At 40.7% G+C, this 144,179-nt stretch overlaps 3 protein-coding genes and 1 non-coding gene across 7 annotated transcripts; 2 read left to right on the top strand and 2 right to left on the bottom strand.

The window, feature by feature from the left end:
• Positions 1 to 25,603: 25,603 nt before the first annotated feature.
• Positions 25,604 to 45,463, bottom strand: NDUFB5 (NADH:ubiquinone oxidoreductase subunit B5). Of its 2 annotated transcripts, XM_054479440.2 has the most exons (6): positions 45,193 to 45,463; positions 35,073 to 35,161; positions 34,073 to 34,139; positions 33,070 to 33,131; positions 31,595 to 31,701; positions 25,604 to 26,190 (listed from the first exon to the last, which is right to left on the bottom strand). In XM_054479440.2, the coding sequence occupies exons 1-6, from the start codon at positions 45,314 to 45,316 to the stop codon at positions 26,070 to 26,072; spliced, it is 570 nt and encodes a 189-aa protein (XP_054335415.1). In that variant the 5' UTR covers positions 45,317 to 45,463; the 3' UTR covers positions 25,604 to 26,069. The 2 variants fall into 2 exon arrangements, with proteins under 2 accessions (XP_054335415.1, XP_054335416.1); XM_054479441.2 differs by lacking the exon at positions 31,595 to 31,701 and having other exon boundaries at positions 26,125 to 26,190; positions 45,193 to 45,324.
• On the top strand, positions 35,255 to 35,358 carry LOC129034439 (small nucleolar RNA U13). The gene has a single exon (XR_008501914.1). It is a non-coding gene; the product is annotated as a small nucleolar RNA U13 (small nucleolar RNA).
• Positions 45,397 to 62,861, top strand: MRPL47 (mitochondrial ribosomal protein L47). 2 transcript variants are annotated; one of them, XM_054479437.2, is made up of 7 exons: positions 45,397 to 45,607; positions 47,312 to 47,457; positions 48,304 to 48,364; positions 51,324 to 51,420; positions 57,036 to 57,166; positions 58,208 to 58,303; positions 61,948 to 62,861. In XM_054479437.2, the coding sequence occupies exons 1-7, from the start codon at positions 45,510 to 45,512 to the stop codon at positions 62,069 to 62,071; spliced, it is 753 nt and encodes a 250-aa protein (XP_054335412.1). In that variant the 5' UTR covers positions 45,397 to 45,509; the 3' UTR covers positions 62,072 to 62,861. The 2 variants fall into 2 exon arrangements, with proteins under 2 accessions (XP_054335412.1, XP_054335414.1); XM_054479439.2 differs by lacking the exon at positions 47,312 to 47,457 and having other exon boundaries at positions 45,483 to 45,607; positions 61,948 to 62,157.
• ACTL6A (actin like 6A) lies at positions 62,546 to 89,180 on the bottom strand. 2 transcript variants are annotated; one of them, XM_054479435.2, is made up of 14 exons: positions 88,957 to 89,180; positions 81,154 to 81,230; positions 80,812 to 80,986; positions 77,598 to 77,698; positions 76,600 to 76,697; positions 74,756 to 74,850; positions 74,341 to 74,447; positions 74,154 to 74,243; positions 70,361 to 70,422; positions 70,049 to 70,163; positions 69,837 to 69,917; positions 67,699 to 67,794; positions 64,521 to 64,607; positions 62,546 to 63,023 (listed from the first exon to the last, which is right to left on the bottom strand). In XM_054479435.2, the coding sequence occupies exons 1-14, from the start codon at positions 88,979 to 88,981 to the stop codon at positions 62,943 to 62,945; spliced, it is 1,290 nt and encodes a 429-aa protein (XP_054335410.1). In that variant the 5' UTR covers positions 88,982 to 89,180; the 3' UTR covers positions 62,546 to 62,942. The 2 variants fall into 2 exon arrangements, with proteins under 2 accessions (XP_054335410.1, XP_054335411.1); XM_054479436.2 differs by lacking the exon at positions 88,957 to 89,180 and adding an exon at positions 88,433 to 88,692.
• Between the last annotated feature and the right edge of the window lie 54,999 nt (positions 89,181 to 144,179).

Here is a 144,179-nt window from a genome sequence, read left to right as displayed (position 1 = left end):
CTGACCAACATGGAGAAACCCCATCTCTACTAAAAATACAAAATCAGCCAGGTGTGGTGGCGCATGCCTGTAGTCCCAGCTACTCAGGAGGTTGAGGCAGAAGAATCGCTTGAACCCGGGAGGCAGAGGTTGCAGTGAGCCGAGATCACGCCATTGCACTCCAGCCTGGGGCAAGAAAAGCAAAACCCCGTCTCAGAAAAAAAAAAAAAGAAAAAGAAAAAAAAAAGAATCCACTATGATGGGAAACAATTCATTCTAATAACAACAACAACAAAATTCTCTTCTTCCTGTTATTGGTAGTTCTGAACGTTATCTATCTTTTTTTCCCATGGGGTCAAAAGGTACCTAAGTATATATGATTGTGAGTGGAAAAACAGGGAACAGAAATCAGGTATTGGCAGTTTTTACATTTTCATTTGTGTGTGAATTTTTAATATAAATGTGGGGACGTAAAGCATTAATGCAAGTCAAAATGTTTCAGTGAACAAGTTTCAGCAGTTCAACTTTATAATAATTATAATAAACCTGTTAAATTTTTATGGACAATGCCAGCATTTGGATTTTTTTAAAACAAGTTAATTTCTTACTGACAGCAACTAAATGTTTTTTGTAGCATTTTTATCATACAGTATATTCCATCCATTCACTATACTTTCTGAGTTGTCCTACATGCAAGTACTTGTTTTTTTGGTTTTTTGTTTGTTTGTTTTGTTTTGTTTTTGTTTTTGAGACAGAGTCTCACTCTGTCACCCAGGCTGGAGGGCAGTGGTGTGATCTCGGCTCACTGCAACCTCCGCCTCCCGAGTTCAAGCAATTCTCTGCCTCAGCCTCCTGAGTAGCTGGGATTACAGGCGCCCACCACCATGTCCGGCTAATTTTTGTATTTTTAGTAGAGACAGGGTTTCACCATCTTGGCCAGGCTTGTCTTGAACTCCTGACCTTGTGATCCACCCACCTCGACCTCCCAAAGTGCTAGGATTACAGTCGTGAGCCACCGCAACTAGCCCATGTTTTTAAATGTTGTCTGTCTTCTGTGCTGTTCCTGTAACTTTGCTATTAAAATACATTAAACTATAAAAAAGTAATTACAACTCAATTGTAAAAACATTACAAGTTGAATGACTAGTAATAGTAATAGAAATTGAAGTTGCATCACTATAAAAATGCATTCCAACTTTTTTCATATAATGGCACACATTGAAAATGATATTTGTACAACCCACCGAAATAATCAGTCAAGAATGCGTCTTGCAGCCAGAGCCTACTAATCTGAGGATCACCACAGGTCCCATCCATGGCCTCTCAGAGGACTGAGGAGATACCACACCTGAATCCATCTCTGTGCACCAGAATGCCAATGGCACACCAGATAGAAAGTTCTAATCAAACCAGGGAAAAATAGAAAACATCTAAACATAGAGAAATTATTAAATTAGATACATGTACTCAAAGATGCTTATACAAACTTAAAATGATAATTATGAAAATGATTGACTTAATATGTTTATAGAATGCTGCTTAACATGCTTGCTATGCTTATATAACATTATTGCAACTGGGTAAAAATAAATATCCATTTTGACAAGACTGGAAAATTTAAATAGTTATGTTTGGGATTAGGTTATAAGATTTTGTTTCTATTTTCAAAATGTTTCCAATGATATCACATTTGTTTTGTAATATAAAAAGTTATCAGCTGGGGGCGGTGGCTCAGCACTTTGGGAGGCTGAGGTGGGTGGATCACCTGAGGTCAGAAGTTTGAGACCAGCCTGACCAACAAGGTGAAAACCCATCTCTACTAAAAATATAAAAATTAGCCAGGCGTGGTGGCAGGCGCTTGTAGTGTAGTCCCAGCTACCTGGGAGGCTGAGACAGGAGAATTGCTTGAACACGGGAGGCAGAGGTTGCAGTGAGCCATGATCGTGCCACTGCACTCAAGCCTGGGCGATGGAGCAAGACTCCATCTCAAAAAAAAAAAGTTATCAAGACAAAAATGTTAGTAAAAGAAGCTTCACTGAAGTATGACCACTATGTTAATCATGACATTTTAGGAAAACATCTGGTTCAATTACTGGAATATTTAAACTTAATTTTGCAGATTCTACATATGAATTTTTTCTTTTTTTTTTAGAGACAGGATCTCACTCTGTTGCCCAGGCTACATATCACAGTGGCACAATCAAACCTCACTGCAGCCTCAAACTCCTGGGCTTCTGGGTTCCAGTGATCCTTCCTACCTCAGCCTCCTCAGCAACTGGGACTATAGGCACACACCACTGTACCAGGCTAATTTCTTTTTTTTTTTTTAGAACCAGAGTCTTGCTGTGTTGCCCAGGCTGGTTCTGAACTCCTGGGCTCATGTGATCCTCTCACCTTGGCCTCACAAACTGCTGGAATGACAGGTATGAGCCACTGTGCCCAGCCTACATATGAATTCATAACTGTTTTACTACTAGGCTAGTTTCTGTATGTGAATCCCAGTCATGAGCAAGAGGAAAGAAATGATGGATAAACAATTTTCCAACATAAATTCAAAGTCTTACTACAGAGGTTTTAAGAGACATGAAGATTATGAACTGACTTTTGCCACATCAGTGTGTCAGGCCACCATGTCACTCTACTGCTCCAAACCCTCCTCTCACGATTCAGGGTGGAGCCCAGGCTACGATAGACTGAAAGATAGACTGAGGCATTCAAGGGCCTCTTCCACCCAGCAATGATCTATCTTTCAGACTTTACCTCCCACTCTTACACATCTTGTGAGCTCAGCTTACTCTTCCCTAGCCTTTATGAAAGCTCTCCCCTTTTATTTCTATCTTCTCAATCCTTTTAAAATTTAGTGTTTTCTGGTTGGGCACGGTGGCTCATGCCTGTAATCCCAGCACTTTGGGATGCCAAGGTGGGCAGATCATGAGGTCAGGAGTTTGAGACCAGCCTGGCCAGCATGGTGAAACCCCGTCTCTACTAAAAATACAAAAAATTAGCCAGAAATGGTGGCGCACGCCTATAATTCCAGCTACTCGGGAGGTTGAGGAAGGAGAATTGCTTGAACCCGGGAGGCAGAGGTTGCAGTGAGCTGAGATCGCACCACTGCCCTCTAGTCTGGGCGACAGAGCGAGACTCCAACTCAAAAAAAAAAAAAAAAAAAAAAAAGATGTAGTGTTTTCTCCATGAAACAGCCTTTTCTGACTGTTCCCATCCTTAAGGATCAATCTTTAAAACAATTACAGCCCCTATTGCCTGTCGTATTCATCATTGGAAACTGCCTTATGACCTCTTTTGTACTGTTATTTAATTAGTCTTGTTTCTGTGTCTTATATGTCTATGTAGAAAGCAAATCCTTTAAAATAAGTTATATTTCTTAGTATCCTTGTACATTATGGAAGCTCAGTGTAGAATATTGCCAGCCTAGATGGTTTTATTTCAGGCACTCAATAAGTGTCTCCCAAATGAATGACTCACATCAGTGACATTGTAATAAAATTGTTTTGCAGTCTGCATTGTGTCTTTTAGGAAAATTAATTGCTGCACAAATGTTATTCCAAGAACCGACAGAGGTTACATTAAAATGTGATTGATATAAATATTAGTTACTATCAGTAATGTCAGAAAGGGGAATTGGGAAAATCTACAGAGAAGAAAATCTAAATTATTTTAATACATAGAATAACTCTTGATCTCAGATGTCTTCCAATAACATGCAGGGATCCTACAAAGCCATATATGGTAAGACTCACTGTGGAGGCATACTCATAAAATTTTCTATAATCGCAGGTAGCCTCTGCAAGAAGCACTGGTTACTAAGTGTAGAACACTAAGGCACTGGTTAAGAAATGTATGCCGTTTTCTGTTTGAGAGAATTCTATGTAGCCATGAAAATCATGTGGCATAAGAATATTTATTGACGGCTACACGGTGGCTCACACTTGTAATTCAGCACTTTGGGAGGTTGAGGCGGGTGGATCACCTGAGGTCAAGAGTTCGAGACCAGCCTGGCCAACACAGTGAAACCCCGTTTCTACTAGAAATATTTTTAAAAATTGGCCGGGCGTGGTGGCACATGCCTGTATTCCCAGCTACTCAAGAGGCTGAGGCAAGAGAATCGCTTGAACTCAGAAGGTAGAGATCACACCACTGCACTCCAGCCTGGATGACAGAGCAAGATTCTGTCAAAAAAAAAAAAAAAAAGTATTGATATGGAAAGATGACAACCATAATAAAAACTTTGAAAACAGACTATAAATAAACATATACACTATTATCCCGCTTAAATACATAAACGTATGTCATATTTATAGCATAGATAAAAGACTAGATTGGAATAGGGTGTATGCTAGCAGTGGTTATCTCTGGGTGATAAAATTATTTTTGTTGTTGGTTTTTTCTTTGTGCTTTTATTTGTTAACTTAGTCTTTTGCATTAAGTATCCACTTTTATTGTTGTTTGTGAGACAGAGTCTTGCTCTGTTGCCCAGGCTGGAGTGTAGTGGCATGATCTCAGCTCCCTGCAGCCTCCACCTCCCAGGCTCAAGCAATTCTCCTGCCTCAGCCTCCCAAGTAGCTGGGATTACAGGCACGCCCCACCACGCAAGGCTAATTTTTTTATAGTTTTGGTAGAGATAGGGTTTCACCATGTTGGCCAGGCTGGTTTCAAACTCCTCACCTCAAGTGATCTGCCGACCTCGGCCTCCCAAAGTGCTGGGATTACAGGCGTGAGCCACTGCTCTCAGTCTTTTTTGTTTGTTTGTTTTCTTTTTTCTTTTTTCTTTTTCTGAGACAGGGTCTCACTCTGTCACCCTGGCTGGAGCACAGTGGCACAATCTTGACTTACTACAGCTTTGACTTCCTGGGCTCAAGCAATCCTCCCACCTCAGTCCCCCAAGTAGCTGGGACTTCAGGCACTCACCACCATGCCTGGCTAATTTTTGTATTTTCAGTAGAGACTGGGTTTCACCGTGTTGTCCAGGCTGGTCTTGAACTCCTGACCTCAAGTGATCTGCCCTCCTTGGCCTCCCAAAGTGCTGGGATTACAGGTGTGAGCCAATCACACCCAGCTGAGTATCCACTTCTTTTTGTGAATAAGAGGGAAATGTTAACTTTATATACTGCCACGGATCATATCAGTTTTCACTTTCATCTGCCATCTTTCTTATCTGCTTCCCTCTTTCACTGTTTATTTAAAAGTAAGCAGGTTTCTGCTATTAGGTTTATAAATGAGCCACCTAGCTACAGGGTAGGTTCACAGGAATGAACAAACTCCTTGAGCAGCTCTTAACATCAGGATGAGGTAAGCTTTTATTCAGCTTAAGAGGAAATGTGAGATGCCTGTTCACATTTTCTGGTTTCATGCTGTGAAAGACTCCCCACAGTCCTTCCAGGAGCCTGACTCATAAGATACAGAGGTCGTCAGATTGTCTTTCAGGCCCTTCTGACAGCACCATCCCTCCTCATGCGCACCACCAGTTCCATGCACACACAGGGAGTCTTGTCCTCCATTCAGGTACAGAAGCTCAGTGTGGACACAGTAATAAAACATTAACCGTGGGACCAAAGGTTGCTTTTAAGATTTCCCAGTAAATGGGTCAAAGCAAGCTATTTAAATATGATACATATTGCCTCCAAAATCCAAAGAAGCTCACCAAAGAGTTCCTCATTCTTTTTTGTTTTGTTTTTGTTTGTGAGATGGAGCCTTGCTCTGTCACCCAGGCTGGAGTGCAATGGCGCGATCTCAGCTCACTGCAAACTCCACCTCCCGGGTTCAAGTGATTCTCCTGCCTCAGCCTCCCAAGGAGCTGGGATTACAGGCACCCGCCACCATGCCCAACTAATTTTCCTATTTTTAGTAGAGATGGAGTTTCAACATGTTGGCCATGCTGGTCTTGAACCCCTGACCTCAAGTGATCCTCCCGCCTCGGCCTCCCAAAGTGCTGGGATTACAGGCATGAGCCACCGTGCCCGGCTGAGTTCCTCATTCTTAGTGGGAAAGAGCTGAAGATGATGAACTTGACCTTGAGTAAGACAGTAAAGTTGTGCTGCATACCCTCAGGTAATAGCAAACTTGCTTATCTTAATGGGGAAAATGCTTTCACCAGATGAGCAGTGGCAAACCGAAGGCCTGCGGGGAGATATATTAATTTGCTTCAGTGAGGAGACCATCCCTGGGATATTAACCAAATTGAAATCACCACCTTGTTAACTTTACCATAACCCATCATCATTCTCTATTATATTTAAAGCCAAGATATAGGGTGGGAATATAATAGAATCACGAAGTCTGTTTCTTCCGGATCTTTGGTAATGGCATAAATTCCTGCAGTTCCACTAGGATTGCAGTCTTGTTTCATATTTCTATTTTGTTAGGGACGGGGAACACCAGTTCATCCTCTTGCTCCTTCGTACTATAGTAATTACTTCACAGGTCAGGGAGCCAGTGTGAAGATTCTAGAGTTTGTTGCAGCTATGAATTCCAATAATACTTTCAGGAACTGTGGTACAGTCACAGGATGAGCTTAGGGTCCCAGTGGGCCTACCATGAAATGAACTAGGGTCAGAACCCCATATATACTCAGCCCCCAATAAGCCTCCATGCTGGCAGATGGGAATGGCATTCCAACTGGCTCCAGTTTTGCTCTGAGCCAGTTTTGCTGTAAAAGATTTGGAGAGCACAGTCACTAGGGGAGTGGCTGCAGAGAAGGGCAGGAGGAAGTTTCAAACTGCTCATATATATTTTTGTAGATGGGAGTATCGCTATGTTGTCCAGGCTGAAGTGCAGTGGCTATTCACAGCCTCCAACTCCTGGACCCAAGTGACCCTCCCACCTCAGCCTCCCACGTAGCTGGGACTATCAGCACACACCACCACACCCAGCTATGCACTGTCCATATTTGATAGTTCTGCAGCATATTTCCTCAAGGAACACTCCCTCTCCTTCAGTCAAGGAACTCTGGGTGTGCCAATTAACTCCTGGCTGTGATCACGACTATCTAGCATGGTGGCTCGATTCAGACCTCTGCTTGCTGAGCTTGGGGATGGTGGGATATGGGATCTTAGTGGTATGCCCACTGCTTACACTCCTGGGACCCCCATGATGAACCACAGCCAGAGTTATCTGTGAATTAGCCATTCCCTGAGATTTGCTAATCACATTTAGACCGCTAGCTAATATCAAAACCACCCTGGCTTTCCTCCTGGTAGTAAATCACTACCACCTACAATGTCCACCCAGGACTCCCCTCATCCCCACAGGGATCAGAAATCCCACATAGGTAAATCCTGTCACCAGCATTCTGGACTAGTTGGAATCATTAGTAACTTGCCTTTGAAAGATTCCAGGCTGGGCACAGTGGCTTATGCCTGTAATCCCAGCACTTTGGGAGGCTGAGGCAGGCAGATCACTTGAGGTCAGAAGTTCAAGACCCACCTGGCCAAAATGGTGAAACCCTGTCTCAACTAAAAATACACACACACAGGCCGGGCGTGGTGGCTCACACCTGTAATCCCAACATTTTGGGAGGCCGAGGCGGGCGGATCACCGAAGGTCAGGAGTTCAAGACCAGCCTGGCTAACATGGTGAAACCTCGTCTCTACTAAAAATACTAAAAGTTAGCCAGGCATGGTGGCACGCACCTGTAGTCCCAGCTACTCAGGAGGCTGAGGCAGGAGAATCGCTTGAACCCGTGAGGCGGAGGTTGCAGTGAGCCAAGATCACGCCACTACACTCCAGCCTGGGCGACAGAGCAAGACTCCATCTCAAAAATAATAATAATAACAATAATAACACACAAAAATTAGCCAGGCATGGTGGCGGGCACCTGTACTCCCAGCTACTTGGGAGGCTGAGGCACGAGAATCACTTTAACCTGGGAGGCAGAGGTTGCAGTGAGCCAAGGTTGTGCCACTGAACTCCAGCCTGGGCTACAGAGCAAGGCTCCATCAATGACGAAGAAAAAAAAAAAGATTCTAGGCCCAATGAAAATATCTCTTATAGAGCAAATTCAGCATTTCTGTCTCTTGAGTCCCTTCCCCTATGTTATGCTAAGGAATTTCTAGCATTTTGTCATCATTTAGCAGATAGGAAATGAAAGAGCTGAAATCTAAAGCTCTAATGCCTGCCCTCAAGAAGTGTATAGTTTTATAGAAGGGCAAAGTTTAATACATGACTGTATTAATCCATTCTCACATTGCTATAAAGAAATATCTGAGACTGCACGACTTATAAGAAGAGGGATTTAATTGACTCACAGTTCTACAGGCTGTACAGAAAGCATGGCTGCATCTGCTTCTGGAAACGCCTCAGGGAGCTTTTACTCATGGCAGAAGGCAAAGTGGGAGAAGGCATCTTACATGCAAAAGTGGGAGCAAGAAACAAGGTTGGGCTGGGCGCAGTGGCTCACGCCTGCAATCCCAGCACTTTGGGAGGCCTAGGTGGGTGGATCACCTGAGATCAGGAGTTCGAGACCAGCCTGGCCAACATAGGGAAACCCCATCTCTACTAAAAATACAAAATTAGACAGGCGTGGTGGTGCATACCTGTAATCCCAGGTACTTGGGAGACTGAGCCAGGAGAATCGCTTGAACCCAGGAGGTGGAGGTTGCAGTGAGCCAAGATCATGCCACTGCATTCCAGCCTGGGCAACAAGAGTGAAAACTCCATCTCAAAAGAAAAAAATAAAGAAAGGGAAAGGAAGGGAAGGGAAGGGAAGGGAGGGGAGGGGAGGGGAGGGGAGGGGAGGGAAGGGAAAGGAGAAGGTGCTACACGGTTTTGAACGTCCAGATCTCACAAGAACGAATTCACTATCATGAGATCATGAGGACAGTACCAAGGAGGATGGTGCTAAGCTATTCATGAGAAATCTGCCCCTGCCGATCCAATCACCTCCCACCAGGCCCCACCTCCAATGCTGAGGATTACATATTAATATGAGATTTGGGTGGTGAAACACATCCAAACTGTATTAGTGACATAAATGAATAAATAAGATAAGACAGTATGGAATCAAGGCCCATGTGGTATATTACAGTGTTTATTCAAACTTATTTATTTCTGCCTGTCCCTTCTCAGGCTTACCTATGGGCCAAGTATTTTATCCACATCAGTATCATCAAAGGTTACTCTTCCAATCTGGATTCTTGGAAACAGAAGACACATGATACCAGCAGAGCCCAGGAGATCGAAAGCTAACTCTCAGCCCTTAAGACCAAGAAACAATTGTTCATTATTGAAGCCACTGAGATGTTGGGAGTGTTTGTTACCACAGCAGAAGCTGACTAATCCAGACTAAAATGGCATTCAGGTTTTCTGCTAAACTTTATTCCTTTTTCTGTTATTTCCCTGACAAAAAGCAGTATCTTTTAAACTATTTTTAGACTGTCCCTGTTCTTTTTCTATTTTTGAAGAATATGAACAAAAAAGTTTTTGTAAACTGAACATTAGTTCACTCAAATATAACTAAATGACTCTCAAAATGTTCCACCACAGTAGTTTTAAAAACAGAAACAATAAGGCTGGGTGCGGTGGCGACGCCTGTAATCCCAGCACTTCGGGAGGTCGAGGCAGATGGATCGCAAGGTCAGTAGTTCAAGACCAGCCTGGCCAATATGGTGAAACCCCATCTCTACTAAAACTACAAAAATTAGCCAGCACAGTGGCAGATGCCTGTAATCCCAGCTACTCAGGAGGCTGAGGCAGGAGAATCGCTTGAACCCAGGTAGCAGATATTGCAGTGAGTCGAGATTGCACCACTGTACTCCAGCCTGGGTGACAGAGTGAGACTCCGTCTCAAAAAAAAAAAAAAAAAAACAGAAACAATATGAAAAAATCAAGTCATAACAAAAGTTACAAGGAATAAATCATACCAATCATCCAAGATTTTTGTATTCAGAATTACCACTGTTAATACTCCATGAACAGCCAAGTGTGATTGTGTGCCTCTGTAGTCTCAGCTGCTTGGGAGGTTGAGGTGGAAGGATCTCTTGAGTCCAGTAGTTCTTGGCTGTAGTGTGCTATGGTCACGCCACCGGACCATAGCATACTACACTCCAGCCTGAGCAACATATCGAGACCCCATCTCTAAAAATAAAAAATAAAAGTGAATACTACATAAACTTGATTCCGGATACAGTGTCTCTCTATGTGTATCTATGGATAGAAAGGTGGATGGATGGTTGGATGGCTAAAAAGCAATGGGAGCATGCAATACCTGAAGCCAGATTGATTTTTCTACCTTATAAATGATGTGATTTTTCTGCTTAGAAATTTTCCCCTTCACCCCATTTTTAAGATCTAAAATGCAGTCATTTAACCAAGATATGTCTTAGTGTCTATTGTTTCAATATTTCTGGCTGGGTGCAGTGGCTCATGCCAGTAATCCGAGCACTTTGGGAGGCCGAGGCGGGCAGATCACGAGGTCAGCAGATCGAGACCATTATGGCTAACACGGTGAAACCCCGTCTCTACTAAAATACAAAAAATTAGCCGGGCATGTTGGCACGTGCCTGTAGTCCCAGCTACTCGGGAGGCTGAGGCAGGAGAATCGCTTGAACCCGTGAGGTGGAGGTTGCAGTGAGCCGAGATCGCACCACCGCACTCCAGCCTGGGTGACAGAGCGACACCCTGTCTCAAAAAAGAAAAAAGAAAGCCTGAGGCGCATGGGCCTGTTTAAAATTGGAGACAATGTGGAATACAGCAAACCCATACTGCTGAACATGTTGACTGCTGTCTCTATCGTCTTCAGTTCCATCACCTAAAAGGTGTTTGACAAAGGCAGTGTCTCCAACTGCAGAGTGCTTTAAAAAAAGGTTTTTTGGGGCCGGGCACGGTGACTCATGCTTGTAATCCCAGCACTTTGGGAGACCAAGGTGGTCAGATCACTTGAGGTCAGGAGTTCAAGACCAGCCTGGCCAACATGGTGAAACCCCATCTCTACTAAAATACAAAAATTAGCTGGGCATGGTGGTGCATGCCTATAATCCCAGCTACTCAGGAGGCTGAGGCAGGAGAATCGCTTGAACCTGGGAGGTGGAGGTTGCAGTGAACCAAGATCGTGCCACTGCACTGCAGCCTGGGCAATAGAGCGAGACTGCGTCTCAAAAAAAAAGGTTTTCTTGAGTCAGGATCTTGCTCTGTCACCAGGCTGGAGGTCAATGGTGCAATCACAGCCCACTGCAGCCTCAGTCTTGCGATCTCAAGCATTCCTCCCTCCTCAGCCTCCCAAGTAGCAGCCACCATGGCTGGCTAATTTTTTTTTTTTTTTTTTTTTTTTGAGGTGAGGTCTGGAAATGTTGCCCAGGCTGGTCTCAAACTCCTGGGCTCAAGTGATCCTCCCGTCTCAACATTCTTGCTTGCTGTAGGAAATCCATGATGCTATGATTATCGTGTTTAAAGAAATCAAAGACAACTTCAAAATACCGAAAAGGGGCTGGGCTCAGTGGCTCATGCCTGTAATCCCAGCACTTTGGGAGGCCGAAGCGGGCAGATCACTTGTGGCCAGGAGTTCGAGACCAGCCTGGCCAACATGGTGAAACCCCATCTCTACTAAAATACAAAAATTAGTTGGGCGTAGTGGTGCACACCTATAGCCCAGCTACTCAGGAGGGTGAGGTAGGGGAATCACTTGAACCTGGGAGGCAGAGGTTGCAGTGAACCAACATCACTCCATTGCACTCCAGTCTGGGCGACAGAGTGAGACTTCATCTCAAAAAAATAAAAGGAACTGAAGGCTACTTTCTGAATAATTTCGTATTGTTGGCATTAACTACCTTTTATTACAATATAATGAGTACATCAAGCAATTTCATAAACAGAGTCAAATTGCCAAGATCTGGAATACTGAGCAAAGGTATAAGATCTGTGCTGAATGGGAAATGCTTTTTGAGAATGGCATTGCTCAAAAGACTTTGAGGGTGTTGATAGAAACTGTCATAAAAATCCTACCATCAGTCTGACAAGACACGAAGTCTTTAAGACTTTAGGACTGGCCGGGCACAGTGGCTCACGCCTGTAATCCCAGCACTTTGGAAGGCCAAGGCAGGTGGATCACCTGAGGTCAGGAGTTTGAGACCAGCCTGGCCAACATGATGAAACCCCATCTCTACTAAAAATACAAAAAATTAGCCGGGCGTGGTGGCACATGCCTGTAATCCCAGCTACTCGGGAGGCTGAGGCAGGAGAATTGCTTGAACCTGGGAGGCGGAGGTTGCAGTGAGCTGAGATGGCGCCATTGCACTCCAGCCTGGGCAACAAGAGTGAAACTCTGTCTCAAGAAAAACAAAAAACAAAAAACAAAAAAACCGACTTTAGGGCCTGAGAAAATCTGAGAAAATTGATGCCCTCTCATGCTGTTCAATGGGAGTGTGAATTGTTACCATGTTCCAGGAGGGCAACCTTGAAACATGTATCACAGCCTAAAAACACTCTGACTAAATGTTTTTCTTCTAGCAATTTATACTAAGGAACCAATAGGGATGCATACAAATATGTAGCTATGAGATTAGAAATAAAATAAATATCAGAAAAGGGGTGGAGGGGTGATTGTTAAAGAAATTATGTACTTCCAAGGGAAAGGAGGAGAGCACTGGGCACTTAGGGGACAAAGGTGCCAAGCGAGAGTCACTTTACAACATGCCAAGACCTAATTCTGTCACTTCTTTCCTAAGACTAATCAGCTTTTTATTTATTTTCTATTCATTTTAAAAATATGGGCTGGGCGCAGTGGTTCATGCCTGTAATCCCAACACTTTGGGAGGCCGAGGCAGGTGGATCACTTGAGCCCAGGAGTTCGAGACCAGCCTGGCCAACATGGTGAAACCCTGTCTCCACTAAAAATACAAAAAATTAGACGGGCATGGTGGCACTCGAGTAGCTCACCAGCTACTCGAGAGGCTAAGGCAGGAGAATCGCTTGAACCCAGGAGGTGGAGGTTGCAGTGAGCCGAGATCGTACCACTGCACTCCAGCCTGGGCAACAGAGCAAAAACTCTGTCTCAATAAATAAATAATAAATAAATAAATCATAAAAATATGGTATAACTTTTATTAGATGTAACTTTAGGGTACTTACTTTATTTAAACTTTCTGAGCATCAGTTTTCTTATTTAAGTGAGGATAGTGATATCTACACTGAAGCCTATTCTAAAGAAATAAATGGCCCGGCGTGGTGGCTCATGCCTGTAATCCCAGTACTTTGGGAGGCTGAGGCCGGCAGATCACGAGGTCAGGAGATTGAGACCATCCTGGCCAACATGTGAAACCCCATCCCTACTAAAAATACAAAAATTAGCTGGGCGTGGCGGTGCACGCCTGTAATCCCAGTTACTCAGGAGGCTGAGGCAGGAGAATCACTTGAACCAGGGAGTTGGAGGTTGCAGTGAGCTGAAATCGTGCCACTGCAATCCAGCCTGGCAACAGAGCAAGATTCTGTCTCAAAAAAAAAAAGAAATAAATAAGATAAAATATACGAAGTGTTTAGTTCATGTTTGCTGCATATTGGACTCGATAAATAATAGCTAGTTTTTATTTTTATTTTTTGAGACAAGATTATGGCTCACTGCAACCTTAACCTCCTGGGCCCAAAGGGTCCTCCCACCTCAGCCTCTCAGGTAGCTGGAACTACAGGTGTGAGCCACCTCCCCGGGCTAAGTTTTTGGTTTGTATTTTTTGTAGAGACAGGGTTTTGCCATGTTGCCCAGGCTGGTCTCAAAGACCTGGACTCAATCAATTCACCCGCCTCAGCCTCCCAAAGTGCTGGGATTACAGGCATGAGCCACCGCACCCAGCCTGATAGCTAGTTTTAATTTATTTAAAAAGCAATGTAGGCTGGGCACACTGGTTCACTCCTGTAATCCCAGCACTTTGGGAGGCCAAGGCGGGTGGATCATGAGGTCAAGAGATAGAGACCATCCTGGCCAACATGGTGAAACCCCGTCTCTACTAAAAATACAAAAGTTAGCTGGGCGTTGTGGCGCGTGCCCGTAGTCCCAGCTACTCGGTAGGCTGAGGCAGGAGAATCGCTTGAACCCAGGAGGCGGAGCTTGCAGTAAGCGGAGATCCCGCCACTGCACTCCAGCCTGGCAACAGAGTGAGACTCCGTCTCAAAAAAAAGCAATATAAAAAGCAATAAAATAACATCACAGGATGTTGGATGTTTGAGGAAAAAAGAATTCCCCCTCCCTCAGGCAACTATTTTATCTTTTTGTTTCACTTTTAGGTTTTTCTCACGTTTGCAATTAGGATATATATATATTTATTTTTAATTATTAATATATTTTTAATATTAAATATGAATGTAATTTCAAACTTACAAAAAGTTGCAAAATAAAAATAGTACAAGGAACACCTCCATGTCCTTTATGCAGATTATCTATAAACCTTTTACTTCATCTGCTTTTACTTGCATTCTGGGTGTGTGTGTGTGTGTGTGTGTGTGTGAGACTATATATTGTATATACACTGTGTATGTATAGTATTGGCCCGCCAGGGCTGCCCTAACGAAGTACCACAGACTGAATGGCTTAAACAGCACAATTTATTTTCTTACAATTCTGGAGGCCAGAATTCTAAGACTAACGTGTCAAAAGGGTTGTTTTTTTCTGGGGCCTCTTTCCTTGGCTTGTAAATGGCTTTTTTCTGGGGCCTCTTTCCTTGGCTTGTAAATGGCTTTTTTCTGGGGCCTCTTTCCTTGGCTTGTAAATGGCTTTTTTCTGGGGCCTCTTTCCTTGGCTTGTAAATGGCTTTTTTCTGGGGCCTCTTTCCTTGGCTTGTAAATGGCTTTTTTCTGGGGCCTCTTTCCTTGGCTTGTAAATGGCTGTCTTCTTCTGTCTTCACAGGGTCTGTCCTCTTTGTGTGTCTGTTACCTCTTCAAAAAGGGGACCAGTCATAGTGGGTTGGATTAGGACCACCCTAATGATGTCATTTTAACCTAATTAACTCTTTAAAGATTCTATCTCCAAATACAGTCACATTCTAAGGTACTAGGGGTTAGAACTTCAACATATGATTTTTGAGGGGGACACGATTCAGCACATAACACATTTATACATACGTATGCATGTGTGTATATTTATATATATATATGCATTAACGCACCCATATATATGTATATAATATTTTTCTCAACCATTTTGAGGGTGTCACATACATGATATCATGACCCTTTAGCCCGAAATATATTTCAGTGTCTATTTTCTGAGAATAAGGATATAAGGATCTGCTTTTTTTTTTTTTTTTTTTAGATGGAGTTTCACTCTTGTTTCCCAGGCTGGAGTGCAATGGCTTGATCTCGGCTCACTGCAACCTCTGACTTCCAGGTTCAAGTGATTCTCCTGCCTCAGCCTCCCGAGTAGCTAGGATTACAGGCATATGCCACCATGCCTGGCTAATTTTTATATTTTTAGTAGAGACGGGGTTTCACCATGTTGGCCAGGCTGGTCTCGAACTCCTGATCTCAGGTGATTCCCCCCGTCTCGGCCTCCCAAAGTGCTGGGATTACAGGTGTGAGCCACCGCACCAGGCCAGGATATTCTCTTATATAACCACAGTACACTATCAACTCCTACATTCACTATGATATAATACTTTTATCTAACCCACCTTCCATACTCCACTTTTTGTCAGTTGATCTAATAATATCCTGTATAACATGTCTCTCACTCTACTACAAGATTCAGTGTAGTGTCAGGTGTTGCATTTACTTGCATGTCTTTTTATCCTCTTTTTATATGGAAGATTTCCGCAGCCTTTCTTTGTCTTTCCTGGTATTCACTTTTTTGTTTGTTTGTTTGTTTCTGTTTGTTTGTTTTTGAGATGGAGTCTCACTCTGTCACCCAGGCTGGAGTGCAGTGGCGCGATCTCGGCTCACTGCAACCTCCGACTCCCGGGTTTAAGCCGATTCTCCTACCTCAGCCTCTCGAATAGCTGGGACTACAGGTGCTCACCACTATGCCAGACTAATTTTTGTATTTTTAGTAGAGACTGAGTTTCACTATATTGGCCAGGCTGGTCTTGAACTCCTGACCTTGTGATCCCCCCACCTCGGCCTCCCAAAGTGCTGACATTACAGGTGTGAGCCACCGTGTCCAGCCTTCACTTTTTTTTTAAGAGACAGGGTCTCGCTCTGTTACCCAGGCTGGAGTGCAGTGGCATGATCATAGCTCACTGCAGCCTCAAACTCCTGAACTCAAGTGATCCTCCCCCTCAGCCTCCGGAGTAGCTAGTGATACAGAAGCTAAAAAGAAATTATTTAGGCAGATAGTGAAGGTAAGCGAGTTCTCAGCACGGCTTTCCTTTTAACAAAAAGCAGCCCCCAAATCATTTCTTTTCTAACAAAGAACAGCCTGTAAAATTGAGCTGCACACATGGATAAGCAAGCTCGAAGCAAGCTGGAAGTTTGCACGGGTGAATGCCGGTAGCTGTGCCAATAGAAAAGGGCTACCTGGAAGTCAGGATGTTCCACATGGAGGCTCCATCTTCCCTTTTCTTTGTCACCACATGTAAAGGAACAGTCAGCATGGTGCCGGCCAAGTAGAGAATCCCTATGCATAATAAAAGATTATGGTGGGGTGGCCAGCTTCTTCGCGCTATGTAAATGGCACACCTGATCTGAGCAATCTTTTGGGCCCTATGTAAATCAGACACCACTTCCTTAAGCTAGTCTACAAAACCCTGTGCATTTCACCACAGACCCAGAAGATGTGCTCTCGGGAGCCCCTCTCTCTGCAGGAGAGAGCTTTTCTCTTTCTTTCACCTATTAAACCTCCACTCTTAACCTCATTCCTTGTGTGTCTGCATCCTTGATTTCCTTGGTGTGAGGCAACCTCAGACATTATCCCAGATGAACAACGCTTCACTAGGACCACAGGTGATAATTTTTAAAATTCTTTTTGTAGGGATGGGGTCTTGCTCACTGTGTTACCTAAGCTTGTCTTGAACTCCTGGCCTCAAGCAATCCTTCCACCTTTGCCTCCAAACTGCTGTCCTGGGATTACAGGCATGAGCCACCACACCTGGGTTATATTCTTTTTTTTTTTTTTTTTTGACCCGGAGTTTTGCTTTTCTTGCCCAGGCTGGAGTGCAATGGCACAGTCTCGGCTCACTGCAACCTCCGCCTCCTGGGTTCAAGCAATTCTCCTGCCTCAGCCTCCCGAGTAGCTGGAATTACAGTCATGTGCCACCACGCCTGGCTAATTTTGTATTTTTAGTAGAGACAGGGTTTCTCCATGTTGGTCAGGCTGGTCTTGAACTCCCTACCTCAGGTGATCTGCCCGCCTTGGTCTCCAAAGTGCTGGGATTACAGGCGTGAGCCCGCGCCCAGCCTATATTCACATTTTTAATGAACACAGTCCACTCACTGTTTTCAAAATAAAGTGTTTTTTTTGTTTGTTTGTTCAATGTTTCTTTGTGATTGGATTTAGTTTGAAGTCTGTTCAACTTACACTATGTCTTTTTATAATGTCGGGCTCCTGTAGAATTGCAGAAAAGAAAAAAGATTATTTAAAGATAACCCAAAACCTGGCTGGGCGCAGTGGCTCACGCCTGTAATCCCAGCACTTTGGGAGGCAGGCGGATCACCTGAGGTCAGGAGTTGGAGACCGGTCTGGACAACATGGTGAAACCCCATCTCTACTAAAAATACAAAAATTAAATGGGCCTGGTGGTGCACGCCTGTAATCCCAGCTACTCCAGAGGCTGAGGCACGAAGATCACTTGAACCTGGGATGTGGAGGTTGCAGTAAGTCAAGATCGTGCCACTGCACTCTGGTCTGGGTGACAGAGAGAGACTGTCTAAAAAATAAAGATAAAAAAGAATAAAGATAACCCCAAACCGTGTTAATCCCATATATCATCCACTCAACTGATCTTTACTCAGTGTCTACTGTGTTCCAGAGGGTAGGAAATGAGCTGGGGATAATAAGATGAATAAGCATGGCACATTTTCTAAAGGAGCTCTCAAGTCAGTAAGACCTGATGATTTGTATACAGCCCTAATACAATAGAAAATGTCATAACAATTTTTTAAATGCCGTCCTATGGAAGAATTCAGGATGGCATGCGTTCACCTTTGCCTTCATAAAGGAGGTAGCTTCTGAGCTAAGACTCGAAGAATGAGAATATGATCAGTCATTCAAATGGCAGATGAGATGGAAGAGGTGACAATGTGGCTTATTCTGGGAAGAGCAAGTTGCTTAGTAAGTTTATGGGCCAGAGTGATGTGAGAACTTGTAGGGGGTAAGATTAGACAGTGTTCAGCTGGGCGCGGTGGCTCACACCTGTAATCCCGTGCTTTGGGAGGCTGAGGCAGGTGGATCACCAGAGTTCAGGAGTTCAAGACCAGCCTGGCCAACATGACAAAAGCCCATTTCTACTAAAAATACAAAAATTAGCCAGGCACAGTAGCGGGCACCTGTAGTCCCAGCTACTCAGGAGGCTGAGGCAGGAGAATCGCTTGAACCCAGAAGGCAGAGGTTACAGTGAGCCGAGATCATGCCACGGCACTCCAGCCTGGGTGACAGAATGAGACTCCCATCTCAAAAAAAAAGAAGAAAAAAAAAGATTAGACAGTGTTTCAGGCCACTACCTGAAGGCTATTAAAGATCAGAGGGTGTAATTAGATTTAAAAATTAGAAAGATCACTTTGGGTAAGTATGGGGAAAGTTTTGCAGTAAGGGGAAACTGGAAGGAAGGATACCAATATAATTTAGTTGAGTAACAGTGATCTCTACCAGATGAGCAAGGATATAAAGAGCTAATTAGAAGCAGAATGGAATGAGAGTCCACTCTTTGAAGACAACTTCAAATCCTTCCAGCTTCCATGCTCAGTTTTGCATAATACACCAGTTCTTCAATCTAAACGTCACACTTTCCCACTTCACTTCCTCCCCTAAGCAGATTATTTCCTGGTTCATTGTGTCAGACACTCTCCTTAATGCCATAGGTTTCCTTTCCCCATGTTCCTTCCATTGCTCCTGTCCAAGCAACCTTCATCCTCCAACATCTACCTTCCCTGCACATGCAATCAGGCTAAGTGCTGCCAAAAGAGGCCACCAACTTCACAGGTAGTGCCACAATGAATAAATGGTCGCCAATCTCAAATGGGCTCTCGATGATGCTTAGTCAAAAGACCACTTTCCCCACGTTATCTTACTCTCCTATTCTCTGCAACTACTTTCTTTTCTCAGTTTTCTCAAAGTCCCATTTCCCCTTACACTCTCAGCAGATGACCTTTCCTCTTGCACCAGCAAAAAAGAGAAATTATCAGGTAAGAACTATGCCAGCCTCCTACCACCAAACCTACTGCCTAATCTTTCCTTTCACCTCCCTAGGATCTCCTTTCCTCCTGCCTTCCCAGATATCTCAGCCCATCAAGTACTCCTTTTTTTATCTCTATCTTCAACCTCTCCCTCTCTACTGCCCCTTCTGCTCAGCATTTAATATATGGAAGCCTCTCCCCACAAATTGTCCATTGACTAGCTCCTCCATGTGCTGTTAAATTTACCTACCTCTTTTCTCCTCTGCACTGCCAAATGTCTTGAAGTTGCCTCCCTTCCATCACTCCCCATCTTCCTCAGCCTAAACTGGCTTCTGTTCCACTCGACCATAGCATCTGTTTCCATTGAGGTCATGAATGGCCCCCAGGTTGCTAAATCAACTCTTTTCATCTTTTAGTCCTTACTTTTCCCTCTCGAAACACTTTCTTCGCTTAGCTTCTGTGACACCACCTTCTCATTTTCTTTTGCCATGAATATTACTGTCTCCCAGGACTGTGTCCTAGGTCCTTTTATCTCCCTACTCTATATGGGAGAGAAGGTCTGCAGGGATCTGGAGGCACCTCAAAATCAAGTCCAAAACTGAACTCGTCTTCTGTATCAAAACTGTTTCTCCTATCACTCCTCCCCATTTCAGCAAATAGCAGCAATACCCCATTGGTTAATCCAGAAATAGGATTTATGCTTCACTCCTTATTTCCATTTCCCAAAACACTCGGTTGATTCACCAAGTCTTGTTAATTCTATCACCTCAATATCATTCAATTTCTTAAATTTGTTTTCATCCATCCCCATTGCTACTGGCCTCGCCATGTGATCACCATCTCTCACTTGGATGATCGGAACAACTTCCCAACTGGTTTTCCCTGCATTTATGTCAGTTTTTCTCAACCATTTTTTCCACTATCGCCCCCTATGGAGCATGTTAGATTTTTTTTCCCCAAATTGTTCCTTCCCCCACCATAAAATTTTAATACCACAAATGTACTATATATCTGCTCATGTATGTATAGCTATGCTTTGTACATAAAAAAGTAAGATCTTTTTATCCCCCAAGAACCAATTTTTGTCCCCTTTAAGGATAACATTGATTCCATTCAGAATGAATAATTTACACTCACTATCTTTAATTTGTTCTCCACCATGTAGCCAGAGTGATCTTTAAAAAACAAATCCAATCATGACATTTCCCCATTTAAAACACTTCAATGACATCCCATGGTCCTTAGGATGAGATCCAAATCTTCACCGAGAGCTGCAATAGTGCAAATAATCTCATCCGCACTCTCACCTCACTCACTCATGCCCTATATTTCAGGCTTCTCTAACTGGCTTTCATTTCAATTTTCTCTTGCCTCTTATTTTCTCTACTTGGAATATAGTATTCTTCCCCTCCCTCCATACATCCTCGGGTTACAGCTCACAGTCATTCCAGTAACCCTTGGGCTACCTTGGGATCCCACAGCTTACTACAAGGGCCTTTTTCTTTCTCTTGACCAATATTGAACACGTTTAAATATTTGAACTTTTAAAAAGTTAGCATAAGAATCAATATAAACACATATATTAGCTTTAATTGGCACTTTTTTTTCCCAAGCAACACTTTACAACTTAAAAAAGAAAAAAAAGGTCAATCCCATTTTATTTTACTTTTTTTTTTTTTTTTTGAGACAGTCTCGCTCTGTCACTCAGACTGCAGTTCAGTGGCATGATCTCGGCTTACTGCAATTGCTGCCTCCCAAGTTGAAGCAATTCTTTTGCCTCAGCCTCCTGAGTAGCTGGAATTACAGGTGTATGCTACTAGGCTCGGCTAATTTTTTGTATTTTTAGTAGAGACAGGGTTTCACCATGTTGGCCAGGCTGGCACTGAACTCCTGACCTCAAGCAATCCTCCTGCCTCATCCTCCCAAAGTACTGCGATTACAGGTGTGAGCCACGCACTCTGCCACAAAAGCCTATCCCATTTTTTATACATGATCCCAGCTGTGTTAAATAAAGCCTAGAGGAAACTTCTGAAATGTCTTTATGAACATTAGGATTATCAGTATTTATTGTATACTTTCCATATTTTTTATTCTAAGCTTTTCTTACATTTACAATAGTAGAAAGGAGAAAATAAAGTAAAAACTACAACTGTCAAAAAACATCCTGTAGGCTATTTTTTTAAGGTGAATATATCAACGTATATAAATCTAGGATCATTTACTGTCACCATGTACGAGACCTATCTGCTTCAATTCTCTTTATCCCTCTTCTACAAACTGGTTTGCATAAGCAGGGGCTTTAGAGAAAATATGCCCTTCTCCCAAATCCTGTGGCAGAATTATGAGGTGGTAATTAGATTGCATAGGGAAATCTAAAAACAAAACAAACTAACAACATAAACCTAGGAATGAATTTATCCAAAGAAGTGAAAGATCTCTACAAGGAACACTATACAACACTAATTAAAGAAATTGAAGAGGGCACCAAAAAATGGAAAGGTAGACATCCCATACTCGTGGATTGGAATAATCAACATTGTTAAAATGTCTATACTACCCAAAGGAATCTACAGAGTCAATACAATCCTTATCACAATACCAATGACATTCTTCACAGAAATAGAAAAAAAAAATTCTAAGATGTATATGGAACTACAAAAGATCCCACATAGCTGCCAGTGTCTTCAAAAAATTGTGCTGGGAAAACTGGATATCCATATGCAGAAGAATGAAACTAGATCCTCATCTTTCACTATATATAAAAATCAACTCGAAATGGATTAAAGATTAAATGTAAGACCTGAAACTATAAAACTATTAAAACATTGGGGAAATGATAGAGGACATTGGCCTGGGCAAAGATTTTTTGGGTAAGATCTCAAAAGCACAGGCAACAAAAACATAGAAAGACAAATGGGATTATGCTGAGCTACAAAAGCTTCTGTAGAGCAAAGGAAGCAATTAAAAAAGTGAAGAGACAACCTACAGATTAGAAGAAAATATCTGCAAACTATCCATATGACAGAGTTTGGATATTCGTCCCCCCAACTCTCATGCTGAAATGTGATTCCCAGTGTTGGAGGTGGGGCCTGGTGGGAGATGACTGGATCATGACGGCAAATTTCTCACGAATCGTTTAGCACCATCCCGTTGATGCTGTCCTCACAGTGTTGCAGGATTTTTAAGGAATCAGAGAGACCGATGGGGTTCAGGAGGATATTTATTATTTAGGTGCACTGGCCCAGTCAGATTAACATCCAAAGGACTGAGCCCTGAACAAAGAGTTAAGTTAGCTTTTAAGCATATCATGGGGCAGGGGGAGATCTGTGCAGGGGGAATTACAGAAGCAAGAAACAAAGCCAGTTATTCAGTCAAGACATGCATTACATCATTTCTTACTTTTCAAGGAAAAACATGTTTTGCGACTTGAGTTTATCTGTCTAGTGACCTTGCAGCTGCACAGCTAGGGAAACAGGGTCTTCACAATGCCTGGGAAGGGAGGAGAGATAACACTCACTAGCCACCAGAAAAACAGGCAGTTAATTTTTAAAGGACTCCAGCTCTTTCTCTTTCTCAGGGGGAATTGGGTTTTCTTACGTACAACTGAGTTTCTGCTTACACACTCTTTAATTTCTTTTAATTCCTTTTCTAACAACGAGTTCTTGAGAGATCTGGTTGTTTAAAAGTGTGTGGCACCTCCTCCACCTCTCTCTCTTGCTCTCTTGCCATGTGATGTGCCTGCTCCTGCTTTGCTTTCTGCTATGAGTGAAAGTTCCTTGAGGCCTTCCCAGAAGCCAAGCAATGCTGGTGCCATGCTTCCTGTACAGTCTGCAGAATATGAGCCAATTACACCTTTTTTCTTTATAAATTACCCAGACTCAGGATTTTCTTTATAGCAACACAAGAATGGCCTAACACACCATCTAACAAGGGATTCATAACCAGAATATATAAGGAACTCAAACAATTCAATAGCAAAAAACCCATAACCTGATTAAAAAATGGACAGGCTGGGTGCAGTGGCTCACACCTGTAATCCCAGCACTTTGGGAGGCCAAGGTGGGTGGATCACAAGGTCAGGAGTTCAAGACCACCCTGGCCAACATGGTGAAACTCCCTCTCTACTAAAAATACAAAAAAATTAGCTGGGTGTGGTGGTGCACACCTGTAATCCCAGCTACTCAGGAGGCTGAGGCAGGAGAATTGCTTGAACCTGGGAGGCGGAGGTTGCACTGAGTCGAGATCGCACCACAGCACTCCAGCCTGGGTGACACAGCAAGACTCCGTCTGAAAAAAATAAAATGGACAAAAAGGCCAGGCACGCCTAAAGTCCCTGCACTTTGAAAGGCCAAGGTGAGCGGATCACTTGAGCACAGAAGTTCAAGACCAGCCTGGGCAACATGGTGAAACCTAGTCGCTACAAAAAATACAAAATTAGCCGAGCATGGTGGCACTTGCCTTTGGTCCTAGCTACTTGGGTCATCCTGAGGTGGAATGATCACTTGAGCCGAGGATGCGGAAGCTGCAATGAGCCCAGATCACCTCCAGCCTGGGTGACCCCAAATCAAAAAAAAAAAAATTTAAAAAAAAGGGCAAGAGGTCTGTATAGACATTTCTCAAAGGAAGACATATGAATGGCCATTAGATATGAGAAAAAATGCTCAACCATAATTAGGGAAATGTAAACCAAAACTACATTAAGATATCATCTCACCCCTGTTAAAATGTTCATTTGAAAAAAAAGAAAAAATAACAAATGCTGGTGAGGATGTGGAGAAAGGGGAACGCTCATCCACCACTGGTAGGAATGTACAGTAGTACAACCACTATGAAGAACACCAGGAAGGTTCCTCAAAAAACTACACATAGAACTATCATACAATCCAGCAATCCCTTTGCAACCTGTGTCCATCAACAGATAAATGGATATAGAAAATGTGGTATGCATGGACAATATTATGAAAAAGAATGGGATTCTGTCCTTTGTAGCAACATGGATGGAACTGGAGGTCATTAATGTAAGTGAAATAAGCCAAGCCTAGAAAGACAAATATTGAATGTTCTCACTCATATGTGGGAGACTAAAAAATGGATCTCATGGAGGCAGAGTAGAAAGGTGGTTACAAGGCTGGGAAGGGAAGGGGAGAGTAGGAAATTCTGAAAAGTTAGTTAATGGTTGCAAGAATACATTTAGATACAAGGAATAAGTTCTAGTATTTGATAGTACAGTAGGTAAATTATAGTTAACAATAACTTATATAATAATATACTTATATATACTTCTAACTTGCTATATCTTATTTTGAAATATAACTATATTTTGAAATATGTATATTCAAATACCCTGATTTGACCATTATACATTGCATACATGTATCAAAATAGCACATTACATGTACAAGCACATTATCAATAGAAATAATAAAGTTATTTGTCGAATGAATGGCCTGTGGCTTTTCAATTCACTTGTGTGTTTAGGCAGCAAAAAATTATTTCTCCATTTGGCCTTAAGTGGAGACCCACTGGCCTGAATCTTAGGAAGCCTGGATTCATTTTTATTTTTATGAAGAATGTAAAACATACTTCTAAGATGAGATGCATTGATAAGCTGTTACAGGTTTGAATATCCTGAATGCTTATGGTAAAAAGCCATTTTGAAGGTTGAAGTGTAAATGTTTTAAATGTTTATTTTTGTAAATACTGAGCTTGTGTTTAACATCTGAGCCTCAGGTTTCTAATGTGTAAAACTCAAGAGAGTAATACTACCTCTTAAGTCATTTTGAAAATAATGTTGGGTGCAGTGGCTCAGGCCTGTAATCAGCACTTTGGGAGGTGGAGACAGGCCAATCACCTGAGGTCAGAAGTTCAAGACCAGCCTGGCCAACACAGCGAAACAGTCTTTACTGAAAAATACAAAAATTAGCCGGGTGTGGTGGTGGGTGCCTGTAATCCCAGCTACCTGGAAGGCTGAGACAAGAACTGCTTGAACTCGGGAGGCGGAGATTGCAGCCAAGATCGCGGCACTGCACTCTAGCCTGGGAGACAGTGCAAGACTTCGTCAAAAAAAAAAAAAAGAAAGTAATGTTAAAAAATGCGGTTATTTAATATAGTGTCTAGCAGACAATAAATGCTTAATAAATGACAGTCATTTTTAGCTTTTACTCACACTTTATAATCTCTGCAGGAATCACATTACCTAGTGCAACTACTTCCCCAAAAAGGGACTCTAAGGGATCCCAGAGATTGCATCTAGGGAAAGAGCGTGTGTGTGTGTGTGTGTGTGTGTGTGTGTGTGTACATGTCTGTGTGTATGTGTGTAGTTTAAAAAAGAACAATACATGGCAAAAAAAAAACCATGAAAGCATTATAAACTTTAAAATTTGTTTACTGAAAATCTGTTTATTAAGGAGTTAACGTTTTAGAGTTGGTTCAATACTTTATGGAACTTAAAATCCTGAGTTGCCCCTCAATGATACAGACATCTACAGTACAGGCTGTACAAAATACTATAATTACTGGTGCTTAACATTATTAGACTTCTTTTCTATAACTTCCATTTGTCAGGTAAATAAAACACTAACCTTTCAAAGTTGCTACAATTTCAGGAGTTCACAAATTCCTATTTCTCCAGTTTTTATTAGTACATTTTAAACCTTCTTTGGGGACTGGAAGCCAAACCCCCCAAACAAAAGCCTCAATCTGAACCAACACTGAGAGACAGTAATGTCAGAACCTCTTTTGTTTTTCACGGAGAGCAAAAATACAGAATATATTTACTAATTTATTTTCCAATAAAGAGAATATGCTTTGTATTTGGAGAAAAAAAATGCTTAATTGTCAGGAGTTGCTTTCGGAGAATGATCAATAAGTTCCTTGTCAATCGTCTCATAGTAATACCAGGGTCCATCTCCTCTCACACGCATCAATTTTCGTACTTCCAGCTCCTTTAACCTGTAACAAATGGAACAGCAATATTGAGATTCCAGCACTTCCAATTATAAATTTAATGAGCCATTTCCATAAAGGACAATCACTGGAGTCTGCTTTTATGTAAAGTATAATGTTCCTCCACAGACCCTTATGTAGGCATACATCTGGTATATATCTAAAAGCAAAATTTGGGACTTATTTTTGACTTTTATTATGTTGCTTATATAGGGAGCTATCAAACAGTTTTTTTGTTGTTTTTGTTTTTTTTTTGAGACGGAGTCTTGCACGGTTGCCCAGGTTGGAGTGCTATGGCGCAGTCTCAGCTCACTGCAACTTCTACCTCCCAGACTCAAGTGATCCTCCTGCCTCAGCCTCCCAAGTAGCTGGGACTACAGGGGCCCACCACCATGCCCAGTTAATTTTTGTATTTTTAGTAGAGACAGGGTTTCATCATGTTGGCCAGGCTGGTCTCTAACTCCTGACCTCGTGATCTGCCTGCCTTGGCCTCCCAAAGTGCTGGGATTACAGGCGTGAGCCACCGCATCCGGCCTACCAAACAGTTTTTAACACCAAAACATTACTCAAATTGATAGCGAATTCTCTCCTTCAGTGTGCCTGCACAGATCACTTTCATCCGAATTGTTACAGTGCTTTTCCTATCTTCTCACCTTTTAGATGCTAGGACAGTCATTTACAGAATGTCTACTACTATGGCCATATGCTGTGCCAGGTGTTAGGAATTAACAAATGAATAAGCCTTTTTGGAGTTTCACATCTTGTGTCCGCCTATCACCATTAGCACAGAAAACTTTTCAAGAGTAGAACTGGTTTTTTATTCACCAGCATTATACCAGGCCCGGTCAACATCAGACACTCAGTCAATATTTATAAAAACATAAATAGAAAGCAAGAAAAATCAAGATTAAGAAAAATATTCTCCAACTCTAACATCTACTTACTTGTCCTTGTCCTTCTTCACAAATTGAATAATCTCTTATTTTATACAGGTGCTTTCCCTCTTCCATATCTAAGTCTTTGCACAAACAATCACACATTCCTGAAGTAGTCCCTTCTCCATCAAACCTTTTACTTTCTGTTTTTATAGAATACATACTTTTTCATAGGACTAAAAATTTATCACAGTTAAATAAGTCACTTTATGAACCTCAACCAGCTCACTTACCCTATGGGAGATTATACACCTTTGTGAGGGTATGTTTATTGATCTTTTTTGAAGGATTAAATAACGTTCTCTTTCTTGTCTACTCTTTAGAGTATAACTATCCAAACCGTGAGTAATTAAAATATTTATCAACATGAGACTAACTGGTTAAATTATGATTAATCCACATAATGGACTACTATGTACCTGCTAAAAAGAATGAGAATCTGTATGTAGTAACATGGGAGGAGATGCTACATATGCTGTTACGTTTTAAAAAAGCAAGGTATAAAATAAGCATGTGTAGCACCTTCCTATTAAAAAATAGTAAGCTGGGAGCAGTGGCACTTCTGTAGTCCTGGCTACTCAGGAGGCTGAGGTGGGAAGGTTGCTTGAGCTCAGGAGTTCAAGTCCAGCCTGGGCAACATAGCAAGTCCCCATGTCAAATTAAAAAAAACAAAAACAAAACAAAGGACAAAAACAGGCTGGGCAAGCTGACTCATGCCTGTCATCCCAGCACTATGGGAGGCCAAGGCAGGAAGATTGCTTGAGCCCAGGAGTTCGAGATCAGCCTGGCCAACAGAGCAAGATCCCATCTCTACCAAAACAAACAAACAAAAAAAACCCCCAAACAATTAGCTGGGCATGGTGGCCAGCACCTGTGGTCCCAGCTACTCAGGAGGCTGAGGCTGGAGGATTGCTTAAGCCCAGGAGTCCGGGGCTGCAGTGAGCCATGACTGCAACATTGCACTCCAGCTCAGGCAACAGAACGAGATCCTGTCTCAAAAAAAGAAAAGGAAGACATGGGTGAATATTAAAAAAAAAATTTTGGAATTATATATTTACTGATTAAATCATCATCAGAGATCTCTGTATGACACAAAATCCCAAAAAGCTAAAGACTGTCAAACCTGACAATAATTATAAATGAGTAAATACATAGAAAGTAACTAAAACACTGATACAAAATGTACTCAAAAATTTATTAGCGGCCAGGTATGGTGGCTCATGTATGTAATCCCAGCACTTTGGGAGGCTGAGGCAGGCAGATCACTTGAGGCCAGGAGTTAAAGACCAGCCTGGCCAACATGGCAAAACCCGGTCTCTACTAAAAATACAAAAATTTGTGGGGCCTGGTGGTGGGCGCCTGTAATCCCAGCTACTCGGGAGGCTGAGGCAGAATCGCTTGAACCCGGAAGGCAGAGGTTGCAGTGAGCCGAGACCACGCCACTGTACTCCAGCCTGGGAGATAGAGCAAAACTGTCTCAAAAAAAAAAAAAAAAAAAAGAAAATGTTATTAGTTACTATTACAGTTTTGTTACCTGAAAATGTAAAAACACTTCTGTGTTGCAAAAATTTCTACACTGCCAAAAGACAATATATAGAGAAAGAAATACACACAGCCAGGTACAGTGGCTCACGCCTGTAATCTCAGCATTTTGGGAGGCCTGGAGGGTGGATCGCTTGAGCCCAGGTGTTTGAGACCAGCCTGGGCAACATGGTGAAACCATGTCTCTACAAAAAATACAAAAATTAACTGGGCATGGTGTCACGCACCTGTAATCTTGGCTACTAGGGAGGCTTGGGTGGGAGGACAGCTTGAACCCAGGAGACCAAGGCTGCAGTGAGTCAAGATCATGCCACTGTACTCCAGCCTGGGCAACAGAGCAAGACTTTGTCTCGGGGGGGAAAAAAAAAAAAAAAAAAGAAAGAAAAGAAATACACACAACTAATAGATATTTAAAAACTACTCAACTTTACAAAGAAATATAAAATTGAAATGATGAGGTAACATTTTTCAATTACCGTATCAGCAAAAATGTTTCACTTTGATAAATTCCATTACAGAGAAACATGGAAAACTGAAACATGGAAACTGATGAAGAAACAACTGGTGCAACTTTTTGGAGAACAGTTGGCAATATCTACCCAAAGTTTAAAAGCATGTGCTATTTGGCTTATTAATGCCACTTCCAGAAATTTATTTTCCAGATATGTTACATAAATATGCAAACAATATGGGGGAAAATTAAACACAGCAGTATGTATAATAGCAAAAAACTTGGAAAGAACCCAAGTACCAGCAATAGGGGACTGATTAAAAAAACACAGGCACTCCAAGTCAATCCTAAGCCAAAAGAACAAAGCTGGAGGCATCATGCTACCTGACTTCAAACTATACTACAAGGCTACAGTAACCAAAACAGCATGGTACTGGCACCAAAACAGAGACACAGACCAATGGAACAGAACAGAGCCCTCAGAAATAATGCCGCATATCTACAACTATCTGATCTTTGACAAACCTGACAAAAACAAGAAATGGGGAAAGGATTCCCTATTTAATAAATGGTGCTGGGAAAACTGGCTAGCCATATGTAGAAAGCTGAAACTGGATCCCTTCCTTACACCTTATACAAAAATTAATTTCAAGATGGATTAAAGACTTACATGTTAGACATAAAATCATAAAAACCCCAGAAGAAAATCTAGGCAATACCACTCAGGACATAGGCATGGGCAAGGACTTCATGTCTAAAACACCAAAAGCAATGGCAACAAAAACCAAAATTGACAAATGGGATCTAATTAAACTAAAGAGCTTCTGCACAGCAAAAGAAACTACCATCAGAGTGAACAGGCAACCTACAGAATGGGAGAAAATTTTTGCAATATACTCATCTGACAAAGGGCTAATATCCAGAATCTACAATGAACTCCAACAAATTTACAAGAAAAAAACAAACAACCCCATCAAAAAGTGGGTGAAGGATATGCACAGACACTTCTCAAAAGAAGACATTTATGCAGCCAAAAGACACATGAAAAAATGCTCATATCACTGGCCATCAGAGAAATGCAAATCAAAACCACAATGAGATACCATCTCACACCAGTTAGAATGGCGATCATTAAGAAGTCAGGAAACAACAGGTGCTGGAGAGGATGTGGAGAAACAGGAACACTTTTACACTGTTGGTGGGACTGTAAACTAGTTCAACCATTGTGGAAGTCAGTGTGGCGATTCCTCAGGGATCTAGAACTAGAAATAACCATTTGACCCAGCAATCTCATTACTGGGTATATATCCAAAGGATTATAAATCATGCTGCTATAAAGACACATGCACACGTATGTTTATTGTGGCACTATTCAGAATAGCAAAGACTTGGAACCAACCCAAATGTCCAACAATGATAGACTGGATTAAGAAAATGTGGCACATATACACCATGGAATACTATGCAGCCATAAAAAATGATGAGTTCATGTCCTTTATAGGGACATGGATGAAGCTGGAAACCATCATTCTTAGCAAACTATCGCAAGGACAAAAAACCAAACACTGCATGTTCTCAGTCATAGGTGGGAATTGAACAATGAGAACACATGGACACAGGAAGGGGAACATCACACACTGGGGCCTGTTGTGGGGTGGGTGGAGGGAGGAGGGATAGCATTAGGAGATATACCTAATGTTAAATAACGAGTTAATGGGTGCAGCACACCAACATGGCACACGTATACATATGTAACTAACCTGCACGTTGTGCACATGTACCCTAAAACTTAAAGTATAATAAAAAAAAAAAAAAAAAACAGGCACTCAGCACCATAAGAGAGGGGAAAAAAATATATGTCTAGCTTTTTAATATGTATATAAAATATAATATATAAGAAAGAAAATCCACATAGCTTTCCATAACAGCATATATCCCTTTCTTTTTAATGGCCACATTATATATTTCACTGGATGGATATATCCATCCATCTGCTTCCCAGCTGGGGCAACAGAGCAAGACTTCCACTCTAAAAAAAAAATTCAAAAATTTAAAAAAGAACTCCTTTTATATCTCCTAATAGTCTCCTTGTCACCAGTTTATAATTTTCACTTCAAACAAGCTAATTCTATCTTTATCCGTTGTTTTTTTTTGAGACGGAGTCTCGCACTGTCACCCAGGCTGCAGTGCAGTGGCATGGTCTCGGCTCACTGCAACCTCTGCTTCCCAGGTTGAAGTGATTCTTCTGCCTCAGCCTCTTGAGTAGCTGGGATTACAGGCACGTACCACCACGCCCGGCTAATTTCTGTAGCCTCCCAAAGTGCTGGGATTACAGGTGTGAGCCACTGCATCCGGACGTATCTTTATCCTTTTACATAAAGCATCCTATAGTGCTGAAATATTAATAGTTTTATTAATTTTTTCTGGTGGTTTGCAACCTTAGGAAGATTTTCTTTCCCACCTACCCCCTCTTTTTTCCTACCGTAATTCAGCCGTTTCAGCTTCAATCTGAAGGACGGCCATTGTTCTTTCATATATCTTTTCAGGACTATCATAGAAATTACGGGCAATCCATCTCGATATGGGATGCTACAACAGAAAATTCGTTTAATATTAGTCCATTTCTGAATAATACTTTGCTTTTCTAGTTGACTATTCTTTAAAATGATCATTTCAGTTAGATAAACCAGTAACATCTACTATGTAACTAATATACATATATATAAAATAATTTTAACAGATCAGGTGGATACTATTTTTGTCCGCATTTTAAACATAAGTGAATTGCACAAAGTTACGTAGCTAATAAATGGCAGCACCTGAACTCAAACCAGGTCTGTCTGACTCCAAAGCTGTGTACTCTTTTCCATTACACTATGCTGAGTATCTTAGGTGGCAGATTCAGAAGACAAACCCAAGTTTTGGTAATTCAAAATTGGAGCTCTTTGCACCAGTTAGCATAAACGAACTAAGTGTAAGGTCTGCCTTAAGATTTAATGGTTTAAGATTTATATTTAAAATATAATTCATTCAGATAATAAAACATGATGGGACATACTCTATTCAAGGCTCACAATAACACTTGTAAAAACAAGTAACAAAATTAATTTTGGATTTTGGTAGCAGTGGCAGTATGGTATAATGACCAACAGTTCAGGCTCTGGAGTCAAAGTTGCCTGGGTTGAAATAGTGACCCTATCTAGACAGGTCACTTAACTCTTTTAGCCTCAGTTTCTTCATCTCCAAAGAGGGAATAATAATAGTACATTTTACATGGGATGAAATAATAAATATTTGTAAAACACTCAGCACAGTACCTGTTCAGAGTAGGTGCTCAATAAATGACAGCTAGCAATAACATTGGTGAAATCTTTCCTAAGGCATTTAACTTAAGATAAATTATGTTACTCTGTTAGGCTGAGAACACACTGCAATCACTCTTTAAAAAATTGTAAAGCTTAAAATGATTTTTCAAAAAATGAAGTACCAAAACTCGTTGTTTATAAAAAGTATGCAAAAAATGTATCTGCTTGATATAAAAAATGAAATATAAAACTCTATCATGGCTGGACACAGTGGCTCACACCTTTAATCCCAGGACTTTGGGAGGCCGAGGTAGATGGATCACTTGAGGCCAGGAGTTCGAGAAAAGCCTGGCCAACATGGTGAAATCCTGTCTCTACTAAAAATACAAAAATTAGCCAGGAGTGGCAGCACACACCTGTGATCCCAGCAAAATGGGAGGCTGAGGCATGAGGATTGCTTGAATGCGGGAGGCAGAAGTTGCAGTGAGCCGAAATCGTGCCACTGCACTCCAGCCTGGGCGACAGAGCGAGATGCTGTCTCAAAAAAAACAAAACAAAAAACCTGACTATATCATAATTGCTGAATTAAGACATTAACTAGTGCGCTGACAAGGCATGTAACAGTATGTAATTGTCAATGTCCTATACAAACCTTATAATATTCCCAGTGTTCTGGGATATAGCCTTCTGGAATTTCTGCTAGTTCAGCTTGACCTAATAAGAAAAAATGGTTATGTTCAACTTTAGCATGAGGAGTTTATAAAATTAATTATTCACCATTAAAGTAAGAAACCAACTCCTTGTGGTTTTAAAGGATTCTTTAAAAAACGTGTACCAATGAAGATATCTAGTATTTTTAATTCACTTTAATCTGGTTGAAAATCAATTCATTTGTCAGACATTTTTAGACAGCTCTCTGTGTAAGGCATTATTTATAGGTATTCCATGAGTTTCTCATTTTGTTTTTATATACTGTAACAAGATATAATAAAAGACATATTATTCCTTCTGGTCTTCCCTATACCTATGATACAAAACATTTTAGGATTCAAGCTGTTAGAAGTACTTTGAACAAAATTTCCCATGAAAATCTAATGTTTACTGTCATTGACATTTTCATTCTTTGTAAGAGATTATAGTTTGTTTTTTTTTTTTGTGGGGGACAGAGTCTCACTCTGTTGCCCGGGCTGGAGTGTAATGGCACCATCTCAGCTCACTGCAACCTCCACCTCCTGGGTTCAAGCCATTCTCCTGCCTCAGCCTCCCTAGTAGCTAGGATTACAGGTGCCTGCCACCACGACCGGCTAATTTTTTGTATTTTTAGTAGAGATGGGGTTTCACTATGTCAGCCAGGCTGGTCTCGAACCCCTGACCTCATGATCTGCCCGCCTCGGCCTCCCAAAGTGCTGGGATTACAGGCGTGAGCCACTGTGCCCGGCCGAGGATTATAGTTTTATATGTTCTAGGATGGATTAAAAAATTCTTAGTTCAGATTGAGATTTGGTTATTTTAAGATAAACTGCCATGCTTATGCTTATTTAATTATTTAAAGAGCTTTTCATTACAATATCCATAATTTCTTTTTTATATTAATGTACATATGTTTAAAAATTTTTCCAATCTGGTGCTGCTGGCAGGGGATGGAAGTGACTTACCAATGAACACATTCACCAGAGTTATGAAAATTGCTACTGGAATCCCAGTCAATGCAATGTAGAATCTCTAAGATAAAAAATAAAAAAGTGTTTCTCATGACCATTTCGTAACTCTCCCCACACACAAATCATCCTCATGATATGATTTCCTCATATTTCTTATAAAATAAACTTGCCAAATTGGGCATACAGTTACCAAATTATTGATTTCTGTGATTTTACTTTTTGGTAAAGCAATGCCATGAAAGAAAATAATACACTTTTGTTAAGAACAAAAGTGTAAAAACATCAGGGTGATTTCTACCACTAAACAGGATTTGAGCTGGTCATAACAAGAAAAGTAAGGGCTCAACCAAGGAGATGAAAAAGGTCATTAAACACAATGGAAGGGCAAGAGAAAGTTTTAAGGTCAGTACTCAAATGATGATTCAGAGCTTTATCTACCATGGCAGATGGTCCAGACAATCTCCCATTTTCTAAGCCTCTACTTTGTTCCTATAGAGCCTTCAGACAGAAATACAGTCAGCATTCTAAATAAGCAATGTAATTATATTATTGCTAAATTAAGATTGCACTATAGATCCCGGTTACTCTCTGAAATCAATGTTCTTGAACAACATATAAATATAAAATCATATCCCAAAATAATGTAGCTCCTTTATTTAAGCAAGTCTTTCAACAAGTTCTTTGGTAATTTAAAGAATATTTTAGTTACAGGAACATAGATTCTATTTCGAAACGCCATAATCTTCAGAAGAAAGGAATGGTTCAAGTTTTACCTCCATTTAGTGTAAATCCTTTTGTGAAGAAGGAAAGCTTCATTAATTTAAAGAGAAATTCAATAACAAATCAGACTTTACAGTCTCAGTATCTTCTACAGAAAGAAATATAAATTTACAAAATAAAATATTTCCTAAAATGAAAGATGTTTTCTAAAGAGGCAAAAATTTTTTCCCTGTTACATGCAAAGACTTTAATTCAACAAAAAATTTAAACTTACCAATAACTTCAAAAAACGCCTGTCATAGAATCTAGAAGGTCTGATGAAAAACAGTCTTTTCCCATGGGCTCCACTGTGCCGAACAGGAGCTGGAAATATTGAATTCCCCTGTTTTATACAAGGTTCATATGGGTATACTGTTACATTCTGAGTTAAAATCAGATTATAAAAAAAATACAAGAATCCTTTTGTAGCTCATAAGCAGGATGACTGGGTTTTCACACTCATGTGTGAGATGTGCCTCCCTCAAACCTTGTTATGAGGTAGGCACATTACCCATCTGACATGAAACAAAAAGAAAATATACATTCTTAGATGTTTAATATGAGTTAAGATTTTAAAATGTCTTATTTGAGTAATAAGGCCAGGTCAGATAGGATATCTTTAAACAAAGATGGATCTACTGTTCTAAAGCATAACTTTCCTCATTTTAATTCAAAGTTAAAGTATCTAAATAATCATTTTAATTTGTTTCAATAGCAGGCAGGGAGGTTAGGTACTTAATGAGCTACTCATCTGTGTCTCCTCTGCAACAAATATTTGCTAATGCTGCAAAAGAAATAGATTTAATTTAAATTATTCCATTATGCCATTTCACATGACACATTATCTGTATTATATGTATTATTATGCTGCAAAATAGATGGAAAGGACCAGCCGTACTTATTCAACGAATCACCAGCAGGAATTAGAACTTGTTATCAAACTACACACTCTAAAATATCTTGATAAAATCACGTGGTAAACCATTCCTGATTAAGAATATCCTCTTCAAGTCTCCCCCCTGCCAGAATTTAATCAAGCCTTGCTGGAAGTAAACTGAGGCAAAATTTCACTTCTGGATCCTTTTTTTACATTCTTCCTCTTGAAGGTCTGCAAGGATTACTAGAGGCATTCCAAGCCCTTTCCATTGGGAACAGGAAAGGATCTAGCTGTTACTTAGAAACTGAAGGTTCCTATGTTTTCACTGTGTAACTACTCTCAAGGATATTTTGCATGTGAGTCACTGTAGAATAAAAAACTTTAATTTCCCATTAAAGGAATTTCAGTCATAATAGATGTCAGAAAGATCTGAATCTTTTGTTCATGTTTAATGTCTGGAATGCTGACCCCTCTCCTGAAATCTATGTTAGGCCCAGATAACATCTTATCTTCCAAGATGCAAACATTTTTCCCAACCACACCAGATCTTTCCTACTTTTGAATTACTGTACGTTATTGTGACGTGTATATTTGTGTTCACTGCTGCCACTTTTAAGTATAAATATCTTGAAAGCAGGAACTATCTTCTTAATTTTGGTAACACCTGCAGCAGCCTGCAGTGAGTTTGGGAGGCTGATTCACAAGAGAATTAGAAACTGGCATGAATTTACTACATATAATTCTTATTACTAAGGCTTTTTAAATAACAAGATTAGAGAATTTGACAAAGTAAGTATGGACTTCAGCAAATCATCTGAAACATACATAATTTTTTTTGTGGACTAGATGAAGAAAACTGGTTGGATGACAGTACAAAGTACTCATTAGTTCAATACATATTTAATTGCATACGATGTACAGATCCTATATACGGTCTAAGAGGGATATAGATCTTGCTGGGAGAAATACACACTACACAAATAATTACAAATCTGTAAGGGTAACAAGGGAAAGAAATAGGATACAGTGGCCCAGAAGAAAAGTTCCTATTTAGACAAGATGGGGGGGTTGGGAAGAGGGGACATTATAAGCTGAGAGAAAGAGAAAGTTAGAGAAATTTGTAATGGGTACTTGATTGACTGTAACCAAAAGGTACTGATTAACTACTGCAGTAACCTGGCAAAGGGATCTCTCAAAAGCCCTGCAGCATCAAGGTTTTTATGAATGGCTTAGATGAGGTGGATACAGCATTCCTGACTTGTCGAGTCTTAGAAACACAAAGCCACTGCTACAAGAGTGGCTAAGACACTGATGAAACGGGGTCCCAAAAGAGTCTTTACACACATTACAAAAGGCTGAATCCAAAAGGATTCAACATAATAAGGTAAGTGGAAGTTCTGCCTGGAACTCTCAGAAATTTAGTTGCTCACAAAAAAGCCAAAGGCCAATTCAGTCTTAATCTGATACACTAGAAGTACAGCGTCAAAACAGAATGATCTTCCCTGTCCCTTAAACCCTGACTACACCTGCAGAAATGTGTCCATTCAAGAGCATACTCTTTTAGAGGGACAATCTATTTTCAGCTTAGTATTGGTTTGGTGCAAAAGTAATTGCAGTTTTTGCAACTGAAAGTAATTGCGGTTTTTGGCCGGGCGCGGTGGCTCACGCCTGTAATCCCAGCACTATGAGAGGCCGAGGTGGGCGGATCACGAGGTCAGGAGATTGAGCCCAACCTGGCTAACACGGTGAAACGCTGTCTCTACCAAAAATACAAAAAAATAGCTGGGTGTGGTGGCAGGCACCTGTAGTCCCAGCTACTTGGGAGGACACAGGAGAATGGCCTAAGTAAACCCAGGAGGCGGAGCTTGCAGTGAGCCTAGATCGTGCCACTGCACTCTAGCCTGGGCGACAGAGTGACACTTCGTCTCAAAAAGCAAAAAAAAAATGTTTAATGCACTTAGTAATGTGAACTGCTTGCTTTGTTTACACATATTACCCAATTATTAAACAATTAGTCATGTCATTAAAAGTCCTAGATAACTTATTGTTTCAAAGTACATTTCACAGCATGTAACTTTTTTTTTTTTTCCCAGAGACAAGGTTTTTTGCTATGTTACTCAAGCTGGTCTCAAACTCCTGGGATCGAGAGATCCTCCCACCTTCAGCTTGTGGAGTAGCTAGGATTACATCACGCACCACCACAACCGACTTGCCCTTAACTCTTTTTAAATGTTTTGAGCCTTCATGATTTTTGATGTAGTAGGGCTATCTGCTTAAATCTAAAAATATTAGTGTGTAACCAGGAATGGTGGTGCGTGCTTGTACTCCCAGCTACTCAGGTGGCTGAGGTGTGAGGATCACTTGAGCCCAGGAGTTTGAGGTCAGCCTGAGCAACATAGCTAGACCCTTCCCTCTCAAAAAAAAAATTAAATTATTAGGGTGAATATTGCTTACAATGAGGTGACTACCAGGATTTCTGGAACCCTGATTCTCCTGACACCAAAAATAGGCATCTTTCACTGCTCTCTAAAGCCTAAAATTTCTCCATTAAGTATTCATTAGTTTCATAGGCCCAAGGCTTCAATGACTAATTTTTAAAAATGCAAATAGCCTCAGAAAAGTTATTAAGCCTTTGATGACTGAGATTTTTATAAGAATTGAATAAGATCATGTGCGAACTTTTTGTGTGTTAAAGACAACAACTGGGCCGGGCACAGTGGCTCACACCTGTAATCCCAGCACTTTGGGAAGCTGAGGGGGGCGGATCACCTGAGGTCAGGAGCTCGAGACCAGCCTGGCCAACATGGTGAAACCCCGTCTCTACTAATAATACAAAAAATTAGCCAGGCCTGTGATCCCAGCTACTTGGGAGGCTGAGGCAAGAGAATCGCTTGAACCCAAGAGGCGGAGATTGTGGTGAACCAGGATCGTGCCACTACACTCCAGCCTGGGTGACAGCGAGACTCCGTCTCAAGAAAAAAAAAAAAAAAAGACAACAACTGAAAATTGGTCATTTTCTTTCCCTCATTCCCAGTAAAGGGCACCACCATCTCAATTACCTTGGATAAAAAATCTCAATCGTCTTCCTTGTATCTATGCTTCATTCATCATTTGCCAAGGCCTCTTGATTCTAAGGGTTAAATTCTCCATTTCATTCCATGCCTTCTTTACTTTACTGACCTAGGTAATCAACATCCCCTATAAGCCATCCTATATTCAGAAGCATCTTCCTATAACACACTCCTGATATTGCTCTTCTGCTACAACACTCTGTTGCCTACAAAATCAAATGAAGATACTTTGGCTTTGTAGTCAGTTCCTCCCCTCCCCCAATTTGGTCCCAACTTTCCTTTATTTGCCTTTTCTCCCAACACCTACCTACCCACCCCAAGAGTCACATATCCAATAAAAAAAACTCAACCTTTACTTTTCTGCCAGTTCCACCTATTAAAACTATCCCTATAATTCAGTTAAAATGCCCCATCTATTCCATGTCTGGATTAACTCCACAGCACTGTTTATACATCCATATTAATACTCTTCACATTTTTAAAAACCATAATTTATGCATATCAGTCTTCAATTATAAATTAAATTTACCTGCAGCTGAGGGGAGAATTTAGCTCATTTCTGGAATTACGCCATCTTTGATATTTAATAAATAATTTAATTAAACAGAATAGCTTTATCTGCTAATTTTCTGAGAAAGGTTTACAGAGGGTGATGAAGAACATGACAGCACTAGATTTTTAGGAAGGATGAGGCTATAGGAATTTGTAGAAGGCTAATCCCAGGACTTCAAAGGCACAGGCAAAAAAAGAAAAACTAGACAAACTGGACTTCATGAAAATTTTAAAATTTTGTGTCTGAAAGGATGCTATCAGCAGAGTAAAAAGGCAACCCACAGAATGGGAGAAAATATATGTAAATCATATATCTGATAAGGGATTGATTTCAGAACACACAGAAAACTCAACAACAACAACAAAAAACCAAACAATCCAATTTAAAAACAGGCTGGGCATGGTGGCTCATTCCTGTAATCCCAGCACTTTGGGAGGCTGAGGTGGGGAATTTCTTGAGCCCAGGAGTTTGAAACTAGCCTGGTCAACATAGCAAGATCTCATCTCTACAAAAAACTTAAAAAATTAGCCGGGTGTGGTGGTGTGCACCTGTCATCCCAGCTACTCAGGAGGCTGAGGCGAGAGGATCACCTGTGTCTAGGAGGTTGAGGCTACAGTGAGCTATGATTGCGCCACTGCGCTTCAGCCTGGGTGACAGAGCAAGATCCTGTCAAAAATAAACAAACAAATAAATAAAATAGGCAAATAGCCTGGCAGAGTGGCATGTACCTGTAGTCTCAGCTACTTGAGAGGCTGAAGCAGGATTGCTTGAGTCCAGGAGTTCAAGTTCGGCATGGGCAACATTAGGGAGACCTCACACTCAAGTTAAAAAATAATCATATAATAAATTATAAGCAAAGGATTTCAACAGACATTTCTCTAAAGAAGATATATATACAAATGGCCAAGAAGCACATGAAAAGATGCTCAACAAAACTAATTAGAGAAATGCAAATCAAAACTACCATGATATCATCACATACCCATCAGAATAGCTACTATCAAAAAACCAGAAAATAACAAGTGTCAGTGAGAATATGGAGGAATTGGAATCTTTGTACGCTGTTGGTAAACAAAGGAATGTAAAATGGTATTGTTGCTATGGAAAATAGCATGAGGGTTCCTCAAAAAATTAGAAACAGAATTACCATATTGTGGAATCCTAGTAAGATACATAAGCAACAAGGAAGGGGCCCCAGGTGGAGGAAAGCAATTCTGCTGAGACACGGCTAATCACAGGCAACCCACAGGCACAACATCCTGTTCCCAAATACCTCGTTCACCACACAGTCCCAGTAGAATGACCTTATCCGCGCATCTTCTCTGCTCACAGCCCCTTCGGTAGGACCCTATAAAACTTCCTTCCAGTGCCTGACTCTGCAGATAGCCCCTTCTCTGCTGTGCTGCCCATTGTTCTCTTGCAACTCTTTGTATTTTCTCTAATAAATCTGTCCTCTTTACCTATGACTGTCTTGGTAAATTCTTTTACCATCCACAATGCCAGTCCCAGCCAATAACACCCATGACACACACGACCCAGCAATTACACTTCTGCAGATATACCCACAAGAATTGAAAGCAGGGTCTCAGAAGAGATATTTGTACATCCATGTTCACGGAAACATTATTCACAACACAAGTCATACTCAATGTCACTGATAAGTTCTTGGAAACTGCGACTTTAAGTGAAACCACATACAGCAGGTCCTTAGACAACATCACTTCCTTCTTTATTATAGGTTTTGACGGTCGCAGTTTCAAGAGCCAATGATGTTAAGTGAAGCTTTACAGTAATTAAAATCTGCAAGTGCTTCGGTGTAGTGGCTCACAGCTGTAATCCCAACACTTTAAGAGGCCAAGACAGGTGGATCACTTGAGGACAGGCGTTCGAAAGAATTCTTAACAGAACCCATTTAGGATTAAACAAGTTTTATTGTGGGTCTGAAGAAACTCCCCAGGCCTCCACAAACAAGTTTACTGGAGGTCTGAAGGAACTTCCCAAACCTCCGTGATTTAGCAGGAGACAAGATAAGGGTAATCACCCCAGCACCTGGACCAATTTAAATTAAGTAAATTTACTAAGGCTCCAGAGGAAGGTCCTGAGGACTCAGACCTTAATTACAGATTTAAAATAGTCACTTTTGTCTTTAGATGAGTGCACACTTACATGTAGACATATAGCTTAAAAGGTCTACAAGCTCTGGAAAACTGTAATTTTAAGTTGGTCTGGCGATAATTTCCAGGACTTCTCCCTGTAACCGGTTACAGGAATAAAAACTCTCTTCCGGCACGGCGTGGTGGCTCATGTCTGTAATCCCAGCACTTTGGGAGGCCAAGGCGGGCGGATCACCAGAGGTCAGGAGTTCAAGACCAGCCTGGCCAACATGGTGAAACCCCATCTCTACTAAAAATACAAAAAATTAGCCAGGCATGGAGGTGTGCACCTGTAATCCCAGGATTACAGGAGGCTGAGGCAGGAGAATTGCCTGAACCCAGGAGGCAGAGGTTGCTGTGTGAGCCAAGATCACACCACTGCACTCCAGCCTGGGCAAAGAGTGAGACTCTGTTTCAAACAAAAAACAAAAAAAAACAAAAACTCTCTTCCTCCTCAGCTCCCCAGTTCATCTGCATCTCATTATTGGACGGCAAGAAATAGCAGCCTGACCCTCAGTTTGATACGAGAACACCGGAAGCCAGGGGTTGCAGTGAGCCAAGATGGTGCCACTGCACTCTAGCCTGGAAGACAGAGCAAGATTCTGTCTCAAAAAAACAAAACAAAAAACAAAAAACAAAAAACCTAGAAGCAACCCAATTGACAGATGATGGATAAGCAAAATGGGGTAAACACATACAATGGACAACGGACAATTCAGCTTTAAAAAGGAAGGAAATTCTGACATATGCTACAACATAAATATGCCTTGGGGATATTATGCTAAGTGACAGACAAATATTATATGATTCTACTTACATGAGAAATAGAGTAGTCAAAATCATAAAGACAGACAGCAGAATGGTGGTTACCAGGGGCTACATGGAAGGGCAATGGAGAGTTATTGTTTAACGGATACAGAGTTTTAGTTTTACCATATGAAAAAAGTTCTGGAGTTGGATGATGGTGATGGTTGCATAGCATTAGGAATGTATTCAATACCACTGAACGGTGCACTTAAAAATGGTTAAAATAGTAAATGTTATGTGTACTTTACCACAATTTTTTTAAAGGCTATTGCTGCCAGGCACTGTTTATTTTTTCCACTCACTCTTCACAACTACCTTTTGAGGCAGGTTAAAACTCTCATCTTTTTTAAAGAGGAGGAAATGCAGGTTATGGGCAATTAGGTGTCTTCCACTTTAGCTTCCAAGATGTGATGATCACAGACATGGCTTCTGAATTCTAGAGCCAGAATTTGAGGATAGGCAGTCTACTTCCAGAAAAAAACAAAACAAGACAGGTTCTCTACTACATTAGAGCTTACATTCTTGTAGGGACAGATATAAATAACCATGTAAGAGATTAAAAGCTTTCGTATCACAGTGACAGATGCAAAATACCTTTGAAAGCAGGTACACAGCTGAAAACACAGTAACCTTTAGTAAAGATAGCTATTAGATCCTTCCCTGCTCTGATTGGAAAGGGTGCAGAACACGGTAACGATCCTTTGAGAACCCCAAGAAAGGGCAATAATGTAGAAAGAGAAACTGGGGGTGAAATTTTGCTGCAGTTTATATCCAGCTAGATTTGATTAAATACTACCAGAGCGAGTATTTGAAGGATTTGTATTTGGCTATATGAGAATATCTGTAATCAGAAATGGCTTATAAAGGGATTTTCATAAAGGAATGTGAGCATATGTAGTTTTGTAACAAGTTCAAATTCCTGCTGGAAATTTGTTAAATACCACTGGTTCTTTGCATCATGTTTCCAGCAAATCCCTATGTACATTGCCTCATCCTGTGGAGTGGCATAATTCAAATTAAACTGGGAGAACAGGGGTAAAAACAGAACAAGATATTTTGAGGCTGGAGACAACTTTCTGACTTTAAGTGTTTCACTTCCTCTTTACCTGCTTCTATTGCACAGGGCAAATAGCTTACAGTATATATTTAATGAAGAGGATTAAATACATACTTTAAACCCTTAAAATGATGCTTGAGGTCAGGTGGGGTGGCTCACACCTGTGATCTCAGCACTTTGGGAGGCCCAGGCGGGTGGATCATGAGGTCAGGAATTCAAGACCAGCCTGGCCAACACGATGAAACCCCATCTCTACTAAAAACACAAAAAATTAGCCAGGCATGGAGGCGTGCAACTGTAATCCCAGCTATTCAAGAGGCTGAGGCAGGAGAATCTCCTGAACCCAGGAGGTGGAGGTTGCAGTGACCCAAGATCACGCCACTGCACTCCAGCCTGGGCAACAGAGCAAGATTCCGTCTTGAAAAAAAAATAAATAAAAAAGGATGCTTGACACGTAACAGGTGCTCAGTAAATGTTGGCTGTCATTATTATTTAGTGACACATTATTTAATAATTGAGTCGGTTTCCTCATCTGTAAAATGAAAATAACATTGTAATTTCTTTGCAGTCTTTGAGATAATAAAGTACACTGAATATCAAGCATTTGATCTCTGCTATGATTATTCACACCGCCATGATGCAACTCACTGTCTCCAAGGGGGTCCAAATAGCCCTATTAAGACTGTATTGGTCAGGTGCAGTGGCTTATGCCTATAATCCCAGCACTTTGGGAGGCTGAGGCAGAGAGATCATTTGAGGTCAGGAGTTCGAGACCAACCTGGCCAACATGGTGAAACCCCCATCTCTACTAAATATACAAAAATTAGCCAGGAGTGGTGGTGTTCATCTGTAGTCTCAGCTACTGGGGAGGCTGAGGCAGGAGAATCGCTTGAACCCGGGGGGTGGAGATTGCAGTGAGCCAAGATGGTGCCACTGCACTCCAGCCTGAGTGACAGAGTGAGACTCTGTCTCAAAAGAAAAAAAAATAAAAAGATTGTATTATGACTTTCCTGAGACCTAGACACTTTTGCCTTCAAGGGCCCCTTCCTCTAAGTTATTAAAAATAATATTTTATGACTGCATTGGTATAAAACGAACATAATACAGGCTGGATTCGTTATCATAAACACTATGGTCTTTTTAAAAAAGAAATTTAAATTAAAAGACTTTCGTGGACCCCTAAAACTATCATGGGTTCAGGCAGAAGAATCGCTTGTACCCAGGAGACAGAGGTTGCAGTGAGCCAAGATCGCGCCACTGCCCTCCAGCCTGGGCAACAGAGTGAGACTCTGTCTCAAAAAACAAACAAACAAAACAAACAAAAAAAACCTCTCTTCCTCCCCAGTTCATCTGCATCTCATTATTGGGCGGCACGGTACTTACTGTGCCTAAAGAATAAGTTGGCCCTGAGCCTCTTTACCTGTCTACATATTACCTGTCTTCAAAATCCTTAGCATAGGGGGGCTTCTCAGCAAGATGACTTTGCATCTGTGGGACTAGAACCTAGCCTTTGGGCAGGTGGAACGCAACAATAAGCTTGTGCCCTAGAGATACAGGTCTCAGCTCTCTACCTTTCTAAACTCAGCTTCATCCGCAAATTAGCATTAATTGGGATGGTGAATAACAACGTTTTAGAAATTCTAATAATGTAAACACGATCTATCCACCTACTTCAGGAAAACCCCTCATATAGCTTGTGCTCCGTCTCTCCTCTCAAGCCCCAAGCCCACAATTTGTCCCGGCTCCCTCCGGATCCCACCAAGGTCACCCTGGAAGCGTCCTCCCTTTTCTCGCCCCGCACCCGCTTCACGCCCGTTCTCCCTAGGCCAGCACCCACCAGCAGCCTTCGGAAAGCCACGAGTGAGGAAGCCCCCAAATCCGAGGCGAGTGCCAAGGGGGCGGCCAGACAGAGCTGCCACCGCGGTAACTGAAACCCGTCGCAACAAACTCATGGCCGCCATGGCTACTACGGCCAAGAGGAAGAAGGAGGGTGGGTCACGGAAGCTGAGAGAGCCAATTTACCAATGAGGACAAAGGCAGGATGTGGCCATCTTAAGTGAGGGCAAATTTTCCATTCTCCTCACCGCCGGCTTGAGACGCCGGAAGTGACGCTATCGTTGGCGGAAACGCATTTTGCCAGTTTTATGCGAAAACATGGCTGCGGCTGGTTTGTCCCTTCTTTGTAGGAGAGTTTCATCCGCCCTGAAAGCTTCCCGATCGTTAGTAACTCCTCAGGTCCCTGCCTGCACAGGGTAAGTGATGTATAAAGTAGGTTTGCCCACCTCTCCAACTTTGGATCTTGTATGGTTGCCGAGATGCCGAGAACAACTCAAGAATGGAACGGCCGCCTGGGTGGCAGAGCCGGAGCCTGCTTTGGTGAGGAGTGAGTGACCTTGGAGAAGTGGCCCACCTCCGACATTTCTACTCCTTCTTCATTTTGTTGCTGCCTGCTGTGGACAAGACAGTATATGGGGTTTGTAGATGTCCAGTTGTTGTTGAAGTAAATAAATCTATAAGTACAGAAGCATCCTCTTGGGCTGGGTGAGGTGCGAAAAACTTTACCGAAGATGTTTTTGTTATGATACTCAAGTCTGTGTCAAGTTTGGATGGATTAAAAAAGAAGAGATATTTGTATTTACAGGATGTGTTACAATGAAAGTAACTGGTAACTTAGTAACTTCTTTTGTTTATTTTTTTTTTTTGGTCCTGGATCCAGTAAAGGATCATTTATTACATTGGTTGCCATGACTCTTTAGTCTCTAATCCGGAACAGTTTCTTTCTTTCTCTCTTAATGTCGTTGACATTTTGATGAGATTAGCTTTTTAAGAATCTTCATTTGAATTTGTCTGATTGTTTCCTCATGATTCGATTTAGGCTAAATATTTTTGGTAGGGATACAACACTTGTGATAAACTTCATTATTTAGTTTCAAATCATCTCAGGTCATTAACTATTTTTTAAAAACAGGATTTTTGAATTACTGCATAATAATTTATCATCCAGATGCACAGTAATTTTTAAACCATTCTCAGCTGCGTATTTACATAATTAAAAACTTGATATCCTATATAGTGCTTTAATAAACATCTTAATTTAAAATTCCCATCTATGATAATTTCTTCAGTTGAAACTTCTAGATGTAGAATTACTGAATTAAAGGAGGAAGTATTTGAGGCTCCTGATACATGTTGCAAAATTGTGAGTTTTTTTGTTTTTTGAGACAGGGACTGACTTTGTTGCCCAGGTTGGAGTGCAATGGTGTGATCTCAGCTCACTGAAACCTCTGCCTCCCAGGCTCAAACCATCCTCCCACCTCAGCCTCCCGAGTAGTTGGGACTGTAAGGCACTTGCCACCACGCCTGGCTAATTTTTGTATTTTTGTTAAAGATGAGGTTTTGCCATCTTGCCCAGGCTGGTCTTGAGCTCCTGGGCTCAAAGTGATCCTCCCACCTCGGCCTCCCAAATTTCTGGGATGACAGGTGTGAGCCACCGTGCCCAGCCCACATGTTGCAAAATTGACTGCTCTTTTTACCTGCGCTTGCACCCATTAGCGATGTAAGAAGGACCCAAAAATGTTACCTTAAAATATAATTGTGTAAATATGTTACCTCTGAAATTATAAGGTAGCAGCTTCTATAATGCAGTATTAAAAATACTTTCTAAAGCATTTTCAAAATTTATTGTGGCCAAGCATGGTGGCTCATCTCTGTAATCCCAGCACTTTGGGAGGCCAAGGTGGGAGGATCACTTGAGCCCAGGAGTTCGAGACCAGCCTGGACAACATAGTGAGACCCAGTCTCTAAATAAGAAAAAAAAAAATTAATTCTTGTGCAGAAACCCTGAGTAGCTTTTTAAAACGTTATTGATGACAAAATGATTATGTTTATTATGATAATGTTTATTGCTTATAAAATCCAGATATTATAAAACTTTATTTATGTGTGTTCAATTGCAGGTTTTTTCTTAGTTTTTTGCCTAAGAGTACACCAAATGTGACATCCTTTCACCAATATAGATTACTTCATACCACATTGTCAAGGAAAGGACTAGAAGAATTTTTTGATGACCCAAAAAACTGGGGGCAAGAAAAAGTAAAATCTGGTGAGATACTTGGATTTGTCAACATTAAATATATTTATGGAACCCCCCCCATCATTCTAGGATTATATATCCAGTTTAGGAATTATTTAGATGTTTCCTTTTTCAGTTTTCTTTGGGACTGTCTACTAGAGAAAATTAAAGGGACAATATAATAGTAGAGTTAATTGTTCCTTGGCAGATTGGCAAGATGGTTAGAAAAGGAATAGGCTGAAATTATTAACTAAAGTAAGGTTTAGAGCTTATTTTATATTTTATTTTTTAATGATAATTTAAAGTTTGTTTATTTATTTAGAGATGGAGTTTTGCTCTTGTTGCCCAGGCTGGGGTGCAGTGGCACAATCTCGGCTCACTGCAGCCTCTGCCTCTCGGATTCCAGTGATTCTCCTGCCTCAGCCTCCCGAGTAGCTGGTATTACAGGCACGTGCCACCACGCCCGGCTAATTTTGTATTTTAAGTAGAGACAGGGTTTTGCCATCTTGGTTAGGCTGGTCTTGAACTCTCGAATTCAGGTGATCCCCGCCGTCTTGGCCTCCCAAAGCGTTGGGAATACAGGTGTGAACCACTGTCCCAGTTAATTTATAATGACATAAAGTATTTTGTCATTAGGGTGTGAAAATACGTTCTGTACTAATGCTAACATTTTTTGAATGCTATTGCCAGTCACGTTAGTAGTATTTTCATATGTTACCTAATTTATCTCTAATTACACATTGTTATATACTATAAAAAGCTGTTATATATTTTACAGATAAGAAAACAGGTTTAGACAGGTTTAGAGAGCTTAAATAATTTTCCAAAGGGCACATGGCTAGAAATATTATTTCATGTTATGTATTATTTTAATAGGAGCAGCATGGACCTGTCAGCAACTAAGGAGCAAAAGTAACGAAGATTTACACAAACTTTGGTAAGTATACTAAGTACATTAACATCTAGACGTTTGAAGCAGTTATAGTATAACAATGAGGTAAAAACTAAATCTATCTGATATAAGAAATTGAGTAAAGTGATTTGTTGTACTATGGATGATAAATCTGATGTTTAAGATCATGAAAGATTTTATATGACAGAGGTTAGATTATGACAAATGTCACAATTCTCAAGTAGTTGGGAATTCAGAAATTTTACTGTAATTTACATTGGTCCTACTAACACCTTTATACTAGCAATTTCAGTCAATTAATAAAATGAAACAGAGAATAGTTGGTTGCTTTTGTTTTTTTCTTTGAGACAAGGTCTCGCTCTGTTGCCCAGGCTAGAGTGCAATGGTGCAGTCACGGCTTACTGCAGCCTTGACCTCCTGGGCTCAAGTGATCCCCCACCTCAGCCTCCTGAGTACCTGGGACCACAGGTATGCACCACCACACCCAGCTAAGTTTTTTGCGTTTTATGGAGAGGGAGTTTCCCTATGTTATCCAGGCTGGTCTCACTGGGGCTCAAATGATCCTCCCACCTCAGCCTCCCTACATCCTGGGATTACAGGCATGAGCCACTGCGCCCAGCCATTGGTTATATTTAGAATTCTCTCCTTTTTATTACATTTTCATGATCTGTAATCTTTAGCGTATTTGCTTTGGAAAGGTTTGTTGGAGGGTGCATTTAATTGAGAATTTAGGTTAGATTTTTCTGGCAGGCTCTGATGAATTAGAGAGGGTTGAAAGGATTTAAGATAGGGTTGCATTTTTAATGTACTATATGTAGCCCAAAGATATGTTTTGTTTGGACTGTAATTGTTTTTTAAATTGAGAAGTTTCACACAGAAAATATTATTTCTGTCGGCTCTTGAATAATGAGACCTGTGATTTGGCAACACTGGCCCTGCATTCCTACATGGCAACAACTTGGCTGGTCTGTGGAGCAACTGCCCCTTCTAGATGGAGCAGGGACACACCACTTCTCAGCCACCCTGTGGTTCTTTCACTATGTCTACTGCCTTCATAATTGTTATCTGCCTAGGGACTCTGGTAGACATTTACTTTTTTTAATTTTCTCTCTTTGAGACACAGTCTCACTCTGTCACCCAGGCTGCAACGCAGTGGCGTGATCTTGGCTCACTGCAACCTCCACCTCCCAGGTTCAAGCAATTCTCATGCCTCAGCCTCTCAAGTAGCTGGGATTATAGGCTCACGCTGCCATGCCCAGCTAAATTTTGATATTTTTAGTAGAGACGGGGTTTCACCATGTTGGCCAGGCTGGTCTTGAATTCCTGGCCTCAAGTGATCCGCCTGCCTTGGCCTCCCAAAGTGCTGGGATTATAGGCATGAGCCACTGTGCCCGGCCAACATTTATGTTTGTTGATGTAAAGCATTGTTTGTCTTTCATGACAAATTAAAGAATTGTAAAGTGTTTATAAAAACCACTGATACTATGTTTATTCACTATAGAAAAATAAGTTGTATTAAAGCACTGTTAGTTACTGTGGGTTATCAGTGAAAGGATAGTTAAGGCTACTTCAACATTCATCATGGCTGCAACCAACCAAAGTTTTGCCATTTCTCTTTTTTGTTTTTTGTTTTTTTTTTTGAGACAAAGTCTCGCTTTGTCGCCCAGGCTGGAGTGCAATGGCACGATCTCAGCCCACTGCAACCTCCGCCTTCCATTCCAGGTTCTACTGCCTCAGCCTCCTGAGTAGCTGGGATTACAGGCACGCACCACCATGCCCAGCTAATTTTTGTATTTTAGTAGAGACGGGGTTTCACCATGTTGGCCAGGCTGGTCTCGAACTCCTGACCTCAAGTGATCCACCCGCCTCGGCCTCTGAAAGTGCTGGGATTACAGGTGTGAGCCACTGCACTTGGCACCAACTCTTATTCCCAAATAGATGTATTCAGAAAATCTGCCTTCACTTTAGCTCTGCTGCTTCAGTACCTTTGATTATGTTTGCTCTGCTCTCCCTTCTATCATAAATTCCATCTCTATGACTCTTTCCCTGGTCATCTTAGCTAGAAGAGATGTTTCTCATCTCCCCCACTTAATTCTTCTGGTGCTTATTGCCTGTCCCACATATTATCCCACATCACATTACAGTTTCAGAAGCAGCATGGTGGAGTTAAAATAGAATGGATTTTATACACAGAGATCAGGGATTTGAATCTTGAATTACCTGTATGACCCAGAATACCTTACTTCTCTCAGCCGTAGCTTCTTAGTTTAGTAAGTGGAAATAATACCAACCTCAGAAGGTGGTTGTGAAAACTAGATGAAATAAGCGTATATAAAATGTTTAACACATTGTCTGGCATATAATAGGTACTCAGTAAATGTTATTTATCTTCCATCTGCCTTCTCTACTCTCCACTCAGAATGTAAGGACTATGTTTTATGCCTCTTTGTAACTCTCTTAGCACTTAATACATGTGGCAAATTGAAAGTTTATTGAACAAATGGATAAGCAAAGATAGTTATGTATAATGGATTATTCTTTGTAATCATATTCTATATATTGAGATTTCTAATATGACTTTTTTTTTTTTTTGAAGCAAGATCTCACTTTATCCCCAGGCTGGAGTATAGTAGTGTGATCTTAGCCCACTATAGCCTCAAATTCCCAGGCTCAAGCAATCCTCCTGCCTCAGTCTCCCAAACAGCCGGGGCTACAGGTGTGTGCTGCCATGCCCGGCTAATTATATTTTTTATTTTTTGTAGTGATGGGGTCTCGCTGTGTTGCCCAGGCTGGTCTTGAACTCCCGAGGTCAAGCAATCCTCCCACCTCAGCCTCCCAAAGTGCTGGGATTACAGGTGTGAGCCACAGCACCTCACCTCTTAAGTGACTTTCAAGTACAGATAATTAATTTTGATGTCAGAAATCACAACTTTATTAACATAACCACAGAATAGCCTCACAAGGTTTGTGTTATTTTGTATAGGTATGTCTTACTGAAAGAAAGAAACATGCTTCTGACCCTAGAGCAGGAGGCCAAGCGGCAGAGATTGCCAATGCCAAGTCCAGAGCGGTTAGATAAGGTAAGGATTGGGAGAGGCTGGAGACTGGTATACATGATTACAGCTAAAAGGAGTGAGTATGTGGTTCCTGTATTTCTTGTCAAGTAGATTTTTTCTAATTTGTTTGATTTTTAGTAAATTTGAGTAGTGCAACCATCATAGCTCATTTGGAAACATTTCCATCACCCCAAAAGAAATCTCATACTCATCTGCAGTCATTCCTCATTTCTACCTGCAGAGTGTGTGTGTGTGTGTGTGTGTGTGTGTGTGTGTGTGTGTTTTCTCACTCTGTCGCCCCCAGGCTGGAGTGCAGTGGTGTGATATCTTGGCTCACTGCATGAGGTGAGCCAAGGATCCACCTCCCAGGATCAAGCGATTCTTCTGTCTCACCCTCCCAAGTTGTTGGGATTACAGGCACGTACCATCATGCCAAGCTAATTTTTGTATTTTTGGTATAAATGTGGTTTCACCATGTTGGCCATGCTGGTCTCAAACTCTTGACCTCAAGTGACCTACTCACCTTGGCTTCCCAAACCTACCTGCAACTTCTAACATACATGTGGACAAATGTTTTTGAGTAGATACCTAGGAGTGAAATTGCTGGCTCATATGCTAAATCTATATTTAGCATTTTAAGAAACCGCCAAACTGTTTTCTAAAGTAGCTGTACCACTTTACATTTGTAGTTCTGGTTTAACCATTTCCTTAGTAACTAGATCAGTTTTTTACTGCTTTTTAAAATAACTGTGGTAAAAATCACGTAACATTAAATTTACTGTCTTGACCATTTTTAAGTGTAGTAGTCAGTATAGTGTTTAGTATATTTACAATATTGTGAAAGGTTGGTTATTTTTTTTTTCTTTTTTTTTTTTGAGACGGAGTTTCGCTCTTGTTGTTCAGGCTGGAGTGCAATAGCACAATCTCGGCTTGCTGCAACCTCCGCCTCCCGGGTTCAAGCAATTCTCCTGCCTTAGCCTCCCAAGTAGCTGAGACCACAGGCACACACCACCACTACTGGCTAATTTTTTGTATTTTTAGTAGAGACGGGGTTTTACCATGTTCGCCAGGCTGGTCTTGAACTCCTGACCTCGTGATCTGCCCGCCTCAGCCTCCCAAAGTGCTGGGATTACAGGTGTGAGCCATCGCGCCCGGCCGAAGACTTAAGTTTTTATTTAGATGTATGTTTTTACTCGATTGCTTTCAAGATCAACCCTTTATTGATTTTTTCTGTGGCATAGTAATGAGAACAGAACTCAGTTTTTATAATAGCATTAGTCCTGCTGCCTAACCTTAGCTACTTTAGTTTCCTTTCCTCACACCAGTCGCAGCCATTTTTACCACACTGCCTTTAAGATGGAAGGACATAACGATTCCTGGAGAAAATCAAAGAAGGTATAAAATGAAACCTCATTGATTTACCCTAATTATGGAGAAGGTTATTCTGATGTAGTGAAAGTTGAGTTATATAACATTTTTTTCTTTTATCTTTATTTTGACGTAATATTAGACTCACGGAAAAATTACAAGAATAGTAGAAGGAATTCTCATATACTCTCCAGATTCCTGTGTTTTACTGCATTTACCTTATCCTTCTATGCATCTGTCAGTCCTCCATACACAGTATTTTTTCTCAAATGTTTGAGAGTAAGTTGTACACATGACATCCCTTTATCTATAAAAACTTCAGGAAAACCAGGATATTCCCTTATATAACCACTATGTAAATTTCAAAATCAGGAAGTTAATATTGATACAGTTCTATTAGCTATAATCTACAGATCTTATTCAGAGTTTATCAGTTATCCCAAGTGTCCTTTATGGCAAAAGAAAATTCTGCATCATGAATTTTCATGTGTCTCTTTAGTCTCTTTTAATCTGGAGACTCAGTCTTTGTGTTTTCTGACATTGAACTTTTTTAAAAGTATAGGGCCTGGGAGGTTGAGGCTGCAGTGAGCCACGATTGCATCACCAAACTCTAGCCTGGGTGACCAAGCGAGACTCTGTCTCAATAAATAAAAAATAAAAAGTGCATTGACAAGTAAGGATGCTTTATAAAGAACACATTATTTGATGAAAAAGCTTTTGCTATAATGGTGCTGTTACAGAACTTTTCAACTTCAACCATGGATTATCTGCTTTAAATATATATTTCAGAGGTGAACTTCAGCCCAGTAGGTCATATGTACTGCACTTTCTCAATCAGTAGAACCCAAAATAATAAAAGTTTACTCCAGAGAAGCTGAAAGTGACCATAATTTTTTCAAACTTCAAATATATCTGGTGTTTCCGGTGTTTTGTGACATACTACTAAGGAAACTTTATTAAGCAAAAATGTAAAAAAAATTCTCAATATAAGATAGAAACCGAAGATTTGGAACTGTTTAAGGAAGAGTAAAAGAGAAAAGAATAATTATAATTGGGATATAATTCTTATCACTGGGCTGATCTGAATTGATATCCAGTTGAAGCATATTACAGACAAATTTTACTTACAGAATAATGTAAAAATTAAGGGAGAAATTATATAATTCTGGCACAATAGTTAGCTATGATTGTAACTAAAGTATTAACTATCCATTTGAGATAAATGACCCTCACTATATGTGCTTCTCTTCAGAGTATTAGTACCTATTTATCACACAAATAAATGACATGTTAGTCCCCTTGTGTTCGAAATACAGAAACAAGGCAAATGATAAAAGATTGATTATAATTTTGCAAGTGTATCTTTTTGTCTCTTTTAAAAAAATGTGTTTCAAGGGCTACTCTGTAATGTTAATTCTTGGCGTGTATACTCTTACCCTGGAACACAGTCCTATTAATTTTATATTCTCTCAACTGACGCTCTTAGCACTGAGAAACTTATAGAAAAGAAGGCTCTTTGAGGTTGACTTGTTTTCAATAAGGTATATCTAAATAATACTTTTGATTTTCCTTCATATTTCTTGGCATGAACTTCTGAATGTTAATTCTGTGGCCTTGGTAGCCATTTACTTTCTATCTTTGTGAGCTAACACTGGATTTCAGCTGGAAGCTCAAGTCTTACCCTTGCTTAGGCAAACTCTTTAATGCAGTCAGTGAACAACCAGCTTTACTAAAAATTTCTAAAGATCAGAGAGTTTTATATAAAGCCCTTATCAATGTGGTCCCTTTACTCTCCTAAGTTTGCTTGTCTTCAAAATATAATTTGTCTTAGTCATCATTTCTTTTTCAGGGATTTTGTAGAAAATAAAATAGTTAAGAGGAAGGCATGTGAATTCAGCTACTGTAAGGCATTTAGTGAAGCTGAGGATAGCAGAAGTGCTGAGTGTGAACTGAGCAGGTTATGGGCCGGTTGCAATGGCTCACGTCTGTAATCCCACCACTTTGGGAGGCCAAGGCAAATAGATCACTTGAGTCCAAGGAGTTTGAGACCAGCCTGGGCTACATGGCAAAACCCTGTCTCTACCAAAAAAATACAAAAATTAGTCGGGTGTGGTGGTGCATGCCTGTAGTCCCAGCTACTTGGGAGGCTGAGGTGGGAGGATTGCTTGAGCCTGGGAGGCAGAGGTTGCAGTGAGCCAAGATCGTGCCACTGCACTCCAGCCCAGGTGACAGAGCTAGACCCTGTCTTAAAAAACAAAAACGAAATAGATTATGAAGTAATTTATCTAAATTTGTGGCTTTCATATCTTTTTCAGATCTCATAGCTACCTGGGAGATTATATTCTGTGCTTTTTTTTGAGGATTCTTATGAGAAACAAATGTGCTTATGCAGTATTTGATATCTATTGTGATGCTTAAGGGACATACACATAAAATGGCTCTCAGTATGTATTTAGGACTATGAAAAAGTTTGGCCCATCTCACATTACAATCCCCAACATATGAATATTTATATGTAAACAAATATAAGGCCAGGTACGGTGGCTCATGCCTGTAATCCCAGCACGTTGAGAGGCCAAGGTGGGCAGATCACCTGGGGCCAGGAGTTTGAGACCAGCCTGGCCAACATGGTGAAACCTCCTCTCTAATAAAAATACAAAAGATTAGCCAGGTGTGGTGGCAGGTGCCTGTAATCCCAGCTGCTCAGGAGGCTGAGGCAGGAGAATCGCTTGAACCTGGAAGGTGGAGGGTGCAATGAGCCAAGATCACACCACTGCGCTCTAGCCTGAGTGACAGAGCAAAAAAAAAAAAACATATATATGTGTGTGTGTATATATATGCATATATACATGTATATGCATATATACACATATGTATACATGTATATGCATATATACACATATGTATACATGTATATGTATATACACATATGTATACATGTATATGTATATACACATGTATACATGTATATGTATATACACATATGTATACATGTATATGTATATACACATGTATGTATACATGTATATACACATGTATGTATACATATATGTATATACACATGTATGTATACACGTATACATGTGCATATACACACAAGTATACACGTGCATATACACACGTATACACGTGCATGTATACACGTGCATATACACACGTATACGTGTGCATATACACACGTGCACGCGTGCATATACGCACACGTGCATACACGCATGCACACGTGCATACACACACGTATACACGTGCATACACATGTATACATGTGCATATACACACATATGTATACACGTGCATATACACACATGTATAGTATATATGTACATGTGTATATGTATATATACATATATACATCATATGTGTATATATGTACATGTGTATATAGATGTGTGTATATACATATATACATCATATATGTATATATGTACATGTATAGATAGATATGTATATATACATGTATATACACATATATACTTATATACGTATATATGCATATACGTATACATACACATATGTATACATACACATATATGTATACGTATATAGGTATATATACACATATATACACATATACGTATATAGGTATATATACACATATATACACGTATATATACGTATATATACACGTATATACACATGTATACGTATATGTGTATATACGTATATATATACGTGTATATATATAACTGCCAATATATACATTATAAAACAATAGAAATCTTAAAGAGGTAAAAATAAATAGAAGTTTAATAGTATCATCTTGCATCTTGATAAATCTTTGGAGATTCATATCTGGATGGACTGCTATTCCTTTCCCTGTAGTAGCAACAGCTACCAAGCAGGCCACAATATCTGTGTCTGCATGTCAGGGACACAGTGATTAGTTGAGACCAGAACATGTCTTTTTTAATATAATGAAAATAGCAAATTGTTATCACTTCTTATTAGCTCATTGAGTTTTGAAATAACATGAATCAAATTGGGTCTCTGAAAGGAATCTATATAAGTGTATTTCACTCCAAACAAAACTAATAGATGGAAATATATTTGTAGTTAAAACTGTAAGCTTTTTTAAAAATACAGAAAGTGGTAATCTAGACACCCATGTAGAGATATTTGTGCCAAAAAGATTTTTAGGAAATACTTAACAGAGTGGTTCTTTGGCATAAATATTCATAAGTTTTCTGTAGCAGAAGTGTTTATACATTCTCTTTTTTAGGAATTTTGTAGTAGGTGATTGTTGAAATTGTATCTTTCTATTCTCTTTTCAGGTAGTAGATTCCATGGATGCATTAGATAAAGTTGTCCAGGAAAGAGAAGACGCCCTAAGGCTTCTTCAGACTGGTCAAGAAAGAGCTAGACCTGGTGCTTGGAGAAGAGACATTTTTGGAAGAATCATCTGGTATGTAGTTAAGACTGTGGCTCTTCTAAGATGAGGGTGGAAATCCATGCCTCATTCCCCTGCTCAATATCTTTAAAAAAAAAAACTTGTACCATATGAGATAATATTAGAGATATGTCTAATAAAAGAAGAGGCCCCACACCCCTTTGGACTTTAATGAAGGAGGGTATGAATGAAGGTAGCTTTATCTGGTAAAACCAGCCCAGACATACCATTCCTATGATTCAGTTACCTATAAGTCTTTGTTGTAGTGGTTCTTAGTCTTATATGAATCACAAAGCCTTTTGAGAATTTGATGAAAGTTTCCTCAGAAACTTTCTGATGATCGTTTCCTCAGAAAAACGTACATGTACACATATCACTTCAGAAGGTATAAAATCCATGAAGCTAACTTCAGGACACACACCTGCCCTCTTTGCCCATTGAAAACCTGGAACTATTTTTTTTAAGGTCTCAGGGAATGTCACATGAACCAGTTTCAGTTTGCTCCCATTGCCATCAGGATAAGCCCTAGGGCAAATTATGAAATAGTTTATTTTTTATACCTCCTTGTTTCTCCTACATTCAAATCCCAGAGTCTTGTCAGCCTTTGGGAAAGGATCTGGTAATCAGCCTTCATGCTAAGGTGTAAATAACTGAGAAGACCTTGTGTAAATAAACCTCCTTTGGTGGGGAGGCTGTTCAACCCAAAGGTAAATAAACCTCCCCTGAGGGGGGGTTTATTTACCTTTGGGCTGAACAACCAAGATGAAATATCATTAGACTTTTAAACGTAGGCAGAATGGGGAAGGCATTTTGGTTAGAGACCTTCCCTGTACTCTTGACATTATACCACTCAACTCATAACTCATTTGGTAGGTTCTTTTAATGGGGTTTAAGTCTAACACAAAAAAGAGAAATTGCCAAAGCATCTCACTAAAAACGTTTATGTTTTATTTTCTACTAATTTTTATTTGGATTAACCCTTTTGAAGTAAATTAGGAAAGTGAAAATGTATTAAATGTTTTCTTTAAGGCAAATAACTTTTTGCTTTATTGGCAGGCACAAGTTCAAGCAGTGGGTTATACCTTGGCACCTAAATAAAAGATACAATAGGAAACGATTCTTTGCCTTGCCTTATGTGGACCATTTTCTCAGGTGAGCACAAGTACCTTTAATAAAACATACTGTCTTTATACCAGATGACATATAGTCATATATCATACCAGATGACATAAAGCTTAAGCTGTCTTTAAATTTTAATTTCTGTTATTACATAAGTATTTTTAAAAATAGGAAAGTCAGGCTGGGTGCAGTGGCTCACACCTGTAATCCCAGCACTTTGGTAGGCCGAGGTGGGTGGATCACGAGGTCATGCAATTGAGACCATCCCGGCTAACATGGTGAAATCCCGTCTCTAGTAAATATACAAAAAATTAGACGGGCATGGTGGCGGGCACCTGTAGTCCCAGCTACTCGGGAGGCTGAGGCAGGAGAATGGCATGAACCCGGGAGGCAGAGCTTGCAGTGAGCAGAGATCGCGCCACTGCACTCTAGCCTGGGTGACAGAGTGAGACTCCGTCTCAAAAACAAACAAACAAAAAAAATAGGAAAGTCAGGTAAAAAAGAAAATTGAAGTCATATATAAGCTCACCATCAGAAATAGCCACAGTCAGCCAAGCATGGTGGCTCATGCCTGTAATCCCAGCACTTTGGGAGGCCAAGGCAGGCGGATCACTTGAGGTCAGGAGTTTGAGAACAGCCGGGCCAAAGTGACGAAACCCCATCTCTACTAAAAATACAAAAATTAGCCGGCCATGGTAGCCTGTGCCTGTAATCTCAGCTACTTAGGAGGCTGAGGTACGAGAACTGATCGAACCTGGGAGGTGGAAGTTGCAGTGAGCTGAGATTGCACAACTGCACTCCAGCCTGGGCGACAGAGTGAGACTTCATCTCAAAAAACAGAAAAAAAAGAAATAGCCACTGTTAAAATTATAGTATGTATCCTTTCAAAAGTTTTATTGCCTTTCTATTCTTGTATCTATATGTAAATGGAAAAATTTCTACTGTTGTGTTAAAATGAAGGTCCAAATAATTCAGTTGCATACAATGTGAGTTCATGTTATTGCAAGGCTGTTGAAAAGAAATGGGGCTAGGAAGAGAAGTCTGTTGTATTATATCTAAACTCATGTTGTCCTGCAGAATGTTGATCTCCAGATATTTCCTTTAGCACATTTTCCTGCATTAGGTTTATCATTGAACAGGAAGAACATAGGGCTTCTGTTATGATAGAGGAGTGCAGTGTTCCCATGAACCACTCGCTGGTAACTCTACAAACTTAAGATTTTTTTTAAAGAGCTATTTTAAAACACTTGGGCCATATCCAAAAGGAGACAAAGCCAGAGGATATAGTTTAATCCCCAAAACTGCAATTAGAAGGGAAAAGTGTTGCTAGTTTATGGTTTCCTGGGCCAAGGGTGCTACTCAACACCCATTGCTGTGGCTCCAGAGAGAGACAGGGCAGAGGAACCGAAGGGCTCCTGGCTAAAATTGCTAGAAATCAGAATTCAAGGCTGGGAAGGCATCTGGAAAATTAAAGGGGAAATCGTAGCAGCACGATAGCAGCACAAGAACCACAGCTTTTAACAACTCTTGAATAATACATTCTACTTTTAGCAAGTTCCTCAAAAACCGATTTTCCCTCCCCGATTTTCATACCAAAACAAACTTTTAAAAACAATTTAAATAGGAATGGAATGTATCTTTAAGCTTGGCTTTAAAGTGTTTAGTGTACTTTAGAATCACGTTTAAAATTACTCATATTCCCTACTGAACCAGCTACCTCTCCTCATTTTATCTGTAGTACATCCAGTCTACATTAGCCCTAAACCGTCAGTCGTCTTTTTCATCACCATTGCTATATATTTAATCAGTCCTTGATTTAATTCTTGCTGCAGAATGTCTCCAGGATCTGTCTTTTCTTCTCCCATTGTCTTTGCCCTAGTGCAGTCTGTGTCTTCATCAAATTGAATTACCGAACATCTTCTTGACTCCAGTCCAATCAAGTATTGCTTCCTGGCTAATTTTCCTCAAGACTTTTTTTTTTTTTTTTTTTTTTTTAAATCACATCAGGGCTGTTCAGAAACATACAACAGCTTCTTGTCTACAGGATAAAATCTTAAACTCTTCTCCTCCCAGCATTCCTACAAGTCTTAGCTACCTTACCCTTCATCGAAGTCAGAACTCTTGCCTTGTTTCCTAAGTGTTCCTTGCTTATTTTCCACTGTTGCTTCTTCTGTTGCTACAGCTTTTAAATCTTTGCTATTCACGTTTAAGACCTAGTTGAGATGCTAAGCAACTGAAGAAATCTGACTGCACTTTTTCTCTGAGATTGCTCCAAGCCCAGGGTTGTGCTATTTGATCCTTTTGTCCCTTAGTCATACAGGGTGAAGTTATAAATCACTTTTTTTTTTTTTTTTTTTTTGAGATGGAGTCTTGCTCTGTTGCCAGGCTGGAGTGCAGTGGTGCGATCTCGGCTCACTGCAACCTCCACCTCCCAGGTTCTAGCGATTTTCCTGCCGCAGCCTCCTGAGTAGCTGGGACTACAGGCATATGCCACCACACCTGGCTAATTTTTGTATTCTTAGTAGAGACAGGGTTTCACCATGTTGGCCAGGATGGTCTTAATCTCTTGACATGATCCTCTCACCTCGGCCTCCCAAAGTTGGGATTACAGGCGTGAGCCACTGCACCTGGCCATAACTTTTAAAATAATGTATGAGAATGTATCAATCCAGTATCACTTTTACAGGTTTTATACATATTCGAATGATTTTGTTTTTGAAACTACCTTTTTTAGCCTCACCTTCAGAATGTAGCATCATCATCTTAAGAACAGCAAACCTTTATTCTTTCAGATGGGTCTTTGTTTTTGTAAATGGTCAAAATTTAGTTGGAGCAAAGACTGATGAATAGAATGGGTAATCTCATTTTGACTTTGTTTAGCCTTTATACTTTTTTCCTATATATGTGCATATTTTTTACTTCACCCAGCTGTAATACGTGTTATCTCAGTTTTCTATGACCTCTCCCATAGCACTGGCATATTGTATTTTTTCCCCCCAAAACCTCATTTGTAGTAACTTCAGCAGTACATCTCTTTATTGCTGTATTTTATATAAGCTTATTTCTATTGACCAATATCCTGTAAGATATCAATTCAAATAGAGCTTTGTATGCAAGGATTTTTTTCACTTTCAATTTTTACAACTCCCAAGTTGACCCTACGTGTCAAGTAATTTATGCTGTAATTTATGCAGCAAATGTGTCATGCCCTGGGATACTGATGTGTGGGAACAAACTCATTTAAAGAATAGTAAGTCTAGCCAGAGCCTAAGAATTTATTTTTGGCATCATGAGATATATCCTGAGACTTATGGGAATTCCCTACTTTCTAATAGTACTCACTCTAGCTTATCATTTCCCCTATACACAGAATAACACTCTGCTAAGAGATGATGCTTAGTCATATGAGGATTGAACTTAAGGCCCAATTTGTTACAGGTTCATAAGATCTGGACATTCTTTCTAGTCAGGAAATAGGGATAGTTGGTATAGTGTTTCAAATGCTCTTGACTTGTGTAGGTTTACAGTGATTACTATTCAAGTTTAATAATATATATAACACACCAGAGACTAGCATGTTTGAAGCTTTGATGTAATTGATTTATGCATATTTTGATGGTATTGAATAACAAGGAATTATTTTTGTATAAATTGCTGTTATGCTTTTTTTATTCTAGACTGGAACGTGAGAAACGAGCCCGCATCAAAGCACGGAAGGAAAATTTAGAGAGAAAGAAAGCAAAAATTCTTTTAAAAAAGTTTCCACATCTTGCTGAAGCCCAAAAGTCAAGTCTTGTCTAAGAAGTCTGAACTCTTAAATTTACCATTTTGTTTTTCTTGAATAGTCTGTGTACAAGAGTAAATATGTTAAGTGGTTTATAAAGAAATTCTGTTTTTAGTCAAGTGATTTTACTAATCAATCAGTTGTTCTAAGTGTGAATATGGCATGCTAATTAGCTAATTTGGTAGAAGCTAATTTGCTTCTAAAAATCAGGTATAAAGTTCAGATTAAATTCCCACTTTATAAATTCTGACATTTAAGCAGGCTTTAAATGTCACCTGCTACCTTAGAGTGTGAAGGTGATGGTAACTGCCACAGCAAAGGCAATACTGTAGTTTTTGAATTTAAATAATAGTTTTACCTCTGTTGTTAATAGGGTATGAAGAGGATGTGGGGACTGCTGTTAATAAACAGGGAATATTTTGATTCAAAATAATGAGAAATACATTTAGTCCTTAAAGTAGTAATCACAGTGCACAACAGTCCAAAATATATTTCTGGAATGGCTAATTTTTATTTATTCTATAAGCCTAAGGTAAAAAGCATAGGCAGTAACTTTTACTAGTCAATAAAAAGCAATTCTACCAATCCACTGGTAATTAATACACTAAACAGAGTTGGAAAGCATTTTACTGAAAGCAAAATATTTAGAGAAAATAGACATTTATACAAAATTATAAAATGCTTGTAATAAGAATAAGTGCATTTCAAGGAAAGCACAAACTTATCTTAATTTATAGAGCCAGTTAAAGCTTTAAAAAATTTAAGTGGAAATTGAAATATGCAAAAATGTATAAACATTCTACAAAAGATGGTCATTCTTTTCCTGAGTATACTAAAGCTATGAAACGTAAGGTGACAAAAGGAAGGTAGAAGCTTGGGAACTCTTTCTCAAGGGCATTTTCTTTCTACACACTGCTTCCCTCCTTCTTCATATTCTTGCTTGGAAATCCACATCTGCTGAAAGGTACCCTGTAAAATGGAAAGAAATGTATATAATTATGCCTTACTTCTTACTAGAAATGGCTTTTTTTAAATTTATTTTTTTGAGAGAGGGTCTTGCTCTGTCAGCCAGGCTGGAGTGCAATGGCGTGATCGTAGCTCACAACAACCTCGAACTCCTTGGTTCAAGGGATCCTCCCACCTCAGCCTGGGACTCCAGGGGCATGCCACCTTGCCTAATTTTAATTGTTGTAGAGATGGGGTCTCACACTATGTTGCCCAGGCTGGTCTTATACTCCAGGGCACCTGTGATCCTCCTGCCTCAGCCTCCCAAAGTGCTGGAATTATAGGTGTGAGTCACTGCACCAGCGTTTTTTTTCTTTTAGTATCTTATTTTCGTAACTCCTAAACTTTCAATAATTCATTTAAGAGTCCTGTCCCCCAAAATAGTACTCAATTATTTCTGCCCTCCTCCAGAACCATCCAAACACACTATTTAGCCTTGCCTTTATGGTTAAAAAGAATACTAAGTCCTTCTGTATCTGTTACATTGTACAGGATTTAGAAAATATCTGGCAAGGAAGACTGAGGGTTTAGGTGTGATGGCTTGATGCCAACCTAAGGCAATAACAGAAACTGTCAGAAGGCTTGACTGAATACTTAATGACATTTACTTTTGTTGCTCTGAGGTAAAGGGCATCCTCCCCCTTTATATACAGTATATATGTATATAAACTGTATATATACAGTATATATGTATATAAACTGTATATATACAGTATATATGTATATAAACTATATATACAGTATATATGTATATAAACTATATATACAGTATATATGTATATAAACTATATATACAGTATATATGTATATAAACTATATATACAATATATATGTATATAAACATACATACAGTATATATGTATATAAACATATACAGTATATATGTATATAAACTATACAGTATATATGTATATATAACTATATATACAGTATATATGTATATAAACTGTATATAAAGGGAGAAATGCTCTTAAGTCCAGGATGCAGAAAAGTACAAGGACTTTTTGTCCTTATTCAAGGCAGATGGTAGTCCAAGCAACATCTTACACCCAGCACCATGACTTCACCATTTGATCCAAGACCAATTCCTGACTTCTAGACCTCACTGTAGACCGGGGAATGACCAGAACTTGAGAAGGAATGTTTTAATTTTAAATGCACTCCAGACAAGCCCTGACCAGTGCCAATGGGGGTATTATTAGAAAAGGCATGCATACATTAACATATTTCCACCTCTGTTTGAGAGGGGACATTGAAATTAGGCTGACAAATGTCCACTAATTAGGCAGAGGCATTTTGTTATATCAGAACACATAAAACTGGTTATTCCATTAGGTCCTCCACTCATTTGACAGTTATAAAATGCAAAGATAAATGAAGCACTGGAATAATTTTTTGTATTTTTACTAAATTTAGTATAATTCAGTAAGAAGATTTTTGCAAAGTAGCTCATCTACTAACCAAAGAGGCTAGAATGGAGCCGCCAATCCATGAGCTAAACCTCCGTTCCACTGTTGTATTATTTGCAATCAATTTCAACCGCATACTCTGAAATAGAAGAATATGCATTAGTACAATCAAATCTTGTGACTCAACTTAGGAAATTCTTTTTACTTTTTTTTTTTTTTTTTTTAAATAGAGACAGGGTCTTCCTAGCCATATTGTCTAGGCTGGTCTTCACATTTGCACTCAAGCAATCCGTCCATCTCAGCCTCCCAAAGTGCTGGGATTACATGCATGAGCCACTGCACCCAGCCAGGAAATTCAATTTTGACAGACTTCTTAATGGCTCCCTGTGGTTCAAACACTGATTAAAATACGGTAATTTTGAAATAGCCAGGATAACAAGCATAGGCTAGACTAATGTATAGACTTTTAAAGTACTTTGATTATGGCTTTTAATATGCAATTATATGATGAGAAAATATACAAACTTTAAAAAACTGCATACTAAAGTATAGCATTCACAATTTCTATCCTAAAATAGCAAATCCACACCTAACACTATAAATCTGGTGCTGTGCTAAGTCTTTATTATTTCATTTCATCCAACACCAACCTAATTATCATCCCAATCTGTCTTCCTTTCTGTAGTCCTTCCCAACCTTCTAACTGCTTCCTTTCTAGGCTTTCATGCTATCCTAATCCCTCCTTAGTTCACCCCAACCCTTCCAAATAAAAACGCAACCATCAGATTTCAGGTTAGTTTTTTATTCATACTATTTCCTTCTAAATTAGTGCTTCTGTTCTCTCATTTTCTCTTGATAACATAATTTTATTGCACAGTACTATCCCCTATCTCACTTCCTATATCAAGAGGTTTTTTTCTTTCTCTTACCAAGGAATCTGCCTCTGGGGATAGTTCCCAAGTTGTTGACATCTTCCTATTATTCTATAAATGAACATATTTTTTGAGCTTTTCAAAGTGAAATAAGTATGTGTACAACAAGGGTGGGTAGAGTATGGGATATGGGTGGGTAGAAGGTACTGGGGACAGGGTAAACATGGGTTTTTGTAGGTAAGAAAGATTGATAACTATTAAATAGAATTTTTTTCCTGTTCTTTCATAGATTGTTATCACCTCCTAAAGGACAAGGATAGTTTCTAACTGGCCTTGACCACACCTTGGGCCATCCTTATCTGTATTCATTATTCAGGGATTTTCTATGAAATCTAATCATTAGTATTATAGACCGGTGCAGTGGCTCACGCCGGTAATCCCAGCACTTTGGGAGGCCAAGGCGGGTGGATCACCTGAGGTCAGGAGTTTGAGACCAGCCTGACCAGCATGGAGAAACCCCATCTCTACTAAAAATAAAAAATTAGCCAGGTGTGGTGGAACATGCCTGTAATCCCAGCTACTTGGGAAGCTGAGGTAGGAGAATCGCTTGAACCCAGGAGGCGAGGTTGCAGTGAGCCGATATAGCGCCACTGCACTCCAGCCTAGGGGACAAGAGCAAGACTCCGTCTCAAGTAAATAAATAAATCTCAAATCAATCAATCAATCAATCTAATGATTAGTATTATAATTCAGGTATGCTCTAGATCTCCAAGAATTTAGAAAATACAAGGCAGATGTCAACAGTGTGCCTATATATTTAGATACCACTTTTAATTACAGAAATGTGGTATACGTAAAACATTCTTTTATATGGGAAGCTAAAAGACTATTAAATATACAGATTTATAGATATTGTTAGGGCATATGTAACCACTAATAAGTTTTTTTTAAATGTAATCTTTAGTGCAGAACACCTTACAAAAAAAGCACTTGAAGTTTTGTTTTTTTCCTGAGCCAGAGTCTTGCTTTGTCACCCAGACTGGAGTGCAGTGGCATGAGCTCGGCTCACTGCCACCTCCGCCTCCTGGGTTCAAGCGATTCTCCTGTCTCAGCCTCCCAAGTAGCTGGGATTACAGGCATGTGCCACCGTGTTCGGCTAATTTTTGTAATTTTTTTTTTTGAGATGGAGTCTCGCTCTGTCGCCCAGGCTGGAGTGCAGTGGTGCGATCTCAGCTCACTGCAACCTCTGCCTCCCGGGTTCAAGCAATTCTCCTGCCTCAGCCTCCCGAGTAGCTGGAATTAAGAGGCGCCCGCCACCAGGCCCAGTTAATTTTTGTATTCTTAGTAGAGACGGGGTTTTACCATGTTGGCCAGGCTGGTCTCCTGACCTCGTAATCCATCTGACTCGGCCTCCCAAAGTGCTGGGATTTTAGGCGTGAGCCACCGTGCCCAGCTGATAGAAATTTTAAAGTTAAAAGCTTATAACTGTCATTCTGTTATCGAAGTACTATATAAATTACCTTCTCAAACCGAGTTTTTCTATTCTTTTAAAAGTTATTATAATATACCCACTGATCTTTTTAAAACAAACATATGAGCTCATCAGTCCACTGCTAGATTTTATCCTGTGAAGAAGGAAGTATTTTCCCCTAGAGATTCAGCATAGCTCCACTGACACCTTGAGGCTTCTAGCCTCAAGAACTATAAGACAATCAATTTCTGTTGTTTGAAGCCACCAACATGTACTTTGTTATGGCAGCTCTAGGAAACTAATCCATCTTTCTAGCCATATTGCTTTCCCCACTTATGTAAAGCCTAGAAGCCAACTACTTTGAATTACTGGAACATACCTATCTTCTCTTAGTATTTTTGTAAATGGTTTTATTCCCTCCATCTAGATATCCTTTCATAAATTAGCAATGAGTTGAACTATTCATTCAAACTATAGCTTCTTCATGAGGCTATCCTCTGATACTCCTAGAGTTAAGTAGTGGCTTCTTGGTGTTCCCGACAGCACCTCGTTCATGACATACTGAATTGTTGAGCATGTTACAGTCATCATTTTCTGCATGTCTAACCATCCTAGTAGACTGAGCCCTTGGTGTGCAGGGACTAGTGTCTAGCGGACTATACGTACTTAAATATTAAGTTAATAAATGAGATTCAAATAATTTAAGAGAAACTAATAGATGTCAACTAGGAAAACTTGATTAAAGGATATTAACTTTAGTGATACTATACCAGGCACACACAAAATATCATGTATCTATTGAAAAATGAACGCTTATCTACAAAATTACACCATCAGTGAGGAAATATATGGCTGAAGAATACCATCAAAGAACAAACAGAACTTACCGGAGGAGTTTTCTGAGACAGCTCTCTATTCAACCTGTCAGTAAAACTCTGTATTAGTGTGTTTCCTCCTGCCACTATTACACTGCCATAGAGGCCCTAGGATAAAAATACAAGAAAAATCAATTAGTTCCATATGTTTCCAAAAGTTTTAAATACAACTACAAATATAACCATGTGCTCTACTACAATTTTCCCTTTCATTTTTTGGAAATGTTTTACTATTATATAGACCTAATAGCTTAATCCATCAATTCTCCATCCTGGCTGTACATTCAGCTCATCTAAGGAGCTTTTAAAACACAAATTCCTAGGAGCAATTAAATAAAAATGTCTGGGGATGGGATCCAGGCAAGGTTACTTTTAGAGACGGGGTCTCGTTATATTGCCTACATTGGAATGCAGTGGCTATTCACAGGCACAGTCATAGCGTACCACAGCCTCAAACTCCTGGGTTCAAACAATCCTGCCTCAGGCTCCCAAGTGGCTGGGACTACATGCCACTGTGCCTGGCAGGCATGGTTTTTAACTCCCAAGATTATTTCAATGTGCACAAAGTTTTAAGAACCACTAATTTAAAGGAATCATTCTAAAAATCATAATTTTTTTTGGCAGATAGCTGCCAATATTTAATTAGAAGTACATTTTATAATGACTTTATCTTAGAATGCTCATCTGGAAATATTAATAGCAACCACCAGCCAAAAATTAAAATTACAAATATTCTGAAAAAGAATGCTTATCTGTAAGTTAGGATATTCAAAATTAGACAATATTTTATGATTATGACAGACAATGATAAACTCTGAACATATTCCTTGCCAAAATTATTGCTACCTTTCTCTTTTGCAGAGGTAAGCATCAGAAGCACATGGAAGCTTTTCCAAAAGACATATGCTAAGGCCTTCCCAAATAAAAATAAATTACTACTTATAAGGAGTGTATTTACTTTGAATTTGCATGTATGCATCAGAAAGTTAAATGTCAACCTTGTTTAGTGCATAAGTTCCTATTTTTAAAACATACTTCAAATGTCTAAATCATCTGAATTTTGAAGTAGAAAATGGAATGCAAAAGTATCTCATTAGTTAAAAGGAGAAACTTCACTAAAAACAAAGTTATTACTGTTGCAATAAATATACTTCAATTCAATTACCTTCCCGCAAAGGTGGAATTGTATTTGCACTAAAAAAAATCCCAAACTTATACTACTATTGTCCTAGAAACATCACATGCCTACTAGGTTACCATGTGAAATAAAGGTAAAATAAAGTATGATTTTCATAGCCACTCAAAGCCTTTTTTGAATAACATAGTAGCTATTAGCACTATGCTTTAAGCAAATTAATTTATTCAAAATCTAGGCAGTATGTGGGTGATGAGCTGAATTGGGTTTAAATAAGATAAAGTAAGTCCTCATTTAATGTCATCAATATGACCTTGGAAACTGACTTTCAGCAAAATGACATGTAACAAAACCAATTTTTTTCCTGAAACAATGTCCTTCAAGGACCTACTGTACACCGTTTTAGTTAAAGTTGCAGTCTCCAAGAACCTATCACTGATAATGAGTGAAGTATATAATACGGAGTTAGTATTTAAAACCTGACAAAGCACAAAAAATATGAAGATCATTTAAAATAAACTTCATGTAAAAGTTACTCATATAATTTAAACCATGCCTTCCTGAAAAATAAAAGTAGAAGTTGTGCTATCTGTAAGAAAATCACCAACAATACATATTTTGGTTTGCCACACTTCAGGAAATCTCTAGCACAGCACTGTCTACAATAACTTTCTGTGATGATGCAAATATTCTATATCTGCACTGTCTGATGCAGCAGCCACTAGCCACATTTATAATGAGGCTACTACAACTGAAGAATTGAGTTTTATGTTTTTATTTATTTTAATTTAAATTGCCACATGTGGCAGGTAGCTACAAAACTGGACACCATAGCTCTAGAGTTTCACATTTTTCCTTTTCTAGTACTGCATCTTTTTACATATACTGTTATAAAATGAACTTCAAAGTCAATGACACTGACAACCATTAGGTCACTGTCAACCTAACAATGATTTGGGGGAATTTCAGTCCCCTAAAAGATACCTTTAAACCGTAACAGGAGACTGGCACTTACTGGTCTGATATCAATATCACACATCCCAACACTTGTGGTGACAACATGACTGACTCCTAACATTGTGTTTCCTGATAACCCCTACAACAAAAGAAAACAAGTAGTCACATGGAAGCTCTTCATACAGTAAGGCATATCCAAAACATTTTAGCCACAAAAACTCTTTACCTATATAGGAAAAGCCAGGCTAATTATGAAATAAGCTTTTATACCTTTACATTGGAAGGGTCAAATAATCCTTCTGGAATCTTTAGCCGCTCTGCACCGAAATCACAATTGTAGCCATTGGGGAATTCATAATGAACAGTTGGCATCTGTGCAGCCACTCTGAAAACATATTAAACCGTATTACACAAAAGACAAAAATAATTCTCTTCAAAATTATAAACTACTAGGGAATTATCAACTTGTAAAAAAATGGGAGTGAGAATATTTTCAACATTATTCAATTAAGTACTTTCTATATTTTTTAAACAAATCCTTTTCTCATTTATAAAGTATACTATTTAAATAAGAAAACATACTGTTCATCATAAGTTGAATCTGACACTTGAAGTACCGAAGCTTGAAAATCCTGGATAACACACTATGAGTAAAAGAAAAAAGTAACAAACAAGGTTGAGATTTATCTTTGTAATCTATACTTTTATAACATATTTTAAATACTTTTCAGAATGAAATTGGACCATGTTTCTAGAAGGGTAAATCATTTCAAGAGTATAAATGTACCTAACAAGTATTCTGAGTATCAAGAAACCTAATTCTAAACATTTCCATTAGAAGCTAAATTACACACATTTAAGTTACAACAGTTATGAAACGAGAGATAAACAACTGCAGGTGCAGGAACCCCTGCACCACAGTTCTGCATAACAAAACCAATTTCAGAACACCACTTTCTCCTTAAAAATAAGCTAGATTAGAAGCAAGATTTCATTACCTACATATACACATGTGCATATACATCACATTTTATGCAACTTTTAATGACTGTACATAGTATAAAACAGTTTAATAAAATGCTGTGAACTAACACGACCTCTGGAAAAATCTTGTCTAATATCTAGGAAAAATGACTAATTATCCTAATTTTTCCTCATATATTACATGTACACACAGAAAAAATCTTTAGGTGCAAAAACTGTCAGAGCTGGATGCAATGGCTCATGCCTGTAATCTTAGCACTTTAAGAGGCCGAGACAGGAGGATCACTTGAGGCCAGGAGTTCAAGACCAGCCTGGGCAACATAGCGAGACACTGTCTCTATAAAAATAAAAAATAAAAAATTAGCTAGGCACGGTGGTGTGCACCTGTAGTCCTCCCTACTTAGGAGGCTGAGGCGGGGGAGCCCAGTGTTTGAGGCTGCAGTGAACTACAATTGCACCACTGCACTCCAGCCTGGGTGACAGAGAGAGACCTTGTCTTTATTTATTTATTTATTTATTGAGACAGAGTCTTGCTCTGTCATCCAGGCTGGAATGCAGCGGCACAATCTTGGCTCAATGAAACCTCCACCTCCCGTGTTCAAGCAGTTCTCCTGCCTCAGCCTCCCAAGTAGCTGGGATTACAGGCGCTCAGCACCAGACCCAGCTAATTTTTGTATTTTTAGTAGAGATGGGGTTTCACCATGTTGGCCAGGATAGTCTTGAACTCCTTGCCTCAAGTGATCCGCTGCCTCGGCCTCCCAAAGTGCTGGGATTACAAGCGTAAGCCACCGTGCCCAGCCAACCCTGTCTTTAAAATATATATATATGTGTGTGTGTGTATATATATATATGATATAAATAAAATAATTTTTTTAAAACCTGTCAGATATGATCCCTCTCATAGTAAATTATGACTCATAATTTTACTCTTAGTTTCTTTTGCTGGATACACATTAATTTCTATCAACGGAGTAAGCAAACAACCTACAGAATAGGAGAAAATATTTGCAAACTATGTATCTAACAAAGGTCTAATACCCAGCTTCTATAAGGAACAACAACAAAAAAAAGCCTTATTAAAAAGTGGGCAAAGGACACTAACAGACACTTCAAAAGAAAACATACATGCAGCCAACAGCATATGAAAAAAAGCTCAATATCACTGACCATCAGATAAATGAAAATCAAAACCACAACGATACACCATCTCGCACCAGTCAGAATGGCTATTATTTATTATTAAAAAGTGAAAAAATAGGGCCGGGCACAGTGGCTCACGCCTGTAATCCCAGCACTTTGGGAGGCTGAGGCGGGTGGATCACGAGGTCAAGGGTTCGATACCAGCCTGGCCAACTAACAATACAAAAATTAGCCAGGTGTGGTGGCATGCGCCTGTAGTCCCAGCTACTTGGGAGGCTGAGGTAGCAGAATCGCTTGAACCCGGGAGACGATGGTTGCAGTGAGCCGAGACTGCACCACTGCGCTCCAGCCTGGGCGACAAAGCAAGACTCTGTCTTGAAAAAAATAAATAACAGATGCTGCTGACACGGCTGCAGAGAAAAGTGAACGTTTATTCACTTTTGGTGAGAATGTAAATTAGTTCAACCATTGTTGAAAGCCGTGTGGCAATTCCTCAAAGAGCTAAAAACAGAACTACCATTTGTTTTTTTTTTTCTTTTTTGAGATGGGTTCTCACTCGTTACCCAGGCTAGAGGGCACTGGTGCAATCACAGCTCACTGCAGCCTCGACCTCCCAGGGCTCAGGTGATTCTCCCACCTCAGTCTCCCAAGTAGCTGGGACTAAAGGTGCATACCCCCACACTTAGCTAATTTTTCTTTTTCTTTTTTTTTTTGAGATGGAGTCTCACTCTGTCACCCAGGCAGGAGTGCAGTGGCACCGTGTTGGCTCACTGCAACATCCATCTCATGGGTTCAAGCAATTCTCCTGCCTCAGCCTCCCAAGTAGCTGGGATTACAGGCACCCACCACCACACCCAGCTAACTTTTTTATATTTTTAGAGACAGGGCTTCACCATGTTGGCCAGGCTGGTCTCGAACTCCTGACCTCAGGTGATCCACCCGCCTCGGCCTCCCCAAGTGCTGGGATTACAGGCGTGAGCCACAGCACCCGGCCCCACTTAGCTAATTTTTCTGTTTCTGTAGAGACAGGTTTTTGCCATGTTTCCCAGGCTGGTCTCTAACTCCAGAGCTCAAGGGATCCACCCACCTCAGCCTCTCAAATAACAGGCGTGAGCCACCATGCCTGGCCCAGAACTACCACTTGACCCGGCAATCTCATTACTGGGTATATACCCAAAGGAATATAAATCAGTCTATCATAAAGACACATGTATGCGTATGTTCACTGCACCACTATTCACAATAGCAAAGACATGGAATTAACTTAAATGCCCATCAGTGGAAGACTGGATTAAGAAAATGTGGTACATACAGACCACGGAATATTATGCAGTGAAAAAAGAAAAAAGGAGATCATGTCCTTTGAAGGAACAGGGATGGAGCAGGAGGCCATTATCCTCAGCAAACTAATGCAGGAACAGAAAACCAAATACAGCGCACGTTCTCTCTTACAAGTGGGAGCTAGATGATGAGAACACATGGACACAAAGAAGGGAACAACAGACAGTGGGACCTCCCTGAAGGACGAGGGAATGGAGCAGAAAAAATAACTATTAGGTACTAGGCTTAGTACCTGGGGGACAATAATCTGTACAACAAACTTCCGTGATACGAGTTTACCTATATAACAACCTGCACATGTACCCCTGAACCTAAAATAACAGTTTTTCTTAAAAAAAAAAAAAAAAAAATTAAGGCTTATCTGTGGTGTCAGGTTGTTTTACTAACCTCTTCCCCATCAGTAAGCCATATGTTCAGAGACGGGTGTTTAGTAAAGAGAATCTCTCATGGGTTCCTTGTTCTGAACAAAAACACATTTTTGATATTGCTGACTGACGCTGGGAAACAGAACATAACTGAGACATACTAGTAGGCCTCTACAAAACCTAAAACCATTTTCTCAGCCAAAAATGTTCAGAATAGCATAAAACCAAAATTCCTTCCAGGTCTCACCATAGTAATCCAAGTGAATATGTAGTAATTTGTAGAGATATTTGTATGGCAAATATGAAAAGCATGCCTCTCACAGCAAAGCTCTTTTGTTAGCAAAATATCATTAAAAATATAGAGTGTGACCCTGAGATCATGTTCTATTTAATCTTCAAAATATATTTAGTAATAAAAAGAGAAAGAGCTTGAAAATATAAAGTGCCCATATTTTACTCATGGATTTACAGCCTATATATAACTTTTTTAAATACTCATGCAAAAAGCCTGTAACATTTTTGTAAAAAGAATGAGGGTTACTTACATTACACATATAATTGTGCCAAGACCTCGTAACCTGAGGCAACTTCTCTTTTCTTTTCCAGTTTGCTGGAGATCCTTCACGAACAGCTTCCTGAGAGTACCAGGAGATGCTAGGTTAACGGAGTTCATTTCATAGGGGTGGGGGAGCTAGAAGCTAGCTCTACAAAGAAAATTCAATAATTACTTACTTTTGATGCAATCATATATGGAGGAACCAATTCAATATTCATTTCTTGGAAGAGTTCTCTGCATTGCATAGTAATAAAGTCTCCAGCAAGAGGGGATTTCACAATGCCTATGAAACAGATGAAACAAGGCTAAGCGGGCAGTAAGTCCAAACTTCCTAGAACGAATTTCCTCTGTGGGTGTGTTTATGTGAATAACTTTTTCAGGTAGAATGAACTGAACTATCCTTCAACACATAAATAAAGCCATGCATCAGTTTTAAATATACATTATATACTAAAGATTTTTAACATACTTAAAAAAAATCTTATTCAGAAACGGATATGCTTTAATAGTGCTATGCATCATTTTATTTCATTATGTGCACCCTCACGGCATCTAAAATTATCTCAGTGTATCCTGGTTAAATACATTTACCTTGTTGAAGGACATAGCCATCGTGGACTGGAATTGCAGTGGTATGAGTGGCTCCACTGTCCAAAATCAGCCCAGTAGAACGACCATTAGCAAATCTAGTTTAAAACATTAAGGAAAAGAAAGTATCAAGGCCGCTAAAATAATGTTTATTGTAAAGGGCAGGCTCTTATAATGTTTCAGAAACTATTTCTTAAACATGTACCTTATAGTTAAAAATGTATTACAGTGAATCTAGGGATAAAAATTGGTATAAAATAATACTTCTGGCTTAAAAACAAATAGCAAGAGGCAGGAATTCCAGAATGGAGGTATCAGGAACTCAGGGAAACCTTTATCCTAGAAACAGCTACTATTAAGCTGGTCAAAATTAACATAATCACTAAAAGTCTCTGGAGACTGATCAAAGAGCTTACAACAAACTGAGATGCATTTATTTAACAAAATATACAGAAACTTGGTAAGAACAGTGGGACGTTGTGACAATTGAGCTAGGGACTATAACCATTCTCACATAGCGTTGAAGAAGAGCTGTTTCAGCAGTTTGGCAGCCATATGGCAGTTCCTATCTCCTCCAACTCAATGAGCGGGAAAACTATTCCAGGTGAATTCCACAGTGGGTGAATATTGGCAGATCCCATTTTCCACAGTTTTGTGCTGCAGACGGCCTATACTACCTGAATATACTAAACTGATGTTTAGGAGTAGGAACGTTCACTCACTCATCAAATATTTACTGAGCATCTATTAGGTGTCTACTAAGTCTGGTGCTTAATAAGGAGGGAGGGAGGAAAGGAGGGAGGCTGCTCACCTGGCACTAACAATTCCTTTAACACAGTAGACACATAATGGTGCACCAAAACTGCCTTTTCCCTGAAGGTTATCCTGTTTAGTGAAGTAGATGATCAATAAAGCTGTAAAAAGAAAAGCTCAGGATGTCCCAGGGAAGGTAGTGGTGTAAAAGAGAAACCTATTCCTGAGATATTCAATAGTAAAATCTGGGGAAGGGAATATGGGCAAGAGTAGGAGCATGTGGGAAGACCAAGAGGCAAGAGAACACAGCGAGGTCAGAGAACTGCAAGTACCTCAGTACAGTCTGGAAGTAAAATAAAGGAAGAAATGTAGAAGACGATTCTGGCTTAAAGCAGACTAGCACTTTAGAAAGATTATTTAGAGGCTGGGCACGGTGGCTCATGCCTGTAATCCCAGCACTTTGGGAGACTGAGACAAGCAGATCGCTTGAGTCCAGTAGTTCGAGAGCAGCCTGGGCAACATGGCGAAACTCCATCTCTACCAAATAAATAAATAAATAAAAATAGAAAGATTATTAGAGCAACAGTGTAAAGAATGGGCAGACAAGAGGATGTGCTTCAGTAATCCTGGAAATAGCCTCTACCTAATGTTGTGGCAGTGGGACACAGAAAAGCAAATAGCAGGGAAGAATAGGTAGGATTTGATGACTGACTAAATTTGGAGAATGAATTTACAGCCAATTTCCAGTTTTCTATGATATTGGAAGGGAGGGAGATTTTAAAATGGCAATCTTTCAATTCATCTAAGCCAACTAGTTAAAACATTGCCTTCTATCCACATGCCCCTTCTTAAAAACAAAAACGAAAACATCTTAACACTCAGAATTTGAGTGTTACTTTATTTCCCTCATACCTTCTGGTGTATCATCAGTTCTAACAAGAAACACTAAAAGATGAATAGCTAAAAAGCAAGAGAAAAGGGAAAAAAACAACTTCTGAACATGCAATAATTGGCTTATGCCTTCTCCCAGAGTTTTCACATTCAGTAGTATTGTATACACTTCAAGAGGAAAAGTATTACTCTTTCAAGGATACGCTGTCAAAACTGCAGTTTTGCAAAGGAAGAATGCAGGGATGTTGTAGTGTTCAAACATTAACTCTGTCAGTTTCTCTCTCTTTGCTCTAGTATTCCACTTGAGAAGAGGGGAAAAAGAAATGCAAGTTATTAAGAATTAAAAAGTTGATTTATCTCCAGATAAAATCTAGCACTATATTAACAAAGATATAAAACATTAAGAACAGAATAAAATACCACGGGAAATCATCTTTCGTAATATCTCGCAAAAATAAAAAACAAAACCTCTATAATATTTATCTTTAGATGTAAATTAAATTTAATAAATCAATCAGATAAGAATTAAAATTCTTTAATAATAAAATTGCTCCTGACTTTTCCACATATGAGGAAATCAGGATTCTTATAAACATATTATGAAATCTAAAGGGTAAATATGGTAATTCAAATCCTAAGTATGAATTTTAGACCACCAAATTCTCCCACTTATAGTTGGTATTCATAAAAGAATACTGTAAGTTAGTAACAATAAGATACTGATAATTTATGACCATTATGCATGCTTTCTGGGACCCTTTTGTCTATGTACCAAATGTATTTCACAAGAGATTTTGGTCCAGAAATTTCCAGCCCTTGTTCAACATCTCAATTCTTTCTTGGAAACTTGAATAAAAGTAGATATACACTGCCCTTGGGGCACAAGAAATGATTCATAATTCAAAATGGGAAGCAGTCCTAGGAAATAAAATGTTAAACAAATCCCTAGAAATACATAAATAACCACAAGAATTCATTAGGGTGTTTTGTTGTTCTCCGGGTATTTTATTTATTGGAATAGTAAAATAAAAGTTACAATAGTGTTAAAAAATTAATCCTTTTCCCTAATTTTCAAATTCAAAATATGAATTTCTATGCCTCTTTAAAGAAAAATATTCATCAAATGAGTAGAAAACTAAAGGAAAAAAAGAAAAAAAAAAAAACAACTAGAGAAACGTGAAAAAGAAAATCTTTATCTCACCGGTGCCTCTGACATGAGAACAGGATGGAGACTGGCTTCTGATTTCACATGCATTTTGTAGGTATGATCCAAAATAGCCTGGAAACTATCCCAGTCTTCAACTAGAACATAAGATTAGTAACTTGGAAACAATGCATAGTTGAAGATGAATACAGCATCTTTTGAGAAATTGTTTCTATGACCTAACAATTAATACTTTAGTATACAGAACCTACTGATTTTACAGATCAACTGCATACCATATTACTTTATATAGAGATTACCTTTGCCTTCTAGATATATAGAACTTCTTTTTGGTCCCTCCAGCCCCCAGACCTGTCCCAAACGTAATTAATCTAGCAGACCTAAAATAAGAAGTAAATGTTATTCAATTCAATAAATACTTATTAGAGGCCCAGAATGTGATCAGAATGACAACAGGAAGTACAGAAGAATTGTATGGCCTTCTGATGATACTATTGCTGGATTTAAAAAAAAAAAAGAAAGAATTGTATGGTCTAGACCCGACACTCAAAAAAACTTACAATCTATTTGGAAAAAGACTAAAAGACGTGTTAAAAATTCAAAGAAGAGCATCTGTCTTCAATTTGGCTTCCGCCTAAACATTCCATTAAAACTACTGACGTAAGTCACTAATGACCTTCTTCTTTCTTTTTTTTGAGATGGAGTCTTGCTCTGTCCCCCAGACTGGAATGCAATGGTGCAATCTCAGCTCATTGCAACCTCCGCCTCCTGCGGTCAAGCAATTCTCCTCCCTCAGGCTCCCGAGTAGCTGGGATTACAGGTGCCCGCCACCATACCCAACTAATTTTTGCATTTTTAGTAGAGACAGGGTTTCACCATGTTGGCCAGGCTGGTCTCGAACTCCTGACCTCAGGTGATCCACCCACCTCGGCCTCCAAAGTGCTGGGATTACAGGCGTGAGCCACCGCGCCCAGCCACTAATGACATTCTACTAGGCAAATTCATGGATACTTAACATTTTTAATCTCATCTGACTTCTCTAAATTACGACAGTATTGCCTACACAAGAGTTTACAAACTTTTCTGTCACAGCCCAAAGAAAAAATATCATTAATTATATATTTCCACAGGCCCACCTGGATTTTAACTTCTTTCTTAGTGTAAAGCTTTCAATGTCACAGCAGAAAACACTGAGAATAACTGGAATTTTATGCTTCCAGAAACTTTTTCTTTTCTTGTTCTCCCCAGATTTTTTTCCTACATCCCTAATTGTTCCCTTTCATTCTCCTTCAAGGGTATCTTTTATTCTCTATTGGTGAAAGTATACAACAAGTTTTTGCTAGGAACTCCATCTTCAATCCTCTTCTCACATTCCAAATTTTTTCAGAGTAATAAAATGCAACTCCATGTCTTAAAATCTTTCTTATAACCTTTTATTCCCCTGTTTACTGAATTATCACCTGGATGTTCTAAGTACTTTGAACTCAGTGAACCCATTTACTTACTACACGTGCAAGAGTTAACACTGCAAGCCTGAGAAAGGCCTGCTTGTAAGGCTGACTCTTAGCTGGTGTCTGGAAACATGACTGGCAAACAGTTACCTATGTTCATATAAAACTTGTCCCTAAATGGTAAGAGTAGCTCACTATACCTACACTGTTTATACAATATGGTTTGTTCTGAGCACTTGCTTTCCTTCTGAGAATCTAAAATTTTGTTACATGCCAGGTAGATAGTACCTACATAACCAGCCCTCTGTAAAATCCTTGGGTACTGAGTCTCAGAGTTCTCCTGGAAGGCAACACAGGTTATAACTTGTTGCTGGAGGGATTAAGCACATCCTGGGTGACTCCACTGTGAGAAGACTCTCCAAAGCTTGCATCTGGACTTCATCATCCCCTGTCCCTTTTCCCTTTGTTGATTTTGTTTTGTATCTGAATCTTCAGTACAATAAATCCTAGCTGTGAATACAACCATATGCTGAGTCCTGTGAGTCTTGCTGGTGAATAATTGAACCTGAGAGTGACTTTGGCTATCCCTGATAAGCTTGCTTTTTTTTTTTTTTTTTTTGAGACAGAGTCTCACTCTGTCACCCAGGTTGGTGTGCAGTCATGGGATCTCAGCTGCAACCTCTGCATCCTGGGTTCAAGTGATTCTCGTGCCTCAGCCTCCCGAGCAGTTGGGATTACAGGTGGTACACATCACCATACCTGGCAAATTTTTGTATTTTTAGTAGAGATGGGGTTTTGCCATGTTGCCCAGGCTGGTCTCAAACTCCTGGACTCAAGCAATCCACCCACAGTCTCAGCCTCCCAAAGTGCTGGGATTATATAGGCGCAAGCCACCACGCATGGCCAACCATGCCTTTTAAAACCATAACACTTGCTCCTTCCCTTTATATTCCTATCTCAATGCATGGTACTCTCTGTTCAGAGTTACCCCAACCAAAAATCTAGGAAACTTTCTCAACTTCTCTCTTGCTTTCACTCCCTCCATCATTTAGTACCATTTGTCTCCTGGTTACCCTGAAAGTCCCTTCAGAATCTCTACCAGCATTATATAATAGTTTAAACCTTTTTCATTTCTCATCTGGACTCTTACCATCACATCTGTTTAAATTCCTTTGGGGTTATCCTTCAGTCACTAGCTTAATACAACCCTGGGATGGTTTACAAGCCTTTTATGACTCCTCCCTGCCTACCTTTCCTGCTACTGCTCTCTGCCTACCTTTCCTGCTACTGACCCTAATGAGCCCAATGCTGCAACCATACTTAATTGTATTACATTTTTAAGCACCTAAATTTCTTTCACAATTCCATCCCTTCACACATGCTGGTCCCTTTGCTTTACCCAGCTTTGTCAGCCAAGCTAATTCTTATTCATTGATCAAGATTCATCACAAGTTACCTCCTTTGTGAAAACCTTCACTGACTCCCAACACTAGAGTCAAATACCTCTCCTCTCTAATCCCACTGCTCATTGCACATACCTATATTGTAGCACTTATCCCACAGTGTACCATTATTTGTATATATACATCTATTTCCCCTAACTAACTGTAAGCTTTTAATGAAAAGGAACATTTCTTATGCATCTTTGTATTCTCAGTGTCTGGAAATCAGTTTGTGGAATAAAAAACAAAACAAAACAAAAAACCACGGTTGATGTTCAACTTATAGGAAGCTACTGCTTTATATCTAAAATATAACATGTACACTCCATAATCAATTCCATGGGGAAAACATCATACCCATCCCATTTTTTAGAGGTGAAATGGCCTCCATATTCTCCCTCGGAACACGCAGAGCATTAGTATCTATGTAGTAGGTGGGACCGCCTTGTTTGCCTTTATCGCCATCTATTTCCATTAATGTGCTTCCGTCGTCTCTTTCTACCACCATACCAATAGCTGTAGGAAAATCCACCTGTAAGGGTCAGAAACATGATATACAAGTTTCACCTTTCATCAAGGAGGCATTTTTTTCCCCAACTAATGTATTTTATTATATTTTGTTTTGAATCAGAATTTCTGCATGAATTTAATTTACATGAATGGCTCTACATATCCAATTAACTCTAACATTACACTTACCTTGGGGCAGTCCTCACCAGCATAACCAGCTCTCACAGTATAGGATCCAATGTCAAAAACAAGGGCTCCAACTTCATCTGAAAAGATTAAAGATAATTAGCATTAACAGCTTGCAAAATATCATATGAAAATCACAGCTCACTGCAGCCTCAACCTCCTAGGCTCAAGCAATCCTCCCGCCTCAGTCTTCCAAGTAGCTGGGACTACAATGCACGTCACTATGCCCAGCTAATTTTTTAAATTTTTTTGTAGACATAAGGTCTCACTATGTTGCCCAGGCTGGACTCAAACTCCAGAGCTCAAGCAATCCTCTGCCTCAGCATCCCAAAGTGCTGCAGGCATGAGCCACTGCACGGAGCCCAATTATATTCATATTATTACTTACTTGAACCTAGTTTCAAATACACCTTAAAGAATCATTTAATTAAAATATAACAAGTCATACACTGTATTTAAGTAGAGGTTCAATCAGTTAAGAAATGGTACACTAAAACTGGGTAATTTCAGTTTACTTATTAAAGGGAATTATTTGCAAAGATATAGGTGAAATACAGGACAACCAGAAGGGACAGTACAGTACCCCAGTACTATAATGATAACCAATAATAATGGATCCAATGCCATTCTTCAAACTGAAGAAACAAGAAGAAATAACTGTTATCAGAATCTGGAGAGAAAGTTGTATGGGGAGGGCTACCTGATAGGAGCTGTGACTTTTAGTAGAGGGGATGCAGTTAGCCATGGATTACCCTGAGGTGAACGAACCAGGCTAATAAATATACCAGTAACCTCCCTCCACCATCAACTAGGGTGATTATATAATTTATCATCCAAAGTGGGACAACCACTATGGGCAATTTAGTCATATCTACTAAAGTTGAAATTGTGCATACATAGAATTACACTTGGAGACAGTCTCTCATACAGGTTGCAAGGAGACATGTACAAAACAGCTACAAGAACTGAGCAATTTATTAACCTCGCTGCTTCAGTTTCCTAATATGTAAAATGTACATAATAGCTCTTATCTCACAGGATGCTCTAATGATTAAACGTGTTAAATGCTTTCATGTATACGAAGTCTTAGAAAATACACATGCTAAGTGTAAGCTGCTATTATAATTGACACACCGCTTGCCATAGGAAAAGGCAGAAATAATCTAATGGTCTCTCAGCAGGGAAATAGATAAGCAACAGTATATTCACACAATGGAATCCTGTACAGCAGTTCGAATGAACACTTCAGATCTACATATGTCAGCATCAATAAATCTAAAAGAATGCTTAGTTTTAAAAGCTAGTTATCAAAAAACTATATGTATACACATACATATATACACACACTCACATCAAAAAAAAAAAAAGAAAATATGCATGGGGTCTGGGAATGTTACATACCAACTTCAGTTCAGTGGTTACGTGAACTGAAGAGGGGAGAGAGAGGAAATCTGTATCAATAACATTTGTATTCTTAAAATATCTGAGGTATTAATATGGCAAAATATGACATCTATTTAATCTCACTGGTGAATGTAGTATTGTATTACATACAAACTTACAGGTGATTACAGTAATATCACATACAAACTTACATATTTTTAATATGTTTAAAATATTTCAAAAACTTAAAATTTTAAAAATCAAACCCATTACTTTGCAAGTATCAGTTAAGAGACAGTAGCTTTGCAGAATGATCTTTTTTTTTTTTTTTTACACGGCGTCTTGCTGTATTGCCCAGGCTGGAGTGCAGTGGCGTGATCTCAGCTCACTGCAACCTCTACCTCCCAGGTTCAACCGATTTTCCTGCCTCAGCCTCCCGAGCAGCTGGGACTACAGACGTGCACCACCATGTCCAGCTAATTTTTGTATTTTTAGTAAAGATGGGGTTTCACCATATTGGCCAGGGTGGTCTCAAACTCCTGACCTCGTGATCCACCTGCCTTGGCCTCTCAAAGTGCTGGGATTATAGGTGTGAGCCACCGCACCCGGCCTCTCATTTTTATTCAAATAAAACAGAGACATATTTTAATTTCTAATATAAAAGAAAGTTTATGTATTTGTTACATTTCTCAAGATAATTAACCCTTCCCTGTGAAATTCTCTGGTCCAAGTTATTTTGTCAGAAACTAGGGGGTCCTTAAAAGGAGAACACTATTTGTTTTCACCACAGCACCTAAACTTGAGTACAAATCGTAAGTATAGCAATGAATATGAGTTGGTAAAATTTAATACTTTTATTAACCAGAATGCTGGGTAAAGAGATATCCTAATTAAATGAATTAATTGTATAGTTAACCAAAAATTTCAACTTCTGTTCCTCAAGGATTTATCTTTTGCCCTGCACCAGGAGCCCTTAACCTGTTCTGTGTTATAGACCTTTATGACAGTGTTGTGGACTGAACTGTGTCCCCCTAAAATTCATATGTCAAAATCCTAACCCCTAGTACCTCAGAATGTGACTCTACTTGAAACCAGAGGCTTTATTCTTTATTTATTTGTTTATTTTTTTATGTTTTGAGACAGAGTTTCACTCCTGTCACCCAGGCTGGGGTGCAATGGCACAATCTCAGGTCACTGCAACCTCCGCCTCCTGGGTTCAAGTGATTCTCCTGCCTCAGCCTCCTGAGTAGCTGGGATTACACCTGCTGGCCACCAAGCCCGGCTAGGTTTTGTATTTTTAGTAGACATGGGGTTTCACCATGTTGGCCAGGCTGGTCTCAAACTCCACACCTCAGGTGATCCACTTGCCTTGGATCTCCAAAAGTGCTAGGTCTCCCAAAGTGCTTGGTCTCCCAAAGTGCTAGGATCATAGACGTGAGCTACCATGCTCAGTGAAACCACAATCTTTGAAGAAGTAATTAAGTTAAAATGAAATCATTAGATTGGGTCCTAATCCAGTATGACTGATGTTTTTAAGAGAAAATTCAGGCCGGGCGTGGTGGCTCACACCTGTAAGCCCAACATTTTGGAAGGCAGAGGTGGGTGGATCACGAGGTCAGGAGATCAAGACCATCCTGGCCAACATGATGAAACCCCAACTCTACCCAAAATACAAAAGATTAGCCGGGCGTGGCGGTGCGCACCTGTAGTCCCAGCTACTCTGGAAGCCGAGACAGGAGAATTGCTTGAACCCGGGAGGCAGAGGCTGCAATGAGCTGAGATTGTGCTACTGCACTCCAGCCTGGGTGACGGAGCAAGTCTCCGTCTCAAAACAAAAAAACAAACAACAACAACAACAACAAAACAGAAAATTCAGACTTGGACTTGTACAGAGGGAAGGCCCTGTGAAGACAGAGGAGGAGATGGCCGTCTACACACAGAGACAGACCTCGGAAGAAACCAACTCTGCTGACACTTAGACCTACCCCTAGCCTCTAGAATTGTCAGAAAACTAATTTCCGCTGTTTAAGCCACACAGACTGTGGTACTTTATTATGGCAGCCCTACAAACTAATACACACAGTTTAGGAAATTATGAATCCCTTCTTAGAATGTTTTTAAATGTTTATAAAAGAAACCAATTATAATAAAATATAGTTCTACCATGGAAACTTTGGGAAGGCCACAAACCCCATGTTAGGAGCCCCTTCCCTAATTTACCCTTTCCTGGGCAATATATTCTACTCCTATAGCTTCAACTTCTACCTAAATACTGATAATTCCAATCTCAAATCTCTCTCTCTCAAACTCTAACCAGTGTCTACATCCATATCCTGAACTTTCCACTGTACATCAACATAATTGCATCTGATGTCTCATGGGTATCTGAAATTCAACACATCTGAAGCACTGCTAATCCCAGCATTGCCTAACACATTGCTGACCACCAGTCTGCACTGGCAAAAACCTGAGAGTTGTTGTGAACACCTCTATCTTTCAAGTTCTGCCAAATATTTCTGCTAAGTATTTCTCAAATCCCCTCCTTTTTAATACCATTGCCACTGCCTTCAATCAAGCTCTTATCTCAACAGGGAAACTACAATTCCCTACAGATATTGTGCCTCCACCTTTTTGCCTCTTAAATCCACCCTTCCAACTGCTGCACTGTGATCTTTCAATACTGTAACTGTCACTATTTTGGTACATAAATCCGTCAACAAAAATTAGGGGGTGAATCATTCCGTGGTTTCTCATCACTGCATTTGATACAATTTAAATCACTCTAGCCAGTTGAAATTCAAGGTGTAGCAAAATCTGGTAGCAGTCTCACTTCCTGCCTCATACACTAACTTACTGGGTAATATGTCATCTCCTGCGCACACCACATACTCTCACTCAGCTAACCTTTGCGTATGCTGTCCCTTTCCACTCCTCCTCCATCATCCCCATTACCTCTACTGCAAAGTCCCTTGACTCCACCACACGGAATCAGTAACTTTATTCTCTGAGCTACCTTTGCACTATATATATATATATATAACACATAATATATATATTATATATAACATATAACATAATATATATATTATATATAACATATAACACATAATATATATATTATATAACATATAACACATAATATATATATTATATAACATATAACACATTATATATATTATATATAACATATAACACATAATATATATATTATATATAACATATAACACATATATATTATATATAACATATAACACATAATATATATATTATATATAACATATAACACATAATATATATATTATATATAACATAACACATAATATATATTATATATAACATATAACACATAATATATATATTATATATAACATATAACATATAGTATACATTATATATAACATATAACATATAGTATACATTATATATAACATATAACATATAGTATATATTATATATAACATATAACATATAGTATATATTATATAACATATAATATATAATATATAACATATAATATATAATATATAACATAATATATAATATATAACATATAACATTAACATATAACATATAACATATATAACATATATTATATATAACATATAATCTATTATATGTTATAATAGATTATATAATATATAACATAACATATATAACATATAATATATACTATATAGTATGTAACATATAATACATATATTATATATAACATATTATATGTAACATATATAACATATTATATGTAACATATATAACATATTATATGTAACATATATAACATTATATATAACATATATAACATATTATATAACATATATAACATATTATATATAACATATATAATATATAACATAATATATAATATATAACATATATATTAAATATAATATATAACATATTATATATAATATAAAATATATATTATATAATATATAACATATATAATATAAAATATATATTATATATAATATATAACATATAATATACGTAACATATAATATATAACATAATATATGTAACATATAATATATATTGTATATTATATATTACATAATATATATTATATATAACATAACATATGTAATATATATGATATATATAACATATATAACATATATATGTTTGTTTTTGTTTTTTTTAGGATAGAGTCTCACTCTGTCACCCAGGCTGGAGTGCAGTTCCAGGTTCAAGTGATTCTTGTGCCTCAGCCTCCGCAGTAGCTGGGACTCCAGGCATGCGCCACCATGCCCGGCTAATTTTTGTATTTTTAGTAGAGACAGGGTTTTGTCATGTTGGCCAAGGTGGTCTTCAACTCCTGGCCTCAAGTGATCCGCCCGCCTCGGCCTCCCAAGGTGTTGGGATTACACCGCACCTGGCCCTTTCTACATATTGTTATCAATGAACATCTCTCATTGAATTACAGCTACCATTTCTGATCAATATAAGATGCTATCAACTACATGATGCACCACTATTTCCTGCATCACTAACAAAATAATATGGCAATTAAACTCTGCCACGCTAGCACTGTTAAGACATATTCGGACTCGGGGCAGTGGCTCAAACCTGTAATCCTAGCACTTTGGGAGGCTGAGGCGGGAGGACCGCCTGAGCTCAGGAGTTCAAGACCCGTCTCTATTAAAAAAAAAAAAAAAAAAAAAAGATATATTCCAACTTCAGCTGTTGAAATGTGGGAAAAAAATGTACAACGAAGAATCAGTGAAATACGGTGTCTATTTACCTAGCAGACTCATCTACAAGACTGAGCTTCTTGATGACAAGAGCCTATACCTGCCACATAGCAAGTACTCAAAAAACATTTTTGTGAAATAGAAAAAGTCAAACATATCAGCTCATTTTCCTGTCCTAATTAGTTTAGTAAACTGGATATGGTGGAATTTTAATTTAAGACTCTAAATTCTTAGAATTTTACATCTGTTCCTTCTCCAGGATGGGAGATACATCTAATTCCTGTACCCTGCTTCATTAAAAATCAAGCCCCATGAACCCAAAGTAGGAGAGTGGCAATGGGAGGCAGGAGGCTTAATAGAACCAGAGTTCTGGATGTTTAAAACCTAGGATGCAATTTCTAGTGTATAAAAATCCTCAAGAATTGAACCTCTACTCTACTAAAAAGGCTTTTCTTTTTTATTTTAATGTTTTTCTCCTTCCAAGTTTAGCGGTGATGTGATTTTCTTGGGGAACATGAAGGAAAAATCTTATTTTTGTTGTTTCCTACCTGTAAAATGACATCCTTTATAGAAACAGCATCACTACTAGACACAGTAACAATAGCAGTAGTCTGGATTTGTTTTCTGGGTCTCTAACTCATCAAACACAACCCAACACATGAATTATATGTATCAGTGTTTCGATTAACCTGCAGATCCTGCAAAAATGGAGGCTCTAAATCAGTAGATTTTGAATGACGCATGAGATCCTGCATTTCTAACAGGCTTGCAGGTGATGCTGACACTGCTGGTCCATGGACCAGACTTTAAGTGGCAAATGCAGCATTATTTCATTTAACCTTCATGCCCACCCCCATCGGCTAGGAATTATTCCAGAAATGAGGCCTGAAGTTGGAAAGTTACATAAATTGCCCAAGACCAAAGCGCTTAATAAAGAGTGAGGTGGATATTTCAACCCAGGTCTGTAACTCCCGGCACCTGGTAATCTTTCTACCACACCACAGTCTAATCAAGGAAAGTGAAAAAATAACACGCCTAGGACCCCCAGCAAACTTTCTGGGCATCCTTAAATTACACGTGCTCCTGAACTGATCTCAAACAGACCCGCCCACGAGTCACTCTGGAGACTCCGCAGCCAACAAACCCGCAGGAGTTACTGAAAGGTGAGGCAGCTCGCGCATGGGGCGCAGACGGGGAGGAGGCAGTACCCTAAGTGGTCGCCGCTTCCCTAGTCAGTTCTACGGCTTGAGGCTCGCTTTGCCACCTGTGGGACACTCTGGGAACCCTCCGTCCACGCTTGCAAACCGCCGAGACCTTCCAAGTTTAGGCGCGCGCACACGCGCCCCGACACAGCTGAGTCCGGGAAGCACTCGGGGAGATGCGACCCTGGGGCGGTCACCCAAGCTGGGGCCCGGCGGCCGGCTAGACTGAGCCTGCCGCCCAGCCCCGAGGCTCCCTAGAGAACCGAGCGCGCACCCCAAAACCCTGCTCCTCCGGGGACAGAGGCAGGAAGGGGCTACAGAGAGCCGCCACTCCAGAGCGCCCGAGGAGCACGGCGAGCCGGGTGGGCTCCGGGGGCGGGCAGAGCGTAGGGCGGGGACGGGGCGGGGAGGCCGGGGTCCCGAGACGGGGAGACCGGAAGGGAACGCCGGGAAGGGGAGGGCTGGGAGCGGCGGTTACAAACCCCACACGCCGAAAAGGCGCGCTCTCTCGTCCGGCCGCACTCACTCACCTCCCCCGTACACGCCGCCGCTCATGGCTGCTGCCGGCGCCACTCCTACCCTAAGGGCTAATTGGCGAAGTGACTGCAGTGGCCGCGACTGGGAGTCCCGAGAAGCGATAGCCCCTGACTCCCTTAACTTCCACCGCCACCCCCCTCAGGCAACAAAGCGGCGTCCACACACCCCGGAGCTCAGCCACACTTGCTGGCTCCTCCTATCAGCCAATCACGAGGGTCCAGGCCTAAGTCTAGCCAATCAGAATGCGGCTGCGCCGCATCCCGGCCGCGGCCCAGCTGGTTTAGCCAGTCGAAGGCAGCCATGGGGGCGGGGAAAGAGGAAAGCGACAGCAGGACAGAAGGAGTTGGGTTGCGGAGCTGGAGGGGGCGGAGCTTCCCGGGTGGGCGAGGGAATGGGCGGAGGCAGTGGGAGAAGAAGGAGGAAGGCTGGAAGAAGCACGGGGGCGGGTCTAGGAGGTGAGTCTGGCTGCTGAGGAGCGGCGGGAACCCGGGTAGGGGAAGGTAGACTTCTGGAAATTGAACGGGTGTCTCCACGCCGATTCCTGTCCAGTGACTGTGGGGAATGCGGATTTCTTTCTTTTTTTCTTCAGAAAAAGTATTTTAAACTAACTTTTATATTGAAAAAATAAAAATTTTGCGCTCCACTTTGGGATAGGGGAATCAGTAAATCAGACAAATTGATAGGCTCTTGCAGTTTTTAAAATGGTTATTAATAAGTAAAAGAAGAATGAAATTATGCATTATCCCAGCTAAACCTAGGTAGCGCTTTAAAAATTATTTAAAAACTTACTCATTTCTTTAAAAAAAAAAAAAATTTCAGGCCGGGCGTGGTGGCTCACGCGTGTAATCCCAGCGCTTTGGTAGGCCGAGGCGGGCAGATCACGAGGTCAGGAGTTCGAGACCAGCCTGGCCAACATAGTGAAACCCTGTCTCTACTAAAAATGAGAAAAGTAGCCGGGAGTGGTGGCGCGCGCCTGTAGTCCCAGCTACTCAGGAGGCTGAGGCAGGAGAATCGCTTGAACCTGGGAGGCAGAGGTTGCAGTGAGCCGAGATTGCACCACTGCACTCTAGCCTGGGCGACAGAGCAAGACTCTGTCTCAAAAAAAAAAAAAAAAAAAAAACTATTTATTTTATCCTGTGAGAGGTATTTAAAACAGCTAATCAATCTTCATTCAAGCAAGCACCCAATCCTAACTATGCATCCCAAAAACAGCCTGTCTTAGTCCCCTATTTCTACCAGCCTAGTCCAGATCACCTTCCTTTATCCCCAGATTACTGCAACAACTTGTTGCTCTGTCCCTTTGCCACTTGTGATCAAGGGAGCTTCATCTGTGAAAAACGCCCAAACCCGATCAGGACACTCCAGTGCTCAAACCCTTAAGATTGCTGCCTATTCTTGTAATTGATCCTTGTCTAGAGTCTAGACATACAGTGTCTACTTTTAACCTTAGAAAGAATTGACTAAAACCCCATCTCAGTGGCAGAGGGTGGCAGAAAGTGATGAGGCAGTAGGGTGGGAAAAAAGGCTAGCAGGAAAACTCTTTCCCATTCACTTGACAATATAATCACAGTATATCTGATCATTTAGAAAAGCCCTATTAACCCAGTGAGATTATGCAGATGTCAGCACACTATGGCACTAGGGCCAGATCCAGTCTTTTGTGTGGGGGGCGGGGAGGGGAAGTGAGGAAAAGGGGAAGCAGGTGGGAAGACTGCCCTTTTTTTTTTTTGGCCTTGAGCTAAGAATGATTGTTTCTGTTTTTAAATTATTTTTTAAAAATATTTTAAAGAATAATATGTGACAGGTTGGGCATGGTGGCTCACACCTGTAATCCCAGCACTTTGGGAGGTCCAAGCGGGAGAATCGCTTGAGGCCAGGAGTTCAAGACCAGCCTGGGCAACACAGGGAGACCCCCATCTTTACAAAAAATTTTAAAATTATGTGGATATGGTGGTGCACGCCCCCTAGCTACTCTGGAGGCTAGGGCGAGAGGATTGCTTGAGCCCAGGAGTTCAAAGCTTCAGTGAGCCGTGATCTCCCCACTGCACTCCAGCCTGGGTGACAAAGCAAGTCCCTGGAAAAAAAAAAAAAAAAGAAAAAGAAAGAAAGAAAGATGGAGAGAGATGTGAAAACTATACGAAATTCACACTTCAGTGACCTTAAACTAAGTTTTAGTAGGACATAGCCCACGCTTATTCATTTATGACTATTTTGCTCTGTAAGGGTAGAGTTGAGTAGTTGGGAGACAGAGACTATGTGTCCCATTCAGCTGGAGAATACATTTATTACTGGACCCGTTACAAGAAGAGTTTGCAGACCTGAGCTAATACATGTAATATAACCAGCATAGCATGCATAAGTACCCTATGTTAATTGTTGTCCCCATTATTATAGCTGTCACTGTAGATGCATATCAAATCCCCCAAATATTTCTTCTTCCAATCTATGTTTTTATGATGTGTTTGACTAGTAGTTGAAGAGTTATAAAATATTGAAGATATTGAAGATCCACCTGCCTCGGCCTCCCAATCTTCAATTCTTAGGAAAACTAGTTGAAAGTACATTAAAACAAAAGTACTAACCCAGCAAAATCTGCTTTATGAAATATAAATAATTAAATATTGAAGAGATGCTATTTGTGAGTTTATAATACACAGTTATCCATTTAAATCAATGTAGCATTTAAATGCCAAGTAATTTATATACAGCAAATTAACTAGATTTTGATATTGCTGAACATTGATATCTCTCTTCAATACTATCTCCAACATCTCTCATGTTTGAAGATAATATATCCTAGAAGTAAAATACCTATCTAGGCTAAAAGAGAGTAAAATATTTGTTCCACTTGTTCAGCATTTATCTTAAAACAAAACAGTTCAAGAGGGTTTATGAGGACCACACCCCCTAACCTCTGGAAAGCCTGAGATGGGACTGTCTCCTCCCCAGATTTAAGACTGTTCTGCACCGTGTGCGGAGTAACCAAACTGTGCAGGAGAATCGTAAATCTGACAGCACAAAGAAGGTGAAAGTCACACTTAGATGATTTTGCTTAAAGTCAGGTTTTGCTCCATTTGATAATTTGGAAAAATACTAGAAGACAGATCATTCGTTTGTTCGTTCATTCGTAATTTCAGGTTGGCTTGGTCTCTTGATGTCCCATTGGAACCATGGCTTCATTTAATAATAAGCCATTGAAATGAATTTCAAAGGAAATAAACTTCATAGTACATCTGATGTTTCAGGACAAATCACATGTTGACACAGATAAAAGTGCACACTTGTGAATCCTTTGATACATTTTAATCAATAAAAAATGTAATAGGACACTGAGACTATTGGCCCTGAAATATTGAATTGCTGGAGGATGGGATTGTTCAGAAAGAAAACCTGTTCAGACTTCTAAAAGAACTATGTCGGGGGTTGGGCATCCTCCATATTAATGATGTTATTTCCTTTGACTTAACAGTATGGCAGTTTGTTTTCTTCTATTCTTTTGTGTGTGTGTGTGAAACAGAGTCTCGCTCTATAGCCCAGGCTATAGTGCAGTGGCATGGTCTCGGCTCACTGCAACCTCCATCTTCCAGGTTCAAGTGATTCTCCTGCCTCAGCCTCCCCAGTAGTTGGGATTACAGGCATGTGCCACCATGCCCAGCTAATTTTTGTATTTTTAGTAGAGAAGGAGTTTCACCATGTTGGCCAGGCTGGTCTTGAACTCCTGGCCTCAAGAGATCCACCTGCCTCGGCCTCCCAGTCTTCAATTCTTAGGAAAACTAGTTGAAACTACATTAAAACAAAAGTACTAACCCAGCAAAATCTGTTTTATGAAATATAAAATATATGAGGGTTGGGGTTTTTTGAGTAGTGATATTCCTCCTCTGTTGTCTTAACATGTTTTCTCTAAAGTCTTGGCTCAGCTTATATTAATGTTGTCAATAACTAGTCAGATTAAACAGCAACAACAACTCAAGGTTATTGTCTGTTATTTCAGTTCTCAAAGGCACAGCATATCAAAACTATCAATGCTTGCAATTTTCCCCCTCAACCAATATATCAGGTATGTCAACCTAAAAACAAAAGATGTTGAAGTAACAGGTATATAAATTTATCTAGCCCAGAGTAGGTGCTCAGTGGTTGATTCTGAATCCAGTTTACAAAAATAAAGAGCCTTTCAAAAATCCTTTGTAATATCCAAGCATCAAGAATTTCCTCTGTGGCCCCAGGTGCAACAATTGGCTTTGCCACATTGGGTCGCTGGTCCTCCATTCTTGTAATGATGCACCAGGACTTGTGATGCTGGATCCTCTCTACTTTCTTCACCAGCCGTCAGCACTCAGGTTTTGGAATTTCAGCAGTCATTACAAAATGTTACATATCTTGTCCTCTGTCTCAGCTTTTATTAAGTTCAGCATTGAAAAAAAAATGCAACTGCTATTTATGCAAGCTAGGAAACAAATTCAGAAAATTATCATCCGTCTGTCAGGAAGAAATGACACAAAAATTTATGTACATTTAGAATTATTTTGTTTCATGTTGCAAAATATATAAAGTTGGCAATAGTAAAAAGCAATTTTCAAAATAGACATTTTTGTGTGGATATGTGTATGAGGAGTCATTGTAAGCACCATCCTTTGTGTACTGAAGTTCCAAATGTATAACACTCATCTAAGCACTACTGAGATAAAAGATAAATACCTGGTATCATATATAGGGTTTTTCAACAATAGAAATATGAATGGTAAGTTTCATACATGTTTCCCATCAGAATAGTAAGAGATCTATCCATTTCAATAATGTAACCTAGATCTACCAAGAAGCAAAAAGAAGTATGTTTGGTCACAGCTGGTAACTTTATAACACACTAATCGGTTTGCTATAGTATTAACAATGGTCCTGAAGAGACAAGAAAGGAAAGAAAAAAAGATGAAGTGCTAAATGCTCGGTGAGTTGTATGAGTCTATATTGTTATTTCATTATCTTTAAAAAAAAAACCTCTTCTTTGTTCATTTGATATAGCTTTTGGGGAAAATCACAATGTGAGTAAGCAATGCCAACATTTAATCAATTGGTGCTGTAAAGTGACACTGTGTCTGTCACTTGGGGCCACTTTTGGGCAAACCAGGGCTTCTCATTGATCTAGGTCAGTAGCAACACCATGTTGTAAGGCTGTTACACAGCTCGAGGAGCAATACTCTCCTGAGTCCAAGGTTCTTGCTAAGGATGGCTTCTTTGGAACACTTGAAACTGTTTTGGAATAGAAAGGATTTCATCGGCCATACGATAATAATGACTACAAATTACTGAACTTTATGTGCTATCATAGGAAAGATGCCTTATATATAATATTTTCCATTTAATCGACTTATCCTTCTGAGGGTTTTGGCAGAAGAGGCCCAGAGATTTACCAGCTTGCGCAACATCACAAAGCTATTGAGAGTCAGGATTTGAAACTAGAGTTGTCTGAACCTACTGAGTATGCTGTTTCTACTTCAAGATATCTTTCTCTTTCCACTTCCATGCTTCTAGTAAACTTTAAAAACAATAATTTCAATTATATATAATATATAATAATATAATCTGTATATATTATATATGTATATACACAGATATGTATGTAAATCTAAAGGTATAAAAAGACACAGAGAACTAAGTCTTCCCTTTTACCTGTATCCTTAGCTGTCTCCTCTTCAGGGTGGTTCTATGCTTATACAACTGATTATGTAGATATATTCCCCCTTCTCTATTTTTTCTGATCCAAATGTAACTCACAATACACTAGGGATCTTTCAGAAGCATTCTCGGGCTGGGCGCAGTGGCTCACGCCTGTAATCCCAGCAGTCTGGGAGGCCGAGGCGGGTGGATCAGGAGGTCAGGAGATCGAGACCATCCTGGCTAACACGGTGAAACCCCGTCTCTACTAAAAACACAAAAAATTAGCCGGGTGTGGTGGCGGGCGCCTGTAGTCCCAGCTACTCAGGAGGCTGAGGCAGGAGAATGGCATGAACCCAGGAGGCGGAGCTTGCAGTGAGCCGAGATCGAGCCACTGCACTCCAGCCTGGGCGAGAGAGCAAGAGTCCGTCTCAAAAAAAAAAAAAAAAAAAAAAAAGCATTCTCGGCTGGGCACAGTGACTCACACCTGTAATCCCAGCACTTTGGAAGGCCCTGGTGGGAGAACTGCTTGAGCCCAGGAGTTCAAGGCCAGCCTGGACAGCACAGTGAGACCCCTGTCTCTACAAAAAGTAATAAAAAAAATTAACCAGGCTGGTAGTGTATGCATGTAGTCTCAGCTATTCAAGAGGCTGAGGTGTGAGGATCACTTGAACCTGGGAGGTCCAGGGTACACTGAGCCATGATCACATCACTGCACTCCAGCCTGGGACACAGAGAGAAACGCTGTCTCAAAAAGCATTATTCTTTTTGGAAATGAATTTTAAAATATTTACTTTGGACATTTTTATTTTAATAATTTTAAATGGTCTACACAAGGCTAGAAACTGAAATGACACAAGAGTGAAAAACAAAGCTCCCTTTCTCCTCTTTCAATCCTCCCAATTCCTCAGTTCCTCTCCCCAAATTGAACTGTTACCAGTTTCTTATGTAACCTTCCAGAGATAGTCTTTTCAAATAGAAACATATATTTATATTCCTTCCTCCCATTATTGTTATTTACATAAGCTGTAACATACTGAGCACGTGATTTTGTACTTGACTTTGTTTACTTAACAGTATTATCTTGGAGGTCAGTCCATGTCAACCTGTATAATTCTTATTCCTTTTAACATCAGCACAGAATTCTATTACATGTATATGCCATAATTTATTTTGCCAGTTCTCTATTGAAGAGACATTTAAGTTGTTTCTAGTCTTTTACTATGACAAAGAATGCTGTAATGACTATTCTTTTCTTTGCGCATATATGAGAGTTTTTGTGCAGGATGAATTAGCAGAAGAGACTTTTCTGGGTCACAGGGTATATACATTTTTAATTGTAATGGTCATTGCCAAATTACACAGGACTTAAACAATTTACATTTCCCCAATAATATGTTTGGGAGTACACTTTTTCCTCCAACCCTCACCAACACAGAACTTTTTGAAACTTCTGTTAAGATGGAGCTTTTATATAAGATGTTTTGTTCATTCATTAGCTGTTTAGGTAGAGCCTGTGATTTACTGTTTGTACCAACAATAGTGCATCAGATCCAAGAGTGCATTTTGGGGGCTCTAAGACTGTATGAAAAAAGAAGTAGAATAATTTACAAGCAAAACTCCTCATCTGCTAACTTTTTGAACTCCTGCTCTAAGCCTGGCACCAGGGATACTAGGTGAAATAAGCCATGCTTTCACTCAAGGGCTATAACAGTTCTTCCATTAATGTGAAAGTGGCTGCTAGCACATTCCAGTTGCTACTTGGAGAATGGATCCCAAATATCCACTTAGGCTGAAGCATCCACCAGTGCTTGAGAAGATGTGGGTAGTGACTACACAATTCCTTCTTCCATTTAAAGTTGTTTCTCTCCACCCTGACACATGATTAAAACAGTAGTAGACAAAAGAAAAGACATTTGCCACACCTAGTATGTAGTATGTGCTACATTTCTAACCAGGGATTGGTTATAGAGTTTGTTTTGTTTTGTTGGAATGAAGGAAAAAGGCATTTCTTTTGTTCCCTTTTTTTTTTTTTTGAGATGGAGTCTCGCTCTGTCGCCCAGGCTGGAGTGCAGTGGCACGATCTCCACTCACTGCAAGCTCTGCCTCCCAGGTTCACGCCGTTCTCCTGCCTCATCCTCTTGAGTAGCTGGGACTACAGGCACCCGCCACCACGCCTGGCTAATTTTTTGTATTTTTAGTAGAGACGAGGTTTCACCATGTTAGCCAGGATGGTCTCGATCTCCTGACCTTGTGATCTGCCCACCTTGGCCTCCCAAAGTGCTGGGATTACAGGCGTGAGCCACCGCGCCCGGCCCTTTTTTTTTTTTTTTTGCAGAGGGAGGTGGAGGGAGGTGGGAAAGTTTTTTCTTTCTTTTTCTTTTCTTTTTTTTTTTTTTTTAGGAAAAATCTATGAGAAGCAGGGAGATTATTATTTTTATTTTCCCCCTCTTATAACCACTATACAAATGAGAAGGGATTATTAGTTATGAAAGTCATTGGTCTTTGCAAAATTATTCAAATAACTGCCAGTTACCAGCTCTACCTAAACTGACTGGAAGAAAGCCTATATTTAAGCTTACTATTGTGTTTGTTAATTTCTAATAAAACCTGCTCCCCAAATGTTCATAATCCAGAAGGAAAAACTAAATTATTGAAGAATTTGAGCATTAAATTGGGCCGTAATCAGCCTATCGTGCCTACTTGATATTACAAGGTTAGCATTGTTGAGTGCACACTCTCCTTGCCACTCCTCCCCTTACCTCAGGTAACCTAGAGAATCACATTATGATAATCTAGGATCACTCACCTTGGTTATCAACTGTCAGACTTTGATAAACTCCCACAGGGATTTAAAAGCCTCTGTACTATCTGTGGTACACCAGATCCAGAAGCACATGGGTCTCTAGACTAGATGACAAAAGCAAGAAGAATAATTTACAAGTAGAAGCTGTGATCATTCTATATACACTTGATCCTTGAACAACATGGATTTGAACTGTGCAGGTTCAAAATACGTGATTTTTGTTTGTTTGTTTGTTTTGTTTTGTTTTTTTAGACAGGGTCTCACTCTGTTTTCTAGGCTGGAGTGCAGTGGCGCAGTCTCTACTCACTACAACCTCTGCCTCCCGAGTTCAAGTGATTCTCCTACCTCAGCCTCCCATTTGGGAGATGGGCTGAGATTACAGGCGTGTACCCTCACATGCAGCTAATTTTTTTTTTGTATTTTTAGTAGGGACGGGTTTTTGCTTGTTGACCAGGCTGGTCTTGAACTCCTGACCTCAAGTGATCCACCTGCCTCCGCCTTCCAATGTGCTGGGATTACAGGCGTGAGCCACCACACCTGGCCACGAATTTTTTTCAATAATTATATTGGAAAATTTTTTGGAGATCTGTGACAGTTTCAAAAGACTGACAAATGAACTGCATAGCCTAGACATATCCAAAAAGTTAAGAAAAAGGCATGTCATCAATGCATAAGATATATGCAGATAGCAGCCTATTTTATCATTCACTAACTTAATAACAAATCTATTATAAAAAGTTAAAATTTATAAGAACTTATTATACACACAAACACAGATCTTACATGGGCCCCGTTCACAGTCAAGAGAAATAAAACAAATGTAAAAATGCAGAATTAGGCTGGGCAATGTGGCTCACGCCTGTAATCCCAGCACTTTGGGAGGCTGAGGCGGCAGATTGCCTGAGCTCAGGAATTCGTGACCAGCCTGGGCAACAAGGTGAAACCCTGTCTTACTAAAATACAAAAAATTAGCTGGCATCGTGGTGTGCGCCTGTAGTCCCAGCTACTCGGGAGGCTGAGGCAGGAGAATCGCTTGAATCCAGGAGGTGGAGGTTGCAGTGAGATGAGATCGCACTGCTGCACTCCAGTCTGGGCGACAGACCGAGACTCCATCTCAAAAAAAAAAACAAAAAACCGGATTGTGTATTTATAGAGTGTGTTGTTATTTTATTAAAAGTTATACGTAAAAATTATATAAATAAAACTGTGTGTAACTACATAATTATATATAATTATTATATATTATGTGTGTAACTACATGTAATTACATATTAAAATATAGTTATATATGTCTATATGTAAAATTATATCTATCTTTATATAGATAAGCAGATAATATAAGCAAAGGAAAAAACCTGATGTAATATGCACCAAAATGTTAACCTGAGGACTAAAGCCTCAACTTAGGATTGTAAAATCTTTTCTTAGCATAAAAGTTTACATTTTTTTTTTTTTTTTTTTTTGACACAGTCTCACTCTGTCGCCCAGGCTGGAGTGCAGTGGTACGATCCTGGCTCACTGCAACCTCCGCCTCCCAGGTTCAAGCGGTTCTCCTACCTCAGCCTCCTGAGTAGCTGGGACTACTGGTGCGCGCTACCATGCCCGACTCATTTTTGTATTTTTAGTAGAGACAGGGTTTCACTATGTTGGCCAGGGTGGTCTCGAACCCCTGACCTCAGGTGATCCGCCCACCTCAGCCTCCCAAAGTGCTGAGATTACAGGCATGAACCACCATGCCTGGCCTAAATGCTTTTTAAAAAGCAATCATCTTAAAACAAATTTATGATACAAAATGAAACATTTTAAAATGTATACATTACTAGTTATATACAATCACTTTTGTCTCTTTTCAATGCTTGTCTGCACTTTATACTTGTCAAAGTTTACATATTTTCCTAGTTTTCTTTGCTTTATTCCTATTGTATGCTCAGGGTCAGCAGCTTGCAATAAACCACAGTTTAAAAAATATTAGGCTGGGCCGGGCGCGGTGGCTCACGCCTGTAATCCCACCACATTGGGAGGCCGAGGCGGGCAGATCACGAGGTCGGGAGATGGAGACCATCCTGGCTTACACAGTGAAACCCCGTCTCTACTAAAAATAAAAAAAAAAAATTAGCCGGGCATGGTGGCAGGCGCCTGCAGTCCCAGCTACCAGGGAGGCTGAGGCAGGAGAATGGCGTGAACCCGGGAGGCGGAGCTTGCAGCGAGCGGAGATCGCGCCACTGCACTCCAGCCTGGGCGACAGAGTGAGACTCCATCTCAATTTAAAAAAAAAAAAAAAAAAAAGGCTGGGCGCAGTGGCTCTCACCTGTAATCTCTGCACTTCAAGAGGCCGAGGCGGATGGGTGATCACCTGAGGTTAGGAGTTCGAGAGCAGCTTGACCAACATGGTGAAACCCCATCTCTACTAAAAATACAAAAATTAACCTTGCGTGGTGGCCGACGCCTGTAATCCCAGCTACTTGGGAGGCTGAGGTAGGAAAATCGCTTGAACCTGGAAGGCGGAGGTTGCAGGATCACACCATTGCACTCCAGCCTGGGTGACAGAGCAAGACTCTGTCTCAAAAAAAGAAAAAATTAGATAAAAGTTGTGATTATGATCTTAGTGATAATAATGTAAAATACAGCAAGTTTAGGTAAAATTTCTAAAAATAAGCCTTCTTGGGGAAAACCAACACACTCACAAATGTTACTCTCAAGTGTTACTCAGGAACCTTTCAGAAGGGTTATCGTGTGGAATCCTTCAGAATCTCTTTGTTCATATGTCCCTGGAGACAGACACCAAAAACTTCCAGGAGCATTGCTACTCTGTGTTTCTTACTACAGCCCAATTGGCACAATGGGAACAACTCTGATGCTTTTTAATAGCTGTAAGAACTACAGTTGACTCTTGAACAATGCAGGGGTTAGGGTTCGCCTAAGTTAACTACTAATAGCTTTCTGATGACTATTTATGGATAATGTAAATAGTTGATTAACACATATTTTGTATGCTTCTACTGTATTCTTACAATAAAGTAAGCTAGAGAAAAGAAAATGTAATTAAGAAAATCTTAAGGAAGAGAAAATACGTTTACAGTACTGTAAATGTATTTATAGACACTGTAGATTTATGTCACCTGTTTACAAGATGAATTGTATGCCTGAAATAGCAGGCAACTTCAGCTGCAGGCCTCAATCTCCAGTACATATCAAGCAATCCAACTTCTGCACTGCAGCCTGTGAGACAGAGGGAGGCTCCATCTCAAAAGAAAAAAAGGAATGGCTCACTTTTGTTAAAATAGTCAACCCCAGAACTCATAGGAACTGTTTTTTTGTATTTTTTTTTTTCTTTCCAGAAAACCTAATCTTCTGACTTCTCTAGTACGTGGATGGGCCTGCTTGTTCTTTTTTCATCTATGTCAGGAAAACTGCTCAAAACCAAAGTAGAGTGGGGGGGTAGCTGCTGCCTGGGACTTGGTCCCCTTACTCTGGTGTGCTCCAGCTGCCTAGAACTGAGCTGATCTTCTCAGGCTCTGAGTTGAATTCTTTTATCTCCTTATTTGTTTCACATTCTTCTTCTTTATTTATTTATTTTTTTAAATTGAGACAGGGTCTCGCTCTGTCACCCAGACTGGAGTGCAGTGGCATGATCACAGCTCACTGTGAACTATAGGCATGCACCACCGCCACCACGCCCTGCTAATTTGTTATTGTTGTTGTTGTAGAGACAGGGTCTCTATATATTGCCCAGGTTGGTCTCACACTCCTGGGCTCAAGCACTCCTCCTTCCTTGGCTTCCCAAAGTGCTAGGATTACAGGCATCAGCTACCATGTCCTGCCATCTCCTCATGCTGACTAGCATACTAGAGGACCCTGCCTGGGCTCCTGCCTGGCCTGGCTCTCCCCACACAGCCTACCCATGGCTCCACCTGTGTCCCTGCCTTATTTGGATTTGATTTTTGTATATGGTGAGATACGGGTCTAGTTTCATTCTTCTATATATGGATATCCAGTTTTTCCAGCACCATTTGTTGAAGAAACTGTGTTTTCCTCAATATGTGTTCTTGGCACTTTTGTTGAAAATGAGTTCACCATGGCTGTATGGATTTATTTCTGGATTCTCTATTCTGTTCCATTGATCTATGTGTCTATTTTATGGCAGTACCATGTTGTTTGGGTTACTATAGCTCTGAGGTATAATTTGAAGCCAGGTAATGTGACTCCTCTAGTTTTATTCTTTTTGCTCAGGGTAGATTTGGCTCTTCTTGATCTTTTGTGGTTTCACATAAATTTTAAGATTTTCTTTTCTTTTCTTTTCTTTTTTTTTTTTTTTTTGAGATGGAGTTTTGCTCTTATTGCCCAGGCTGGAGTGCAATGGCGCGATCTCAGCTCAACACAACCTCCGCCTCTTGGGTTCAAGCAGTTCTCCTGCCTCAGCCTCCCGAGCAGCAGGGATTACAGACATGGGCTGCCATGCCTGGCTAATTTTGTATTTTTAGTAGAGATGGGGTTTCTCCATGTTGGTCAGGCTGTTCTCAAACTCCCAACCTCAGGTGATCTGCCTGCCTCGGCCTCCTAAAGTGCTGGGATTACAGGCATGAGCCACCGCGCCCAGCCAGGATTGTCTTTTCTATGTCTGTGAAGAATATTGTTTGTATTTTGATAGGGATTGCATTGAATCTGTAGATTGCTTTGGGTAGAATGGAATTTTAGCAATATTGATTCTTCCAATTCATGAACATGGAATATCTTTCTATATTTTGTGTCCTCTTTAATTTCTTGCATAAATGTTTTATAGTTTTCATGGTAGAAATCTTTCATTTTGGTTAACTCCTAGGTATTTAATTTTATTTGTAGCTATTGTAGATGGGATTACTTTTTAATTTCTTTTTCAGATCATTTGCTGTTGGCATATAGAAATGCTATGATTTTTATATGTTGATTTTGTATCCTGAAACTTTACTGAATTTGTTTATCAGTTTACATAGTTTTTTGGTGGCGTCTTTAGATTTTTCCAAATATAAGATTATATCATCTGTAAACAAGGGTAATTTGACTTCTTTCATTCTCATTTGGATGCCTTTTATTTCTTTCTCTTGTCCAATGTTTCTTTGTTGATTTTATGTCTGGATGCTCTGTGCAATGATGCAAGAGGGGTGCTGAAGTCTCCAGCTATTATTCTGTTGAGGTCTATCTCTCTCTATTGCTCTAATAATATTTGCTTTACATAATCTGGGTGCTCCACTTTTGGGTGCATATATATTTACATCTGTTATATCCTCTTGCTTAATTAACTCCTTTATAATTAGATGATGACCTTCTTTGTCTCTTTTTATAGTTTTTGTCTTGAAATCTATTTTGTCTGATACAGTGATTCTCACTCTTCTTTTGGTTTCCATTTGCATGGAATAATTTTTTCCACCCCTTAATTTTCAGTCTATGTGCATCTTTATAGGTGAAGTGTGTTTCTCGTAAGCAACAGATCATGGGGTCTTGCTTTTTTTAGAAAAATCCATTCAGTCACTCTATGTCTTTTGATTGGAGAGCTTATTCCATTTACATTCAGTTATTATTGATAAGTAAAGACTTACTCCTATAATTTTGGTATTTGTATTCTGGTTGTTTTGTAGCTACTCTTCCTTCTTTTCTTCCTTCCTGTTTTCCTTTTAGTGAAAGTGATTTTCTCTGATGACATATTTTAATTTTTTTTGCTTTCTATTTTTATGTGTTCATTGTATGTTTTGAGGTTACCATGAGGCTTGTAAATAGTATCTTATAACCCATTACTTTAAACTCATGATAACTTAACACTGATACCATTAACAAATTAACAACGAGCAAAAATAAAATTAATAAAATCTCTGTTGTTTATCTCCCCACTTTTTAACTTTTTGTTGTTTCTGTTTATATTTTATTATACTATCTATGTCTTTAAAGTTGTTGCAGTTATTTTTGGTGGTTTCACCTTTTAGTCTTTCTATTTAAGATATGAGTAGTTTACACATCACAATCACAATGTTATCATATTCTGTGTACTTACAATCACCAATGAGTTTTGTACCTTCGGATGATTTCTTATTGTTCATTAACATCATTTTCTTTCAGATTGAAGAACTCTCTTTAGCATTTCTTATAGGACAGGTCTGGTGTTCATGAAATCCCTCAGCTTTTGTTTGTCTGAGAAAGTCTTTATTTCTCTTTCATGTCTGAAAGCTATTTTCACCTGATCTACTATTCTAGGGTAAAAGTTTTTTTCCTTCAGCATGTTAAATATGTCATGTCACTCTCTCCTGGCCTATACGGTTTCCACTGAAAAGTCATTTGCCAGACATATTGGAGCTCCATTGTGTGCTATCTGTTTCTTTTCACTTGCTGCTTTTAGGATCCTTTCTTTATCCTTGACCTTTGGGAGTTTGATTATTAAATGCCTTGATGTAGTCTTCTTTGTGTTAAATCTTCTTGGTGTTCTACAACCTTCTTGTACTTAAATACTGATATCTTTCTCTGGGTTTGGGATATCCTCTGCTATTATCCCTTTGAATAAACTTTCTACCCCTATCTCTCTCTGTATTTTCTCTTTAAGGCCAATAACTCTTACAGTTGCCCTTTTGAGGTTATTTTCTAGCTGTTGTAGGCATGCTTCATTCTTTTTATTCTTTTTTCCTTTGTCTCCTCTGACTATATATGTTCAAATAGCCTATCTTCAAGCTCACTAATTATTTCCTCTGCTTAATTGGTTCTGCTACTAAGAGACTCTGATGCATTCTTCAGTATGTTGATTGCATTTTTTCAACCCCAGATCTTCTGCTTGGTTCTTTTTTTTTTTTTTTTTTGTGACAGGGTCTCACTCTGGAGTACAATGGCATGATCATGGCTCATTGCAGCCTTGACCTCCTAGGCTCAAGCAATCCTCCCACCTCGGCCTCCCAAGTAGCTGGGACTACGGGTCACTGTAGTGCACCACCATGCCCAGCTAATTTTTGTATTTTTTGTGAAGATGGGGTTTCACCATGTTGCCCAGGCTGGTCTCAAACTCCTGAGCTCAGGCAAGATCCACTCATCTTGGCCTCCCAAAGTGCTGGGATTACAGATGTGAGCCAGCATGCCTGGCTTTGATTCTTTTTAATTATTTCAATCTCTTTTTAAAATTTATCTGAGAGGATTCTGAATTCCTTCTATGTGTTATCTGGAATTTCTTTGAGTTTCCTCAAAACAGCTATTTTAAATTCTCTCTCTGAAAGGTCACATGTCTGTCTCTTCATGCTTGGCCCCTGGTGCCTTATTTAGTTTGTTTGGTGAGGTCATGTTTTCCTGGATAGTCCAAATGCTTGTGGATGTTCATTGGTGTCTGGGCATTGAAGAGTTAGGTATTTATTGTAGTCTTTGCAGTCTGGGCTTGTTTGTATTCCTCCTTCTTGGGAAGGCATTCCAGGTATTCAAAGAGACAGAGACTTGGGTGTTGCGATCTAAGTTTTTGGCTACTGTGGTTGTATCTGCATTCAGGGGCTCCAAGCCCATTAATGCTGTGGTTCTTAAAGAGTAGAGGTACTGCCTTCATGATCTTTGATAAGACCTGCAAGAATTCTCTGGATTACCAGGCAAAGACTTGTTCTCTTCCCTTACTTTCTCCCAAGCAAGTGGAGCTGCTCTCTGTGCAGACCTGCCTGGAGCTGGGGGAGGGGTGACACAAGGACACCTGTGGCCACCGGCACTGGGACTGTGCTGAGTCAGACCTGAAGCCAGCAAGCACGGGCCTCACCCAAGGTCCGCTGTAACCACTACCTGTCTACCCTGTTTGCTCAAGGCCCCAGGTCTCTGCAATCAGCACATGGCAAAGCCAGCCAGGCTTGTGTCCACCCCTTAAGGGCAGCAAGTTCCCCTGGGCCCTGGGCAGGTCCAGAGATGTTGTCCAGGAGCCAGGGCCTAGAGCCAGAAATCTTAGAACTCTACCTGGTGCTCTATTCTACTGCAGCTGAGCTGGTACAGAAACCACAAGACAAAGTCCTTCCTATTCTTCCCTCCCCTTTCCCCAGGTGGAGGAATTTCTCCCCATGTCCACCACCACCACACCTGCACCACAGGAAGTACTTCCAGGGTGTAGCTGATATTCACTTAAGGCCCAAGAGCTCTTCAGTTAGCTTATGGTGGATGCTGCCAAGCATGGGACTCACCGTTCTGGACAGTGGGCTGTCCTCTGGCCCAGAGTAGGTACAGAAATGCCACCCAAAAGCCAAGGGCTGGAACTGGGGACCCCGAGAGCCTGTTTGGTGCTTTTCCTCAGTGTGGCCAAGTTGGTACCTAAGCTTCAAGACAAAGTCCCCGTTCTTCTTCCCTCTTCTTTTCTCAAGCAGAAGGAATCTATCCTTGTTGCCACCATAGCTGTGAATATGTTGGCTCACATCTGAAGCCAGTACATCTCAGAGTCTTACCCAAGGTCCATAGTGTGTACTACCTGGTTAATGCTGCTAATTATTTGGGGCCCAAAGACTCTTTAGTCTGCAAGTGATAAATCCTGCCAGGACTGAGTCCTTCCCTTCAAGACTGTGGGTTCCCTTCTGGCCCAACATGTGTCTAGAAATGTTATCCAGGAGCTAGGATGAGGGAGGTGTGGTGTCAGCAATTCAAGACTCTTCTACCCTCTTCAGTAACTCTTTCAGTGATATGAATTTAAAACTAGGTACTGTGATTGCTCACATGATTTTTGGTTCTTATGAAGGTGCTTTTATGTGTAGATAATTGTTCAATTTGGTGTTCCTGCAGGGAGGATAATCGGTGAAGGATTCTATTTGTCCATCTTGCTCCGCTTTCCTCAATATTTTTTCATGTTCTGAAAACTTGTTATATGCCAGGTATACTATTCCGTGTTCTATATATGTAACTCCAGTATTAAGATACTTACTGTGGAGGAATAAGTCCATTTCAAATGATTTTACTCTTAGCCTATAAACCACACCCATGAAATTCTGAGATATATGAATTTAGGACTTTTACTTAAGTTCAAGTATTATATTCTAGCTCTCACAGAGTCCATAGAAATAAGAAATGAGTGCAAAGGTATCAGAAACTTGGAAGTAGCTTCTCTAGTCCTTTCAACTTATCTCTAGTTCTGTCCAGGGGACCTTTTGTCCTGGACAGTGGGACCAGGATATCCTGGACAGTGGGACCATTACATGGTCACCTCCATGGCTGGCTAAGAGTATCTTCCAGGGTGCTGTCCACATTTGAGCTGTGTCCACTCCTTTTATCTCTTCACTCCCAAGCTCTTCACTCACCTCCTCTGCTGTCCAGCCACCATCCTAGGAGCCAGACATTCTTTCTGGTTCCACTGCTGGAAGGAAGATGGGGGAGGAGACAAGTATCAGTAAGTCTTTGTGGCGGTCTGGTCTCAGGTTGGCACATCTTCAAGCAATCAGACTTTTTATATTTTAATGGTCAATACTCTCTTTGTTAATACTAAAAGAGAGTGTTTATATTCTTCCCAGTCTTAAGTCACATTACAAAAGGCTTTCATCATTATGGATGTGTCTGACTCATGGGAGTATGGGAGAAAAAGAAAATCTAAATCCTCACATTAAATGCTCACACTGAATCTTCACAGAGCCCTTGAAAAAGAGGCACAGTTGATTCTCATTATTCATGGTAACTAGAAAGTCACCATGAACACTGACTCAGTGAGTATTGAATCATTGTTTAGTATTGTTTAGTTCAGAATACTGAACCTAGGGACAACACAGGGTTAGGTTCCTCTAAGCTTCTGGTCACAATATGTTCATCAACCAATCAGTACAAAATATTGTTTTATGTTTGTTTTTGTTTAATGACATTGTCTTAGTTCATTTTCTGTTGCTTATAACAGAATTCTAAAATTGGATAACTTATTTTTATAGGAGTTTCTTTTTTTTTTTTTTTTTTTGAGATGGAGTCTCACTCTGTCGCCCAGGCTGGAGTGCAGTGGCGCAATCTCAGCTCACTGCAACCTCTACCTCCCAGGTTCAAGCGATTCTCCTGTCTCAGCCTCCCGAGTAGCTGGGACTACAGGTGCACACCACCACGCCCAGCTAATTTTTGTATTTTTAGTAGAGACGGGGTTTCACCATATTGGTCAGGCTGGTCTCGAACTCCTGACCTCAGGTGATCCACCCGCCTCGGCCTCCCAAAGTGCTGGGATTACAGGCGTGAGCCACTGCATCGGGAGTTTATTTCTTATAATTATGGAGACTGACAAGTCCAAGGTCAAGAGGACACATTTGGCGAGGGCCTTCTTGCTGGTGGGGACTCTCTACAGAGTACCAAGGTGGCACAGGGCATCACATGGTGAGGGGGCTGAGTGGGCTAGCTCAGATCTCCCTTCTTCCTTTAAATCCCACTCTGTGACAACTAATTAATCAATTAACCCATTAATCCATAAATGGATTAATTCATAAGGACAGAGCCCTCATGTCCCAATTATGTCTTCTTTTTTTTTTTCTTTTCAAGACAAGGTCTTGCTCTGTCACCCAGACTGCAGTACAGTATGTGATTTTGGCTCACTGCACCCTCAAACTCCTGGCCTCAAGAGATCCTCCCGGCTCAGCCTCCCAAGTAGCTAGGACTACATATGCCACCACGCCCAACTAATTTTTGTATTTTTGGTAGAGACAGGGTCTCACTGTGTTGCCCAGGCTGGTCTCAAACTCCTGGCCTGAAGCAATCCTCCCGCCTTGGCCTCCCAAAGTTCTGGGATTACAGACATGAGCCATTATGCCCAGCCTCATTCACCCCTTAAGGTCCTACCTCTCAATACTACCACATTGGGGGTTAAGTTTCAACATGAGTTTTGGAGGGGACAAACATTCAAACCATAGCAGAATAATCATAGCATAAGTATTGTTGATTCATTAACATTGAACTCATACCTGACAGCACTATACCTCATGCCTGAACAAAGCTTATCTGGCACTTATCTGCACCCCCATGTCTTTTGCAGCGCTATTCACAACAGTCAAAATACAGAATCAAACTAAGTGTCCATCAACAGATAAATGGATACAGAAAATGTGATATATATACATAATGGAATACTATTCAGGCATTAAAAAGATGACATTCTAGGCCAGGTGCAGTGGCTCACGCCTGTAATCCTAGCACTTTGGAAGGCTGAGGTGGGCAAATCACCTGAGGTCGGGAGTTCAAGACCAGCCTGACCAAAATGGAGAAACCCTGTCTCTACTGAAAATACAAAATTAGCTGGGCGTAGTGACACATGCCTGTAATCCCAGCTACTAGGGAAGGCTGAGGCAAGAGAATTGCTTGAACCTGGGAGGCAGAGGTTACAGTGAGCCGAGATCGTGCCATTGCACTCTAGCCTGGGCAACAAGAACGAAACTCTGTCTAAAAAAAAAAAAAAAAAGATGAAATTCTGTCATGTATAGCAACAAAATGGAACTGGAGGTCATTATGTTGACTGCAATAAGCCAGGCACAGAAAGACAAATATCACATGTTCTCACTCATATGTGGGAGCTTAAAAAGTTGATGATCTCATGGAGGTAGAGAGTAGATGATGGTTACCAGAGGTTGGGAAGGGTAGAGGGGAGGTGATGAAGAGAAGCTGCTTTCCCAGTACAATTTGAAGGATCCTGAAAGCTTGCTTGTCTCTAAACGTATCCTTTGTTAATACGATTTGGATATTTGCCCCCTCCAAATCTCATACTGAAATGTGATTCCCGTTTTGGAGGTGGGGCCTGGCGGGAAGTGTTTGGATCATGAAGACTGGTCCCTCATGAATGGCTTAGTGCTACCCTCTCGGTGGTGAGAATTCTCGCTCTGTGTTTATGCAAATCTGTTGTTGTTTTTCTAAGAGCGTGCCGTCTCCCACATTACTTGCTCTTGCTCTCGCCATGTGATGTGCCTGCCACCTCCTTCCATAAAAAGGTTCTTAAGGCCTCACCAGGAGATGCTGATGCCATGCTTCCTTACAGCCTGCAGAGCTGTGAGCTAATTCAATATATTTTATTTATAAATTACCCAACCTCAGGTTCCTTTCTTCCTTCCTTGCTTCCTTTCCTTCCTTACCTTCCCTTTCCTTCCTTCCCTCCCCTCCTTTCTCTCTTTCTTTCTTTTTCTTTCTTTCTTCCTTTCTTTCTTTCTCTCTTTTTCTTTTTCTCCTTCCTTCCTTCCTGTTTCTCTCTTTCCTTCCTTCCTCTCTTTCTTTTCTTTTATGTTTTCCTTGCCTTTTTTTTCTTTTGTTTTCTTTTCCCTCCCTCCCTCCCTCCCTCCCTCCCTTCCTTCCTCCTTCCTTCCTTCCTTCCTTTCTTTCAACAGGGTCTCACTCTACTGCCTTGGCTGGAGTACAGTGGTGTGACCATGGCTCACAGCAGCCTCAACCTTCCAGGCTAAAGAGATCTTCCCATCTCAGCCTCCTGAGTAGCTGGGACAACAGGTGCACACCACCACACCCAGCTAATTTTTAAAATTTTTGTAGAGACAAAGTCTTGCTATGTTGCCAGGGCTGGTCTCAAACTCTTGGGCTTAAGCAATCCTCCTGCCTCAGCCTCCCAAAGTGCTAGAATTACAGGTGTGAGCTACCGCACCCAGCCACGTATTCCATTATAGCAATGCAAACAGGATAACACATTGATCCATCTACATAATGCTTAAATGAAATCTCTTCTAAAATCCTACTATTTAAAAGCCTATCTCAGCAGGCATTGCCTGGAAATGGTAAAGAGGAGAGGCAAATATCTACGGTAAGAGTTGAGTGGTGTTAGGAACTAGTCACTATGGTTTGGGTATTTGTCCCCTCCAAACCTCATGTTGAAGTTGGATTCCCAATGTTGCAGTTGGGGCCTAATGGGAGGTGTTTGGGTCATGGTGGCAGATCCTGCATGAATAGATTAATGCCCTCCTTGGGAGTGGGAGGCTGTGAGTGAGTTCTCACTCTCTTAGTTCCCACAGGAGATCGTTGTTAAAAAGAACCTGACACCTCCCACTCCCAACCCCCACACCTTTCCTACTCTCTTTCCACACGATCTCTGCACAGACTCTCCTTCACCTTCTGCCATGAGTGGAAGCAGCCTGATACCCTCACCAGAAGCCAAGCAGTTGCTGGTGCCATGCTTTTTGTAAGCGTGCAAAACTGTGAGCCTTTTTTTTTTTTTTTTAATTACTTAGGCTTAGGTATTCCTTTATAGCAGCGCAAAATAGACTAAAACACTGAGACAAGGACAAATATCTGAAGAATGAGCACTTTGGGGAAGAGCAGTCTTATACAACAATTCAAAAGCAGAATCAACAGGAGGAAGCGACACTTTGCCTCCTTCAAAGTTTTGCCAAAGACCAGTCCTACATCTTGATTAGGCTAGAAGCTGAGATGACCTCAGCTGTAAGCCCAGGCCTGATGGGCTTGTAGCACTTCTGAGAGTTCCTTAAGAGGCCTTAAGAGAGCTGGGCATCAGCAGCAGATCGCTGGAATGTTCTCTGTACTGACTTACTCACTCCCATTTCCTGTGCTCCTTAAGTCACTCTTGGGGTTTGAGCTCCTATGTCCAGTGCCAGCTTTATGCCCCTTGAGCTGGAGTGTATGTACTCCTGTGATATGACAAAGGAGGTGGCCAAAGAGAGGAGGTCCTCTAAGCTACAGAACATGGCATATCTTCTTACAGAGCCTCTTTTTTGCTCAAAGACAGAAGAGAGGGGCATATGGAGAAAGGGAATTAACCTAATAGGAAAGTCAATGAAAACATTATTTAACCCATGTGTGGGTTAAAATACGAAAACTTTTTTTTTTTTTTTTTACTCCTGTTGCCCAGGCTGGAGTGCAATGGTGCGATCTCGGCTCACCACAACCTCCACCTCCCTGGTTCAAGTGATTCTCCTGCCTCAGCCTTCCCGAGTAGCTGGGATTACAGGTATGCACCACCACGCCCAGCTAATTTTGTATTTTTTAGTAGAGATGGGGTTTCTCCATGTTGGTCAGGCTGGTCTCGAACTCCCGACCTCTGGTGATCCGCCCACCTCAGCCTCCCAAAGTGCTGGGATTACAGGCGTGAGCCACCGCACCCAGCCAAAACATTTTAATATTACAACAAACACTGATAAAGCACTGAGTAGAATGTAAAATTTAAATAATTTTTGGAAAAATCCCAAACTTTTTGCTTGCTGCAGGCCATTTCAAACTTTCTCCTCAGTGACCATTTCCTCACCCCTCATGCTGGACACACATCCATGCACATCTCTAATTTGAGGAGAAGTGAAAGGAAAGTGCTTTGGCATAAAGATTCAAAAATTGTTACTAGTTGAATCAACCAAAAAAGAGAGTACAACCTACCCAAGCTTGGGACCAAACTAAATTTGGAGTCAGAGAATTAGGATGAATTAGGATGCACGATCCGTTATATCAGCAGTTGCATTTTTGCAACAGTTTGTTAACTAGCAATACAGATACTGGCGAGTCAAAACGGTAATAGCCAAATGACATTAAAGGGTATCAAGAAGCAGTTTTCATAATGATGAAACTCAGCAAAATTTTTCTCTCACCTTATTTTCCCTTTTCCCATGGCAGTAACCACTGCCACCCTCCCATAGATGACACTTGACCTTCGCCTGTCCCTTTGTTGTCTAAAGCACTCTTACTGAGGAACACTATTTAGGTTTTCTCTTTCTTTCTTTCTTTTTTTTTTTTTTTTTCAGAGATAGACTCTCACTCTGTCCTCCCAGGTAGAATACAGTGGCATGATCATAGCTCACTGCAGCTTCAAATGTGTAGGACCAAGTGATCCTCTAGCCTCAGCCTCCCAAGTAGCTAGGACTATAGGTGTGAGTCACCATGCCTGACTGATTAAAAAAAAACTGGGTGTAGGTAGAGATGGGGTCTCATTATGTTGCCCAGGTTAGTCTTGAACTCCTGGCCTCAAGCAATTCTCCCAAAGTGCTGGGATTACAGGCACGAGCCACTGTGCCTGGCCAGGTTTTCATTCTACCCAGAGTTCTCCAAACTTTACATGCTTCAAACAAAGGATCAGGTCACATGGCCTAACAAATATAGTAGAATTTTTAACAAGCCAAATAGCGAGAGAAATTTTTAAAATATAATTAGTCCTAAAAAAAATATTGAACTCCTGTTTAAGTTAATCATACTGAGATACTATAGCCCTTCCATTCCTCCTAAGCAAAAATTTGAAGGCCCTCTATACTGGTTTCTGCTGAGCATTAAGAGCTAAGTATTTTGATTAGCTAATTACAAAACTTTAAATGAAATATAATGAACTCTTCCAGTTAACGATCTCAAGGGATGTTTGTGTTTTAAAATAGATGCCTGTGAATCCAAATGAATGAATCTCTACTTGGCTGAAAACATGGGGAAGATATTTTTCTTCTTCATTTTCTATTTTTAATTTGAATTTCTTTATACGTATGCATATGTTGTAATTTTACATAGATGAATAAATGCTATCACATTATACATACTGGGTTTCCCAATGAAGTCTTTTAATGTTTTTCTTTTTTTTTTTATTGGTTCCCTAAACCCCACATCACCCCCTGTATCAGTTTCCTAGGGCTGTCACAACAAAATATCACAAATGGAGTGGCTTCAAACAACTGTGAGAAATTAATTGTCTCACAGTTCTGGAGGCTAGAAGTTCAAAATCAAGGTGTTGGCAGGACCATGCTCCCTTGGAAGCCTCAGAGGAAGATCTTCCCTTTCCTCTTCCAGCTTCTGGCAGCCTCAGATGTTCCCTGGCTTGTGACAACACAACTCCAATCTCTCTGCCTCCATCCTGTCACCACGTGGCCCCTCACAGGGCTGTATTCTCCCGTGTCTACACTGCTTTCCCTCTGTGGGAGTCTGTCTCTATGTCCAAATGTTGCCCTCTAATAAGGATACCAGTCATGTTGAATTAATTGAATTAGGGTTCACTGTAATGACCTCATCTTAACTTGAATACATCTGCAAACACCCTATTTTCAAATAAGGACACATTCACAGTGATATAATTTAGATATTTGTCACCGCCCAAATCTCATGTTGAATTTTAATCCCCAATGCTGGAAGTGAGGCCTGATGGGAGGTATTTGGATGATGGCGGATCCCTGATGGCTTGGTGCTATCTTCAAGATAGTGAGTAAGATCTCACAAGATCTGGTCACTTAAAAGTATGTGGCACCTTGCCCACCCATTCTCTTGCTCTTGCTCCCATTCTTACCCTGTGGTAAGCCTGCTCCCCCTTTGCCTTCTGCCATGACTGTTAGTTTCCTGAGGCCTCCCAAGAAGCAGATGCTGCTGTGCTTCCTGGACGGCCTGCAGAACCGTGAGCCAGTTAAACCTCTTTTCTTATAAATTACCCAGTCTCAAGTATTTCTTTATTGCAGTGCAAGAATGGCCTAACAGACACAGGCAGTAGGGGTTATGGCCTTACCATATCTATTTCGGAGCGATATCACTCAACTCATGACACCTCCCAAACCCATGTTACCCATCCTAGTTTGCACCCTTCAGCACTTTCTCACTCGTTCTCCCAGTTTCCCATGCCTGCAGGGGCCTTTCCATTTCCTCCCTTCTTCCATCCAGCTCTTTCCTACCAAGACAACTGGGTTAGCAGCCTAAAATCCCATTTCAAACCCAGCATTGGCCTTTGCTATAGTATCACAAAGGCAGGCAAGAGCAGTGATCACAGCATCAGAGCCACAGACGCAGGGAAAAACTTCTGGGGCTCTTTTGGCGTGGGCTTTGCATTTGCTCAGTGCTCTAAAAACAACAGGCAAGGAGGGGTGGACTGGGATAGATCTGCTTATCTTGACCAAAAGCACATTTCCCAGGGAAGGGAAAGTTTAGGTATTTTTCCCTCCCCAGCACCCCTACCCCACCTCTGCCTTGAAGCTTAAGTCAGAGTCTTTCTCTGTAGCCTGGCAGCAGCATTTTAATTATAGAGTAAATAATTTTCCTACAGACTTCCTTCTGCTTTTCTAATAATGTGTCCACATTCCCTATTTTGATGAAAACCATTGAAAAATGCCTATGGTGTTTTAGAAAAGTTTAACAACTCAAACACCAAAAAGCAAATGCATCAGTCAGCCCTCTCGGCATCTCTTTTCCCATCCCTCGAAACCCCTCAAATGCCAGTACTAATCCATTTGAGAGGACTGTGAGTAGGGACGGCATTTTTGAGCAACTGAGAATTGGGGTCAGTCCTCAACCAAGACAACTTATAAATCAGGGCAATTCAAGGAGGCTGGCTGGTCCAACTCAGGAGTCTGAGCTTTGTGGAGGTCACCCGTTACTGTCTGCCCAGCACTTGCCTCCTCTCCTCCTGAAGAACAGCTCCTGTCCTTACTCCAGCTGGTTGGTTCTAGACAAATACTGATTTCAGGGCTAGGCAAGTAACCCAAGCATGGATCTTCAAAGTCCTCATTCAGGAGTTGTAAAATTGGAACAAAAACATCAGGGACTATCCCATGTGTGATGAAGTTGAAATGGTGAGCCTGGAAGGAGCTTGGGGCCTCTCCATCACTGTGCAGTCTGAGAAAGGGGGCAGGGACAGGTAATCCTAATGGCATTTGACTTTCTGTTTCCAGGCATCCCTGGAAGCCCACTTGTGCCCTGCCCTTTCCTCAGTTTATGAGAACCAAAAATTCCCGCTTTTGCTTATTCTATTTTGGCTTCATTTCTGTCATTTGCAACCAAAAGAGTCCTGACTAGTACAACACTTCCTGTCTATGGGGAAGTTCAGCAATCACTTTGTCCCCTTACCCAGAGCCTAATACAGCCAAAGCTGAGATACTGAGACCCATATTTATCCTTGGTCAACCAGTTAAATGAGGAATGCCACAGCTACTTGAATGGAATGGTTGCGCCTGCTATCTTCGCTCTTCCTCCTAAAACAAACAAAAACCCCCCAAAACCAACAGTGTTGTGCTGAATGTGAAATTTCATTTTATAAATGAATAAATAAATATATATATTTTCTAGGAATCCTGTAGAAGAGACAGATTTTTGTCAGCTAAACTGAGTCAGGAAAGGATCAAGAGAGTTGAGGAAATCAGTCAAACACATTAACATGGAGGCTGCAAATAGAGAACAGTCTTTGCAAAAGCTTGTCAGTTATATAAAGCATGCTTTCTGGGAATGGCACCAAGATATTAGTGAATAACAGTGTCACATTTTAAAATAAAGAAAACTGTTGCTAGTGCAGTACTAATATATTTTATCTGATGGCCTCAGAGTCCAAGTGACCTAAATTCACAGCCTTTGTTTCTGCAGAGTTTATGTTACCATCTTCTCAATACAATTGTTTTTTTAAAAAAGTACATTCACACTCAGGTAATTTGTAACATTTAAAAGCATAATCAGAGATGTATAATACTAGGGCAATTCAAGGAATTAGTTGTCAAGTCTGTAAAGATGCCTTCATGCACCAAAAGCATAGTATAATTATATTACCATATGTCATTTTTTTAAAAAAAGTATTTATTGAAAAAAATTTTATCAAGCTGCAACTGTGAAGTGGGTGTTAGGTTCATCAATGTGAATATGAAATAGTTCCTGCTTTGATCATATTCACAGCATAGTACCCGAGAGATATTTAAAAATAATTGTCTGGCTGGGTGCAGTAGCTCACGCCTATAATCCCAGCACTTTGGGAGGCCGAGGTGGGTGGATCACCGGAGGTCAGGAGTTCGAGACCAGCCTGGCCAACATGGTGAAACCCCGTCTCTACTAAAAATACAAAAATTAGCTGGGCGTGGTGGCACTCACCTGTAGTACCAGCTACTCGGGAGGCTGAGGCAGGAGAATCGCTTGAACCTGGGAGACGGTTGCAGTGAGCCAAGATCATGCCACTGCATTCCAGCTGGGCAACAGAGTGAGACTCCGTCGCAAAAAAAAAAAAAAGAAAAATTGTCTGTGTATATTTCCTGGTGGTTTCTCCCTGTTTCCCTCTCCTTCCCATACCTGGTACATCTATAGATATGCACAGCTGCTGAGAGCCTCTGACCAGAGCTCAAACCATCACCTCCCTTGAGGTCCGACACAACATATCAGCATATCTGGAGTGTCTAAAGCTTAATTGCAAAGCAAGTTCAACTACTCTGAGAGAAGAAAAGGTCAAGAATGTTGAGGGAGAACAAGAAAGGGTCCTGAGAGTTTCAGGAAAATAGTAGCTTAGGACACTCTAGGAGAACTGTTCTTTTGTTTGTTTGTTGAGACAGTTTCCCTCTGTTGCTCAGGCTGGAATACAGTGGTGCCATCTCGGCTCACTGCAACCTCTGCCTCCCGGGTTCAAACGATTCTCCTGCCTCAGCCTCCTGAGTAGCTGGGATTACAGGCGTGGTGGTGCGCCTGTAATTTTTGTATTTTTAGTAGAGCGAGCCTTTCACCATGTTGGCCAGGCTGGTCTCGAACTCCTGACCTCAAGTGATCCAACTGCCTCAGCCTCCCAAAGTGATGGGATTACAGGTGTGAGCCACTGTGCGCGGCCAGGAGAACTGTCTCTTGAAGAACGCTACCTTCACTGAGCCTCTACCCAGACACCACGTGTTCCTGTTTTTCTTCTGCCACACAGACTCCCCCTTGGCAGAGCCCACCTCTTCTTTCTGGCCTCTAAATATTACAGTGTCCTAGGAGGCAGTCCTCAAAGCTCTTCTTTTCTATCTATTCACACTCCCTAAGTGATCTCATCCAACCTCATTCAATTAGGAGCAGTGACTGCACCTAGAGAGAAACAGCTGTGGGGAGGCCTGTGTGATGGGAGCTGTGGCTTTGATCAGGGGACTCAGGCAATCTTCAGGGAGGGAGCTGGGGGAATACACCACCTCACTTGCTCTTTTTTTCTGATCTGCCACAAGGCTGGCTGAATCCAGCTGGAAACCAGGGGTTGGAGTTCATTGACTTAATCCATACAGGTCAGGCTGTGTGAAGGTAAACAGCAGAGTGGAGAGGCATGGAATGAGAATAAGGAAGGCTGCAAAGACATGCAGCACACTGTCAATATGCCGAAGTCTCCCTCATTTGTGTATTTCCAGCCCTAACCTTTCCGGTGGAATCCCAATGGCCTGCTTGGCCATCTCCTCCTGAATATTCACTTGATTGTCCCATCCCCCAGCCTGGTCCACCTCCCCTTCCTTCCACACTCTCCTCCCAATTTCACCACCATTCACACAGTTGTTTAGGCCCAAACCTATCTTCCATCCCTGAATCCTTTCTCTTATAACCAACCCATGAACAAGTTATGCCAGTGCCACTTTAAAGAAATGTCCAGACTCTGGATATTTCTCACCACACCCACTGCTTCCACCCTAGTCCATGCCCACATTATCTCTTGCTTGTATGAGGGCAGTAACTTCCTAACTCCCACTTCTACCCTTGCCCCCAGCATGGTCTAGTCTACCTTGGCCCCATGAGGTCTACACAGCAGCCAGAGTGATCCTTCTCCAGCTACTCTTTAACCCCTTACCTTGTTTTAATTTTCTTTCCAGCAAGTAACTCCACGTAAATACCTATTATATGTTTATTCATGTATGTGTTTATTGTTGTTTCTTCCATTAAAATGTAGGTTCCATGATGGCAGGAATCTTCTTGTCTACCAAATTTTCCCCTCAGTTGAATAGACTAATTGTTTAATGGAAAATGAATAGAACTTTTTAAAATACACTGTCAAGAGGATGAGAAGACAAGCTTCAGACTGGTAGAAAATATTTGCAATAGATATATGTGATAAAGGACTATTACCTAAAATACAAAGAACTCTTAAAACTCAATAATAAGAAAACACATAACCTGATTAAAAAATGGCAAGAGACCTGAACAGATACCTCACCAAAGAAGATATACAGAAGCAAGTAAGCATATGGAAAGGAGCTCAATGTCATATGTCATTAGAGAAATGCAAATCAGAACAACAATGATGAGATTCTACCACACAGCTATTGGAATGGCCAAAATCCAAAACACTGACATCTCCAAAGGCTGACAAGGATATGGAACAACAGGAGCTCTCATTTGTTGTTGGTGGGAATGAAAAATGGTACAGTTACTTTGGAAGAGAGTTTGGCAGCTTCTTACAAAACTAAACTTACTCTTACCATATAATCCAGCAATCATGTTCCTTGGTATTTACTCAAATGAGTTGAAACCTTGTGTCCACATAAAAACCTGCACATGAATGTTTATAGCAGCTTTATTCACAATTGCCAAAAATTGGAAGTAATCAAGATGTCCTTCAGTAGCTGAATAAATAAACTGTAGGACGTCCAGATAAGGGGATGCTAAAAAGAAATGCTAAAAAGTGCTACAAAGAAATGAGCTATCAAACCATGAAAAACATGGGAAAAGCTTTAAATGCATATTGCTAAGTGAAAGAAGCCAATCTGAAAACCTATATCACAAGTTCAATTCTGTGACATAAAGCAACACATCACAAAACATTTTTACAGATAGCTTGTTTCTAGTTTTTAGGGCTGGATATTCATATTTTCTTATAAAAGGTCAATAGGTTCGGAAATGTCACTTCTTAGATTCTACAAAGAGTGTTCCAAACTTGTTAAATGCAAATTCAACTACGATTTCAACTATGTGATTTCTGGAAAAGGTAAAACTATTGAGACAATAAAAAGATCAGTGGTTCCCAGGGGAAGGTATGATTTCAACTATGTGATCTCTAGAAAAGGTAAAACTATTGAGACAGTAAAGATCAGTGGTTACCGGGGGAAGGAGGGATGAATAGCAAAGCACTGAGGATTTTAAGGCAATGAAACTTCTGTAGGATTCTACCATGGTGGATATATATCACTATATATTTGTTCAAACCCATAGCATGTAAAACACCAAGACTGAACACTAATGTAAGCTATGGACTCTATCAATGTAGGTTCGTTGGTTGTAACAAATATGCCACTCTGGTGTGGGATGTTGACAGTCGGGGAGGCTGTACATGGTGTTGGTGCAGGGGGCATATGGGAATTCTATGTACTTTCTGTTCGGTTTTGCTATGAACCTAAAACACCTCTAGAAAGTAAACTCCCTTTTAAAAAAGAAAAAGAATAATATGTGTGGAGACCCTAGAGAAAAAAAGGACCATAAATCTAGAAAAACTAGCCCACTACACTCTGAGACTAATCATTTGTCAAAACAGCAAATGTATACTTAAGATTTGTACATTTCATTGTAGATGTTACATGTAGATGTTATATCAAAAGAAAACCTATAAACAAATATTGAATTCTAGTTGTGATATGCATGCTGAAATATTTACAGGGGAAGTGCACTCATGTCTGCAATTTATTTGAAATGCATCAAAATTGGATGGATTAAGATATAGATAAAAGAATAAATGGATGGATGGATGGATGCATGGTAGACAGACAGACATATGATAAGGCCAGTTGAGTATATTGAAAATAGAAGAATCTGGGTGATGAGTATATGGTTGTTCACTGTAAAATTCTTTCAACTTGCTGTATGTCTGAATTTTTTCATAATAAAATGTTGGGATAAACTATATTCAAAACAAGGGTGCAGCTTCCACTTGTTTTTGAGATTTATTAGTACCAAACATTTTAATGACCTTGGCAGTTATGGTGGGACAGAACACTTAAGCTAATAACTGAATTGTCACTTTGCTTAAATTAAAAATTCAAAGAAGTTTTTTCAGAACTTCAAGTCCTTAAAAAGTTTATGAAGAATGTTTGTGAAATGGAAGATTGCTTATGCTCATCTTAAAGCCACTTAGTGCTGGCACAAGCCTCAGTCCTCAGAATCATCTATAATGCATGCAGTGTGTGCTCTCAGCAGTGTTTTTTCTCTTTTCTTGACGTCAGTTGCCATTTGTAAGGGTTTCCAAGGTAGTGACCAGACACATCTAAAGGCAAGCCTACAAGAAAGAACAACATACTTATTTTTTCCCTTTTAGCCTCAAATATATTTAAAATGCATAACACATTCGGTTTGATGAAATTCTGCTTCAGAGAGAACCAAACTACACAGTACAGAAAAGAGCTCCCTACTCTTGTCTCTGCAGCTCGGCTTTTAATGACTGGATTTGTTTAAAAAAAAAAAAAAAAAAAACTGTATGTGGACTTCTCTTTACACCACAGTTTCCCTCTGCCCCCAGGGAAAAAATGTGAGAAGGTGCTAGGTATATTTTTAAAAGAATTTTGGTAAAGTCAGTAGAAAGACCTAGTTTACCTCAAAAGTCAGCATGGGAAAAATTTGGATCTGTTCAAAACAGGAATTTATCATGTTCCTTGGAAAGTATGTGATTTTTAAAAATTAATTAAGACATAATAGGGCTATCAATCGGTATGGTTAATTGATATATTTCTACCTGGACAGATGTAACATTACATCAGTTCTGTATTTTATATAAATAAAAGGTAAGTTTGGCTAGGTGTGGTGGCCTGTGCCTGTAATCCTAACACTTTGGGAGGCTAAGGCAGGAGGATTGTTTGAGCCCAGGAGTTCAAGACTAATCTGGGCAACATAGGGAGACCCCCATCTCTACAAAAAAAATTAAAAATAAAAAAATTAGCCAGACCTGGTGGTGCATACCTGTAGTCCCAGCTACTGAGGTGGGAAGATCACCTGAGTCCAGGGAGTTCAAAGCTGCAGTGAGCCATGATTGCATCATTGCACTCCAGCCTGGGCAACAGAGTAAGACTCTGTCTTAAAGATAAATAAATAAATAAATAAATAAATAAATAAATAAATGTAAGTTTTATAACTGTACACATTTAACATGTATGTTTTTATTTGTGGCAGCAATAAATAAACCATTATGGATTAAGGAGGAACCCCATCACAGTTTTTAAACCTACACTCAAGCCAGGTTCAGCAGTGTGGTGCTTATAGTCCCAGTTACTCGGGAGGCCAAGGTGGGAAGATTGCTTGAGCCCAGGAGTTGGAGGCCAGCCTGGGCAACATAGCAAGACTCTGTACTTTTCTGTTTATTTATTTATTTATTTTAGAAATGGGATCTGCTATCTTGTTGTTTAAAAACAACAACACAACAACAAGGAAATAAATTCATTTGGCCCATAGCCATCCTATTTAAGCTTCTGATTTTTTTTTTTCTTTTTAAGAGACAAGGTTGGAGTGCAGTGGTGTATCACAGCTCACTGCAACCTCAAACTTCTGGGCTCAAGCAATCCTCTTGCTTCTGCCTTCCAAGTATTTGGGACTACAGGCATGCACCACCATGCCCAGCTAATTTTTTTCTTTTACTTTTAGTAGAAACAAGATCTTGCTATATTGCCCAGGCTGGTCTTTAACTCCTGGCCTCAAGCAATCCTCCCCTATTGGCTTCCCAAAGTGCTGGAATTAAAGGTGGGAGCCACTGAGGCCGGCCAGTTTCTGATTTTTTAAAAAAACTTTTAATTGATTAATTTATTTTTTGGGGAAATCTCACTGTGTTGCTCAAGCTGGTCTGAACTCCTGGGCTCAAGGAATCCTCCTGCCTCAGCCTCCCAAGGAGCTGGAAATACAGGTGTAGCCACTCTTTAAGCTTCTAATTTTCATGCACACTCATTTAACTAAGATATATTAAATTCTTTGTTTTTCAGGTGTTATGTTGACAATAGGTAGCTGAGTATGTGCCTCTTCTCCAGGGACTTGCAATCTAGTTGGAAAGACGGCATGTAAATAACTTTTTAGGGATATGTGACAAGCAGTCCATTTGGGCTGCTGTAATAAAATACCTTAGATTGGGTGATTTATAAATAACAGAAATTTTCTTCTCATAGCATTGAACATTGAAAGGGCCATACTAACAAGTGCTGCGAGAAGCCTTTGATTCTGCCTGGAAAGATCTGGAAAGGCCAAACCCCTGTCCTCAGTTCCTTGTAGAGACAACAGGGTAATCTTTTTTTTTTTTTTTTTTTTTTTTGAGACAGAGTTTTGCTCTCATCACCCAGGCTAGAGTGCAATGGTGCAATCTCGGCTCACTGCAACTTCTGCCTCCCGAGTTCAAGCGATTCTCCTGCCTCAGCCTCCCAAGTAGCTGGGATTACAGACATGCACCACCACGCCCGGCTAATTTTGTATTTTTAGTAGAGATGGGGTTTCTCCATGTTGGTCAGGCTGGTCTCGAACTCCCGACCTCAGGTGATTTGCCCGCCTCGGCCTCCCAAAGTGCTAGGATTACAGGTATGAGCCACCGCGTCTGGCCTAGCAGCAGGGTAATCTTTGTACCAGGGTTGGAAACTGGTAGCCTATGGACTATATCAGGATTCCAAACTCATTTTGTTTGGTCTATATAGGATTTTGAAAATCCGAGAATATCTTATATAAAAATTCAGATTTGTGGAATTTTCTGAAAAATTGCAAGATCTGGCAATTCTGGGCTACAATCAACTGGATCTGGACAAGCTGCTTTCAGTTTGTTTTATAACCAAACTGCATGACCACTGACTAATTATATTGCCTTTCAGCAGTTGACCTTCTGTCCCATTAAGTAGGATTGATAATACCACGTTTGTGTTTTTTGAAAGTGGATTCTGTAAGAGCAGGGAGTGAAGCAGTATTTCTCAAAATGTGGTCTACAGCTACCTTTGTCAGTATCACATACAATAGTTCTTCCCAACATTTACTGTGGGTATGAATCACCTGGCTATTCTGCAGACTGTGCTCTTTCAAAGTCATACAGTACATCATTCAACAAAGGAGTCACTAGTCACATGTGACTACTTCAGTTTAAATTAATTCACATTCAACTCCTCAGCATACTAGTCACATTTCAAATGCTCAACAGCTACATGTTCCTGTGGCTACATCACTGGACAGTGCAATAGAACATTTCCATCATCACAGAAAGCTTCATTCGATAGTGCTGTACACAACATTGTCTTAGTCCTTGATGGCTGCCATCACAAAATACCTTAGACTGAGTAACTTATAAACAACAAAAATGTATTTCTCACAGTTCTAGAGGCTGGAAAGTCCAAGATCAAGGCACTGGCAGATTCAGTATCTAGAAGACACCTGCTCAGAGTATCCTCACAGGGTGGAAGGGGAAAAGCAGCTCCCTGGGACCCTCTTTTATAAGGATACTAATCCCATTCATGACAGCTCTCCCCTCATGACCTAATCACCTCCCAAAGACTTTACCTCCTAACACCATCACATTGGTGATTTCAAAACAAGAATTTTGAGGGGATGACCTTCAGGCCATAGCAAACATTGTCTAAGTGCACCTGAAACCACTGATCACCTAGGGATGCGATTTTGTTTGATCTACTATGCTTTATTGATTAGGGTTGATTGTCTTTAAAATTAGATGTGAACATTTAGAAAATTAATCAGTCACAATTGGTTTTTTGTCGTATGGAGAGTCAAATGATTTATGTCCAATAAAAAATAATCTTAAAGGTTTTTTTTTGTTTGTTTGTTTTTTGTTTTTGAGATGGAGTCTCACTCTGTCGCCCAGGCTGGAGTGCAGTGGCGCAATCTCGGCTCACCGCAAGCTCTGCCTCCTGGGTTCACGCCATTCTCCTGCCTCAGCCTCCCGAGAAGCTGGGACTACAGGTGCGTGTCACCACGCCTGGCTAATTTTTTGTATTTTTAGTAGAGATGGGGTTTCACCATGTTGGCCAAGATGGTCTCAATCTCCTGACCTCGTGATCCACCCGCCTCAGCCTCCCAAAGAACTGGGATTACAGGTGTGAGCCACCGTGCCCGGCCAAGGTTTTGATTTTATTGCTCTGTGGGACATTAGTCAGTTCTCTGTTCTCTATATAACTCTGCAATTTTATCTAGCATTCTTTTCTTCTACTGGTGACATGTATACGCACACACACACACACACACACATACACACACACACTTATCAGCAATCTTCTATCCTCCTCTTTAAACCAGCTGGTTCTGTCACAAATGAAGTAGGTAAGTCTTAGACTATATATTTGTATGAAAATCATGTTTTAACTTTTTGAAATTTGTATTTTGATAGGAGCAAACTATTTGAATTTATACTTTGGGAAACCTATTTAACTTTGTAAAGCCTCAGTTTGCTCATTTGTAAAGTGAGGAATAGTTTCTGAAACAGAGACTTTTCTCATTGGGTTCTTGAGAATTAAATGGGATAATGAATATAAAACATTTAGTGCAGCCCTTGGCATGTAAAATTGCTAAATAAATATCATTATTATTTAAGAAAGCTTTCTTAACTGTATTTCTGGATGTCTAAGCATCTCAATTCCTACTTTTGTGTTGCTCCATTCAAATGCTGGAAGTTCCAACTGTATTCTGGGCACAACGCCTGCATCTCCCAACTTTGGCTTCACTCTGTCTGCACTCAGCACCTTTTTCATCCTTTCTGTAGCAATGGGAGTTTTCTGGCCAATATCTGGCTTCAAATTGAGAGAGAAAGTCTTCCAGGCTGAGAACAACTAAGAATCCTCCTTCCCGGCATCCTGCTTTTCTTTCCCTCCCCCTTCCCCTCCACCCCTTCCTGCCAGCAGAAGTCATTGACTCCATACTTCCTGCCTTGCACTATAAACACTCTCTCCAGCTGTGGCCTGCTTTCACTGGAGGTTTAACTATTTAATTGCTAAAGACCCTTTTCCCAGAACAATGCAGTCTTATCCTGGGGTTGGGGAACAGTTTACAGAATGTTCTGTCTGCTCTCTTAAGCCTCCTCATGCATTCTACAATGTCCGTTTGTACTGTTCATATATAAAATGAATTTTTGTTGCTGTCAATTTTGGGAATGGTGCCAAAAAGAATTTTCCTATAGCTCAGAACTGTTTATTGAGGATCTTCTAGGTGTGTAATACTGAGATTTATTTCTCATCTAAGGAGCTAGCTGATGAGAAAAAGAGAGAGGAAGATTTTGTTCTGTTTTCCAGAGTTTATACAACCAGACTAAGAAAACTCAATCTAGATTATAACTTGACAGACCCTTGGCATGGAAGCACAGTTCAGATATTATGCAATAAAGATAACAAAGACAGTGTTGAGTTAGAGACAGAATAAAATAGAGACATCCAGAAGAGAGGTAAGCATACCACTCAGGGTGGCCTTCCGGGGTCCAAAGGGTGGCCCTCAGCTTTATTGGCCCAGAAACTCCTATTTTCATTTAGACATCAGAATCTTCTGAGGGATATTTGATCATATCTCTGCAAATTGAAGTGCAATATGTTTTATCTTCAGTGACAGTGGGGTAGAGAAAGGCAACAATCCCAGTTCTGCATTTTCTAGCTATACAATCTGGGGCAAATGATTTTACATTCTTGTGCCTGGTTTCTGTCAGGCCTCTGAGCTCAAGCTAAGCCATCACATCCCCTGTGACCTGCACATATACATCCAGATGGCCTGAAGCAAGTGAAGAATCACAAAAGAAGTGGAAATGGCCAGTTCCTGCCTTAACTGATGACATTACCTTGTGAAATTCCTTCTCCTGGCTCATCCTGGCTCAAAAGCTCCCCCACTGAGCACCTTGTGACCCCCACCCCTGCCCGCCAGAGAACAACCCCCTTTGACTGTAATTTTCCTTTACCTGCCCAAATCTTATAAAACGGCCCCACCCCATCTCCCTTTGCTGACTCTCTTTTCGGACTCAGCCTGCCTGCACCCAGGCGAAATAAACAGCCTTGTTGCTCACACAAAGCCTGTTGGTGGTCTCTTCACACAGACGCGTGTGACATTTGGTGCTGAAACCCGGGACAGGAGGACTCCTTCGGGAGACCGGTCCCCTGTCCTCACCCTCACTCCATGAGGAGATCCACCTGTGACCTGGGGTTGTCAGACCAAACAGCCCAAGGAACATCTCACCAATTTCAAATCAGGTAAATGGTCTTTTCACTCTCTTCTCCAGCCTCTCTCGATGCCCTTCAGTCTCCCTGTCCTTCCAATTCCAGTTCTTTTTCCTCTCTAGTAGAGACAAAAGAGACACATTTTATCCATGGACCCAAAACTCCGGCACCAGTCACGGACTCGGGAAGACAGTCTTCCCTTGGTGTTTAATCCCTGCGGGGATGCCTGCCTGATTATTTACCCACATTTCACTGGTGTCTGATCACCACGGGGACACCTGCCTTGGTCATTCACCCACATTCCCTTGGTGGCAAGTCAATTGCGGGGACACCTGCTTTGGCTGCTCACCCACATTGCAGCCCAGGGCTGCTCACCACACCCCTTCTCCGTGTCTCTACCCTCTCTTTGCTCTGGGCTTGCCTCCTTCACTATGGGCAACCTTCCGCCCTCCATTCCCCCTTCTGCCTTAGCCTGTGTTCTCAAAAACTTAAAACCTCTTCAACTCTCACCTGACCTAAAAGTTAAGCATCTTATTTTCTTCTGCAGCACCGCTTGGGCCCCAATACAAACTCAATAATGGTTCTAAATAGCCAGAAAATGGCACTTTTGATTTCTCCATTTTACAAGACCTGGATGATTTTTGTCGAAAAATGGGCGAATGGGTCTGAGGTGCCTGATGTCCAGGCATTCTTTTACACATTGGTCCCTCCCTAGTCTCTGCTCCCAATGTGACTCACCCAATATCCTTCTTCTTTCTCTCCTGTCTGTTCCTTAAGTCTCCACCCCGAGCTCTGAGTCCTTTGAATCCTCCTTTTCTACAGACCTATCTGACCTCTCTCCTCCTCCCCAGGCTGTTCCTCGCCAGGCCGAGCCAGATCCCAATTCTTCCTCAGCCTCCGCTCCCCTACCCTGTAATCCTTCTGTCCCCTCCCCTCCTCACACCTGGTCCGGCTTACAGTTTCGTTCCAAAACTAGCCCTCCCCCACCTGCCCAATAATTTCCTCTTAAAGAGATGGCTGGAGCTGAATAATGCCAAGGTTAATGCTCCTTTTTCTTTATCTGACCTCTCCCAAATCAGTTAGCGTTTAGGCTCTTTTTCATCAAATATAAAAACCCAGCCCAGTTCATGGCTCCTTTGGCAGCAACCCTGAGACAGTTTACAGCCCTAGACCCTGAAAGGTCAGAAGGCTATCTTATTCTCAATGTGCATTTTATTATCCAATCAGCTCCCAACATTTAAAAAAAAGCTCAAAAAATTAGATCCTGGCCCTCAAACCCCACAACAGGACTTAATTAACCTCGCCTTCAAGGTGTACAATAATAGAGAAGAGTTATGATTACTTGCCTCTGCTGTTAGACAAAACCCAGCCACATCTCCAGCACACAAGAACTTCAAAATGCCTAAGCCACAGCGGTCAAGCATTCCTACAGGACCTCCTCCATTGGGATCTTGCTTCAAGTGCAGAAATCTGGCCACTGGGCCAAGGAATGCCCACAGCCCAGGATTCCTCCCAAGCCATGTCCCATCTGTGCGGGACCCCACTGGAAATCAGACTGGCCAACTCGCCCGGCAGCCACTCCCAGAGCCCCTGGAACCCTGGCCTAAGGCCCTCTGACTGACTCCTTCCCAGATCTTCTTGGCTTAGTGGCTAAAGACTGATGCTTCCCAATCACCTCAGAAGCCTCGTGGACCATCACAGATACTTTGGGTAACTCTTACAGTGAAGGGTAAGTCCGTCCCCTTCTTAATCAATACGGAGGCTGCCCACTCCATATTACCTTCTTTTCAAGGGCCTGTTTCCCTTGCCTCTATAACTGTTGTGGATATTGATGGCCAGGCTTCTAAACCTCTTAAAACTCCCCAACTCTGGTGCCAACTTGGACAACATTCTTTTATGCACTCTTTTTTAGTTAATCCCACCTGCCCAGCTCCCTTATTAGGTTGACTAATTATCTGCTTCCCTGACTAATTATCTGCTTCCTTGACTATTCCTAGGCTACAGCCACACCTCATTGCCGCCCTTTTCCCCAGTTCAAAGCCTCCTTTGCATCCTCCTCTCATATCCCCCCACCTTAACTCACAAGTATGGGACCCCTCTACTCCTTCCCTGGCAACCAATCACACGCCCATTACTATCCCATTAAAACCTAATCACCCTTACCCTGCTCAACACCAATATCCCATCCCACAGCACACTTTACAAGGATTAAAGCTCGTTATCACTCACCTGTTACAGCACGGCCTTTTAAAGCCTATAAACTCTCCTTACCATTCCCCATTTTACCTGTCCAAAAACCAGACAAGTCTTACAAGTTAGTTCAGGATCTATACTTTATCAACCAAATTGTTTTGCCTATCCACCCCATGGTGGCAAACCCATATACTCTCCTATCCTCAATACCTCCCTCCACAATCCCTCCACAACTCATTATTCTGTTCTGGATCTCAAACATGCTTTCTTTACTATTCCTTTGCACCCTTCATCCCAGCCTCTCTTTGCTTTCACTTGGACTGACCCTGACGCCCATCAGGCTCAGCAAATTACCTGGGCTGTACTGCTGCAAGGCTTCACAGACAGCCCCCATTACTTCAATCAAGCCCAAATTTCTTCCTCATCCCTTACCTATCTCAGTATAATTCTTCATGAAAACACACGTGCTCTCCCTGCTGATAGTGTCCGGCTAATCTCCCAAGCCCCAACCCCTTCTACGAAACAACTCCTTTCCTTCCTAGGTATGGTTAGGTACTTCCACCTTTGGATACCTAGTTTTACCATCCTGACTAAACCATTATATGAACTCACAAAAGCAAACCTAGCTGACCCCACAGATCCTAAATCCTTTCGCCACTCCTCTTTCCCTTCCTTAGAAACAGCCCTAAAAGCTACTTGCACACTAGCTCTCCCTAACTCATCCCAACCCTTTTCATTACACACAGCCAAAATACAGGGCTGTGTGGTCAAAATTCTTACACAAGAGCCAGGACCATGCCCTGTATTCTTTCTGTCCAAACAACTTGACCTTACTGTTTTAGGCTGGTCCCTACATTATTCCTGACACCACACCTGACCCCCATGACTGTATCTCTCTGATCCACCTGACATTCACTCCATTTCCCCATATTTCCTTCTTTTCTGTTCCTCACCCTGATCACACTTGGTTTATTGATGGCCGTTCCACCAGGCCTAATCGCCACTCACCAGCAAAGGCAGGCTATGCTATAGTATCTTCCACATCTATTATTGAGGCTACTGCTCTGCCCCGCTCCACTACCTCCCAGCAATCCGAACTCATTGCCTTAACTCAGGCCCTCACTCTTGCAAAAGGACTATGCGTCAATATTTATACTGACTCTAAATACGCCTTCTTTCACTCGTGTCCGTGTGAAGAGACCACCAAACAGGCTTTGTGTCAGCAATAAAGCTTTTTAATCAACTGGGTGCAGGCGGGCTGAGTCCTAAAAGAGAGTCAGTGAAGGGAGATAGGGATGGGGCCGTTTTATAAGATTTGGGTAGGTAAAGGAAAATTACAGTCAAAAGGGAGTTGTTCTCTGGTGGGCAGGGGCGGGGGTCACAAGGTGCTCAGTGGGGGAGCTTTTGAGCCAGGATGAGCCAGGAGAAGGAATTTCATAAGGTAATGTCATCAGTTAAGGCAGGAACAGGCCATTTTAACTTCCTTTGTGGTGGAATGTCATCAGTTAAGGCAGGGACTGGCCAACTGGATGTGTATGTGCAGGTCACAGGGGATATGATGGCTTAGCTTAGGCTCAGAGGCCTGACATTCCTGTTTTCTTATATTAATAAGAAAAATAAGACAAAATAGTGTTGAAGTATTGGGGTGGCGAAAATTTTTGGGGGTGGTATGGAGAGATAATGGGCGATGTTTCTCAGGGCTGCTTCGAGTGGGATTAGGGGCAGCATGGGAACCTAGAGTAGGAGAGATTAAGCTGAAGGAAGATTTTGTGGTAAGGGGTGATATTGTGGGGTTGTTAGAAGAAACATTTGTCATATAGAATGATTGGTGATGGCCTGGATATGGTTTTGTATGAATTGAAAAAAGAATGGAATGAGACAAAGAGAAAAACAGGTATTAAAGGACTAAGAATTGGGAGGACTCAGGACGTCCAATTAGAGAGTGCCTAAGTAGGTTCAGCATAGCCCTGCCAGCAAAGATTATTTATTTACTTCAAGAGGGAGTTAAGAGTGATGGTTTGGGGATAGCACCAGGAGATATCAGCTGTGATGGCTTGGAGAAACAGTGTAAACTGGCAGCATAAACAAGAGCAGGGCATTTATGAGTAGTTGAGAATGGTGAATAGGAGTATGACTAGACAGAAGATAGTAGGGATGACAAGTTTTTTGGGGTGCAGTCCAAGTTGGTCTGGTGTCTGGAATGAGACTGGGGCCTAATAAAAAGGAGCATCTATACAGGAGCTCAAATGGGCTGTACCCTGTAGCATTCTGAGGACAGGCCTGAATTCTGAGAAGAGAAAGTGGTAAAAGTATTGTCCAGTCCTTTTTAAGTTGGTGGCTGAGCTTGGTGAGGTGAGTTTTTAAAAGACCATGAGTTCACTGAATACCAAGAGCTACAGAAATTGCTTGGGTGATTTGACTAATAAAGGCTGGTCTGTTATCAGACTGTATAGAGGTGGGAAGGCCAAACCGAGGAATTATGTCTGACAGAAGGGAAGAAATGACCATGGTCTCCTTCTCAGACCCTGTGTCTACCCAGACTAAGAGGTATTTTAGTTTTCTGACTTGGGGCATGTGAGTAATATCAATTTGCCAGTCCTGGGCGGGGCAAATCCCCGAGTTTGATGTGTAGGGAAGGGAGGGGGCCTGAACAATCTCTGAGGGGTAGTAGAATAGCAGATGGAACACTGAGAAGTTATTTCCTTGAGGGTAGATTTCCACGATGGAAAGGAAATGAGAGGTTCTAAGAGGCGGGCTAGTGGCTTGTACTATAGCATAGCCTGCCTTTGCTGGTGTGTGGCGATTAGGCCTGGTGGAACTGCCATCAATAAACCAAGTGTGATCAGGGTGAGGAACAGGAAAGAAGGAAATCTGGGGAAATGGGATGAATGTCAGGTGGATCAGAGAGATACAATCATGGGGGTCAGGTGTGGTATCAGGAATAATGTGGGAGGCCGGATGGAAGTCTGGGCCAGGAACAATGGTAACTATGGGAGACTCAACAAAGAGTGAGTACAGCTGAAGGAGCTGGGAAGCAGAAAGTATATGTGTTAGGTGGGAGGAACAAAATAGATTCTGGAAGTTATGAGAACTGTAGAGAGTGAGTTGAGCATAATTTGTGATTTTGAGGGCCTCTAAAAGTATTAGGGCAGTGGCAGCCGCCACACACAGACATGAGGGCTAAGCTAAAACAGTAAGGTCAAGTTATTTGGATAAAAAGGCTATAAGGCACGGTCCCGGCTCTCGTGTAAGAATTCTGACTGCACTAACCATGCCTAGGAAGGAAAGGAGTTGTTTTGTAGAAGGGATTGGGGTTTGGGAGATTAGCTGGACATGATCAGCAGGGAGAGCATGTGTGTTTTTATGAGAATTATGCCGAGATAGGTAACAGCTGAGGAAGAAATTTGGGCTTGACTGAAGTAATGGGGGATGTCTGTGAAGCCTTGCAGCAGTACAGCCCAGGTAATTTGCTGAGCCTGATGGGTGTCAGGGTCAGTCCAAGTGAAAGCAAAGAGAGGCCGGGATGAAGGGTGCAAAGGAATAGTAAAGAAAGCATGTTTGAGATCCAGAACAGAATAATGGGTTGTGGAGGGAGGTATTGGGGATAGGAGAGTATATGGGTTTGCCACCATGGGGTGGATAGGCAAAAACAATTTGGTTGATAAGGCGCAGATCCTGAACTACCCTGTAAGGCTTGTCCGGTTTTTGGACAGATAAAATGGGGGAATTGTAAGGGGAGTTTATAGGCTTTAAAAGACCATGCTGTAGCAGACGAGTGATAACAGGCTTTAATCCTTGTAAAGTGTGCTGTGGGATGGGATATTGGCATTGAGCAGGGTAAGGGTGATTAGGTTTTAATGGGATGGTAAGTGGTGCATGATCAGTTGCCAAGGAGAGAGTAGAGGTGTCCTATACTTGTGGTTTAAATGGGGAGATACAAGGGGAGGATGTGAAGGAGGCTTTGAACTGGGGGAAAAGGCAGCAATGAGGTGTGGCTGTAGCCTAGGAATAGTCAGGGAAGCAGATCATTTAGTTAAAATGTCTCAACCTAATAAGGGAGGTGGGCAGGTGGGGATAACTAAAAAAGAGTGCATAAAAGAATGTTGTCCAAGTTGGCACCAGAGTTGGGGAGTTTTAAGAGGTTTAGAAGCCTGGCCGTCAATACTCACAACAGTTATGGAGGCAAGGGAAACAGGCCCTTGAAAAGAAGGTATCGTGGAGTGGGCAGCCTCCGTATTGATTAAGAAGGGGATAGACTTACCCTCCACTGTGAGAGTTACCTGAAGCTCGGAGTCTGTGATGGTCTAGGGGGCTTTCGAGGCGATTGGGCAGTGTCAGTCTTCAGCCGCTAAGCCAAGAAGATCTGGGATGGAGTCAGAGAACTTTGGGCCACAGTTTCAGGGGCTCTGGGAGTGGCTACCAGGTGAGTTGAACAGTCCGATTTCCAGTGGGGTCCCACACAGATGGGACATGGCTTGGGAGGAATCCTGGGCTGTGGGCATTCCTTGGCCCAGTGGCCAGATTTCTGGCACTTGTAGCAAGCTCCTGGGAGAGGCGGGCCTGGGGGAATGCCTGGCCACTGCAGTTTAGGTGTTTGGAAGTTCTTGTGTGCTGGAGATGTGGCTGGGGTTTGTCTCATGGTGGGGGCAAGGAATTGCAACTCAGAAATATGTTGCTGCTTGGCTGCCTCTACTCTTTTATTGTACACCTTGAAGGGGAGGTTAATTAAATCCCATTGTGGGGTTTGAGGGCCAGAATTTAATTTTTTGAGCTTTATTTAATGTTGGGAGCAGATTAAGTAATAAAATAAAATGCATATTGAGAATAAGATGGCCTTCTGACTTTTCAGGCTCTAGGGCTGTAAAGCGTCTCAGGGTTGCTGCCACATGAGCCATGAACTGGGCTGGTTTTTTATATTTGATGAAAAAGAGCCTAAATGCTATCTGATTTGGGATGAAGAAAAAGGAGCATTAACCTTGACTATGCCTTTAGCTCCAGCCACCTTTTTAAGAGGAAATTGCTTGGGGGAGGGCTAGTCGCAGAATGAAACTGTAAGCTGGACCGAGTGTGAAGAGGGGAGGTGATAAAAGGATTATAGGGTGGGCGAGCGGAGGCTGAGGAAAAATTGAGACCTAGCTTGGCCTGGCAATGAGCAGCCTGGGGAGGAGGGGAGAGGTCAGACGGGTCTGTAGAAAAGGAAGATTCAAAAGAAGAAAGACTCAGCAATGCTTGTGGTTGGGGCTGAGGGGACAGACAGGAGGGAAAGAAGGAAGATTTGGGATGAGTTGCATTGGGAACAGAGACTAGGGAGGGAATGATGTGTAAAAGAATGCCTGAATATCAGGCACCTCAGACCGTTTGCCCATTTTTCGACAAGAATTATTTAGATCTTCTAGGATAGAAAAATCGAAACTGCCATTTTCTGGCCATTTGGAACCACTGTCGAGTTTGTATTGGGGTCAAGCAGCATTGCAGAAGAAAATAAGACACTTAGGTTTTAGGTCAGGTGTGAGTTGAAGAGATTTTAAGTTTTTGAGAACACAGGCTAAGGGAGAAGAGGGAGGAATGGAGGGTGGAAGTTTGCCCATAGTGAAGGAGGCAAGTCCAGAGAAAAGAGAGAGTAGAGACATGAAGAGAAGGGGTGGGGGGTGCTTGCCCCCCAGGAAAGTGGAGAAGGGGTAGAGACATGGAGAGAAGGGGTCGGGGGTTCTTGCCCCCCAGAAAAGCAGTACTTGCCACTAAGGGTGAAGGACCAAGGCAGGCGTCCCCAAGTGGTCAGACACCTCTGAAATGTGGGTGAATAATCAGGCAGGCATCCCTGCGTGATTAAACACCAAGGGAAGACTGTCTTCCCGAGTCTGTTACCGGTGCCAGAGTTTTGGGTTCACGGATAAAACGTGTCTCCTTTGTCTCTACCAGAAAAGGAAAGGAACTGAAATCAAGAGAAAGGAGAGATTGAAGTGTGGCACCAAGATTGAAAGGAGAAAGAGGTTGAGGGATAGCAAGAGAGGTTGGAGAAGAGAGTAAAAAGAGGCTGCTTACCCAATTTAAAATTGGTGAGATGTTCCTTGGGCTGGTTGGTCTGAGGACCAGAGGTCAGAGGGGGATCTTTCTCATGGAGCCAAGAGCAGGAAGACAGGGGATTGATCTCCCAAAGGAGATCCCCCGATCCGAGTCACAGCACCAAAATTTCACTCGCATCCATGTGAAGAGACCACTAAACAGGCTGTGTGTGAGCAATAAAGCTTTCTAATCACCTGGGTGCAGGTGGGCTGAGTCCTAAAAGAGTCAGCAAAGGGAGATAGGGGTGGGACCATTTTATAAGATTTGGGTAGGTAAAGGAAAATTACAGTCAAAGGGGGGTTGTTCTCTGGCGGGCAGGGGTGGAGGTCACAAGGTGCTCAGCGGGGGAGCTTTTGAGCCAGGATGAGCCAGGAGAAGGAATTTCACAAGGTAATATCATCAGTTAAGGAAGGAACAGGCCATTTTAACTTCTCTTGTGGTGGAATGTCATCAGTTAAGGCAGGAACTGGCCATCTGGATGTGTACGTGCAGGTCACGGGGGATATGATGGCTTAGCTTGGGCTCAGAGGCCTGACACCTTCCATATCCTGCACCACCATGCTGTTATATGGACTGAAAGAGGTTTCCTCACTATGCGAGGGTCCTCCATCATTAATGCCTCTTTAATAAAAACTTTCTCAAGGCTGCTTTACTTCCAAAGGAAGCTGGAGTCATTCGCTGCAAGGGCCATCAAAAGGCATCAGATCCCATCGCTCAGCACAATGGTTATGCTGATAAGGTAGCTAAAGAAGCAGCTAGCGTTCCAACTTCTGTCCCTCATGGCCAGTTTTTCTCTTTCTCATCGGTCACTCCCACTTACTCCCCCACTGAAACTTCCACCTATCAATCTCTTCCCACACAAGGCAAATGGTTCTTAGACCAAGAAAAATATCTCCTTCCAGCCTCACAGTTCCATTCTATTCTGTTATCATTTCATAACCTCTTCCATGTGGGTTACAAGCCGCTAGCCTGTCTCTTAAAACCTCTCATTTCCTTTCCATCGTGGAAATCTGTCCTCAAGGAAATCACTTCTCAGTGTTCCATCTGCTATTCTACTACTGCTCAGGGATTGTTCAGGCCCCCTCCCCTCCCTACACATCAAGCGTGGGGATTTGCCCCCACCCAGGACTGGCAAGTTGACTTTACTCACATTCCCTGAGTCAGAAAACTAAAATACCTCTTAGTCTTGGTAGACACTTTCACTGGATGGGTAGAGGCCTTTCCCACAGAGTCTGAAAAGGCCACCGCAGTCATTTCTTCCCTTCTGTAAGACATAATTCTTAGGTTTGGCCTTCCCACCTCTGTACAGTCCAATAACGGACTGGCCTTCTTTAGTCAAATCACCCAAGCAGTTTCTCAGGCTCTTGGTATTCGGTAAAACTTTCATACCCCTTACCGTCCTCCATCTTCAGGAAAGGTAGAATGGACTAATGGTCTTTTAAAAACACACTGCACCAAGCTCAGGTCCAACTTAAAAAAGAGGACTCTGTCAAGAATAGAGCCCAAAAACTCACCAACCAAGCAAGTAATTGCACTGAACTCGCTTGGGCACTCTCTAATTGGATGTCCTGGGTCCTCCCAATTTTTAGTCCTTTAATACCTGTTTTTCTCCTTCTCTTATTCAGACCTTGTGTCTTCCGTTTAGCTTCTCAATTCGTACAAAACCGTATCCAGGCCATCACCAATCATTCTATACAACAAATGTTTCTTCTAACAACCCCACAATATCACCCCTTACCACAAAATCTTCCTTCAGCTTAATCTCTCCCACTCTAGGTTCCCATGCTGACCATAATCCCTCTTGAAGCAGCCCTGAGAAACATCGCCCATTATCTCTCCATACCACCCCTGCAAAATTTTCGCTGCCCCAGCAGTTCAACACTATTTTACGTTATTTTTCTTATTCATATAAGAAGACAGGAATGTCAGGCCTCTGAGCCCAAGCTAATCCATCATATCCCCTGTGACCTGCATGTGTACATCCAGATGCCTGAAGCAAGTGAAGAATCACGAAAGAAGTGGAAATGGCTGGTTCCCACCTTTAATGATGACGTTACCTTGTGAAATTCCTTCTCCTGGCTCAGAAGCTTCCCCACTGAGCACCTTGTGACCCCCGCCCCTGCCCACCAGAGAATAACCGCCTTTGACTGTAATTTTCCACTACCTACCCAAATTCTATAAAACGGCTCCACCCCATCTCCCTTCGCTGACTCTCTTTTCAGACTCAGCCCGCCTGCACCCAGGTGAAATAAACAGCCTTGTTGCTCACACAAAGCCTATTGGTGGTCTTTTCATGTGGACGTGCATGACAGTTTCCTGATCTGTAAAATGGGGATAATAATAGTAACTACCAGACAGGGTTGTTGTGAGGATTAAATGAATCAATACATAAAAAGCACTTAGAATTCTATCTGACACATTGTAAACACCCAGTGCTAGCAGCTGTGTTAACTTTATTGTTATTTTTATTAAGCCGTATTACTGAAATCACTCAGGATGCTAAGACTGTGACTTTTGGATATTTGTAGAGAAGTTAGCATACTGTAAATATTAATGGGTTTTCAATATCAGGCTCTCACATTAAATGATGATAAAACACAGCAATAAAGTCAATCTCACTTATTTAACTGGAGAAGCAAAGAACACAAAGGATAAAAGTAATTCCATCATTTTAAGATGTGGCCATTCTAAAGCCTATTCTTTAGTAAGAACCAAGAAATGTTCTAAACCAAAGGTAAGTTGTGTATTAGTCTTCCAGGGCTGCCATAACAAAATGCCACAGACTGGGCAGCTTAAACAACAGATATTATAATTTTTCACAGTTTTGGAGGCTGGAGCTCCAAGATGAAGTTGCTGGCGGGTTTGGTTTCTGGTGAAGCCTCTCTCCTTGGCCTGCAGGTGGCCGCCTTCTTACTGTGTCCCCACATGAGCTTTTCTTTGCACAATCACACCCCTATTGTCTCTTCTTCCTCTTATAGGACACCCAGTCCTATTAGATTAGGGCACCACTCTTATGACCTCATTTAACCTTAATTTCCTCCAGAAAGGCTCTATCTCCAAATACGGGTACATTGGGGATTAGGGATTCAACATATGAATTTGGTGGGGGACATAATTCAGCTCCTAACACTCTGTCTGCTTCACACCCTTGCCCTGTAAACTTGAAGGTCTCCTCATTGCCCTCAGAGAAGGAGCAACCTAAGTCAGGATGACTAAAGGCGACTTCCCACCATGCTTTTCCACGGGCTGCTTCTGTGTCTTAAACAAAATTCATCAAGCATTGTTTGCTTTGGGTATATTCCTTCTTGCATTCATTCTGTTCCTTGACTCTAGAATGCCTTTCCCCATCTTTCCATGTCCGCATCATACCTATATCTCTGACCCGGCCTAAATGCAGCTGCTTCTGGGACGCCTGTCCTAGTCCACCCTGATGGAAATCCTCTCTTCTCAGCTGAGCTCCACAGCACGGTGTGCTCCTTTCAGCACGTTTCATTTTCTCAATTTTATATCAGCTCATGCCTCAACTCCGCTATGCATTCCTGAGGTATCAACTAGTTCTGATTCATCCTTGTCATCACTGTAATCCTTCTGCAGCACAGTGTCTCATTCTACATTTAATTTTAAAAAATGTGTTGAATGAGTAAATGAAATGTCGATTGCCTGCCAATGACTACCAGGTAGGGGTTGAGGGATCAGGAAGGATAAGCATCAAACTTTGTGGTTATCCATGGGAAAGTGAAATTTCAGAGGGCTTTTATTTTATATTTTCTATATTTCTGAATTATTTTAATTTTATATGTATCCATAACTTTTAAATTTTTACCCCACTCCTGTTGAATGCAATAACTTTTTAAATAAAAAACAGTATCAAAGATTTCAAAAAATTTTTAAAAGGGGTAGGTGGGAGAGAGAACACTGATGTTACAAAGCATGGCTATTATACTTCAAATGCGTTTTCCATGTGAACAAGAAAATAAAAAAGGAGGGCTTTGCAGGTACCTATGGAAGTATTTACATATGCAGAAGCACTGATCCTAAAAAATAATAATAAGGTTTATAGAATTATTTGACCACTTAAACTATGTACATGTACAGCTGATAAAAATGAAAACTTAAAAAAAATGTTATAGGCCAGATGCAGTGGCTCATGCCTGTAATCCCAACATTCTGGGAAGCCAAGGCAAGAGGATGACTTGAGCCCAGGAGGTTGAGACCAGCCTGGGCAATATGGAGAAACCTCACCTCTACTAAAAAGTACAAAAATTAACTGGGGTGGCAGCACACATCTGTAGTCCTGGCTACTTGGGAGGCTGAGGTGGGAGGCTTGCTTAAGCCCAGGAGGTCAAGGCTACAGTGAGCAGTGATCACACCACCAGCCTGGTGACAGAACAAGAACCTGTCTCAAAAAAAAAAAAAAAATTGCTGCACATGAGAAACGCCTTATCCTTTCTTTAGTATTGAAAAAAATTTAAGTATATGTAATACAACCCGTCTTGAAATACAACTTTTTCCCCATATTGAGCCTGCAACTTACATCTCTTATTTTCATCTTCTGGTCTTTACCACCAATTAGAAAGCCATCCCCGAGTTCCATGAGATATAAGAAAAAATAGAGATTATTTTTAAAATTAAAAAGCATGAAAGTTTTCAGTGACAATTAGGAGAAGATAAATTTTAGTAGAATAAATGGTAACATGTTTGAAAAAAAGAAGGTAAAATCTATTTCAGAACATACTTTCAGGCTTTTATAGTTACCTTTAGGATTATCTACACAAAGCTGAATTCACACACACACGCACACACACACACACATGCACACACACACACACTCCTACTAAAAGGTATAGATATTTATGCTCATTACACTTCACAATGCATATGTGTGGAACATAAAACTATTGTTAGTTTTTTTACTCTGCTCTGAGCACAAAGCAGAAATGAATGCAGAGAAAAAATGAAGTGTGCTTTCCCAGAGTCCACCCCTGCCATGGAACACAGTGAATGTTGTCCTCTGGGAGAGGAGCAAGCCATTTAAATTCAGGGAACAGATTCTCAACACTGGCAAGCTATTTTTAGCTCAAGCTGTAGCTTAATTTGGAAACCAAGCAGTTGAGGTCTTGCCTTTTTCTTGGATTGACTTTTTTTTTAATGGCAGTAGAAAGCTATGCATATGGAAAAGTTGTTCTCTAAATGTAGCATTTTAAGCATTCTTGAAGAATGTTTAATTCTAAAGCTGGTTGAAAAAAATGTTCATGCTAGAGCTTTGAAAGTCTTGTTTATCTATAGACTGTTGTTGTTTTAAAATTCATCGTGTATGGTTCTGGAAAAAAAGGAAGATGCTCTTAATGGATTTATTTAACCACAGTTTTGGGGGATATGCAAACCTGTACAGCAACGTGATAGAACAGCAACCTCACCTTGATGTCAGGTGCCTGGCCTGGGAGGTCTGGCCAAAATAAAGATGTGGAAAGTCTCTGGGCTTCCAGAACACTGTAGTGTTCATGCTCAAAAGGACCCTCCAGAGTTTTAGGGCAGTAGGACACGTATTCTATCAGCCATGATGACTTAGCTGTTGCAACGACCCTGTCTATTAGGATAGTTTAATTCAAATTAAAGGTTAATTAAAGCAAACAAATTAAAAATTAGTTTCTTTAGTCATGCTAGCCTCATTTCAAGTACTCAGCCGCATGGGGCCAGTAGGCTACCATATTGGACAGTGTAGAGCCTTTCTATTTTCATGAAAAATTCTATTGGACAGCACTACTCTATACCAATGCCAAAATAACATTAGGCAGTTTTGTGAAAAGCACCAGATGAGGTGTTAAGAGACATAGAATTTGGTCCTATCCTAGCCTCTTTTTTTCTTTTTTTTGACAAACACAAACATTTAAAATAGTACTATTTTAAGCACTTTATAAAGTGCTTATTAACATCATTTAATCCTCATAATAACCTTATGAGCCACTACAATTATTTCAATTTTCTAGATAAGGAGACTGAGGCACAAAGATGTTAAGTGCTTACCGAGTCAGTAAGTGGTAGAGCTAAGATATGAACCCAGGCACTTTGCCTTCAGAGTCTTTGGTCTTAACCACTACTTAATGCTGCCTCTCTGAAAATCCACGTGATTTGGGAACGTTTCTTCACCACTGTATTCATCTGTCAAATAAAGAAAGCAACCAGATTTCATCTAAGGTCCTTTCCACTGTGAATGCTCTGAAATTAATTCTCTTATATAGCTGTTATTGAGTGCCTGCTCTGGGTAGGGAGTATATTAGATGCTGGATATAAACAGATGAACAAAACAGACATGGTGCCCTTATAGTGAGAGAAGGAGACATTAACCAAACATATAATATGTGGAAAATGGCAATGGGGAGCCGTGTGGCAAAGGATGGGTTCTGGATACTGTAAATGTTCAGTGAGATTTGGCCCAGAGAGATCAACCATGGCTCTTTTGAGCAGGTGGAACATGTTGATGTGGCCAACACTGAGAGGAGGGGAGCTCTTGGGAGCCTCCACCGTCCCAACTGCTGCCACCCAGGGAGGGTCAGCCACACCTACACACCTCCCATGGCAGTGGGTTTATCATGCATCTGTGTGGGTGTGGGGTGGGAGTCAGAGCACGGAGTTGGAGGCTGCTAGTGAACAGGACCACAGAGAAACAAAATTCGCCACCCTTCAGGCGTGCCCAGATTCGTATCTCCTGGGCAACCACTGTATGTGTCTATGTCAGAGTTAAAAAAGGCTAACATCTGTAATGAGGATCAGAAATAATTTGGGTTCCAGCCTATACATAATTCATACAAAGCGGATTGCTTCACACATGCTTATGTCAGGAATGTCAGCCTATGACAAGGCAAACGTGTGCAAAGACTCAGCTAGTGAATCCAGGCAGGAAACTTCACATTGGAGATTTGCCTCAGGGATTCTGGCTACAGAGATTTTGTTCCAGAAAAGGGACTGATTCTCAAGTCTGTACATGAGAAATGTAAAAAAAAAAAAAGAGCAAATAGGAAGCCCGTTCTGGAGAGGCATCTTTTCCCCTCTCTGCTTTTCTACTGTGGGCTTTCCTCAAGCCTCAGGCCTTGCTTTCTTTCTCTTTGGCAAAGTTCTTCTATGGCATGGCTTTAACTAGTTCATCACTAAATGGTGCCAGTGCAGACAGGAAGCCAGCAGGGAGATATCCTAGTCAAGCCTTGAACCTGAGTACTATTAATTAGAAGAAAGATTTTCTTCTGATAGTTCACTACTGAATGAGGGCAGTGGCTCAGCAGAGGGACTGATCCTACAGAAGAGTCTTAAAGCCAGGATTGCAAATTCAGTACCGACAGTGGCAAGACAGGTGATAGAAATGAGTGAGCTGGGCAGAGCGGGTCCATGGTAAACTGGGGATTTTGGACAGCTTCTACTTCTCCAACTACTTGTGGCTCAATTTGTTTTCCTATTTTTTTCTCTTTTTGTAAAAAAAAAAAAAAAGAAGGCTGGGCACTGTGGCTCGCACCTGTAATCCCAGCACTTTGGGAGGCCAAAGTGGGAGGATTGCTCGAGCTCAGGCATTTGAGACCAGCCTGGGCAACATAGTGAGATCCTATCTTAAAAAAATAAAATAAAATAAAAATTAGCTGGGCGTGACGGTGCACACTTGGCGTCCAAGCTACTTGGGAGGCTGAGGTGAGAGGATCACTTGTTCCCAGGAGGTCAAAGCTGAAGCTGCAGTGAGCCATGATTGCATCACTGCACTCCAGCCTGGCTGACAGAGCGAGACCCTGTCTCTTAACAAAATGAAGTCAGAATTCTGTATTTGCATGTGAAATGTGGGCAACCAATATTGTATGCCAAGTGGTACAAAAACACATCTGCAGGGACAGGTGTGATCTTTTGCTTGCTAAGGCTTGATAGTCTTAATATATCTAAAGAAAGAGGCTTCCAGTGGGGAGGAGGGTGGCCAGAATAAAAAAAAAAAAGGGAAGGGAGGGCCAAAGGGTGAATGGAGGCCAAGGGTCTATATAACACTGCAAACCCAGGTGGGACAGCGCAACAGTCCACTCCATGGAGTAGTTGCATATTGAGTTGTCTATGTGGAGATTGCCTGGGATGACCATGGCTCGACAACATCAACCCCTAGGGTTACCACCTAACTCTCTTCACTTGGGCTTGGTGCTCAGAAGCTACTTCTGCTTATAATTTGGCTTCCCAAGATCTGCCCACAGACAGAGGATGCCAGTATGAATATCCAATTTATTTGGTAGTGTTATTTCACTTTCTAAAATAATAAATGGGCATTCTGATTTTACAAATTAATCTCTTTTGGTTAAATTAAGTGTTCTCCAGATCTCCACCACCTAAGACAAGGATGATTCAATTTCTACGTGATCATCTTATCAATATCAATGAAAAAGGCAAGGTGCCATATATATATATGGAGGATTCCAGGTCTACGCATATATATATATATGCATGTGTATATATACATATATATGTATGTGTATATATACATATATATATATGCGTAGACCTGAAATCCTCCATTTCTCCAAGGAAACTTGGTTTCTTGAGTGGGAAATGATATTTAAAGGCCACAAGCTGTGCTGTCATCACTTCTAGGACTTTTCAGTGGACAGAGCTAGGAAATACATATTTCTGGAAATTTTTTAAAAATCACAGGCTCATACTGATATTTCCAATTCAAATTTAACATTACAGGGAATATATATATATATATATACACGCTGAGAGAGAGGTTTTGATTCCCAACAATATTAACATAGTTATTACTTTCTTCTGCAACATATAAAACAGTTTTGAAATAATACTGATATTACTATTAACAATAAGTATCTAATGCATGAATTTTATGATTTCTTTGCAGCTCTATTTGTCCTTAGAATATATTCCATTGAGCAAATATATCAAAATGCTGTGTTAATGACTTCAAGTAATTATTTTCTATGTAGTTATGTCACTAACTTGATATAAAGTTAAAAACAATAAAATATGTATTTCCATTTTTTTAAATTAGGGATTATCTTTCCTTTTTGATTGAATTTTATCTTTTGGATATGTGAAATATTAACAAGATACTAAAACTGTATAAAGTATACTCGCAGAAGAATAACTTCCATCTGCATTTTTATTGGTTTTGGTTTATCTTTTCAGTTTCTTTTTGCAAATGCAAGCAGATAGCTCTGTTTCAACCCTATCAGCATCTTGTACAGCGCTGCGAGGCGGAGTGATCATGGGAGCCTCATGCTGCCCCGGCTGCTGCCTCTCCAGTGAGGGGTCTGCTGTGCCCATGTGTCATCCATGGTGGTGTGTTTGCCATGGATCTCTGTGGGTGGGGGCACTGTGGATCTACAAGAAAATGTCAGCTGGCCATGATGGCTCACACCTGTAATCCCAGCACTTTAGGAAGCTGAGGTGGGCAAATTGCTTGAGGCCAGCAGTTCGAGACCAGCCTGGACAAAATAATGAGAACCTGTCTCTATTTTTAAAAAGTTAATAAAAAATAAAATGTCCATATTTGTCATTTCCATTTGGATACTTTCAGTTAAAATTCATGATGTATAAAGACAAAGCATCAGTCTTCTCCTTGAACTAATTCTGTCTCCAAACTTCCCTGTTTCTGTTCTCAGTGCTTCAACTCTCCCAACCTCTCAGTATCAAAATTGGTCAACTTAGACTTCTCCATTTTGTTTAGTCCTCACAGTCTATCAATCACCAGAACATGTGGTTATTCATTCAGTTAACATCAACGTTTTTGATGCCAATCATATGATGAACAATCATATGTGCCAATCATATG

This window comes from Pongo pygmaeus, chromosome 2 (genome assembly GCF_028885625.2).
Source record: "Pongo pygmaeus isolate AG05252 chromosome 2, NHGRI_mPonPyg2-v2.0_pri, whole genome shotgun sequence".
NCBI classification, from domain to species: domain Eukaryota; kingdom Metazoa; phylum Chordata; class Mammalia; order Primates; family Hominidae; genus Pongo; species Pongo pygmaeus.
This window is presented reverse-complemented; position numbering and strand designations above follow the sequence as displayed.

What these genes read in the sequence shown, in the direction of transcription:
- ACTL6A (XM_054479435.2), bottom strand. Translation starts at nt 88,981, where the DNA reads ATGAGCGGCGGCGTGTACGGGGGAG. An exon ending in CATATATGATTGCATCAAAA is followed by an intron (nt 74,244 to 74,340) that starts GTAAGTAATTAT and finishes TGGTACTCTCAG; the next exon opens with GAAGCTGTTCGTGAAGGATC. An exon ending in GGCACAATTATATGTGTAAT is followed by an intron (nt 70,423 to 74,153) that starts GTAAGTAACCCT and finishes TTTTACTCATAG; the next exon opens with TGTGTTATCCAGGATTTTCA.
- NDUFB5 (XM_054479440.2), bottom strand. Translation starts at nt 45,316, where the DNA reads ATGGCGGCCATGAGTTTGTTGCGACGGGTTTCAGTTACCGCGGTGGCA. An exon ending in TGGCTTTCCGAAGGCTGCTG is followed by an intron (nt 35,162 to 45,192) that starts GTGGGTGCTGGC and finishes CAATATTTCCAG; the next exon opens with CTCCTGTTCGGCACAGTGGA. An exon ending in GCTGAAACGGCTGAATTACG is followed by an intron (nt 26,191 to 31,594) that starts GTAGGAAAAAAG and finishes CATTTGTTACAG; the next exon opens with GTTAAAGGAGCTGGAAGTAC.
- MRPL47 (XM_054479437.2), top strand. Translation starts at nt 45,510, where the DNA reads ATGGCTGCGGCTGGTTTGTCCCTTCTTTGTAGGAGAGTTTCATCCGCC. An exon ending in ATTTTTGGAAGAATCATCTG is followed by an intron (nt 57,167 to 58,207) that starts GTATGTAGTTAA and finishes CTTTATTGGCAG; the next exon opens with GCACAAGTTCAAGCAGTGGG. An exon ending in TATGTGGACCATTTTCTCAG is followed by an intron (nt 58,304 to 61,947) that starts GTGAGCACAAGT and finishes TTTTTATTCTAG; the next exon opens with ACTGGAACGTGAGAAACGAG.